We start from the raw sequence: 133,636 nt of genomic DNA on the forward strand, positions 1-133,636 counted from the left end.
GAGATCAGTATGGTTATCCTGCATGTGTTGTAATACTCTTTTACCCTACAACACTTACAGTATAATCTGACATAATTCAGACTGGGCTAAGAATAATTTCACAGTGTGGATGCTGTGTCTAATTATGGAATGTTCCCATTCTACATCCTGTATTTAAAGCTTTCCAAAATGGAAACACATTATTATTATTGTTGTTATTATTATTATTATTACTATTATTATTATTAATTTCAGAACTAGCAAATTACACAGGTGACTTTTATACATCACAAGAACCTTGCTTAGTGCTTTTTTGGTTTAGAGCAATTTAAGACAATTTGTTATATTATCATCGAGAAAGGCTTACACCAAAGAGTATCTCAGGCTATGACTAATCCCACTGCATCAATTACACTGTCTGGGAGAATGGTGGTGATGGAAAGACACTGGAAAATCTTTTTGTGTGACACACAAGAGTCTTCATACCAAAGCAGAAATATCCTGTCAGGGAGAGGTTAGGTATTAAATAAATTTACATTCACATCCTGTTTGTTCATCCCTCTATATTTTTGTCTTCAAAATATGGATGCTCTCTGAAGCAGTGTTCATATCAGGACTTAGCTCACAGTTAGAAACCCACAAGACCTTGAGAAACATCGCAAAGTTGCCTTGGATAAAAAAAGCCCTCAGAACTCAGCCATAGAGAGAAGGAATAAAACAGATTAATACTGATTGTTGCTGCTTATTGAGTTGTGAGAGAGAGAGAGAGAGAGAGAGAGAGAGAGAGAGAGAGAGATAGATAGATAGATAGATAGATAGATAGATGTGATGCACATAGTGGCATGGGAATCACTATGCAGCCAGAAATAAACTCCATATTCAGAACAATTTCTGAACAAATGAAAACCTACATGTTATTTTTTCTTGAATGTGAATTCATTCTAAGGTGCATACTACTTTGACTACCTCCCATTCCACTTCATACCCTCCATATACATATAACTTTTCAGGATTTTTTCTATGCACTTGTAGGTCATGGCAATGACTCTTCTCATTTTAATCCAATCTGTTGCATATTAGTTCTGTTCAGATTCTATTCCTGCATCATCTTTTGTTCAGACTCCTTTTCATCACTGCTGTCAATGGTAATTCTGGACTTTTCTTGTGATTAGGGTAACCTTTTCAAGCACAATGAAAAACACTGTGGTTCAGGAAGGAATGAGAGTGCACATAGGAGTCACAATCTCTAAAGTATTTCAGACTTGTATATGTCAAGCAACTGTTCTGTGTCAGGCAAGAAAATGTCTTAGAGGACAATAACTTGTGGCTGTGTAGGCTAGAATTTACATTTACTTTATTTTATGTCTGCATTTGGTTAACCATTGTTATTGATTGTCCTGATGAGATGGAGGATAAATGGCTGATCAGGAAAGAGGAGCTCAGCATTAACCTGCACTTCAAATACCTATTTTGCCTAGGTCTTATTTCTACCTATTCTTGTTCCCCCTTCTCAGTAACATCTGGTTTGTGAGTAGGTGATTGCCCTACGCACCCTTTTCCTGTGCTGAGAGTGTCTCCCTTTGGAGGGAAGGTGCTCAAAGGGGAGAGGTTTATGTAAAGAAAGCAAGTGACTTTGAAGTGTTGTGTCCTAACTACTGGCACAGAAATAGATGCCTGAGTGGTTCAACTTCACAGACAAAATATCCAAATAGAATTCTTCAGTGCTTGGCCGGTTTGCTTGGAATCCAGCGTGAACATCACCCTCTTGCTTTTGATTTGCTCCATAGGAAGAATAAATCAATTGCATTCCATTTCCTGGCTGCTGCAGATACCAGTACATAGAAGAGTGACCATTATTTTGACTGCATTTCAGAGTAGCTTTCTCATCTTCTCTCACCACAAGACTTGAGGTTTGGGTGATTTCAGCTCCTGTAAGACAAAACAAAACAAAAACACAGTAAAACAAGTAAGCCACATTCTCCCAGCAGCAGAGCAGGTATTATGGCTCTAATGATTCCTTACTTGTTCCAAAGAAGTACATGGCCACACACAGAGCGGTCCACATCCTCATTTCTGCCTTGGTAGTCAGTGAACCTACCCTATATGGGACTTATATAGGTCTGTTTCACCTGCTTCCCTTAAACCAATAGCAGATAGCTCTGTAACAGCTACATCTATGCTGAAAAACAAGCTCCTTCCTGCAAGATTTCAAGCAAACACTTTATTTGAAGTGCATGTGTTGAAAACACACAGAAAGTTTCAAACTGACTCATCTGGAAGCTTTTCATACTCTACCAGACAGGATGTTGTCATGTGTGACAATTGAGGTTTTATTTACCCTTGCATGTCTTATTTCACCTTTTGATATTTTGTTTCCAGAATAAACCAGAAAATGTTTAGTGCAACAAAATAAAGTGGTTTTATTTTGTATTGGTAACTGCTGGATTTTTTCTTTCTGGAAAAACACAATACCTATGATTAGACTTTATTTTTCTTCCTTTTCCACCTGTTAGGACAAGCATGCATGATATTATTTTGTGAAGAGTTTTACATGGGAGCTTGTTGCAGCCTTAGCACACAGCAAAAATGAAGGAAAATTGGGTTATTCCTGAAGCAAATATCTAACAACTTCTTGTCCAGAAGTACCTGTACTAATTGTAAGTGCATGTTGCAGGATCCAGAGTGATACCACTGATTCTGACACAATCTTTTAACCTGTATTAAGAAGAGTGATTGCTGTCCTACCATGGTATTTTGGAAGCACAGAGGGAACCATCACAGCACTCACATTTGCCATTTTTAGCTTTGAAGTGTGGCCCCAGAGGCCAGTGCTCGTATCAAGCAATACAGGATCTGTGCTACTGGAACTAGTCTTTCTTATTTAAGTGAAAGGGTACCATCTGGTGGAGTGAGGGCGTGTTTACTGTGATCCTTAGGGGATTATTTCTCACGGTTCTTTATTTTTGCATTGGCAGATATTCATGGAAAAGGGACTGGAACTAATGTAGCAGAGATATGTATGTCTGTTGTTAAACTGGAGACTGTGAAATGCTGCATTGGAAGTGTTGACTCACAAGTACACAGGCTCTTTATCTGGACAAGAAAAATCTCAGAGCTGATATTGAGAATGGGGTTTCAAAAACATAATGCAGATGAGGAGGGGAACTAGTGTGTGGAGTAGCCAGTGAAGTTCCTAACTAGATAAGCTGTAAAAGTTGTCACAAGGTCCAGGTAGATGGGCTGGAAAAAGAAACCTTTTTTCACACAGAACACAGAGCTAAGAGTTTTCCTCTGGGTTTATGTGATACAGGGGGCAGAAGAGGGGTCTACAGCAATATTATAGGTAAAACCTTTGAGAACAATATCTAGATTAAAATCCCAAGTTGCTGTTTTTTCAAGACAGGATCTGAATCCAGACAAACCAGCCTTCCAGTGCACTGTGCTGTAGGGTATCACAAAGAGATTAATGACTAATGTTTTTCAACTGTATAAAAAATACAGATTTATAGCCTAGACTTTTCACATGGAGCAGATTCCATGATCAATAAATATTTAAGTATTTAATACAAAGTGAAGGAATTTCAAGAGGAAAATCTGACTCAACATCCTGTTGCACACCAGTAGTTAAGTCTAAGTGGTTAAGTGTGGGACAGAGAGACCTCATCATCTAATCCTGGCAGTGAGTTTGTTGGGAGGTTGGTCTTCCTGATGAAGTTGTAAAAGTAAAGGCATCAAAATGTCTTGCTGTCACTCTGAGCATAATGTGGCCAATAACCTATTCACCTAATCATCAGCTCAGTGCTGTGATAGGCTTACTTTCTTCTTAATGGGAATGAACACATGTAACATGGGCTTCACTCTCAACAAATGTCATCATTATCCTTTCAGCCATGGTTTTTTAAAATTTTTGTGTGACTCTGACATTACAAGATGTGGAAGAAAGTTGTTACTAGCAATGTTAGTGGAACTAATCCAGTAAATACAAATACATCTTTCAGGAAAAAAAAAATAGACTATTACACCTGCAATTAAAAAAAAATAGAAAAAATAGTGTGCCTTTTTTCTCCCATTTTTCTTTTTCTTTTCTTTCTTCTTTTTTTGGTGGAAAAAAAAATTGTTTGAATGCTCTAACTATTATCCTGTCAGAAAAAAAAGCCAAGATGAGATGTAGAAAACATGCCCTTTTCTCCCTAGATTTGTCAAGTTTATTTAAAAATTAGTGTAACATATGCCACCTTCCAGTCATGGGTATCAGGAACATTTTACATGAGAGAAAACTCACTCCTGTCTGTAAGCCAGCTGTTTCAGACTGGCGTTGTCACAGCATTTTTATTTGAAAAATATATGATAATGGCATTTAGTATCATTTGCATGTTCCATAATCTCTTCTCTGGTCAGTTCAATTTCAGACAACACTTCTGGTGAGAATGAGTTACACAAAGAAGGATTTCAGTCTGCCCACTGTAACAGTCTGGGTTTGAGTGTGGATTTCATAACATCCAGAGATATTGCAAAAATAGTTATCTCATAAATTAGGGGTCTCTTTGCTCTCTTCATGGTCAGAATTTTGAATGCTATTATTATTTAGGACTGAGTGATAGGTTTTCTCTCAGGAGACCCCTAACTCCCTGATGGTGTCTCTGTTTCAGAACCCTGTGTGTTGCTCAGTAAAGGTCATGGAAGTTTCAACACAAGATGGTTGCCATCACAGCTAAAACACTGGAAATGAAGGTTTGGTACTGGCTCCTTTCTACCTAGGCCCAGAATTTCAATCCACTATTTTCAGGATGGCTTCTTTGTTTTTTTTCATTTGAACCAGTTCTAAATTCTTATTGCAGATATAATAGAATTAAAGCATGGACTGTTTATTACGGGAACATCCATTGGTGAGGGTGGAAGGGAAAGAAACTGGCCTACTGACAGAAACTTTGTCTGTTCAGCAACTCACAATCGAGAGTAAATGAGATTGTTTTTTTGTTGTTGCAGGACCTGCATGTGCTCAGTCATACTGAAGGCTCCTGGCACAGTAATGCATCCCAATGTTTTGGGTTTTCCTTTTTTTCTGACAAAGTGGTTTTATGCTCAGAGTAAACTTCTGCTGCCTGCACTTTAAATATGCTGTCTTAACTCCCTGAACCGGTTGTTGGAAGCAGTAAATGCAAGATTGTCTCTGTGCCCCTCCTGGTGGATAATCAAGAGAATCCACCTGGAAAAGAAAAAGGAAGAAGGAAAGACAGAAGGAAAGACGGAAGGAAAGACGGAAGGAAAGACGGAAGGAAAGAAGGAAGGAAAGAAGGAAGGAAAGAAGGAAGGAAAGAAAGAAGGAAAGAAAGAAGGAAAGAGAGAAGGAAAGAGAGAAGGAAAGAGAGAAAGAGAAAGAGAAAGAGAGAAGGAGTAAAACAAAGTGTAGTGGTTTGGTCTAAAATACTCATTACTGCAAATGTTCTGGAGCTAACCTATGACACAAACAAACAAACCAACAAACCCAGAGAAAGGAAAAAGTCTTCTCATGCACAGCAGATAATTTCTCCTCATGTATTTAGTGAATGTCATGATAAAAAGAAGCAGCAATGGCTACCCAGGTATCTTTCTTTCCTTTAACATCACTGATCTCAGATAATTTTCCTTCCTCCAGGCAGGTAAAAGCTACAGATCAGTTGAATCACATAACATTTCAGACTTTCTATCTTCCCCTGCCATTTGTATTAACCTTAAGCTTATCCCTGATTTGCTCTAGAATTCGCATGCAACACTTTTACAGATTACTTCCATTCTCCTCTCTTACCTTCTTGCTTTTCCTCTTCCTCAGTTAAAATTCATCATTTCTAAACAATGTGCCTGTACCAACTAAGTGGTCCTTCTGCATCAAGGCCTGCCAAACCTCACAGTTTTGATCAGACTGTACTTTTGTTAATCTCCGGATTACAAAGAAACCTTTTAAAATTTCCACTACTAGACCTTCAGATGATTACTTTTTGTCATCTTGTAAGTGTTTAAGAACACAAGAAACTCTCAGGCTTCCCCCACCCACTCATCTGGTCTGATGAACTACACAACCTCATCCTGCAAATTCTACCCTCTGTCCTTTCAAACACAGATACAGAGTGAGAGGAATTATACTGAAAGCCTCCTTCAGTTTGGCAATCAACAGTAGAATAAAGCACATCCTCATATTCACAGGTTTCGGTCTTTCGTATCACACTACTCAGAAGCCATGAATAATCATGCCCTGCAGGACTGATGACTCCTTGGGCAGCTGATCACAACTCCTAGTAGTCTGCCTCCTCTTTTAGCTGCCAGCATCAAGCGTGTTGCAGGCCTACTGATCTTTTGCTTCTGACTAATAGACCAGCTTGTGAGTGCTTTAGAAAGGAGAGCCAGTGGGAGAACAGGCAGCATTAGGAGTCAAATGGTAAAAGAGAAAAGTTGGCATAAAGCTAAGTCCTCTTGTCTATAAACAGTGCAACTACTGTGGTGAGAGGGAAGATAGAACTGGAAATAGCAGACAGGAGACCAACAGGTGTATTGCTTCAGCCTGAACAGAGCTAGGTGGAGGCTCAAATAAAGAGAACAGAATGTCAAGGAAAAGACGTTTAGTCAACTTGCAATGCTGTGAACCGAGATGCAGCAATTATATCTGCTTGTCCTTCACCTAAGCAATGCCTAACACTCAAGGTATTGATTTTGAGTATATTTGCTGTCAGTGCAGCCAATAAAATACTTTGCAGAGGAAGCAAAAGCTATAGACCTCTAAAATCTGATGTAAGTAAAGAAGAATGCTTTACAGCACAGCTGCAAATAAATCCTAAAGGATGCTGGCTGCCTCAAATTCTTGAGTAGAAGATACTGCTCATTAACTATTCAACAGCTTACTGAAAAACCAAGGAAAGAAGACAAGTCAGCAAAACCTTAAAACCAGCCTGAAACTGTATTTTATCACACAGGGATAAAAGTATTTAATTGCAGAGTTCTCTTTCTGGCACATCGTACAAAATCTCACATATAACCACCAAACAAAATTAATTTCTTTGCTCCCAATCTTACCCATATGATTAAAAAAAAAATAAACCCAAAGCATTTGGCTTTGCAAAGAACATAAAAATAACATGGAGCCAGGCAGTGAATAAAGTGAGAGGCACATACTGGCAGGACCAAGAAAAACAGCTTGCATTTTATGATGCTAGCAGGACTGTATGGGAGAAGGAAGAAATCTTTCTGGCTGATGATACTACAACACAGAGGTATAACCCTACAGTATTTAAGGTAGTTCTAATTAATGATATAACTATATATTTGGTATGTGCACTCAGGATGTGATTGAGAAAGAATACTACTATTTCTGTAGCTGTGACAACTATCCATTTTTCACTGTTCAGATTATTACATACTGGCTAAAATTGACTAGAAGCTGATTCTGTGGCCAGTTAAACATGGAGGGGAAGGTGGGCTGAATCTGAGTGCCATCAATAACTTTTTCTGTAGTTCAATGAGCATGATCTATCAGGCCACTTTCACTGTGCAACAATGTACAGAAGCCCTATAATACTTCATAATTCTTATCACACCCTGAGAAAAGAACTCGTGCAGTTAGTTATACTTGCTTGAAAACACTTCTTCTTTGGGAAAGAAGATGAGAATCAGAAATAACAGTTAAGACCATAAACACCCTTCTTTGTGGTGATGTTTGATGTTCTGTTGGTAATCAAAGTACTTCTTGCAAGAAAAAAAATCTCAACACACAAAAATCACAACACGCTCTGGTTGGATCTGTTCTTATCTCAACCCTTCATGCCCCACACTGGCAAAAAGGACTGTGGTGGGTTTAAGCTCAGCTGGAGATGAAACACCACACAGCTGCTGACCCCCCTCTGCCTCCCCCCACCCCCCCACAGTGGAATGGGGAGGGGGGATCAAAATAAAACTTGTCTGTTGAGATAAGAACAGTTTAATAACTGAAAATAAAGTCAAATAGAATAACAATGACTATTACTGGTAGTAATAATAATGAAACAAACGCGTGATGCCCAATGCAATTGCTCACCACCCTCTGACCAGTGCCAGACCTCACTTCCCAACCCCAGACTGGCTGTGAACTGACTGTGAACATGAACTCCCATGAACTCCCCCCAGTTTAAACACTGGGCATGACGTTTTATAGTGTGGAATATCCCTCTGGCCAGTTTGGGTCACCTGTCCCAGCTATGCTTCCTCCCAGCTTCTTTTGTGTACTTCCTCACTGGCAGAGTATGAGACATGGAAAAAGGGGTGATAAATGACTCATGATAAATATGACTTAGCAAAAAAACTAAAATATCAGTGTGTTACCAACACCATTCTCTCTTTCCAAATCAACATGCAGCACTGCAACAGCAACAGAGAAGAAATTAATTCTATGCCAGCTGAAACCAGGACAATAAAGTACAAATAAACTTTACAATTCCATTTGAAAACTTGAGTATCTTGACTTTTTCATAGAGAAAGACAAAGGATTTTAAATAAGTATTAATAAACTTTCATAACTAAGATATATGTGAGTTTCTCCGTTGCTTTAACACTATTGACTTTAACAAATATACTTGAATCCACAGAAGAACACTTACTACATTTTCTTTACAAGCTTTTGAAGCTGTTTAGTGAAGCTAAAAAAAGAGTTTGGGGAGCAATGTGATTATAGGAATGAACTTGTATTGATGTACATGCAAAATGTGATAGCACAATTTTCTCTCAAACTATGAAATAAAGCGGGCATCAAATATATGTCAATAAATTAGTATATGCAGACACATAGGAATATAAAAGACTAGAAATCAATTAATCTCTTATTTCTGCAGTTATACAAGATGATTTAAGAAGAACTAGGCTGGATTTCTACCAGCAGGAGGGCTAAAGGATGTTTTCCTATTCATATTATTCACTATAGTTAAATTTCTATTAAGATACTCTAAAAGAAAGCAGAAGACAAAGTTTATTTATATTAAAAAACTGTTAGAGTTGTCAGGAAAATCCACAAACGCCAGGGTTTATGTCCAAAAAGGAGACAGAGCAGTCCTGCAACTTTACTGGAATAAAGGGAGAGAGCCCACCGGGGCACACGCCCGCGGGGTTTTCTCTCTCGGGGTTTCGGAAGGCGCAGTCTCCTTTTATCCCAAACTCCCGGCGCATGTTGCTCTCTTCCTTTCCCCACTGGCTCAGGTACAGGGAAGGTACAGCCTTCCCGAACCGCCTCCCACATCTTCCCCCCTCGAACCTACTGTTTTACCCCAAAGTTCAGAAGTTCAGGCTTGTGCAGACCCTTGTGGGTTTTAGGAGCCAAGCTGTGTGGGCTCTGCAGCAAACCTGCTGCCCAGAGTTAGTAGAGACATTAAGACTCATTTCAAAGACATTAACTCCCATACTTTCACCCATCGAATTGTTTGTAAAGACATTAGCTTGCCTCTCATAATGCAGTCCAGAGAAGACGTTATTTATAGCCCTGTTTTTCCTACTTGGAATTTTTCAACATTTTTCTGTCCCTAAAACAAGTTCTTATGCATCATTTACCCCTCAGTTTTCCTCGACCTGAGGGAAAATGTCAAGTATCTGTAGAAAAGTCTGCATATAGAGCAGCATTAGGATATACTCAGTGTTTTGAGGTGCTATCAAATCAAATGCCTCGTCATGGTCTATTGGGATATCTCAAATTTACAGGATAAAATACCTGTGATCCAAACTTTATTTCATGAGCTCATAAAGAAATGCAGCCAGTCTGACAAACAGGGGCTCAACTCCCTTTTGCCTAGACTAGTCTATCACAGGAATTCACTTATTCAGCATTCAAATCATACGGTTTCAAAACTTAGAACCCATAATTGTTAATTCATGCCCTTACGAGGAAAAAAAAAATCTAGCCGATAGTGAGAATGTTCATCCTTCCTCTTCCATCATTTGGGCATCCCCTGTGAAACACCGGGAAGCACGGAAGTCCCAGCAATCCAGCTGCTACTGGTTTTATATCTTCCAGCTGAAGGTTTGGTCTAAATAATTTTCATAAATTAGCAGATTGTGCAGAAAGTGCCAGACGGAGACGATGGCTGCAGGAACCAGCGATCTGCAGGTGACAATGGCTGCATAATGGCCCTTTGCCCCTTTCTGGGCACCTGTCCTGCCTACTGGCACTCTCTCTTTGACCCAGTGTCTGCCCCCAGCCTACATCAGGCCTGACCAGGAGCTGTGCCAGCCACCTCCTGAGCAGCATTTTACTGAACAGGCACAATGCTTAAACAAGATTTAAGAACAACCTGTTCCCTATTCATTAGTAAAATCTCAGTGCAGTCAAGAGTCAAAAGAAATGGTCCCTCCCACTCATAATTCAACTGACTGTGAGCTGATCCTATTTCCCCTTCCCCTAGGGCATGAACACACTCTAGGGCTCACCTTTCTGTGGATTTCTCACTGATGAGCATTCCTTAGACTGAGGTGGATGAACCACATTCCATACATCCTGAAAATGCAGATTTTAAGAACACTCTCAAGGAGAAGGCAGTTTTATATCTTCCAGTGAATCTCATTTTTATATGTAAACTAGCAATGAAAAAAAAGGTACAAAACTTATCAGAGGTATTGGCAAAAATCAATAAAAAGCCTTTGATTAATTCAGAATTTTCTTTGGAATTTGGGAGTAATTGTGCTTTTGATCTGAAATAAAACCCCTGAAAAGACTTTACTAATAAGGAGTTCCTCTTTCATTCGTCTTCCAGGGTTACCAAAAGGTAAGCAGCCTGTATTTATCAGGAAGCAGTCCGGGGCACCTCCCTTCAGTGAGGGTGGGAAGTGCCAGCGGAAACCGGCACAGCTCTGCTCAGCTGGTAAAGAGCTCTGGGCAAGAGCTGTGTTTGCGTGGCTCAGCAGGAGGCTCCGGGCACCAGCAACACACCTCTTGTGTCACTGCTAATGAAACTCCTTGTGCTCATGGGAGCTGCCTCCTCTGCCCGCCAGCCACCACATGTTTGTGCAGGATGCTCGCACTATCCGGAGCAGCACAAAGCACCGGCGCTGGGAAAGCTTCCTCACGGGCTAGCTGCTGGTTCAGAGGAACGTGGCCACTGCAGCTTTCCAAGAAGCTGGACTGATGATCCCTGGAGCTGAAAACTGAAACAGGGAGGCTACTAGGAGGTCTGAGAACACTCATCTGAGAGAAGGAGGGGAACAAAAGAAGTCACACCTCTTGATCCTGACAGCTCCAGTGTGTTCTTGTATTCAGCAGCTGTAAGAAGGAACAAAACCAACAACCATGTCAGCATTTTCCTGTCCTGCAACTGCACTGATGTCAGCAAGAGACATCAGGCACTTTGAAGCCAGATGTTCTATGTGCTGCCTGGATTTTATTTTTCCCTACAAAACCTTCCTTTTTCCAGTCTTCATTAATTCATTCCACTGGATTTATTTGGTCATGCTGTGGCTCTTACGTTCTCTCCTTTTACTAGAGTCTCTCTTTATTCCCAACCCTCCCTCTTTAATTCTCTTCTTAATTTCCTGAAAAAAATCAGAAGTTAATACTTTTCCTATTCAACATTCCACTTCCACAGAATCATTTTACCAGAGAATTACTGAAAAACTGGTTATGAAATCAGTCCCATTTTCCTGGAGTATTCCTTTTATGAGTTATGTTCCATCTTTGAAAGAAGAGACAAATGTACCTTAAACGTGAATTTTTCACATTATTTTCTGTTCTTCTTCACATGTGAACTTGAGTATAGGATGCTGAACCCTGAACTGACTAGGCATGAACCTCTTTGCATGTGGCAACTACCTCTTTTCTTAAATGATTGGCTCAAAACATTTATTGATTCAGTCTTGCTCAGGCAGTAGCTCAGTCCAGGAAAATGAAGAATTTCAGCAGTTCATTAAAAAGCACTTCATATGAAAGTAATGACAAGAAGTCAGTAGATAGAAATACTAGACTGCCTGATTAGACTATCACACACTCATTGTAAGGCAGATTAACACAGGCTATGTTTTAGGATAAATGTGAATGAGAAAGGAAAAATGGACCTATAGAAAGCAAAAGACAGGTAATTTGGGACTAAGGTCTGTCCCTAGGACACTGAGGTAGAAGCAAGACACTAGGGTAGTTTATTTATGGAAAAAAAGCAAACCCACCTTACTGTGGACAAAATAGGTTTACTTTCTTTACAGTCCACAAACTGACCCTCCAAAACAGTCTTGCATTTATCTGAAGCTGCAGCATTTTTTTGAAGCTATTTTTTTTTTCTGAGCCAGAGAATTCTTTGTCAAGGATGCAAACTTGCAGTTACAGATAGAAATCTTCCAACCACATCCTTGTTCATATTATTGAATGTGAAACCAGAAAGCACCTCACTGCAAGCAGCCTACATTAGCTGCTTTAAGGAGAGGTGTCCTCTTCCTCATCTGCATTTTGTGCCCAGACAAGCTGTTTGCTATGTCCTCTCTGAGCAGACACATAATCAACTATAGCAAAACAACAACCATACCACACATTTTGCATGCACACATAATATTTATTTATTTGTTTGTTTGTTTGTTTGGATGACCTGTCCAATCTTGCTGCAAAGCACAGCAGCAAGCTCCCCTTTTTTTTAAATTCTTTTTTTTTTCGGCAGCTCTTTACTGTTCACTTGGTTATACCTTGTCAAAACTGTTACTTCTTTTATGCAGCAAGTGAGCTGCAGTGCAGGTGAGATCTAAGTACATATGGTCCTCACAAGCCTGACTCTAATTGATAGACCTTGTAGAAGTAATTCCACGACATTTTCCATAAAACCTACTGTATTTTTAAGATGACATTTCCCTGCTCTTGCCTGTACAAGGACTGATTTATTGTCTCAGTGATGCTAATGGGATCTGAGAAAAATGTCTGTATTTTGGCAAAGTAATGTAGCCACTTGTGTCAGTGGCAAAGACCTTAAGCTGGCCGTTCCTGAATGACAATCTGCCTTTAAAATGCTCCCAAGAACCTTTATGCATCAATCCAGTGGTCACTAAGTAGGAGAGAAAGCCTTTAGATGAGCCAGCAGGAGACTGTCCACATGAGAACAAGCAATTTGTAAATATGGTCCTTACAAGATGGCTGGAGCTTTTTCTAACAACAAATGCAAGGCGGGATCTGCAGGCCAGTGGTGCATTTCACCCATTTTACCAAAAACAAAGGTGAAGATCTGCTCACAACATAGCTTAGACAAGGAATCTGTGCCGACATTTGAGTTTAAATACAGCTTTTGGGGCAAGGGACAGAAACTGCACTGTTGGTGAGTGCAGGCGAGTTTGTCTAGAACAATTGAGGCTTATTGGTGCACTCAGGATCCTGACTGTCTTGGCTGAAAGCACAGCTTCAACAAGCATCACAGAAGAAATCACAGACTCAGGAAAAAAAGGCTTACTTAAACCATAGGCAGCATCACTTAGAGTTCATGACTATCCTTGAAATGCTAGAGATTAGGTAGATCGTTTCAAATTACTTTTCCCTACCGAGTTCAGTACCCTGAACTGTGCAGTGCTAGTAAGGACCCAGAAAAGGAGACGGCTAGTACTTTTCCAAGTCCTTTTCCAAGTTTTGGGGTCTTTTTTTTTTTTTTTTTTTTTTTTTTTTTTTTTTTTTTTTTTATTTCATGTAATGTCTAAAATTTGAATAGGCAATGCTTTCATACCCCTGGTTCTGGTGAGCGCGAGGGATGAGCCGGAGGTCGGTGGGGCGGAGCCGGTGCTTTGGGGCGCCCGGATGGTTCCGCCGGCCGGCAATACCAGCTGTGACCACCGGGCGGCACTGTTCAGCCGCGGAACCGCCCGCCGGACCCGGCGTGCGGCCTCTGGAAGGGGCTCCCCGAAATCGCCTGCCTTGGGTGACTTCACACCCGCAGACAGCTGGAGTTCCAAGCTCTCCTGAAAGAGCCAGGGAAATTCTAGGCCCTCCACATAATATCTTTACCCTGTGTTCAGACTTCAGCACAAGGAAAAATGTATTGCTTGTTCTCCAGACACATTCACCGGCTCAATATTCTCCTAAGCTCTAGTTCAAAATTACACTCCCTATTCCGTGTTTTTCTTCAATTCTTTTTTGTACCTTTTTCACAAATCTTAGTCCTCTCTGTTCGCAGCCTGGACTCTAATACATACAAACTGGGGGACGAGAGGCTGGAGAGCCCTGTGGAAAGGGATGTGGGGGTCTGGGTGGATGGCAAGTGGAACATGAGTCAGCAGTGCCCTGGCAGCCAAAAGGGCCAGCTGTGTCCTGGGGGCATCAGGCACAGCATCGCCAGCCAGGCAAGGGAGGGGATTGTCCTGCTCTGCTCTGCACTGCACTGATGTGACCTCACCTCAAGTTCTGGGTGCAGTTTTGGGCACCACAGTGTAAGAGGAACATCAGATTATTAGAGTGTGTCCAGAGGAGGGTGACCAAGATGATCAAAGTTGTCCAGAGCAAGAGGTCACTTGGTTTGTTCCGCTTAAAGAAGGCTGAGGAGTGATCTACAGCTTCCTCATGGGGTAAATGGAGTGGGAGGTGCTGATCTCCTCTCTCTGGTGACCCAAGATATGACACAAGAAAATCTAGAATCATTAAAGGTTGGAAAAGACCTTTAAGATCATCAAATCCAACCATAAACCCAACCCTGACAAGTCTGTCTGTAAGATGTGTCCCTAATTGCCACATTTGCACATCTTTTAAATGCCTCCAGGGATAGTGACTAATCCACTTTCCTGGACAGTCTGTTCCAGTGTTTGATAAACCTTTTGGTGAACAAATCTTACTTAATTTCCAATCTAAACCTGCCCTGGCACAACTCAAGGTTGTTTTCTCTTGTTCTGTTGCTTGTTACATGGAAAAATAGACTCACCCCCACCTGGCTACACCCTCCTTTCAGGGAGTTGTGGAGCATGATAAGGTCCCCCTGAGCCTCCTTTTCTCCAGGCTAAACACCCCCAGCTCCCTCAGCTTCTCTTCATAGGACCTGTGCTCCAGACCCTTCCCCAGCTCTGTTGTCCTTCTCTGGACTCGCTCCAGCACCTCAATGTCCTTCTTGTACTGAGGGGCCTGGAACTGGACACAGCACTCGAGGTGTGGCCTCAGCAGTGCCAAGGAGATAGGGGATGATCACTGCCCTGGTCCTGCTGGACACACTATTGCTGATACAGGCCAAGATGCCATTGGCCTTCTTGGCCACCTGGGCACACTGCTGGTTCATGTTCAGCCAGACCCCCAGGTTCTTTTACACTGGGCCACATTCCTTTCACTGTGTTCCTAGCCTGTAACTCTGCATGTTGTGACCCAAGTGCAGGACTCTGCACTTGGCTTTGTTGAACCTCTTAAAACTGGCCTTGATCCATCAATCCAGCCTGTCCAGACCCCTCTGCAGAGTCCTCCTGCCCTCCAGCAGATCAACACTCCCACCCAGTTTGATGTCTCCTGCAAACTTGATCCCCTCATCCAGACCACGGATAAAGATATTAAACAGGACTGGCCCCAGCACTGAGCCCTGGGGGACACCACCTGTGACCAGATACCACTTGGAAGTAACTCCATTCACTACCACTTCCTGGGCCCAGCCATCCAGACAGTTTTTAGTCCAGTGAAAAGTACACCTGTCCAAGTGATGAGCAGCCAGTTTCTCCAGGAGAATGTTGTGGGAAATGGTGTCAAAGGCTTAACTGTAGTCCAGGTAGAAGATAACATCCACAGCCTTTCCCTCACCCACTAGGCAGGTCACCCTGTCATGGAAGGAGAGCAGGTTGGTCAAGCAGGACCTGCCTTTCCTAAATCCATGCTGGTGGGCTTGAATCCCTGGTTTCCCTGCACATGGCTGTGTGATGGCACTCAGGATGAGATGTTCCATGACCTTCCCCAGCACTGAGGTCAGCCTGACAGGTCTATAGTTCCCTGGATCTTCCTTCTGGCCCTTCTTGTGGATGGGCATCACATTTGTCAATGTCCAGTCAACTGGCCCTCCCTGGTGATCCAGGTCCCTCAGGTGGATCCCATCTGGACCCAAAGCCCTGGGTGTGTCTAAGTGGTGCAGCAGGTCACTGAGCATTTCCACTGGATTATGGGGGCTGCATTCTGTTCCCTATCTGTCGGGGTCCCTTCCCCCCGCCATGTAGCCCTGGGAGAGGGGCCCTGGAAGAGAGACTGGGTTTCCCTAGCCCCTGGTCAGCCTCATTCCCCATTGGTTGTTTTGTGTTCCCCTCTGTGGGCAAGGACCCTCGGGTCCCGTGACTGTAGCAGTCCCTTGGCAGATCCCGGCCACGTGGCTGGGGAAATAAACATCTCTGAAACATCTGTCAAGAATCAGTCCATATCTATTTCTTTTCCATGGGACTCCTTGTTTGATGCATCGTGTTACAGTATTCCCCACTGTACCACCTATCCCTGTCTTCCATCTCAGGGAGATGGGTACCTGAAGAACAACTGGCCTTGTTTTTAAGGACTGAGGCAAGGACGGTCTATTATGTACCTTTTCCTCATCCTCTGTCACTGTTTCCCCCTGCAGCATCCAGTGAAGGATGGAGATTCTCCTCAGCCCGCCATTTGTTGCTGATGTATTTATAAAAACATTTTTATTGTCTTTTCATTCCCCTGAAATTATATGAAGCTGTGTTAGGGGAAGTTTACATTGGCCATTAGGAAAAATTCCTTCACTGAGAGCACTGTCGGTCACTGGAACATGCTCCCCAGGGAAGTGGTCTTGGCCCCAAGCTTGTTGGAGTTCAAGGAGCACTGAGTCATATGGTTTAGATTTAGGCAGTCCTGTGAGGAGCAGGGAGTTGGACTCAATGATCCTCATGGGTCCCTTGCAACTCAAGGTATTCTGTGCCTCTATAATTCTATGATTCAGGGTGATAAGCAGGAGAGCTGATGTGATTGTATAGATTACTCCCAACACGATGAAGAGAAGCAGTTGTTCATTTCTTTTGTTACCTTGAAGATGCTTACTCACTTTCTGCAGGTGTGCTGCCTAATGCAGAAGGGGTTTACTCTTTTCATGTTACCCTGTGGCTAAACCTGTGTGACTTCACACCTCCACACCCTGTTTTTTCCAGATTTACTCAACAAGGGCATTTCAACAATTTCTGGAGGCATTTTCAGGTTTAGCTTCATATTCTTGCATACTTTCTTAGCTATTTTCTTTCTTTCTTTTTGCAGCTTTATTTTTGGTGGGAAGAGAACAGTTTCATACACAGACCACAACAGCAAGGGGTACTGAAAACACATCCCTGTTACGGGATACTCAGTTTCAAAGGCCTCATACTCTGGGGACTGGCATATGTCCACTTAAAACAAACATCAGCTCTCTTGACTGTCCCCTCCCAACCTGCACACCCTTTGCCTTCCCATCCATCTTCTAGCTGTAGCATTTATTCAGTTCCATAAAGTAAAATTGTACATATAATTTTTGATGAATTAGTTTTCAGACAGATCAGGTCCTCGATCCAGATCACTGCACAAATCTTTGCTGATAGCATTGGGAAGGTGATGAGAAAAGGGCAGAGAAAAAAAAGAGTGTAAGGTCATCTATCTCAGTAGAGGTTCATATTCTTCTGGGGTTGAAATGTCTGTGGGACATTTACTTAGAAGTAAATTCCCATTTTGCACTACACTGCTTTTAAACTGTTTTCTATAAATATGTTGCCACCTCTGGGTTCCTGAATATTCCAGTCTGTGCATGGGAGATGGAATGAGAAATTAATCTTTCTGTTGAGATGTTTCCATATCTTAAAAGTAATTAAGCATTCCTTGGGAAAGAAACTGGCACCCAGGCAGCAGACTGAGACCCAGGAACTGCCAGGGTTTGGAGTGGTTCTGTTCATGAAACACTTTTCCTGCCAGGAAATGTATCCAGCCATTCATTCCCTTCTCTGAAAAACTCCTGAAATAATTACATTAAATGGAGTTTCATGCTAAACAAAATTGTTTTAACACTTCCCACGTTCTTTTTCTCTAGGAAAGAAAATAAATCATTTTATTCCCAACTAAATTTGTAGTTCTCCTTTCCTACTCATTTTTCAGCCAAGAGCTAAATGAAAAAGGCAGTCATTTATGTAACCCCTTGCTGCAAGTTTGAGCAGGCTCACAGACCTTTACTGATGGATCTGGACATAGGGTGGCACCAGTCACCATCTCTGGCAGCCAGAAAGAAAAATCCTGTGGGTACTTTCTGTTCTCTCACAGAACCTCAGCTCCATTCCGTTCAGCTTCCTGAGGGTGTGGAGCCCTCACCTCTCTGCCTTTCAATGCCAGTAACTTAATGTCCTTATTTTTCTACTGGGCTTCCAAGAATAAGCTTTATGTTATGTGATCTTTTTAGCAGGGCGATTTTGCTTAAATCCCAGGGCACTTAGGAAGTGCAACTTCCCTTTCCATCTACGTAACTGTTGGTCCATTTTTTCCACTAGAGCATAGGCATGCAACCGAAAACAGAGCTTTTTGGAATCTTCTGCAGTTTTCTGGAGTCATTCTTCAGATGAGCAACAGTCACCCGAATCTAGCACAGATCTCCTTTAAGTATGGAACACTTCCAAACCCTCTTATGGAAGCAACAGAACAGTAGGATAATTAGAGTTTATTCTTCCTTCCAAGTCAAACAGACAACACTGAAAAAAATACAGTGGTGCTCTGTCCGTGCTATTCCAACAGGAGTTCGCAGTTTCTGGTTTTTACAAGCAGAAATTAGGAATTTTATGCTTGGTCAAGAACTGTGGTTGCAGCAAACATCCAAAGGAAGTGAGTGAAGCTTGGAACATGGATCAACATGGATCAGCAGATAGGGCTAGTCTTAGGTGCTTTATAGAATATAGAGGAGATTGCAAAACATACAAGTTAATAACTTCAATACCTCTTTAAAAGATGTACCTATACATTCATACTTTCTAGGGAGTTCACAGGACTTTAATAACAACATATACAAGATAAATGTACATCTCCCTCACTGCACATTTCTGTTCCTGGGCCATGGCTGTAGAGCTCATGAATTTTACATTTTCTCCCTTTGGCAGCTTCAGAAACCCTGTAGTGTCTCATGTTCCAGTAAGCAAAAAATTAATTTACAAGGTCTGGGCATTCAGGTAAAACCTAGTAGCAGTATTGAACTTACACAGCTGGATTGCAGGTCTGCACAGAATTGACTAAATAGTGTCCAGTCCCAGCATGGAACTAGGCTTAGTGTAAAACCAGTCATGGATCCCAGGCAGCCATTCTCTTTTTAAAGTTCCCCAAATCCTGGTCCACAGCATAAATGACTGTTTTTCCCTCTAGGTGTTGGCATGATGAACACTGGCATTCTCTCTGTGTGATGAATGTGTCGGAACACTAGGGTTGTATAGGTAGGATGCTGGAAAATGGATAGATAAACAGACATTCAGACTGTAGCTGCAGTGAACTGGCACAAGTATAGCTGTTTCTTTGCCTTTGAGACTGTTCATGAAAATTTGCAACTGGCCCGTGCCAACTGAGGAGAGAGGTTAGGATGCAAAGCATAGAATTCACGTGCATGAGGTGTCCCAGCCAAATTGGGGCAGCCTGAATGTGGTTTTACACACAATTCATATACCCTTCAAACATTCAGGTAATACATGATTTGACTAATCGCTTACACCCACACTCCTGATTATTAATAACAGTAAATCTCTGCAAAGCACCTGCATTTTTGCAGAATTCTTACTGCTTATCTGTTGATCCAGACATCCCTGGAGTCCGTCTTGCTATAATTACTTGCTATGATGCCAGAAGATGCTGGGAAGATGTGGTCTAGGATGCTGCTGTTATCTTGGTTGTCAAAGTCCATATTTCTAGGACTAGGTTATCCTTTAGTTTCTTTTACTTAAGCAGGAACAATACTAACTTCCGTAAAATTTCACAACTTTGTGACAATACAGTCTATAATGTGAACTAATATATGTTAACAAAATTAATACACTGTCACACTATAAAGATTGATTGATATAATAGTCAAGGAAGATAATTTTCACAACAACTGATACACATACTTAATGAAAACAATGATTAAAAATATAGGTAGGTGAATAGTCAGCTAATGTAGATTGGGGTTTTTCTCCTCTTGGCATTTATTTCCATTAAAGCTCATAAGCAAAGCCCTAAGCAGAAGTGCAGGATGGCAAAGAAGGAACAAAGAGAACAAGTCTGGTCTGTAAGCAGAAGCACACTGCTTGTTTCAAGGGAGAACTGAGACCCAGAAGCCTTTTTGCTGGTAGAAAATCTCATTATTTGTGATAAAGATTAAAAGAAAAAAATTAAAAAGCATGTCTGTATACTAATGTTGCCAAGAGCTGGTGTGGAGACTGTAAAGGTGCAGGGTCTGGTTTTTCACACTCCATTTTGAGCTGCCTGTCAGTCCTTTGCACTTCTGTGCTTCCCCAAATTATCTTCAGTTATCTCTTAGGAACTTTCTGTAAGCTTCTCCTCTTTCTATGCCAAGCTTTCTTAGGGAGAAAATACCTTTGTACTTCACCAAACACAGCAACAAACAAAACAACAAGGCTTTGGATATAGGGTACCCAGAAGGATATTATAAGGTTTTAGTTTACTGATCTGTATGATTATTTTTCAGAAATCTGTGAAGGAAAATGTTCTATTTCAGACAGTTGCAGTGATAAATCTGCCCTTGAAAAAAATCTTCTTGAAGATTTTATCCACTAAATAGTTCTGCTTCAAAACTGCTTGTCAAACATGTCCTCTCATGTATAAATAGTACCCTTCTTATTCTTTCCTCTGCCTGCTATTCTATTTGCTGTTCCCAGCTCCTCCCTTTCTTCTTCACATCCCTTTCTTTCCTTGTCTGTCTTTTATAGTCACTCTGTGTGTATCTTGCTTTCTCTACCTCTGTCTCCCACCTCTCTCACTCTTACCCTCCTTCTTCTCTCCTTTTTCTTTGAAACTCTATTCCCCTTGTCTTAGCCTCACCCCTCCCTTTTATCCTCCTCAGCTATTCTCTCATGGGTGGTTTTCTTCACTTTGGTTTGTGTGGTCTGCCCTGCACATTCCAATTCTTTTCTCTTCAAGACCTAACATGTTTCACACAGTGAGGAGAGTATTTGAGAAATGAATTACGCTTTGCTGCTCTGACCATTGTTTTAATAACTGCAACTTTAAATATTACGAGATCTGTTTGTGTGTCTGGACATTTGAAACTCACTATTGTGTGGAATTGTGTGTCTATAAAATGAATGTCTGTGTAATTTGGAGTACATGATTGTCTTTATCAGTGTCTCCAAACTTCCTTGATCACGTACCCCTCTTAGTAAAAGGCTTTAGCATACACCCCGTTATACATATATTTACTTATTTATAAATTATGTAGTACTGAAGTTCCAATATTTTCCTCCTGCCCCCCAATGGGCTGCCTTGCATACCCCTTTGGGGTGCATGCACCCCACTTTGGAGATCACAGCTCTATATTGTGCAAGCCACATTGTTGCATGAGATACACTGGTTTTGTCACATTTAGAGATTGTCCTGAGAATCCGTGGTAGTTTGGGATTGAGAGCTTTTTCTCCTCTGTTTCTGTCACGTCAGCTGTGATTGTTTATATATTGAGAGGGCTGAGTTTTTCTGGTAGGGTGTGATAATTTGCATAGCAGAGGGAGATTTCAGAAATGGAATTTTTTTTTTTTTTAAGATACAAATTCAAATTGCAAAATGCTGCAACATTGGAGAAGGAACATTTAAACCCTGACGTAAAAATTAATCCCTCGTAAAAGACTGACTGTCAGCCTGCCTTTCACCAGGTAAGGTTTTAAAGAGGGTTTGGATGCTGCATGTGCACGCGTGCACAGGAACTTTTCCCAGACTTCCCCATTCAGTGAAGCAGTTCGCTCATGCTTGGCTTTCATTCCACAAGAAGGAGGAGGAGGAGGTTTTGGGGGGAATATTCCGTTACCATAAAGGGGAGGAAGTGTTTCTGCAGCTATTGAACAAAGCAGCTAGTTAACCTCTTTCCCGACCCCGGTGCAATGGTACAGTCCCACTGCTCCTTTCTAGGGGCCAGATGCTCCTCATAGTAGTAAAATGAGGAAGAAAGGAAAACATATGTGCAAAAATTTACTACCCAACTGAGTAAGGACCAGATTCCAGGAGGAGCTGAATACCTGCAATTTCTCCTAAAGTAAATTTCTTTTAGAATCATATGGGGGGGGGGGGGGGAGATGAGAGAGGGAGGGAAGTTGGAAGGAAAGAGGTCTGTTGTAATTGGTGTCTAGAAACCCCCACAGAGAGGATTAAGAAAGAAACTATGCTGTCTGGGAAGAAGTAGGTATTTGTGTTAGTCTGCATATATACAGAACTGCTAGGAAAGGCTGTGCTCTGTGGAAACTAGCCCTAGCTTTTTGAACACTGAGATGTGTCACTGTCTGCTGGTGGTACTTCTTTTACTCAATGTGCTTTTTCCTTCTGTATGTGTAGCAGTGTCTTATGTGGAAGGGAATCACAGTCACTTTCTATTGTCCGTATTGTGAAGCTCATACTTGAAACCAAAGGAAGTTACTTTGGCAACAGAAGCCCAAAATTCTGCTCTGTGTTATCACAGAAGTATTTATGAATTGTAAGGCACTGAGTTTTGATATCTTTTCCGTTCAGTCCTAATGCATGCTGTGTTTAGCTCACTGCACCCTCCCTCATTTTCTGCTGCTTGGCTGTGTAACTCACTGAATGGTAGGAACAAGCAGAGGGTTATGCTGTATGTCTCATCCTCTAGCATTTCTCTGTTTTCAGCCCAGTGACATTTGCAAAATGAGTAGGTAGACTCTTGTTCTTGCACGAGCAATAAACAGGAGACACCCAGAAAGATTATTCAAGAAAGATGCAAAGTCCTTTGTTTCCACGTTGGAAGCTGAGGTTCTCCTTTGGAAGAACTGAGGAACCCTGTTTGATTCACCCAGACAATTGAGGTTTGTCAGTACCTGGAATCGAAGAAGTGCCTGGCTTCTGGGACATTTCACAGAATCACAGCATAGGTCAGGCTGAAGGGATCACGGGAGGGGTCCTCTGCTCCAACGTCCCTGCTCAAGCAGGGTCATCCCAGAGCACATGGCACAGGATTGTACTCAGATGGTTCTGGAATAACTCCAGTGAGGAAGACTCTACAACCTCTCTGGGCAACCTGTTCCAGTGCTCGGTCACCCGCACAGTGAAGAAATTCTTCCTCGTGTTCAGGTGGAACTTCCTGTGCATCAGTTTCTGTTCGTTGCCTCGTGTCCTAGTGCTTGGCACCATTAAAAAGAGCCTGGCTCTATCCTTGACACCCTCCCTGCAGATACTTATAGACACTGGTAAGGTCCCCCCCTCAGACATCTCTTCTAGAGGCTAAACAGGCCCCACTTCCTCAGCCTTTCCTCATAGGAAAGGTGCTCCAGTCTGTTAATAATCTTTGTAGCCCTCCACTGGACCCGTTCCTGGAACTCCATTTCTCTCTTGGACGGAGGAGCCGAGAACTGGACACTGCAACTCCAGAGGCAACTCACCCGGGCTGAGTAGAAAGGAAGCATTGGAGGTGGAGTACAAGTAAGCACAGATGCACTAACTTGAGGCTGGGTTCGGCAGAACAACAGGAGATGCCACACAATAACTTGGGTTTCAACAGTGTCAAGAGAGACTGACCAAGGATCAGTCCTGTACAGCCACACTGTCCCTCCTGACCTGAACCTGGCAGGAGCTTGGGCTAAGGCTGGGGCAGGCACAGCTGCGGCCACGCTCGGGATCCCCAGAGAGCGGGCGGTGAGGGAACACCCGCTTGGAAAATCCCCCTCTGGAAGAGGCTGGGTGGGGGAAAGGGGGAGAGGTCCGGCAGCACAGCCTGGGATCGCGGAGGGAAGCCGGTGCCGCCCAGCGACCCGCCCAGCGGAGCGGCTCCGAGGGGAGGCTGCGTGCGGCCGGGGGAGCCGGCGGGGCGTGCGGCACTGAGGATGGCGATGGCCGCGGAAGTGACAGCAGTGGCTGCAGCCGCCTCGGAGTGCGGGATCCCGCAGCGCCCCCACCCCCATTTGCCGTCGCTGGGCCTCTGCGAAGGAAAGCAGGTCGGGGGGGCGGAGAGAGAATGGAGGAGGGGCACGACGAGGAAGGGAGGGAGGGAGGGAAGGGGGGAGAGAAAGCGAGAGGGAGAGGAGCCGGGAGAAAGCGACAAGGCAGATTCTGGGAAGCGAGAGGAAGAGAGACTCCTGCAGGAGGGGAAACCTGAGCGGGGAGAGGACATTCCCAGTGAAGGGCCTGGAGGGGAGCGCAAGGATCGGGACTGCTCACAAGCATCCGACTTGTTGAAAGACGTCGAGCGAGGGCCAGAGGCTGTGCCCGGGGCCGGGGGACAAAGCGGCGTTGGGCGCGGAGCGAGAGGGAGCTGGCGCTGGCCCGCCGGGATGGTGCGACTCGCGCGGTGAAAATGGTCTTTGTCCAACTTTTCTGATGCCGGGAGGCCGGGCGGCACGGCTCTAGCGGGAAGGGCTCCTGCGAACACTGATCGAGTAATGCTGGGAAGTGGAGGGGGTGTTGCTGGAGTCCTGCACAAGGTACCGTGGCGGGCGGGCGAGGACGGGCATTGTGAGTCCGGCCGGAGCGCTCGGAGCGAGCGGGACGTGGTCGCGGGTTACCCGCCGGTCTCTGCCATCCGGGGGAGGGGGCACAGAACAAACGAGGACTACTTAGAAAGGGGTTCAAACTCCTCAGGTCATGTTTTTTCCCTCCTTTCCCGGTGCGTGCTGTTCAAAGGCTGCGTTACCGGGACCCTCCCCGAGCGCACCTCTGCTGTCAGGTGCCGGCTGTGGGCGCGGGGAGGAGAGATGTGGGCAGTCGGGTCACGGCCTCTTGCTCACGGAGGTTACCATCGCACCCAGAGTCCTTCCACACAGCCATGGTGCGTTTGGTCTGCTCCCATGAGCGGTGTTTTCCGTCTCTCTAGCCCCCTGAAGAGCCACAGGGAAAAGCTGCCTTTGAAGTCTCTGAAGTAGGGCTTGATGGATGCTGGTGCCGGTTCCCGATCCTCGTGGAACGACACAAGCGGGGCTGTGTGGCCTTGTCTGTGGGTAGGGTTGCTCAGCGCTCTTGTGGGGGACAGATGGCTGTATGAGTGCTTGTGGCAGAGAAAAGCCATGTTAGGCTATTTTTCAAGGAGATGATGCAAGTTACTACTACTCAAGCTAAATAAATCTGTGAATGTGGGAGGGGCTGTTGTGATGGGTAATTTTAATTTTGCCTTTTGTGGGATCCACTGAGATGATTTCACTTACTCTGAAGTTTCTCTTGCTGTTACCACACTCATTTGGCTGGGGAGGAGAGTGAGTATCACCTGCCTTTCCTACAAGTTCCAGAAACCAGAGTAAAGGTGGGGAAGCAAATCTCCCGAGGGGCATCCTTCACTAGCAGTGATACCATGTCACGCAGATTCATGATGAAAAGGAGTGAGAGGGCAAATGGAAACAACAAAGTCAAGAAGAGTAGCTGCCACCAGACACATCTGTTACAGGGACAAATCTGTAGCCTCATCTGGGATGGAGGAGGAGACTTCCTTTTTCATTATTGTATGGGTTCTAATCAGAAACATGAAACTGGATGTGGATGCACCTCTTGTTTAGTTACAGCTGATCCAGCTGCCCTAAGCCATTAGTATAAGATTTATTGGCTGGTTTTAGGTATTTCTTCATTCCTGGTTTGAAATAATTTCAATGCTGATGTTCCTTTGGGAGAAGGAAAGGAAAAGATAATCCACAATCTAATAATCCTCTTCTGATGCTACGCCATCTCATTGCAGAAAAAAAATACTGTTTTTCTCTAGAAGTTCATTCCCTAAATTCAACACCTTGCACTACATCAGTTTTCTGTGCTGATGTATTGGCAAGTTTCAGATAACTGCACATAATTGCATCCTTTCCTTTACTGCCTTTTGCATGTATGTTCTCTTAGCCAAATTACACATGTGCAGTTTTTAATTCCTTGACTTGTGTGCCCCTCTAGCCACTAGACATTTTTTCTTGTCTTCTGAGTTCTCTCCTGTTTGACATTCTTGCACTTGCACTGAGCTGCTCAGAATTGTTTGCATGGCCATGTGTTTTGATACTTGGAAATACCATCACTTTGGGGCACTGGAGATTATATGAAGTAGGATTGTATCTCTTTCTAATTTCATCACAGAAACCCTACAAAAGCATGTTTTCTTGCATTGTTCTGAGGTTCTCAGCTCTTCCAAGCTGTTACCTGTGGCAAGAACAGCTTAGGTTGTGGAGACTTTTTGGAGGGGGTTGGGGAAGAGATGTCTATTCTCTTTTCTTTCGCCCAAGGCTGCTACTGTCTTCGCCTTCTGTATTTTACTTGGAGGATGACCAATGGCACAGTGTAAATCTTTTTTGGGAGGGAGGCAGCTGGTGGCTCCAAGGAGACAGCTGCTTATTCTCCAGCATGCTCCCATAGGCTGCCAGCAGATGTGTCTGACAAGGGAGCTGATCCCTTAGTCCATTGAGAATTATCTTCTTTACGCCTGTACAAATTCACTGTGTACATCCCTCTTTGTGCCCAGGTGCAGATGTCTTCCCCTTCTCCCCTCTGATACTGCATGTGCCATATGCAAAAGATCATATGAGAGATGAATATATTTTTTCCCCCTTGTGTGCTTCCAATTAAGAGAGAGTTTTGGTTTTTTTGGTCAACTCTCCCTCCCTGAACTGTAGAAGATTTATGCATGCTTTTCCTCTGGTGCAGGAATGCTCCTCTCTCCAGATCTGCTCGCCCTAAAACCTTAGTTTCTTTGTATTTCATTATCCATCAACAGTCTCTTTGTAGAGGGTTATCTAAAATCTCTACAGATTAGTGCAGAGTACTTTTTGAGCACACCTAAGGTTGCACAATATATTTTAATTTCTCATGTGTGTGGCCATACTGCGTATGTTCACTGCGCACATAAACAATAGAAGGTGGAAGAAGTACAAATGGGTGTGTATGGTCAAGCTAGAGCTTTATTATGTCATTTAGCCATCAAACAAGAGGGCAGTATGTCCTAAAAAGGCTGCTGTCATGAAGAAGTATTTATTAAGAATATTCCATATTGGCTGGTTTTGGTCATGAACATGTGATGATTTTTTTCAAAAAGCTCAAAGACTTATTTCTGTAAAAAGCAGATTAAGAGTTTAGGGGGAAACTGATGAGCCCCTATAATATCGTCATTATTTAGTCTTGTTTGTTGTTTTTTTCCCCTGTAAACCTGATTTAATATTATATTACTATTATATCTTGCTGTTGAGTTTGATTTTGTTAGCAAATTTTGTATCATCTTGCAGAAATGCAGGTACTGTACTTCTTCCAGCTACTGACTCCACAAGTTCAGCAGTTTTCCAACTCATTACGACCTTATACTTTAGCTTCTACCTGTTAAGTCTTGGGCTGGGTATCACTCTCCTCTCCATATTTGCTCTCTTTGGCAACCGTGAAGTGTCATGGGCTTCAGGGGTGTACACAAGTGTAACACAGGTGTATTTTGTAAATAATTCTGTACATGTTGTACAACAGCAAACTAGCTCTCTGTTTCTCCAGTGCTGCCAACTGTGCTGTGTAAACAGACCCCCAAAAGGATAAAAACTCCTTAATTGCTTGTGTCAGCCACAGCAGTCAAACATGTGAGCAGCAAGTCTGAGTAAGAAAAAGCCATTTCATGTTGTCACTCTTCTCTCACTTGATTTATACAAGGAGTTTTAAACTTAACAAAGAACTACACTAGTACTTCCTTCTCGGAGGCATGTGTTTTGCTTTGAAGAAATACTCCTCTGCCACCAGAAATAGAATATTATTGGAAGTGTACTGTTAGTATATGTTGTGTTTTAAAAAATGCAATTAAAACGTGTGTACTTTTTGGAGATCCTGGCACAGAAGGTGCTGCCTTGCCTCTTGAAAAGTCACCATGGAGCAAGCTGATGCTTCTGTCACAGAGGTCCTACTTGAAGGTTGTTCTTGAGATCACTTCTGCCAGAAGATGTTCTAGTCACTGGTTTCAATTTTCCATGCCTCCAGAGGCCCCTGTGCATTCTGCTGCTCAGGCCTGCTTGTCAAGAAGATTTTTGTTCAAACGTTTCACGTGCACACCCCCACTCCCATATGCACGCACGTGTGCGCATGCTCCTGTGTGCCCACAGCTATGGGCAAAGAGCGGAAAAAAGGGCTGTCCTGGCAGTAGAGAAGATTCTGGGTACTATAAGAACACAGCCTGAAAACTATAGTCTTACATATGAAAGCTGAATCCTTAAGGTCTTGATTCACCTTAGGATGGAAACTCTCGCCAGCCCAGACCTGCACATTGGAACATACATGACTTCATTTTCAGACAGGCTTTTTTTTTCCCCCTGTCTCCTTAAGCTTGCCAACTGAATGATTCCTCTGCTGATTCTGCAAGTTTCCAAGTGCAGTTTTTTGCTCTATGCCATGTCTCTGGAAAATATCCAACGTGTCTAAATCATGTAATTAAACCCTAGAAGCTAAAGACTGAGAACTACTGACTCTTTGTAAGATATTTCTGTTTTAGCATGCTGATGTTTCTCCAAGTTACTGTAAAGCTTTCAAAGCTCCCTAAATGACCTGATCTCTCTCCCACTTACTGCAAAACATTCACATGATATGAATCTGTTTGGCCCAGCTGACCACTTCAGAGGCAGTGTGTAGGATACAGACGCCTGTGTGGAAGGCTTTAGCATCAGGCTTACCACAGGTTCTCTCAGATCCTGAGGATGTCTACAAATGGAAGCATGGTTCCTTGGCAGAACTCTCTTATCTTCCTAACTATTCTCTAAGAAGAGAGTGGGATGTCACAAGAGAGACAATATTACAGAGATTTCTGGGCAGGTTTTGAATAATTTCAATTTGGAAATTCAAACTGGATTGTTTATAAGACTGTTTGAATTTCCAAATGTTAAGTTTCACTCACAGCTAGGATCAATTTCATTCCAGTACGCAGAATCTGGAATGCTTTCTGCACCAGGAAGATGTTTTAAATTACTCCTTCTTGGGTTTGAGCCAGGAAGAAGCTGCTGGAAGCACAGCTGGATTGGGATGCATGCCTGCAGTTGTCTCCCAGATGGTCCCTTCCCCTCCTAATGTCAGTAGGCTTTCAGCTGGTGCCAGCAGCAATGGGAATGCAACTATGTACTGACATTTTCACTTTTCAGTGAGTTTGCTAATCCTGTTTGGTGCATGTGCTGTCCATAAAGGGGCTACCATAGCAGCAGTAACCACTGCCATCACTACAGTATCAGGAATAGAGTAGTTGAGGAATGTTTGTTTCACTGCTAGTGCAGAGAGGATCTTAGTGGTCTTCTCCTCTTCTAGTATCTAAGCATGTTAGAAATACATAAAGATGCAGTACCACATGATGTGAGAACAATTCCTGGTGACTTGAGTATAAATCAGCAGTCTGTTAAAATCCAGGAGATAGATTGAGGCTTGACAGAGGGAATTTTCTTAGTCTGCACGTGCCTTGTTCTGCTGGGACATGTATGTGGAGTCAGATGCTGAAGAGTAATTAGTCTTCATTTTGAGCCTTACTGTAGCTACCTTTTTGCTTGGGGCTCCAGGCTGAGCACCAGAAAGACATTTGGTGAAATAACGTAATGGGAATGATGCATGACTTGCGCTCCTTGTTTCAGTCAGAAGTCCTCTTAACTGACTGCAAGAATCATGTTGACAGCTGTGTGTTTCTCATGGATAATTTTACCAGTCTTGAATTAGAAGTGGCTCTGGATGGTCTCAGAGACCTGCAGGTTCTTGCAAGAACTAAGGATGTCTTCGGGTAGAAGATAGAGGGCCATGAAGGGAGGGCCAGAAAAGAGGGCTGAAGCACCTCTTCTATGAAGATAGGCTGAGAGAGCTGGGATTGTTCCGAGTGGAGAAAACTCTGGAGAGACATTATTGTGGCCTTCCAGTAGTTAAAGGGGATGCAAGAGAGCTGGAGAGGGACTTTTGACAAGGGCATGTAAGCAATTAAACGTCTGGGAAAGACTTTAAACTGATGGAGGGGTGGTTTGGAGCAAGGAATTCTTTACCGAGAGAATGGTGAGGCACTGGAACAGGTTGCCCTGAGAAGCAGTGGATGCCTCTTCCCTGGAAGTGTTCAAGGCCAGGCTGGATGGTGCTTGGAACAACCTGGGGTAGTGGAAGGTGTCCCTGCCCATGGCAGGGGGATCAGAACTAAATGATCTTTAAGGTCCCCTCCAACCCAAAACATTCTATGATTCTATGATTCTGTGATTCTGTGAAATCAAATTAGTGACTAGACTCCTGTTACCTGAGAAGAATAGCTTAAAAAATTGTCTCCCAAATAGATTATTTTGATTATGTGAACCCCAAAAAGAGTGTCTGTGATGACAGAGCATAAAGAAAACAACTTCATCTTTGGAAACAGATTAAAAATAAAAATGTTCAATTCTTTAAAAGAATTGAGCTAAAACAAGTCTTATTCCGTCTGATAAATTAACATTTACAACCCTAATTGAAAGGATCAGAATAGGCTCATTGAATAGTCGTACATTTTCCTGCTTCTCTTGGCTGATTGTACCAGCCCACTGTGTCTAATAGCGTTGTAAAGAGTTGTGTGTACAGAGATCAGAGTGGGAAGAGGGAACTTACCCTAAACCCTCAGAAAGTTCTTTTGAAAATCAGTTTTTAGATTTTTTTTTTTCTAAGAAAGATTTAGCTTTCCCCTTCTCCACCCAGATCATAGCAGATCAGCCTGGTGTTTTCTGCTTTTTTTCTTTTGTGCCTCTGAACCTGAGGTGTTGAAATTGGACAGTCCCTGACTTTATGGCACTAATGCAAATGCACAAAGACTATTTGTGTTTGACTGTGTGAACTTCTCTGCCACAGCACTGATGAACTGGGAGCTCAGTGAAGAGCAACAGAAGTGATTAGGTGACTATAGGGAATTTCTAAAATGCTATTAAAAAGAACTAGCTTACTGATGAGTGAAAAGGGTTTGCCCTGGAGTAGCTAGACTACCTGGGAGACTGTTGGCAGGTTCCTAGGCAAAGGGCTGGCTCAAATTGCCCAAAGCAGATGGATTTGGGTTCAGTATTAAGATGTGGTTTCTTCCAGCAAAGGTTCACACAGATTGTAGAAAGTCATGGAAGCCATATTGCTAATGACATTTAAAAATATGACTAGGCAAGCCTAAGGAAATATACAGCCAAAAATCCTGCAGTTGACCGGGGACTGTAGGCCAGATGTTGTCTAAATAAAGATGCCCATCCCCCTCATTTCATTTCTATTATTATAGTCTCACCAACAACTGGGGGAGGGACTACCTTCCTGACAGAAAATGTATCTTGGATCTGCTCTGTTACAACCAAGACTGGTTGATATCCAGGGAAAGGAAGTGGTGTAATGTACTCACTCCATTTTAAATGTAATCCTTTGGTTTTGAGGTTGGACGTGGATGTAACAAGAGCAGTGAGCCCCAGCATCCACACTGAAATATAAATAAGCCTTTGAGACACTGAGGAGGCAGGATGAACTCTGAGATTTATGTGTTGTTGCTTTCATCTCTGGCACGAAAAATAATACAAACATACGTTAGAAAGAGATGCTATGAGCCTGAAATATCTTTCTACCGTAACCTGCTTGGCCTTCCCTTTTCCTCTTAAGACTATTTCTGTTCTGCTGAAGTATTAGTGGCACATAATGTTCCCATTTCCTGAGGGTGGAAACATTGAACTGGAAATGCAGGATGGAGCAGGAGGGAAGGACCTGAGAATGAAATTGGCTGCTCTTCAGGCTCTGCCAGTGGCAAGTTCAAATTTTTGGTGGAGCTTCCTAACCCACTTTTGCTACACATGGGCTCCTTGTGATGCTTCACTGAACTCAGGTAATTGTTCCAAGCACTCATTCCCATTCATATCATCTCTTCTTTGCAGCCTTCATCTGACTTCTTTTCTTCAAGCTACCATTTCTCCTTCATTTCCCTTTCAATTGTCTTGTAGACGAGAGCCGATTTTGGGCAAACCTATTCCCAAAATCGAAGTGAAAACCTGGTCAAAGCCTTGAACCAGCATGAATCATTAGTGTTGTCTGCTAAATAAGTATCTAGATGTTGATAAAAAGTCTTAGTGTTAAAGGTCTTAGTGTTAAAGACCAAGTGAGATGTTTCTGAAGTCCAAGGCACTAAGAGGAAAGACAGGTGAGTCTGAATGAATATTATGGATTTCGAGACTGGAACTGAAGACAGCAAAACTGGAGAAGCCATCTATTTTCTCAAAGTCTTTCCAGAGTAACTTCTAGGTGTCATAGTTCCTTTCTTTGTGTTCTTGAGAGATTGCCTGTTACTGCACAGTGTAGTAACATCTGCAAAAATGGTTGTAGTCAGAGTGTAGTAAGTGTTGGTGTGCAGTTCTCAGAGTGTGACCAGTGCAGTGCAGGGTTGTTTTGTTGTGTTTGAGTACCTAACATGAACGTGAGACTCAAACGAATGGCAGAACAGACAGAATTCCCATCTAGGCAAACAGTGATCGTAAAAGAATGAAATCTGTGTGGCAGAGCTCTTCTCTGAGCCATTTTCTCCCTCCCTCGTAGCTTCCTAGTTTTGTGCATATATTTCCACATCAAACGCTCTAATTTACGTGCTGGAGCTAAAGCTTGTATATTGTACAGCCTGTTGGTGCAGTCAGCAAAATGTAAGGGAATCAGCTTGACTGAAGATAATTTTTTATTCCCACTGCCATTTGGGGAATATGTTATGTTACAGCCCTCTGTTGGGGTAACCTTATGAACTGAAAAACTGGTATTTGCAATTTTGTGGGGGTTTAACTAGATGGAAGCTACCTGGTAATCATCTGTGTGGAGGGAAGCTGGGAGAGTAGGTTTGGACAGCAAGGTCAAGGCAGTGAAAAAGTCAGTGAAGTGATCGTGCTTCAGTGCTTTTCTGCCTTGTTGTTTTACAAAGAAGCATTCTTGCTTCTCTTAACAGGAATTAAAACAGTGATGATAAATAATGCTAGTAATTAAATAGTTTTAAAAGTAGCCTCTATCTGCAAATGCATGAAGCCAACAATTTGTGAACCAAGCTCTATGACAGCCCAAGGCTGTGAAACTGATTAAAATGGAAAAAAGTAGTTTTAATTAACCCTTAAATTATGAAGCACATTCTCTGAAAACCCAAGCTGCCTCATTGAAGCTAGAATGGAGGTTAATAAAAAGAGCTGCACTTAAATTAAGATGCTTTAATATTATTAGTTCTTTCTGTAATCTGTTTTGAAATGACAGTTTCTCTCATGGAATGAAAGGCAATTTCAAAATGATGGGAATTCTCATAGAAGAGGAACATTATCTCTTAACCGGCTGTCAGTGCTGCCACTATATCCCAATAGACAACATAACCTTGGATACTGTGAATACGAATAACATGCATTTTCTGCTTATGCTAAATATTTCTTACTGTAAAACCCTCATGAAGTCAAAAGCAAAATTAGAGATGAAGACAGTAAGCATATTTTTACCAAAAAAATGAAGTTCTTTACTGCAGCTGAAGAAAATATTAATCCTTACTAAAGGATTTTGCAGACTGGTCCACAATGAACAGTTTTAGAAAAGTATTTTCAGCTTGCTCCTTTTTTTCCCCTCCATTGTATCTTTTTAGTATTTGTGCATAGATCTTGGTTCATATATTTCTAGGCATGCCATGTAAGGCTACATTCTTAAGTTACAATGGGAAAGAGCATTAGTATAAAACATCCCTTTTCTTAGACTTACTCATATCTTAGTCTTGCAAGCCACTCTCACTTTTGCTCCTGCTCAACCCTTCAGGCCCTTGATTTCTTTTCCAGCGTCCTGAGAGTGCCTTTAAGGCTGTTTTGCAGCTCTGTGTTTGGGTTGTCTGTACAGATTTCCAGTTGCATTTGCAGACTTGGTCAGCAAATGTCAAGGTTATTTTTCTGATTTGTGGCATTGCTTGTCTGGCCATGGCAGACACTGTGCTTGGCTTCTTTATCACTTTCCACCCATCAGCAATAAGAACTTGGTATATAATAACTTTAATTTCACTTGAAAAAAAAAAAGCATGATCAGCACTGCTGAGTAGATGAGAACATGATTTTAGGGACATTCTCTTTACGTCACTGTCATGGTTTAACCCCAGCTGGCAACTAAGCAGCACACAGCTGCTCGCTTAGCCCTACCCTCCCACCCCTCAGTGGGATGGGAAGGAGAATCGGAAAAAGTTAAAAAAGACATGGGTTAGACAAGAACAATAAGAACAGTTTAATGATTGAAATAAAATAATAACAATAATAATGATGATGGAAAGGAAAGGAAGAGAGAGGCATAGAACCCAAGAAAAGCAAGTGATGCACAGTACAGTCGCTCACCACCCACTGATGGATGCCCAGCACATCCCTGACCAGCGATCAGCAGATCCTGGCCACCTCCCCTCTGTTTGTGTACAGAGCATGACATTCCATGGTATGGAATATCTCTTCAGCCTGTTTGGGTCAGCTGTTCCTGGCCATGCTCCCTCCCAGTTTCTTGTCCATCTCCCCACTGGCAGAGCATGGGAAATTGAAAAGTTCTTGATTTAGAGTAAGCTCTACTTAGCAACAACTAAAACATCTGTGTTATTAAGAGTATTCTCATACTGAATCCAAAATACAGCTCTCTGCCAGCTCTGAAGAAGAAATTTAACTCTCTCCCAGCCAAAACCAGGACAGTAACACATCCTTTGTTTAATAACCATTTGTGAAAATGTGTTATTTCCTTTCCCCTTTTAAATGCCGAAATAGGATGCATCTTTTTTCTTGTTGTTTTCAAACGTCTTCTGTCGTAAACTTTCAGCGAATTTTGGGATGTTTGTTTAAACTTAAGTTGTATCAGAGAAAGAAGTGTCAATTTTCAAAGAATTTTTAGTACCACAGATGATTTTCACCTAGAAGTTAATAATGTGGTGATCTTCAGGGATCTTTAAGTCTAGTACTCTAAACTTAAAATTCGGTGCTTAGAATTTTGGAAATACAACATTTTACACAGTGCTTGACAAAGGTTTGCTGCTGTACCCTAGAGTTTGTGAATTGCATTTTTTTTCCTCTCTGAAGCCTTACATCTTCCTTTTGTACAGATGAAAGTATAATTGTCAAAGACAAATCATACTTGAAGTTGATAACATATATATTTCCACATAGATAAAAGTGCAAGGATCTGTGCATAGTTGTACTGAGAGAAGTATCCTGAGAAATTAGAGTAAAATCAATAGCAGGACAGTGAAACCATACCCAGTGGGTACAGTTGTCATCTTCTCTTTCCATCAAAGAAGAGAAATGTGATGGGCAGCTGCTAATTCTTTTTCTCCCTGTTCGTACAGTCTCCTTTATTTACTGTATGAAAATTCAGAGGGGGTAATTTCTGTATCATTTCAATTCCTGGGTTTTTTTTTGGAGAGTTTCTATCAGGCAAGTGATGGATTACATACAAAACAATTAATTTCTTCACATTTTTCATTCTATAATGTTGTTAATATGCTAAAACCAGGATTGTGCTTCCAGGTGTGAATGTTAGAAACTCAAGTATAATTGCTAGTGTTTCTTTGAAAATGACACAAATCACTATAAAAATTGTCAGTGAAGTCAAATCTTGTGAGGTGGGAAGAGATTTCTTTCAGGAACTTAATTGTGTTTAATATTTATATAATTAAAATATCTAATAGGTGGAAGAAAAAATCTGTAATTAGAAATTTTTTTTAAATTGCTGTGGTTTCAAGAGATCACTGTCCATCTTTGTTAGGAATAGCAAAGCATGATGTGGAGGCATTGAGAGAGTCTGCAGAAACATGGAGCAGCTGTGAATGAATTTTGCTTAGGAAGAAAGACTAGATTTACAAGCTAAGCTGTGAGGCTACTCTAGCTGACTATGTGTCATGGCAGATGAGAGAGATTTAAGGGAAAGCACTGTAGTTATCTAAAGAGATGCTAGTGTGGCCACCTGTGTGGGTTGAAAGATCTCACAGAGGATCGGAATCTCCCCAGATACCTGCGGGCTGCACCTGGGGAGTCATCGGGAGGGAGCTGTTCAGCTGTCCATAGCTCCCTTTTTTAATTAGTGCAGCTCTTAGTTACCTGGTGAAGATGATTCAGCTCCGTCCAGTGACTGTAGAGGTCATTTGAGTGATTATGCTTCTAATTTGGACACCCTGTTCGAGCCTCGGGGGTTTAATAAAAATGCATGAAAATAAGCGTCTCTTTCTTCCCTTCAAGAGCTGTGGAAGTTCTTCTTTTGGATCCCACTGGGAAATATGTAATCAGAGCATGGAAGATCAGCTTCAGGACTCCTGGTGTTTCTGTGGTAAACGAGGAAGTAAATGCCTTTCTTTGGAGAATGTTCAGAATCAGATCTTGGATTGTCATTGTAAACTTAAGGGATCCCAATAGACACTGACACAGCTCTATCTAGATAATCTGTAGGAAGCAAATGATCAAGCCAGCTAGAAGTATTTTATGAAGTATGCTCTTGGGGAAGACTTCCTTTAAACTTAGTTATACATTTCATCTAGAGCATTTCTCTCAAAATTAAATTAATGAACAGACTGTAAAAAATCCACAAGGCTTTTTTTGACAAATTCCATTCTCCTCTCGGATATTTCCAAAGTATTTTGGAGTCATTAAAAATAATCTCAATTAGTAACAGAGGATAAAAGGATATACAGCAACTATCAGAATGATCTATTTATTTAATCAGTCATTTTTCTGTGGTGCCTTATGTGCCCCAGTAATAGAATTTTTTGAAGAAAACACATTAACTTCATTATATTAAAATCCTGAGCGATAAATTATATGTTGGTCTCCCCCCCCATTCACTTCCTGTTTGGGATGTAGAAAGATTTCTATGAATAGCAGTTATTGTAATTATTGTCCAAGAAAGAAGGTAGGCAGTATTATGTCATGCTCAGAGCATTGGGCAGGCACTGAGTGACAACGACAACGACATTGTGAGATTTATCCCACTGAGATGCATGACCATTGCTGCAAGGGCATCCCAGTGGCAAAGGAGCAATTACAGTAGGACAGAACTGGGGGCAGCAAAGGAGGGGGGGAGGCCTCTTGCTTGATGTGTAACACTGTCATGATCCCCTATTTATCACGAATGAGAAGTATTAATTCCACTTTTTCTACTCTGCCTAAATGTGATGAATCAGTGTGCAGCACAAATTAATTGGAATAGTAGTTTATTGACTCTCCCAGATGTTGTGCTCATTTATCTTTTTAATGGTTCTTGCTGAGAGATAATATTAAGCTGATATGAGTCACAGTGCAAAATGTGCAGGAGGAGGAAAGACTGTGTTTGCAAAGGTACAGCATTTTCTCTACCCTGAAGAATTTTTGAGGTGAGGAAGAAGTATGACAAATACGGGGAAAATCTGTGGAATCAAGTGTAGCAGAGGGAAGTTATACCCATATTATGTTTTCTGCTGTGAAATAGGCCTAGAGGAGTCAGTTAACAATGAACAAGGAAGAAGCATTGTTCCAATGGGAGGAAACAAGATGATTTGGAAAAGTTCTTGGAACAGATAAGAAGAATTGAAAGCATAAAAAATTTGGCACTGTTACGATTTCAGCTTCTATTAGTAGAACAATTTAAAATACGTAAAAATACTTTGTTGCATGAGGATAGATATCTTTCCAAATCTGTTAATAAGTTCAAAACAGGGATTGGATGAATTCCTGGAGAGATACTAAAGGGAATGAATTGGGGGATATTCTCTAGTAACCTTTGTCTTACATTTGTGGATACCGGAGGAGGAGTAGGGAAGTGGATCACACAGAGGCCAGGCTTGCAAGCCATCTGCACACAGCACTTCTTCCTGGCACTGGACACACAGACAAAACTTGGCTTAGGTGGACATTGATCTGCTTCTGCGTTTTCTTGTGTTTTGAAATGCAGAACTCAAAGAAATGGCTACATTCCATTAATGGAGAGGAAGAACCTGTCAGGCCCTCATCTTTTCCTCTAGAAGGCTTGTGCAGTACCTGAACAATCCTAGCTTTTTTCTTAATCCTAAATGCGTGCCTGAATTCCTCCCGTGGAAGCCAGACAGATGCATGGTTCAGATGAATGTTTAGTGCTATTTGATGTCAGGTTCTGCAGGTGGTATCTGTCAGAGGGAGATAGGGTCACTGTGCTATTACTTTCTGATCTGTGACTACATATTGTCTGTGTAGTGAGCTAGAACATGGTTCAGTGAAGGCCTGTCTAAAGTTTTATGGTTAGAGTCAAAAGGTTGAGAAAAGGATGGGTTTTGTTCAAAGCTTAGGTCCAGAAGAACCTGTGACCAGCACAGAATTAATACATTTATCTAGTCACCACTGTTCTTCATCAGTCTCAAGAGTGCCATGCGAACCCCAGAAGAAAAGAAAAAGCACTCCATGCTAAGGAGACCCCTCTCAGGTTTGTCATGTGCATGACCACCTCCATCAAGACGCCATTGGGGTACTCTGAAATAAGTGGCTACACAAACCTAGGAGCAAACCTGCTTCCTTTCTAATAAAAACACATGCACTGATGGAAGAAAATTTTCAATTAATGCTGACCTGTTTAGCAGCACTGGTGCCCTATGGCTCTTCAGGTGTCAGCACCAACAGTGCTTGAACTTCGAGGGAATCCTTTATTTGCATAAAGCAGCTGTTGCAGAGGTACTGGCTGCATGAAGTACTTTGCCACAACTTAGACAGCAGCCCTCTCTGTGACAGAAGTCTCACAAGCACAGAGCTGTACTACTGTCAGTTGTTTTAGCACATGTGGGAGCACTATCACTGTCTCTTCTGTAGCACTGAGCATCATTTGCCTGGATGTGTGCTGAAGTGTTCCCACTTCAAGACTGAGTTCAGAAGAAGTGAGAAATTACAGCGCTGGTCCTGTCTGGTGAGAATAAACAGGACTTAAACAGGACTTAAACAGGACTTAAACAGTGCCAGTCAAGCCAGGCATGCTGTTTCACATTCAAGGCTTTCCAGCTGAAAGGGTTTGTGTTTTCAGTCTTGGGTAGAAGAAGGTTTGAGGTGCTTGGCAAGAGCTGACTCTCTTCTGCTGAGATAGACAACAGACCTACATATAAGGAAGAAAAAAAATCCCCAGTAAAAATTTAAAATTACCCATTTCAACACTGCTACAGAAGCTCAAAAAAGCTGAGGAATCTCTGTCTTTGGTGGTGTTTTCATAACTCGTCTTGACAAGCTTCCCAAAGAACTCTTCTCCCTCACTGATTGTTCAGCTAAGAAACCAGAATTCTTGAAAATACTGGTGATGATTCTATTTATCTCTCTAACTGGGATCTCGAACGTAGATTTCGGTAATCTGGGTACCCCAGTGAGGGTGCCAAAGTAAACAGTCATGATAGCTTTGGTGAATAATGTAAGGAAATAACCCAGAAAATTCCACTTCCCGTGTCTTGGAGCTTCATATTACAGTAAAAGTAATATGTGACTGGTCTTTTCTGACTGCTTGGGATCTTCACAGTTTTATAGGGTTGAATCATTAAAAGACATTTGGATCCTCAGGAACTGTCATGCTTTTCAGATGCTTTACAATTTTCAGGACTTCCAAGGAGATGGGGATCATTCCTCTAACTAAGGAAATACATGCCTTAAAATGAATTAAATCCTTTATGGAAGGGTTAGCATAAGAGGAGTGACAGCTGGTACATGAGTAGCAAGTTCATGTATTTGGAGGAGAGAGCATGAGAAGGGGTATTAAAGGAAGTTTATAGATCCTGTGCACAGAAGATGTATTACTTTGCAGTCGGATTTGGGGGAGAATGGGGAATAGTGGATTCTGTATCAAAGAGAAGTAATCTTGCTGAAAGCAGTTTTGGAAGAAGTAACTAGCTGAGAAGGCCATGAAAAGGTGCTTGTGTGGACAAGAGAAGAGGGTGGTTTAGAACCTGGGATGGTTTGAGGTTTCTGTTTACGTAGTTTGGTGTAGGGTAGAAGTAGTAGTAGAACTGAAGAATGAAAGATGAGCGTCTTTGGGTGTAGTCAGATTCTGTACACATCAACTGCTAGGGGGAAGGGCAGGGCAGTGGTTAGCAATTTAGGGGCTTGGTACTCTTTAATTCACAGAGGATAGTGCTTCCCTCCTACTCTCCCTTAAATGCTTCCATAATGTTCTCTCTATCCTTCATTGTGGAGTAAGCATTTTTCACTGAGGTGTGGAAGAGGCAGACTAAGAATTTTAAAAAAAAAATTTTCAAAAAATTTTACCTTTTTTAACTACTAAATCACAACTAGCTTTTTTATTTAGGCACAGTTTATTTCAGGGAAGATAATTGCCAGTCTAATCCAGACAAAGGATGTATGATTCCTCTTGAAGGGCAGGGTAACTTAGGTGGGATATAGGATCAACCAGGATAAGGCAAACAGATGTTGCAAGAGAGATGTGCGGGTCAGGAGGGCAGCAGAAGAACAACTGGTTTCCTTGGAGCCAGAAATTGTTTTGTGTCTGGGTTTTGTATGAGGGGTTTCTTAGTTGTAACTGTTTAGTGGTAATTTCAATGCTTTGGCCTGAGATCCAGCAGCCAAAGCATATTTGGGTTCTGTTTTCTGCTCTGTCACTCCTAAGTTATGTGACATGAGAAAATCTGAATTGTGAGCTGTTTTCAAGCCTTCTGCAGATAAATGAAGTCCCATTGACTGAAATTAAAGTATTCTTCAGTTTGTTTGACCTCTGTTTCTGCATTTATTTGCCTTCATTATGAGTGTTTAAAAGTCCCCATCTCTTAGGATTTTACTGGCCTAATAAAAAACTTTTAGATATTATATAGATTGACTGGCAGTACAAATGGTGAGTATTTATGTCTCCATGTAGAGGTATCTTGCAGGCTTGATTTTGGTGTACCCAGTCTTAGTTTTGGTGGCTCAGGCAGCAATCTTCAGTCCTGTTCCAGGAGAACACTGCTGTGTGCTTGGATCTTTCTTTCTGTAAATAATGACTTTCTGATCATTACCCTGAAGTTTTCTCCCTTGTACAGTTGCATCCAGTGGTGTTTTTATTCTGTGATGTGTTGTGTTGTATACAGGCTTCATAAACTAATAAGCAGGACCTGTGTTATATCCATCCTCACATTTAATCTTCATTTTTCCTCAGTTATACTTAGTGGACTTTATTTTTCTCTTTCCTCGGAAGTCATGAATAAAAGTTTTTGCTTCTTGCTGGGATCCCTTCAGTTTCCTTACATTTTAGTGATGCCCAGAGTGCCTTTGGTTCATCTGTCTTGGGTGCTCTAGGTTCTCACTGGTGGCAGCAGAAGAGAGAACTGTTCCATCCTGTCCAGTATTTCTCTCCCTCTCCAGTAAAGCAAATCTAATTGCACTGCACTGCCTTTTCACATATTCCCCAGGCTGCTTTTTTCTCTGCTATGCCCAAGTTGCTCAAATCCCCTATTGCAAGGTTTTCAGATAATTGCACTGAGGCTGCCCCTTTTAATTACAACTCTTCCCTCCCCTCTTTCAGCCAAGTTATTGAGCCATTTCTGTATATTGCCTGAGACATTTTTCTTTCTCCTTAGCTACGCTTCACTGTCTCACTGAAGACATTGGAGTGTTTTCAATGCTCTGCTCAAAGAGCACCTGAAGAAACAAAACATACTGGCTTTTTGCATGCAACCTACATTTTACTGTGATATTTCTCTGGTGAGCTGAGAATTGGACAGATGGAGCTAGAATTACCTTGCTTAGCAAAATTGTTATGCTGTATTGATCTAATGCAATGCTGGATTAGACTACATGCTGCTCCCTTACTGTAAGATAAGCCTTTATGTCAGGTTCTTAATGGTGGTGGTAGAGTTTTGTTTGGATTTTTTCCCGCTTAAGATAATAAGCTTGGGCTTGTGTGCTTTTTCTGGCTGTAATGCAGGCTCCCTATTTGACCTTAAATATCACAATGTTTGCTTCCTCACGTACGACATATCAACGGGAAAAATACTGTCCAACTTAGTAGTGTTGTGCAGTCCTGTGCTTAAAGGGACAAATGCCTGCATCTGAAACGCAGTTACAAGTGTGTCAGCTGTGCAGATTTGTGTTGGCAAAAACTCTCCTGTCATGGCTACTGCCCTGCAGAGTCCTGAAAAGGCAAAGTGTAAGTTACAAGAGACAGAATTTGAAAAGCATACAGGGGAAATGGAATGGACACCTTCCAAGAAATGTTTCCAAAGATGCAGAAAGGATCAGGACTTCAGTAATAGTACAGCCTATACTGTGGTAGAGATTAACGTTGATTTGGGAGCCACACTGTCACTGATGCCATGAAAGTCTCAAAATCTGTGTGTACTGGCAGAGCACAAAACACCTGTGACTGACTGGAGTCTTGAGGAGTGGGTATATGGTATATACTGGGTCTGTGCTACTCCTTTTCACCCATGTCTTGGAAGTAGTAAATGATGGAATGGGTGTATAAAAACTGTCAGTTTTGTGATAGTGTGACCTGATTTCTGTTTCTACCTTCTGTTTTTTCTTAAACAGTATTTCTCTGTGAAGGCCTTTGTCCTTTAATTTGGGAAGAAATTAAAACACTCCAAGAAATCTCTGGCCATTTCAAGGGAGTGGTGTGTGCTTGTTGAAGATGGTGGTATTTACAGAGAATCTTCATGGATTCTAATGCTGGCATCAGTGCAAGAAGAGTGTCGGGAATGGGTTGGCTCTGGATGGTCTTCTTCTTTCATCTAGTCACCTCATTAGAAGGTAAGAACAGATGCTTTGCAACAACTTGACAAAGTTTTCTGTAGAGGTTAAAAAAAAAGAAACATGTGCTCTCCAGTATGCTTGTATCCTAGTTCAGATGAGCACGTCTTTCTGTTTGATGGTTGATCACTATCTCTTGGGATTTAACAAGTTAATAGTGTTGTTTCTGGTGGGAGAGGCAAACCCTCTTATAAAGGACCATTTAATGAACATTACTGCTAACTATATCAGAAGTGACTGCCTCAAAGAATAGATTTTTTTCTCCAGGAATAAGCTCCTTGTTTATACTTTGTGTGTATTTGATTCTCGTGTTCCTGTTCTTGCACCATGCTTGCTTTGTGAAAAAATCTCTGGACTTTTATACTGTTCTAGAAGACAGCACCCAGTGGGCTGAAATCAAGAGTCTTTGTCTCACATCTGAAAAACTTGCCTCAAATAATAGATACGGAGAGAATGCTTTGCATTAACAAGAAGAGGCAGTTCACATTCAGCCAGCAGGGAGAGGAAGGAGAGAGCAGTGAAGGCAGGGTAGGGGAAAGGTAGGCAGGGGAAAAGAGGTGCCAAGAAAACGGTAGGAGAAAGAAGAGATGATAGAAGGGAGGGCGATGAGAGCAGGAGATAAGATGAGAACTATGGAAGAGAGTGAGAGAAGGGCAGAGGTACTGTAAACAGTCCCCTTGTTTGTTCCAAGAATATCCTTGCAGCTACATGTGCTCAATGAACTGTACTGCTTTGTGATGAATGTTCATCTCTTGCATTTCTGAAAGCCTCTGAAAAAGGAGAGGAGGGGGAGATGGAATCAAAGGGAAAGATCTCAAGGAAAGACCTAGAGGAGAGGAAAGGAGAATAGTGTGAGATCTAATAAAAACAGGAAAGCTTGTTAAAGCATCCCTTCTCTTAATAGAAGGGGAATGCAGTGTGTGTGGGAAGTTCAGGGACTAAATAATTGATGTAAGATTATAATAGAAATTCTTAAATCTCTGAAATTCTGTGAATTACTGATTTAAAAATTGTATTATGAGTTACTGTGTAATTCCTTGTGTAACTGGTAGAGAAACTGAGATAGAAAAGGGGGGCAGAAATGTCAATTCTCTCTGCAAATATGAAGTAACTGAGTGATGCCTGTACAAGTGAACTTTTTTTAGTTCAGTGCTCATTCCTGAAATTTTGTAGAGATAAAAGAGTTTAGAAAGTACTGTGTGATACAGCTTCACAGATCACGTAGTTGGACTGCCTGGATTAAAACAGGACAGTAAAATTCTGCCTATGGTGATGAAACAGTAAAGGTGTCCATGAGCCAAACTGCAACTCTCAATTCGGAGTCAGGGGAGTCAGCATCTTCCTTGTGACTGTACTGCATGGTCCTAAGTTTGCACTCCAAAGCTGATTTGCATCTCAGAGGTAAGTATTTTTGTTGTGGTCAAAAGTCAAAGAAAAATTATATGGTAAGGGAGGAAAGTCTGATGATAACTATGTAGAAAGCTTTGCTTTAGTGCAGAGTTGTCCATAAGGAAGAAAAAAGGCCCATGGCTTGTTTGTTGACTCATTATTATATATAGCAGAAAGTTGAAATTCAGGTTTCAGGTTTAAGTTGAAAAATACAGGGAATATCCAGTGTGGTCTTTAGTTTTTGTAGAGTTCCGTAGAAGTTTTAGATGGTGTTTAAAATAGATTTCACCTCTAACTAAAGAGAATTGTGGGAGTGGGAAAATCAATCAAGGTAGTTTTTCTTCCTAGTGTTTCTCGGGCATTTGAGTTAAAGTCTGAATGTAAATCACGTTTTTTCTCAAACTAAATGTTGTTCAAACTTTGTTTGAAATTTTCTAAGCCTTACTGTTAATCATTAAGAAAAGAAGGAGAAGCTGTAGAGAGGGGAAGAGATGTAGTCAAAATATTCAAATCATCTTTATATGCATTATGAAGAGAACAAATACTTCTTAGGCAGAATGCCTCTCAGATATAAAGAAGGCAGCATGCTTTTACAGGACCTGATGGGACTTTAAACTCCTTCATGACTCAGAAGTAAAGAAGTTCTTGTAAGCAATAGAAAACGTTTTTGTTGGTTTTGGTTTTAATGCATAAAAAGGAAACATTAGGCTGAATTTATTCAATGCAGCTCTAGTATTTGGACACACTGATTTCTCTAGGAATGAGCATGTCTCTGCAAAGTTTTCCAGACATGGTTTTTACAATAAAAAAAAGCCTGAATGGAAACCTGAGGGAAGACTGCTTTGCAAACAGAAGACATTTATATACTTGTTATTTTATCTTTATAAAAGAAAACACAGTTGGACAAAAGTTTTCATTAATACTACATTTCTTCGTGTTTATGGCTCTGCAAGATTTTTTGAGGATTTAATTTTGAGAGCATTATTTTTGAGATACATGCTGGGTAAAGGAATGGATTTTTCCTTTCTCTCAAAGCCGCATAAAGAAGTACACTGATTTTATTTCTTTGAGAATCTATATATGTATGTAATTACAGTTTATCACTGAATATTTAAGTTAACATTTTAATTTAACCTTTCTGATTGTAAAAGTTAGTGAAGCATAGGATTTAAGAATGCTTGATGGTCTGCAGTCAAGACAGGTGAGAGCAAGTGATAACTTGTTAATGAAATAGCTCTTTCCAGGGCACTGAGATCAATTATATGTGGAATATTGGTTTTGCTTTGATGGAGTTATAAATGTCTACAGCTGTAAACACAAGCAGAGTTCATTTTGCAGAACTCATTAAATATTTTCCAAGGGAATGATGTGTTCTGTATGTAAGTGACTGCATTTATTTTACAACAAGCTCTCAAGCCTGCAGAATAGCTGGACAATCTTTCTGAGTATCTTCCAGAAATTCAAGATATAGAGAGAATAATTCTTCTGCTTTGGTAAAACCTCTTTGCATTAAGAGTGTCTCCTTGGCAAAAGGGAATATGGAAGAAAAAGGTAGTGAGGTCAGACATTCTTAATTCATTTTTCCCCTATTTTTTCTACTGACTGGTTGTTGTCTTGGGCTGTTGAGAGTAATGTATTGATTGCTCAAATTGGCTTGCCTTTGAAGTGGAGGAAAATATACTCTCCTCAGAGGGAATCTTCAGAGTGAAAGATACCACTGTTTTTTGGCTTATTATATGCAGTTTAGTATATACAAAGAAAGGTTTAAATTAGTGTTATTTTACTGCAGGAAAAAAAAAGTGAAATTAACTTTTTCATTTGATTGCTTGTGATTCACATGAGTTATTAAAATCCTAGCAAACATTTTCTTCACAGTTCTTTCCTGATGCTCTCCTGCATGCCAAAATCTTTGCCACATGCTTGGAAAGCCCAGGGCAGAGGAATATCCTGTTGTAGACATGCAGAAGGTGAATGAGAGTGAGCTGGATGCACATCTTGTTTATAAAGGGAGAATAGACAGTGGTTTATCCTTTTGGTCAATCTCAGCAGCTCTGTTTGGTTTATTTTCTTCCATAGTAGACTCCTGTGTACTTCCTGTGCTAGGACATCCCTGCTCCCAGGTTTGTACCATGCCCTGTGTTGAATCTGTTCCCAAACTGCTGCTTGGAGGCCAGTAGGACAGGACAGACTATTTGTGCTGCAGCTAACACTGTTTATATTCAAAGCTAATTAAAGCTTCAAAGAAAAGGAACAGCATTCTTGTAATGTAGGGTATCCAGGGCTTTTACTACATGCTTTGGTAAAACTTTGGAAGACATAAACTTGCTTTTTAATGTCTGTGATAAAAAGCAAGCAGGAGAACATAGAAAAGCATTGAAAGTCATGCTGTGCTGCCATCAAAAGTAGCCAGTTTGATGGCAGTGGCAGTTGGATCCAGGTTCTAGACTCTGTGGTGGGTGTTTACAATGGTGGGTGAACTTCTTAAGCTGTGGAAGAGTAGATATTATATTGTATCACTAGGAAAGTTGTAGATAGTAATTTAACTTGATTTCATATGCAAAGTTGAAACTTTTTTTATTTTAATTTCTTGATGTCTGCATTTTCTGACATCAGTAGTAGTGCAACATGCTAATCCTGGCAGTTTCCTTAGAGCTTTAACAAAAGAAAGGGGCTGGGAAAGAGAAAAATACACAATCATTCATAAAGCTTAAAAACTGTGTTACCTTGCAAAAAGCTGTGTATTTCCATATTCTACACCATTTGGCTGTCATTTCTCTCTTTCACAGATGGTGCATAGCTCCTGGTTGGAGTGTGAGAATTCCTCCTTGCAGATGACAACTTTGATGTTCTGATAGTGTCAGCATTTTGCTCTGACATAGCAAGCAGTTAAATTACATTATACTTCATGGAACTTACTAAACACATATCCCATTGAATCCAAATAGCTTTTTAAAAATTAATTGCATTTGAGAAGTAGCATTGCAGAAGTAATACAGATCATTCATTGCAGGATTGACAATACAGATTTATACAAGAAAAATTTGAACTCAGTTGTCTCATATAGGTTGGTTTTGTATATATACTCTTACATAAGGAGGCATAGTCTATAACTCTGTAGCTTGTTTTTTCATGTTAAGTCATAGCTAAACTTGAAGTCTTTTTTTTTTTTTAAGTCTTTGTGTTGGATAGTTACGAACAAGTTGGATTTTTTGGCTATTTTTGTTTGGTTTTTTACTTGTTTCATCAACTCGTTTTTGAAAAATAGAATACTTATTACAGTTGCATATGTCATTAGCTATTGATATATTATTTCCTTCACCACAATAGCTGTTTAGTTTTGGAAGAAGTTCTAGTGTATTTAGACCTTCCCAAAGGTTTCACTGTATTTTGTCTCCAGATGATAGCCCCTATGCATAAATACATTTGTTTATCTGAGTGATAAAAGGCTCCTGATAAAAGGAGTGCTCTCCCTATGCTGAAAGGAGCACAGAGGAACAGTGAAAGGCAGGGGAATCTGAACAACCTAACAGAGAAATGAATGCCCTGACCCAGCTTCTCCTGGAGCTACCACAGGAGTATGATCAGTCCATGGGGTGGGAATGGAACCCATGAAGTTAAATCAGTGGAAGTGCTCTCTGGAACGCCTTGAAGATTGAAGGAGATTATTGCCATCAGGGGCATGGGATTTATTATGGGAAGTAGAGAAGATAATCTGCAAAATTTACTGCGGGTTGTTTAGGGTAGTAACTGTAGGTGTGGAAAGGGAGGATTAAGTGTGAGAAAGTAGAGAGATAAGGGGCCAGTCACGTACACCAGCTGCAGGTCAGTATGGCTGTCAGGCATCTGATCACCACAGTCTGTCCTATCTTCTTACTAAATTCCATTTTTCACCAGTTACCTGGCTGAGGGGGCTTTGTTTTGTTTGTGTGTGTGTATACCCATTTTTATACCAGCAACTGGAGTTGAACCACAGGTCATAGTGGCCCATGAGTCAGCACTACCACCAGCTGGAGATCATGAAATGGATGGAAATCAAGTGCTAGGAACTCAAGGTGATCACAGGATCTGTGCATCTCTGAGGCAAGCAGCTGGAGTGAGTGAGCTTGTGTTGGTGAGTCTGTGATCTCTACATCAGGCTAGACTAGCCTGATGGTGGAGTTAGTGGGTTGGGAAGCCAGGGAAAGACCAGAGTCTGGAGGAGGAATGAGGCCCTAGTTTGTATGTGTGTGTCTCTGTGAGTGAGACAAATGGAGGGGTTTATCTAGTGAGGGAAGATCAACTATCAGGAGATCCAGGTTGACTCTTCTGGTCACCACAAATTCTGGGGGTTCTTTGAGAGTCCTGTCTGTATGTTGTGTATCTCAGTGCACCCAGAGACAAGATGATCCCAGGGCCAACTCCTGGGTAGGCTGAGTGTTGAAGACTACTTGTTGGAGAGATCCAAAGAATAGCAACCCAGAACAAGCATCCAGGGCTAGTGACGGGGTAGGCTGCATCCTTAAAGCCTGTTAGTAGAGGATCCATAGCGTGCCTTTGTGTGTGTTTGAAGGGATGTAGCAGTGAGTGAGGCTGTCTGCCTCCTCACACCGGGAGTGGGGCTGTGAGCTTCAGGTGCCAGCAGATGGAGAGACCACAGATCAAGAGGTCAGGAAGCTAAACCTTTAAGGACAGTTATTGCAGGGATCTATATTGTATATAAATGCATATATATTTCCCACTAACAGACCTTAATCCTGACCCACCAGAAAGGGGAGCAGGATGAGGCTGTTGGTGGTGCTGTTTCTGTTTGCATGACTGGTGAGTGCTTCTGTTGGTGTTGATCTTTGGGCCTGGCCATTCACAGATGTGCAGTGCCTGCATGTGTTTGTATGTGTGCCTGTTGGGAATATCCACTTAACCCTGCTATTGGTTCTGCCTGGGGCCACGGAGCTGCAGCAGCCTGGCTTGTGTGAGGTTACTGGATTTGACAACCCCTAACACTGTTTTTGCACAAGCCTAGGGAATGCTTTCTCTTCCCAGCCTTCTTAGAGAGCATTCACACTCTTCCTACTTGTTCAAGGCTTGATCACAGAAGGCAGAACAAGCTCAGTAATGTTTCAGTTCTTTTCAAGAAGTCTTTTAAGTGAGTTTTTCTGCTTGGGGCATTCAGCTGCATAGCAAAGCAAACTCTCTGAATGTTACCTTTTACCGTAGTGCCCTTTGCCTTCTACCAGTGTACATTTGGATATATTCAGAATTCAACTGGACAAGGTTTGGAGCAACCTACTGTAATTTAGCCTAGCCTTGAGTGGGGTGTTGATCAAGATGACCTCTGTACCTCCCTTCCAGCTTGTTTCATTCTGTGATTCTACAGATTTAGTACTAGATTCTCATCACACAGGTAAAGGAATTCTTTTGCTCTCCTCTCAGGATCAGCTCTCTTGTCCATGGCTGTAGTTTGCAAGGCTTTGGCTGTATAATTCCCTCTTGCACCACTGCCCTGTTAAGACACTGAGGGCAAATGTTCTTCAGTCCAGAAAGCTGTTGGGCCATCTCTGCCTCTGTGAAGGTTGTCTAAGGGTAAATCATCCTTGGGTGAATTGTCATCCTCTTGCATCAGGGTATCATTTTGTCTGTAACACAAGCGCTTAATAGTCTTGCTTGAAAATACAGGCAGACCAAAATCTGAAGATCATTAATGTGCCTGTTCTGAACAGCCTGATCTGTAACAGCAGCTTCCAGCCTCTGCCTAGTTTTTCTGGATGTTGACATAACAGCATAATGTAGCCCAAGAGATTGGTTTGTGATGCAAATATAGAATAGTACTAGCTTAAGCTTGGGATTTTTATTTCACCCTTTCTGGCCTGCAAGAACTGAGGATACTGAAATGAGAGTTTAGATTTTGCGAAGAGTATAATGAACCCATTGTGACTCTTCTATAAAAAGTGATGTTTTTTCTTTTTAGTTGAGGGAAGAGAAATACAGGAGAATCTCTCATCGGTTATTTGTATCTTAGTTGAACTAAAATAACACTTGTAATATGAAATTGGAATATCACTCTTCAAAACTGAGATTGAACCGGGAGTTGAAGAAGAACTGTAGAATTGTCATCATTTCACGTTTGAAAGCCTCTAGATTGCTCAGATATCTTGCCTATTCCTTATTTTTTAATGCAGAGTGGAATACTGCTCCAAAGATACCCAGAGGTACCTCAATCAGTGTTGCCTCTAGCAGCATCATGGGCTGGACTGAGCCTGGGTCTAACCTGATCTTGATTTTGAGCAATGATGAAAGGGTGTAAGCCATTTTTCTTCCAGGGTGGTAAATTCAGCTGAACAGATAATTTCTCTCTGCACTCAAGAGCAGCAGATTACTGGTCTGGCCCAGCAGAGTGAGGATGTGGAATGCTACATCAGTCATCAGTGCTACTAAAGTGTCAGAGCGAAGGCTTGTACCTGTACACATGTAGTCATTCATACTGTTAAATTATGAACACAGCCATGGATTTGTTTGGCCCATGCCAACTAATCTTATCACAAATAGTGCCTACACATAGGTCAGAGGTCAGGATGGACCAAGGACCATTCCTGAGAGGTAGTTTGGATGCAGCCGTGCACTTCTGTGGGGTTGGAGTTTTTAGCCATGGGAACGTGAACCATACTGTGCCTGTTGTCCTCAGAGCTAGAGAGCAGTTTAACAGCTTGTTAGATTTATGAGTGTGCATGCAGCTGGTGTGACTGAGGATGTGATTCAAGCCATACAGCCAGTAGGTGAGGGAGAAAGAAGAAAAATAGTGAGGGACTTTTGGCTGGAGGTTGTGAAATGAGATTTATGAACACAAAATTCTTGTGTACTTTTCTTATTTTTCTAATGGTTTCTGACTTAAAATACGCACTGTAAAAGGGACAGTTCTGTCTGCTTCAGGCTGCCTATTTCTGTTTGCTTGTGAAATACTCATGTGCTTGGTAAATATTACCTTGCTCACTGATGAGAAGCTGTCTGGAGCATATTCTTGACATGGCAGAGCACAGGCTGCTGAGCAAGTCTTCTCTATTTTCTTTCTTCTCCATTCCTTTCTCAGTTTCTAGATGGCTTTCCATGCCCTGATTAACTTTTCTCTCTTTTACTTTCTTCTAGAGTTTCCATGGGGTAGATGCATTATACTTTGGTAAACGGGAGACTCAGATCTGATTAGCAAATAAGTTCTTTCTGTGTTGAAAAATGGCCTTGTATATTATTTCAGCATATCAAGGCCCTGTCTGGGAACCCAGTGGCAAAATAATGACATGACACAGTGCAATCTCTGTGCCAGACTGCAAGTGAGAAGGGTAATGGGCATGGGGGAATGCCAAGTTCCTCTGCTGCCAGGACAGCCGAGGAAAGACAGTGCCTCAGGGAGGCATAGGCCTTTTGCAGATGTTCTGCTGCTCAGAGGGGCTGTCTGAGCTGAGCTATGCTTGAGAACTGAGCAGCTCAGCATTTCCTGAGGTCTCTTACATAATTTTGGTGGGGTTACTTTAGCTGTAACCAGTAGTTCTTTCTAGTTTTGGCAAGCAAGCCCAGGTATTTTGCACTGCTTTTGAATCAAGGAGCTGCATCAGCTCCTCAGAGAGGTCTAAAAGGTATAAAGTGTCCTGTAGGAATATAGGGAATGTAGTTCAGGGACATGGGTGAAGGCTGAGGTCTGTATAAACTTGCTCACTTAATCATGTCTGCTTTAGGATGAGCCTAGTCTTTCCTTTCCAGTGATTAATGTGGAGTGAATCCCCAGGTGTATTGGTAGGGATAGTGACATCAGCAGTCCATAAACTGGAAATAAAAACCATTGAGGACCTTTCACGTGCATATAAAACATGGACCAGTCATATTATTAAAACTTCGCAAGGGAAATTGGAATAATGAATCCTATTTGTAAGTAAGCTGGCTGTTGCTGTTGGGTTTTGGGTTGTTTTTTTTAATCTGTTTTTTGGGGTTTTTTTTTAAAGCAATAAGATAGAAATATGAGAATCAAAATAAGCAAATAAAGCTTCCTAGAATTTAAGAAAAGCCAGCTGATTTATACAGTATATATCAACACATGTAAATACCTATTCAACTGAGTAATTTTCTTATTCTGTGTCCTAAATATACAGAGTGAGGAGCACATGCTTGCATACCACGATGGTCTCAGACCCTGCCATTCTCTTTTGGAGAATACTATGTTTATAGTTTGCACTGTAACAATCTCTTCTGTGTTTATTTGTACCCAAGCAGAGAACAACATGTCCGAGAGCAGTCAAGGCTAGTATCTGTCTCCAGTGGTAGATTCAATAACAGTGGAAATGTAGACTAGTGGGAATAAGCTAGGCCTGTGAAGTTCTGCCTGTACCCTGCTCCTGAGCACTGTGATGCAACAGATTATTTAATACTGGGACTCCTACACAGGCTTGCAATGTAATACCCAGCTTCAGAACTAACTGAATCCATTACAGGATCAGATGGGTCATAATCCTAAACGCCCAAAGAAATTTGGTTCCAGAACTGGAAATAAACATGTCTTGGCCTCATGTCCACGCTTACATCTGCAAATAAAATGGGCAACCATAGTTCTAAGGAGACTGGCATGGATTCATGTAGCTCATCTTGTGTCCTGCCTTTTCCTTTCCTAAAAGAGAGTGGTGTCATGTGTACTGCTCATTATGATAACTCCCCTCCATGCTGTCAGTGTGTTTACACTTTGCCTGGGAAAGTCTGGTCAGAATATTGCCAAGCAACTTGATAATCATGAGTTAGCCTGATTATGTGCCCAGTGCCCTTGTCTTGGCCCTTCTTAATTTATTAGTATGGACATAACCTGTTGTAATTAATCTCAAAACATGAATGTTTATATTTGGTTTATGGAAGCCCTCTACAAGACAATGTTGTGAGGAACAGATAAGATTTTAGTCTGAGTTGGAATAGCACAAAATACTTTTTTTGTTTAATTTTTTAAATACGAACAGAAATACTTCTGGATACAACTCAAGAGACCTCAGAGATTGGCTGGACCGCACACCCTTCTGATGGGGTAAGCATTTCCCTTGTCCTCTTCTTGACTGTACCTCTGCTGGGAAGATGTGCATGCATCTGATGAAGAAAGGGAAACTGGAAGCAGTGAGACTTGATTTATGGATTTTCTACGTATGAACAATTTGAACACAGTGTGTTGTACAGAGCCAGATTGTTAAGAGAGGAAGATGCTGAGTGGGATGCTGTTGCCACCTCCTTACCCTATTCCTTCCACTCTGCTCCAGAAATAGAGTTCTCCAGCCATCCCTCCATACAGATCGAATAGCATAGCATAGCATAGCATAGCATTGCATAGCATAGCATAGAATAGAATAGAATAGAATCTTTCAGTCGGAAGGTACCTACAACAATCACCTAGTCCAGCTGCCTGACCACTTAAGAGCTGACCAAAAGTTAAAGCCTGTTATTAAGGTCACTGTCAAATGTCTCTTAAACACTGACAGGCTTTGGGTATTGACCACCTCTCTAGGAAGCCTATTTCAGTGTCTGACCACCCTCTAGGTAAAGAAATGCTTCCTGATGTCAATTCTGAGCCTCCCCTGAGGCAACTTTGAACCATTCCCATGCATCCTATCATGGATCTCTGGGAGAAGGGATCAGCACCTCCCTCTGCCCTTCCCTTCCTCAGGGAGCTGCAGAGAGCAAGGGGGTCACCCCTCAGCCTCTCTTTTCTCCAAACTGGACAAACCCCAGAACCCACAGCCACTCATCCCAGGACACACCTTCCAGCCCTTCCACCAGTTTTGTTGCCTTCCTCTGGATGCATTTCTCCTCCTTCCCATCCCTCTTACACTGCAGGGCCCAGAACTGCTGCCAGCGCTCCGGGTGAGGCCGCACCAAGGCTGAGCACAGCGGATGGTCCCCCCTTCTGGCCGGCTGTGCTGCCGTGTTTGATGCCCCCAGGACATGGCTTTGGCCCTCTCGGCTGCCCGGGCACACCCTGCTGGCTCTCGCTGAGCTGCTGCCCACCAGCACCCCCAGGCCCTCCCTGCAGGGCGCTCTCCAGACGCTCCTCTCCCAGTTTGTGCTTGTGCCTGCAGTTACTCCATCCCAGGTGCAGGATCCGGCATTTGTTCCTGAGAAATTTCATGCCAGGGATGATTGCCCAATGCTCCCATGGTGTACAAACATTTCAGTTGTGCTCCTGAGCCCTCCATGATCCCAGGACCATCATACATGATCCCAACTAGCACTGCCATCCTAAGTCTATGCCATGCCAACCCTTGGTTTTGCCTTCAGCTCTCCTGGTGGTATGCCCTTCCTCTGTCAATTATATATCAAATCTCTCAGTCAGTCCTTCCAGTTCATGAGCAAAGATACATTTCTTCCATTGGGACAGTGGATTCTGTCAGGTCCCAGCACACCTTATGTCTCAAAGATTCTTCAACGGTCACAAACCCAAGCATTTTGGCAGAAGCACCAATCCTGAAGCCAGGTACTGATATCTTGGCATCATGTATTTCTTCCAAAGTGTCTTACCACTACTGGAAGGATGGAGAAAAACACTGCCTGTGGTCTGTAGCGTTCTTCCCAGTGCCCTGAAATCTCAAAATCAACTTTGCACTTTTTATTGGGACTTTATTTGTACCCATGTGAAAAAGCAGGTGTGGATAGTAGTCTGAAGGCTGTAGTAAGCTCTTCCATCATCTAGTGGCATCACTAAACTGGGGCCCAGGGAGGCAGCACTTGCCTAAAAAGATGTTCTGGTCTGCAAATGGGTGCTTCTGTTTCACACAGGAGAAAGACAGGAGAAAGTCATGGATGACCATAACTTGCTGTTGTTTCTTGGCAAATGGTCTTAATGCAGATCTTGTTGCAAGGGGTTGGTTGGTCAGACCTTCCCGAGAATGCTTGAGCAGGTTCCTTCTCTCCTATCTCACTGTTTACATCCTCTGTCACACCCAGGGCCTTGTACCTATTCTGTAAAGCTTGTTGAGAGGGTAAGGAGGGGTTTCTCTTACAGCTTTGTACAGGAACCTGCTTCCACCCCTCCTTATCCCTCCCTTGTGCCTTCCTCCAGGCACAGACCAGATCTGGACCTGCCCCTGTAGTGACCATGCTGAGTGGATTGTGTGCACAGGAGATGTCAGAACACAGCTCCCACTGTGGTGAAGCTGGGTAGAAGAGACTTCTGCTTCAATGTGTTTTCTAGAGAAGAGTGTCTTTGTTGCTCTGTCTCATTTGTTTGTGTCCTGTGTTTTGTCTCTGGAGATAAGAGATGGGAAAATAGGAGGGAAGAAAGTGTGACTCTCGCATTTTAAGATTGTCAGTGTCGTGTGACCAAGTTTGCATGATTTATGTTTTCTGTCACAACAATTCTTACTTCAGAGTTTTGACTGCTCTTCTTTACAGGGTCATACTCTGTCTAGAATGCTGTGCTGCACGTGGCATCAGCAAGTTCAAATCCTATCACAGACATGGCAAGGAGAAGGGGAAGACAAAGACCTGTCCTGTATTTTTGGTGCAGTTGAATACTGAATCCATTTTTTTTTTTACTGTTTCTTTTTTCTCCTCTCTATCCATTGCAGTGGGATGAGGTAAGTGTCCTGGATGACAAGAAGCGCCTGATCCGAACCTTTCAAGTGTGCAACGTGGCTGAGCCAGGTCAGAACAACTGGCTGCGCACCCACTTCATAGAGCGGCGCGGAGCCCACCGAGTGCACGTCCGCCTCCGTTTCTCAGTGAGGGACTGCGCCAGCATGCGCACTGTGGCCTCGTCCTGCAAGGAGACTTTCACGCTCTACTACCACCAGTCAGAGGCTGACATAGCCTCTCAGGACATGCCAGAGTGGCGTGAGGGCCCCTGGACCAAAGTGGATACTATTGCAGCTGATGAAAGCTTTTCCCAGGTGGACAGCAGTGGGAAGGTGGTCAAGATGAATGTTAAAGTGCGTAGCTTTGGGCCACTCACCAAGCATGGCTTCTACCTGGCCTTCCAGGATTCAGGAGCCTGCATGTCCTTGGTGGCAGTCCAGGTCTTTTTCTACAAGTGCCCAGCTGTGGTGAGAGGATTTGCCTCCTTTCCCGAAACGTTTGCTGGTGGGGAGAGGACCTCCCTGGTGGAGTCCCCGGGGACGTGTGTACCCAATGCTGAGGAGACGAGCACGACGGGGTCCTCGAGTGTTCGGCTGCACTGCAATGGAGAAGGGGAGTGGATGGTGGCCATTGGACGGTGCACTTGCAAGGCTGGCTACCAGCCTGTGGATGATGAACGAGCCTGCCAAGGTGAGAGAACCTTTTCCCCATCCCCCCAACTCAGGCAGCCACCTTTTTTGTTGGTTCTCTGCATCAGCAGTATTTGGCACTAGCCAAAATTTCACAGACGTGGGAGAGTAAATAATTTCTCACAGAGATCGCTTTGCAGCAGCCTCTTATGACACATTTAGCTCCTCAGACTGGAGTTGGGGTGACTGCTTGTCCTGGTTTACGAATGGTGTTCCCTAGTTTGGTATTCCCACTAAAACCACACTGCCACTCGCTCCCCCTCCAATTGGAAGCACAAAAGGCAAAGATAACAATTTATTTGAAACAGCAATGAGATAGTAAAATGAACAGTAACAGCAACAATATTGATAACAAAAGGTGTAAGACAAATGATTTACATGGGAAGTGACAATAAACAAATACCGATCAATTGGCTCTTTCCCACTAGGTGTTCTCCCGACGAAAGGGAATGCCCTTTTCCTCAGATTGTGAGTGCCTTCTCCCCATCCCTGGGAATGATAAGAGGTGGTGTAGAGTAACATCTAGTCCTGGTTGTACTCCCACAGCCACACCCACTCCCAGTTGATGCAGAAAATTATCCTTGTCCTGGCCAAAACCAGGACACCACTGCTTGCTGCTACGAACATGATTGGAAACTCCACTCAGGCCTTAGTTCCAGCTGCCACCAGAGACAGCCTCTCAGGCTACTTATACAGAACTAGCAGGAGCTCTCACTAGCCAGATGTATCATAATTCCACTTTACCAAGAGTCGACAGTGTTAGAAGGAAGATGCCACATGGGGGAGAGCTGAGCCCAGAGCTAATACACTCTTCTGTCCTGGTTATTTCTGGCCCTTTTGCTAGTGTATAGTAATAAAATAAAATAAAATAAAATAAAATAAAATAAAATAAAATAAAATAAAATAAAATAAAATAAAATAAAATAAAATAAAATAAAATAAAATAAAATAAAATAAAGGGGAAATGGCAGCAGCCTGTGGGACAGAGAAAGTGACAGGGCTCTGTGAGCCTGTCCTGACTAGAAAAAGCAGTCTTAATGGTATCATCATTACTAGTAATGTACTTTCTGCCCCAGGGCCCATGGTATTTCTGTGAAATGTTTGTAGGAGGAAGCAGAATACATCACATATCGCCCAGAAGTGGTATTGGGCTAAAATCTGGCCAAGCCTGAACACCCAGTCTAATGTCATGACTGTGTTCCTGTCTCAAGCTTAGGATGGTCCATTAGAGCAAACTGCTTATGTTGGTTGTGATGTTCTTCTGGTGCTTCCTTTGTTTGAGTATGCATCTACTCAAAATCTCTCAGCCATGTAAAATGTTGCTGCAATACACTTAGTACTCTAAAAAATAAATGTAACGTGGAACCCAGTTTTGGCTGCAGACAAAATGCAAAAGTTGGATTTATTCAAACGAGAGTTAACTCAGACATGGAGCATACAAATACTCTGGTTAACACCGAGTGCAAATGCAATGAATAATTAATGATTGTCAATATGTTACCTTAAACTCCTGCTTCATGAAGTGATTTGGGTCATGCAAAATAGCTTTATTAAAATACAGGTCATTGTGCTGGAGACTTATAAAGAAATTAAAATTGGTAAGTGCTTTTCATTTGTTTAAACTTTGAGAATAATTAAAATGTGTGTGCCTTTTTATCCTGCTCATTCTGAGAGAAATGTAACTACATTCATTTAGTGGTGCTCCAGAGACAGTAAGCTCTGATGTAGAGCAGCTATGTATGGCACTAAATTTGTTGTTTGCATCACTAGCATGACTAGTTCACAGTCTAAATAAACTGCCAGTCAATAATTTAGTTTCAGATAGTACTCTTAAGCAGTCAAAAAAAATAAATTAGACTTGCCAAATAAAAATAAGGGTTTTTTAAAAAAATCTGTCTTCCATTTTTTGTAGTATTCAGTAAAAGCTGATACTTCCTTGCAGCTTCATTGTCACAGAAGCTGGAGATAGATGAAAATAGTTAATATTATAAAGAATAACTGAAATAATGACAGTCTATCAAGCTACAAAAGTCAGTTCTCATCATTTACTTCCTGAGATTCCATGAGCAGCCTAGAGCAGCCAATGACAACCGAATATGAATAATAATGTTAGAAGGTATTTTTTTCTCCTCATGTTTCTTGTAAACTCCTCTGGCTTGATCATTCATCCTGATCTCTTCCCCTGCTAACAACATTTTGCTGTCCTGTCTGAATGAAGGCACATTCAGCTCATGTAATTTGTCTTTTTGCTTGGTGTTTCTCTGTGTGGAGTCCTCTCCAGCACGTCTCCTCTGTACATACGTTCTCCCTTCCGAAGAACAGAAGTACTCCATGATACAGAGCTGCCACAGTGTTCTAGATGAAATGCAGAACAAAAGCAATAGCTCAAGGGCAGATTTCTACTGATGGTAATGCAGAGAGGTGTTCTTAATAAGACTGAAGAATCAACCAAGGATAAGGAGGAGAAGCAAGTTTCCTTCTTACGCTTTAGTAGAAGAGTGTGTGGGCATTGCCTTCCCCCTCACCATATGCAAGCCTGTGGAGTCCTTCCTGGACCAGCTGTTACCTCTTTATTTAGAACAACGAATCTGCCAAGAGCCATTCTGGGCAGATAGCTAGAAAGCCCTTTTTTCCCCCTGCCCCCTGTCATGAGTTAAGGTACTTTCTTTCCTTACTTTTATAAGACTGCCTGCTGTATGTTACTATATGGCAAATTTATCCAGCTAAATGGAAGAGTGAAATGGCAACCTTTAGTAAGCCCTTGGAGTGATGTGGGGCGCAGTCTGCGTGGGATTCACTTTTGACTTTATCTGAGTAGACTTGTCATGGTGAACAGTCAGAAAAGAGAATGGCAGTTTACAGAGGAAAAAAGCAGGTTGGGACCTTAGCTCCTTTTCCTTCTGTAGATGTATACACACAGGGTGCCTTGCCTTGCAAATACCTTACAGGATTTAAGTTACCAGTGCTTCTGAAAATAATATTTAGAATGTATGACTGGGACATTTTTAAAAATATTTCAAAAATGACAATGTAGACAAAAAAGAGAAGAAGAATGACTGCCTGATAAAGTGCTAAGCTGACTTCCAAATAAAGAGGGAAAGAGCTCTGGACAGAGCTGAGCTGATTAGCCATGTGTTCTGTACAAACATATTCAACCAGGGGCAGAAAACACCAGCCAGAAACAGGAGGAGGGAACAAGTTTGGAGTGAAAAGAGTTAAGCTGAACTTGGGAGAGGGAGGAGGAAAGGTGTTGGTTTAATGTTTGTTTTTGTTTTCTCATTACCCAAATCTATGTTAATCAGCAATAAATTAAATTTCCCCAAGCCAAGTCTGTTTTGCCTGCTGCAGTAATTGGTAAACAAGCTCACTGTCTTTATAACTTCTTTACCTTTGCCCACGAGCTTTCTCATCCAATTTTCTCACTATATCTTGCCGAGGAGGGAGAGTAAGAGAGTGGCTGGGTGGGCATTTGGGTGTTTATCAAGGTCAGCCATCCACATGGCTGCTTCTCCTCTCTTCTTTCCCTGGATGTTTCTAAGAGTATTAAGCAAGCCAAAGGTCTGCCTGTCATCTGTAGTAGCTTTACAGATTCCATAAAATGGCCCATATGCTTTGGCTATCTGTAGTCCCTTCTGATTGCAGAAGGAATCACATCTGTATTACTGATAAACTACAGGAGCAAGCAACTGTGCACAGAGCTGTTGGAGGTCTCATTTGGGAAGAATATTGTATGATTATGTTTGTACTGTTAAAAAATGCCCTTTCTCACTAGCTTGGGTAAACCTTTTTCAGTGTGTGAGGCTAAGAGAATTTAAGATTTATATTAAAGTAAAAGATTCAATAGTCTGCTAAAAATATGCACGTACTAGTAGCAAAGGAAAAAAAAAGCACAATAAGCTCTTCTTAAATTTCAATCACTTAAAAGATGCTTCCTTTAAAACCACAGGATAATTTTCATTGCAGGGACTTGTGAAAGTCACCTGCTCCAACCCTGTGCTCAAAGCAGGACCAAATTGGGTTAGGTCACTCAAGGCCTGTTCTAATCTAGTTTTTGTTATTACTGAAGATGAAGATTACACAATGTCCCTGGGCAACTGTTCCAATATTTGACAACACCCATGGTGAAATTACTTTTTCCTATGTAGAAGATTTTAGTAAGATGTAGTAAGAGGTTATTACAACTTGTGTCTGTTACCTCATGTTCAGCCACCTTGTGCCTACACCTTCTTCATATCCTCCCATCAGGTGGCTGATGACAGCCGTAAGCTCCCGCCCCACAGCCTGCTCTGCTTCAAAATGAACAAACCCAGTGTCTTAGCCTCTTCTGGGTAAGAGCTTTACTTTCAAGGTAGACTCACAGTAGACAGTAATGTTTGGTGCCTTGATCTAGATTACCTTTTTCTATTTATTTTTCTCCCATATTGCTCCTTTCATTAGCTTCTCCAGCCTTCTTCTGCTATTTGCACATACATTTGGGTGCTTTTCAAGTAGTTTGCTGCTTTTCCTGTATCAAGTGCTTGCTGTCTACTTGTATTCTGTCCTCACCCTGCCCAAATCTTTCCTCTCGTGTTTTTGCCTTTTTTTTCCTTCACTCAACCCATTCCCTGGCAGTTCTCCCATATATAATTATCCAGTAATTGCTTCAGCTCCACCTCTTTTACCTAAAAAATTCCTTACTCAACTGATCTCTTATCAACAGTTAAGCAGGAAAGAGTTCTTAGTCACTTCATTTATTTTATCTCAGTTGATTCGATGCTCTTCTTTAAGACTCAAAAGACACACTTTTCTCTCCTTATGTTTCTTTCATTTTCCACTCTCTCTTACCCACCCAAACAGTTGTAGCAACTGTGAAACTCTCGATCAACCCAGGGCCCCTTTGCGTCACTGTGCCTTGCTTCTATCTCTGGCTGATCCCACCTTATTCAGAACAAGATGCAAGATGCATGGTAGCAGGTACTGTGCAATAGCCTGGCCCAGTGGGAATTTACTATCACCATAAGCTAGCCATAGACATTTATGGGGGGGAGGGGAAGAAGTGCTTTATCTAAAAAACACTAAAATTTTTATTTTCTAGTGCGTTTTCTGCATGCTAATTATGCTATCTTTCTAGCATTTTGAGAAATGTAATATCTAAGTGTCTACATCATATTTCTACAATATTGTCAGTTACTAACTCCTTTCCATCATCCTGCCCTCTAAGTGCCAAACTTCATCCCTTTGCCTAGAGTCATTCTCATTTGAGGCCCTCTGTAGCTCTGCACATCTCATTTTCCCTAGGCCTCAAATTGAGCTGTGTCTATTCATCCTTCCCAGTTTGACTCCACTGCCAGCTTTGACACTGTTCATTTTCAATACTCTCACATCTAGTATTTATTCTTGCTGCCCCACAGTACACCTAGGAGCAGAACTCCCATAAAAGAAAAAGATCACTTGTCTCAGTCAAGAAGAGAGCAATTTTATGCTCTTCTAAATGTCTTCCTGTGTCCCAGTTCAGTTCCAAGTCATATCTGCGTACAAAAAGTCAGTGTCACCTGTATCCCATTCCCTAAAGTCACTGCTGGGTGTACCTAAAGCTCTGTTGAAGTTCCCTTGGTCCTTCTCCACTTGCTGCATTTTGTTTAGTTCTCAGAATATTTCCTCTCTGCCCTTACTATCTGAGTGAGCTTTTTAATGACTCTTTATTAACTCTTTGGTTCTTGGTCTGTCCTCTCTTCATTTTCATTTTCTTTACCCCTCTCTGTCTTGCCACTCCACAATTCCAACACTTTTCTCTGCTGGTTTTGGTATTTGTTATTGTTAGAAGTCTGTCAGAAGCTGCTCCTCTGGCCTCCTGGGTGGAACTTGTCTCCAGTGAGCAGTCAGGCAAACACAGGGGCAAGTGTTGTAGGGGGAGCTGATGAAAACTGGGTCAGTGCCTGAGATGAGCTGTGCCCAGCTGAACTGTTGTGGCATTCTGACACTGTGCCAAGATATGAAAAATGACTGAGACAAGCTGAGGGAAAAGCGCTTGCGCACCCCAAACTCTGCCTTCTCCTTTCATAGTAGCCTTGACTTGATGGGAAGTGGCAGCTTGCTCTGCCCCCTGAGGTGCTAGCTCTGCAACCTTCTGTCCTTGCATTGGGTATTGTGAATCAATCAGAGCTAGATCTGTGTTTTCTTGGAAAGTCCTGGTGCCCGGGGGATGATAAGTCGTGCGATCGCCAGCAAAAAGGCCTGTGGCTTAGCTGGTGTTCGTGTTTCATGTGAAGATGTTCTCCAGGAGCACACTGGGGGTGTTTCAGGAGAAGCCACTCTTGTTCAGGCTTTCTCTGGGATGGTCCTGAAGTGGTAGTGCTCACTGCAGGAAAACATACTAGTCCTAGTGACAGTGGGCCTGCTTCAGCCTGAATATTTGTTACGAGTGAACACAGTCATCTGCAGAGACTGGAGGACCACGGCAAGTGGACCTAATGCCATGATCTGCAGTAGGAAGGGAATGCAAGGTAAGATCATTCAGAAACAAATGAGGGATGGATTCTGTGTGTGCAAAGACAGCCCTAGGCTCACTGTAACTGCTTGAATAAAAGGAAGTGGCTTTTGCCTATTTAGATTGCCAGGGAATTTTTTTCCCTTTCCTCCTGACTTGACCTTCGATACACTATTTATAGTGACTGGACTGAGGCAATGCCAGGAAAAGCTCCATGTCCTGGGAACAATTATTATTGCTATCTGAGGGCTAAAGTCCTGAGTGCTGTGGGCTAGCCTATCTTAGGCAGTTTTGGAAAGGGATAAAGGTGCTCATGAATGTAAGCAGCTCCCTGACTGGATGCAGAGGCAGGGTTCAGGTGGAAGCAGAAAGTTTGTGATAGCTGCAATGCCCACCGTTGGAGGCCGTTCTTTAGCTTCTTTTAGCTGGAGGCTAAAAGTGTCTACTCAGTCCAGCCATTTTGGCCAAAATTACAGATGTAAAATATAAGCAACAACAAAATTTAGGCCACAGTATACTTTTTCCAACTATATTTTCATTAGGAAGGTGAGAGAGATGTGAATCATGTTTAATCGCTGTAAATCAGCTTTGCTTGCAGTATGCTATATGATTTCATTTTGCTGTTTTTCTTTTGGAAATAGAAATACCCAGGGGCAGAATGAGAGTTTCAAAGCATGATTGTTTCTCTGTATCTGCTATCCCTTCTGGAAATAACAGTGTGAGATTATAGGTTTATGTAGTAATTATTTTTTTCACCAGACAATAAAAAATAATCACTGTGGAGAGATCTTTGCTCCTAAGTTGCTCAGTATTCCGCTCCACAGTTCTTCAGGTGCAATTTCTGTAATGTGAGTGGAACCAGGCAGGTGAATCTCTTCCTTATTGTTTTTCTTTACACTTTTCTGTCCTTGTTTAAAGTCTTTTCTCAGGCCCCTCCCTCAGAGGGAACCTGACAATCCTATTCTCATTTCACTTCTGAACATCTGAAATGAGATGTAGTCTAGTGTCAGGAACTTTCCATTCATTGTTCCCTGTCCACCCACAATCATGTATGTGATGAATGATCTGGCAGTGAGGCAGCCAAGACCACAGGATTCTATCCACACATTTTAATTGGCTTGTGTTTAAGGGAAAGCACAGAATAGCTGCTCTTGGAAGAGATCTCTGGAGCACACCTTAACCTCTTCCCTGCACAAGCAGGGTCATCTCCAGCAAGTTGCCCGGCACTAGGTCCAGACTGTTTTTGAAATTCTCTAAGGAGGGAGACTCTACAACCTCTCTGGGTAACCTGCTTCAGTGCTCGGTCACTCTCATGGTAAAAAATTATTTCCTGCGTTCAGAGGGAACCTCCTGTGTTTCAGTTTGTGCCCTTCACCTCTGGGCCTGTCACTGAGAAACACTGAAAAGAGCCTGGCTCTGTCCTCTTTGCATCCTCCCTTCAACTATTTGTGTACATTCATGAAATTGCTGGAAGCTTTCTCTTCTCCAGGCTGAGCAGTCCCATCTCTACCAGCCTCTCCTGTGAGAAATACTCCATCCCCTTAACCATCTTTATGGTCCTTTGCTGGATTCTCCCCAATATGTTACTGTCTCTAGTGTACTGGGGAGCCCAGAACTCAGCACAGGACTCCAAGTGTACCCTCACAAAGCTGAGTAGAAGGTAAAGATCATCTTCCTTGCTGAAGAATTTCCCAAGGTCTCCAGGACCTAGAGTTCTTAAAGGCTGGTCTTGCTAGTAAAGACTGATGTGAAGAAGAAGGTGGCCTGTGTCACTCAGCAGTCGACCCACATTTTCCCTCTTCCTTGAGCCACTTCTGTTCTTAGAGAAACCCTTCTTGCTTTTGACATCCTGTGCCAGATGTGATTCCAGGTAGGCTCTGGCTTTCCTAGCCACATGTCTACGTGTTTGGACGATGTCTCTATGTTCCTCTCAGGCTACCTATCCGTGCTTCTGCCTTCCATGTGCTTCTGCCTTCTGTGTGCTTCCTTTCTGTGCTAACAGCTCCTTGGTCAAACATGCAGTCTGTTGGCATTTTTTGCCTGAATTCGTGCTTGTTGGGATGGATTGCTCTTGCACCTGGAAGAGGTAATCCTTGCACATGAACTAGCTTTTTTGAGTCACTCTTCATTCCAGAGCATTATCCCACAGGACTCCTCCAGATCACCAAGGTGGTCACATCTGCTCTCCCAGAGTTCAGTGTTGTGAGCTTGCTTTTTGCTCTGTTCACTGCACTCTGGATCTTGAACTCCACATGTCATGGTCACTGTAGCCAAGGCTGCCTTCAACCTTCATATCACCAGTGAGCCCTTCCTTGTTTGTGAGCATCAGGTCCAGGGGGCACCTCCCCTCATTGCCTCCTCTATTGCTTGGGTCTGGAAGTAGTTCCTGATGCTTTCCAGGAACTTCCTGAAACACTTCTACCCTGCTGTGTTCCTCCTCCAGTAGATAGTAAGGTAGCTGTAGTCCCCCTTGAAGATCAGTGCCTCTGAATAGGAGGCTGATTCCAGCTGTCAGCTCTCAGCTCGATCCAGTTTTTCACAGGTAAATATTGAAAGCCCTCTGAGACACCCTGGTGTAGCCAAGACATAAATCTGCTCTGGTCTAGCACATAGGACATGTGAACATAATACTGAAATTCATTTTTTTGGTGGAACAGCTGCAGTGAAATTTTATTTGTTCAGTTTACTCAGCTCAGGTATAGTGCTTATTAATGAGACTATGTGGCTTCTTCACTCTGCTTAAGTTAAATAAAGGACAAGGGAATATTTGACCTGGAGATGTTGGAAGGAGGAGATGTGTTTACATTAATTCTGCTACTTTACTGTAAATGGCAACTGTATCAAAATCGATTCAGAAACAGGCCAAGTTCCTTCTTGAATGTACTTAGGCTTTTTTTTTCTTTTTCCTTTTTTTGTCTGCTGCTCATATTTGAAGGTTTTGTCAGAAGTCTGCTACTTTAGTTGGTGGAAATATTCTTTTTTAAACATGTAAATTACTGTGAAGTCACCTGTTCTCATGCTGTCCTTACTCTTGAGCATAAACAAACAATTCTTCATTGAGTGACTCTTACTGTTCTGGGATTGCAGTCACAAATAGATGCTGCCTCAATGAGTAAGAGGTCTCATAGGTAACAAGGAGTCACCTCAGTGGGACAAGACAAAAGGCATTGGACACTGGGCAGTGCTAGGGGAGACAGCAATGACCTGCCTTTGCATATGGTTCTGACATAAAATGTCAAACACAGTGCATGGACAGTGAAATTAGATTTTGTGAGGCAATTAGCACAGGTGTAAGTATTTGATCACTAGTGTTTGTTACACATAACTATTCCAGTGTTGTCTCTATAGTAGTGTCCTGCATCAGTGATAGGAGCAGATAACATTGTTATCTATTAGCTGACACCATGTCCCTGTGCAAAGGCTTGTGTTCTTGCTCTGTGTGTTGGTTGGTTGGTTGGTTTTTAGAAGCAGCTTTTGAATGTTTATGGTCACTTGGAGTGACTGCCCATAGCATTGATGAAGTCTTGCACGGCCTTTTAAGCAGTAGAGGTGGTCTTACTGATGCCATGATGATTTTTTGCCTTTTCTTTTATACCCCTTTTATATACCATTTTATAGCTTTTGTATTCTTAGTGGTTTTTAGCCTACATTCTTAGACTTATTTGTTAAGTTAGGAGACTAAACATCTTAGAAGCCCCAGACCCCAAGGTCCTCTCCAGAACAATTTGTAAACTAAGATAGAATCATCCAGGGGAAGGTTCCTTGGGGAGAGGGGCTCATTTGAGCCTCTCATTGGGGAATCTTTAACAGATATGCTAATTAGTAAGACCTAAAATGTTATACCTGATCTTTGGGGGGTGCATTGCGGTGTGCATTGAGGTGCATTCAACCTGGATATGTGCACCTAAGGATCCTTAAAATAAATACCAAGGTAAAATCCCTTTTTCCCTTCTAACTGTTTTCTAACCATGATTCTTGATTTTAAGACCAGTAAAAGGCATCATTACTCACATGGACTGGCTTTCTTTACTGAGGAGGTGCTGCACCATTTTGTTCCATTGCATAAAACCTACAACACTGCACTTGTGCTTACTACCTTTGTCTAACTCATCAACAGTGTGCCATCTCTGCAGACCTCATCCCTGCATCTCCAAGCTCAACAGCAAATTGCCAGTAGACTTCAAAGAACTGTGTAAAAATAAATGTTCATTTATTTTAACACAACATGTTTATTTTAAAATTAATTTTATTTACTAAATGCCAGACAAATTCTTCATTCACAGATTTGCTAGCTTTCCATATGATTTGCAATTGGGCTAAAGGTGAATCTATCTGAATTCTTTTAGCACCGTCCTTGTAGAGTAAATATGTTTTTATATGGCAGGGGTAAAGTCTGTACCCTCTGCAGATTTCCCTTTAGCATCACATACATGGCAGACATTACCATTACCTGTTCATTTTCATTATTGTGACTAGCAGGAAGACTGTTGTCCCACTTGATATCAGGCTGCAATACTGAATGAAAGAAAAGAACCATTCTACAGGGTCCACCTTGACAAGTGGAATGAATGTGCCATTAGTTCTAAGCCTCGACAACAGCTCAGAAGGAGTTTGATGCAAGAAAAAACAGATGAGATAAAATCACTTCTAAGCAAATAAAGATACTCACATTAAGTTCAGCATTCTCAAATTTGAAATAGAGAAAGATCCCTGAAATTTTGGTGGAATGACTATGCAGTGCATTGGATGAGAATTTCCCATTTATACTACTCATGGTTTCAGTACAGGTGCAATTGCCAAGAAGTGTAAAAATTATATTCTACATCTGTGGCTGTTCAGAGAGCCTTAAATTGAGTGAAAAGTGTATAATTTATAAAGTGGATAAAATCTTACATACTTTTTTTTGTCCATATGAACATATGGACATATCTCTCCATATGAGTAATTTGATTTTCTGCTGGATAAAGGCCTGAAGACAAAGGCAGTTGCACTTCTCTAACCATCATCCATCATGAGAAAATTAGTCTCTTCTTCCCCGTTCCTTTCCAAATGGCAACGTATCACACGCTGAATGTTGTCGGTTTTTGAGTGCTGGGAAGAAACAGTGCTCCCCTATCTAATAGCTATTATTCAGAGTTATTGAAGTCCCCTTTACGGTCCGACCTGTTCCAGGACTTAGCACCCTTGTCTCTGTTCATGTGGAGGTTGCTCTGCATCCAAGAAGAATTTCAACAGAGAAGATGAAGTAATACAAGAGGCATAAACCTGATGGGACTCCACAGCTGTTATGGGCTGTTATTTCTGGGCTGCGCCTGTAACCGCAAAGGGGATTGAGCACATATGATCCTGATTTCATATAACGCCTCTACACAGTATTCTTCTCTTACTTGCTTTGCTTCTTTTAGATAACTTTTTGCTATCCACAATCCTTTGGAATATTCTGCTTATGGTCACCCCGAGGACAGTTCTGCTCTTGAGGGTGTCCCTTGTGTCTTTTGACATCAAATGCTTATCTGGTATCTATCTGAAAGTTTCCCATTCCTTGTAAATGCTTTTTATTGTGAAACTAATGAACAAAATGTCAGCTGCAAATGAACTTTTACCTGAGTTTTGTTAGTCCATAAAATCTAAAAGAGCTGTATCTATTTATGTAGAAAATCAACTTTAGAAAACTTGCATCAAAATAGTAAAAGTGGTATCCTAGCACTTCAGTTCTAGGTCCAAGCACCTCCTATTAGGCATCTTTGCCAAACCTAGAATGTACCATGCTCTCATATTGTTAATAGGTTATTTTTCATTTTCTTTCCCTGTAAGATGGATTTTCATCCTTGTTTCAGCTTGTTGCAAATACATGTTCCTATGCAGATTAAATTTGACTAATTAACATGCTTTTATCCATTACTGGGAAGTTTTCAGACCTACAGGAAAAAAAATAGGACTGCCAATCTTAGTGTCTGCTCTTAGTTTTAATGCTTAATCAGCCATGGTAGTGTATATGACTTAAAGTAATGAATCTGTTGTAGGCAGCATAAAAAATCCAATTTTGTGGCTGTGTTAGGTGCGGGGAAGGGGGTGTGGGTAGCTGTTAGATATTTCAAGACAAATCACTTGGCTGGGCTCTTTGGATTCTCCAGTTTAGAAGCTCTTTGAGTGAATAATGAGAAGACAATTATTTGAGGTGGCCAAAGCTGTCTCAGTTCTCTGATGGTTCTCTTTCATCTGCCAGTGAATTATTCTAAGCACTTACATATAGAATAAAATAAACTGTTTTGAAATTGCAACTTGAACAAAATGTGCTCCATAAAGAACCAAAACCAGTAGTGGCTCTATGCAGTAACTTCTCCCAGCAGTAGCAGCACGAGTTAAATGTAAATAAGATTATAGTGTTTCTGAAATCTGAATTAATGATTTTCCTGCTTCTGCCTCTCTTCTTTTCCTCCTCTTAGCCTGTCCCCCTGGTTTCTTTAAAGTATCTGTGGGAGATGACCCCTGCCATCTGTGCCCTGCCCACAGCCACGCTCCGCTGCCAGGTTCCCGGGAGTGTGTGTGTCAGAACCGGTACTATCGATCTGCTTCGGACAATTCTGATGCTCCCTGCACTGGTAAGTGTTTGGATGAAGTGTTTGAAAGCAACAAGGGCAGTTAATGAGAGAGAATGTGCCTGGATGATTTGGGGGGTTGCAATTCCCTTCTTCTCAAGAGCTTTGAAATAACCCAAAACTTCCCTTTGCTTCTGCACCTGACTGCAGAGTAAGGGTGAGAATGAGGATTCTTGGGTTTCATTACAGCCTTCAAAGGGAAATACTCTGTAAATAATGTTTCCCTTGCCCCTCCCTGTTACTGAGCTCAGCCTCTCTGTCCCTACCCTCCCTGTCTTGTTTTGTGTCTGTGCCCAGGTTTAGCAGCACAGTTCTGCTGCCTACTTCTACCTTTCTGAACTTTTCACTTCTTAGCTGCAGTGTCTTGTCCCACTCTCATCCCCATGCCTCCTTCTCACCCTCTGCATTTTCCTCTTTCTCTTCGCTGTCTCTCTGCCATCAAGGGAAGTGTTGGAATGCACAGAACGGGCGGTTTTTCAGCTGTCAGAGTTTACCCCTGATGCTATTGAGGAATCTGGCTGGCACCAGGAATAATTGCAGGCAAAACTGGTATGCTGTTCCTGGAACAGATGGAACAGGTTAACTGTAGTCTGAGAAAGTTCAGAGATATTAGATGCCGAAGGAGAGAATTACAGGTCTCAGTAGAGAGCAATCTTTACTAAGGCTGTGTAAAGTTTAAAATTTCAAGGGATTGGCACTTCCCTGTTCTTTTACGGAAATGAAAAAGTCACACCCTTGAAACAAAGACCCTTCTTTATAATTTTGTTTGTCTAAAATGTGCTAATACAGTTGTTCCTTTGTTTATGTAAGCGTGTGCTTGATGTAGCAAACAGTATGTTTTTCTTAGCCTCGCTCAAAGAAACAACTAAAGAAGAGGAAGAATGACAAGAAAAAGCAACTTGTTCTTCTTTTCTTTTCCCTTTGCTTTGCTTTTCCCTTCCCTCACCTCTCTCCCATTCTTTCATGGGATTTTGATCTTTCGTTCTGTTCTCTAGGCATCCCCTCTGCTCCTCGTGACCTCAGCTATGAAATCGTTGGCTCCAACGTGCTGCTGACCTGGCGCCTCCCGAAGGACCTGGGTGGCCGTAAGGACGTTTTCTTCAACGTGATCTGCAAGGTGTGCCCGGCGGGGTCGGCGGGGCCGTGCGTGCGCTGCGGGGACAGCGTGCAGTTCGAGCCGCGCCAGGTGGGGCTGACCGAGAGCCGCGTGCAAGTCTCCAACCTCCTGGCCCGTGTGCACTACACCTTCGAGATCCAGGCCGTCAACCTGGTGACTGAGCTGAGTTCAGAAGCACCCCACTTTGCCACCATCAACGTGAGCACCAGCCAGACAGGTGAGGAGACCTCTGCATCCGAGCCCCAAAGTTTCTGCTTCTCATTTGATTTGCTTGTATCTTTTGAATCCTGGAGTTTTGTATTTTTACTTGTGTGGTGTGCCTTTTTTTATCCTGCCCAGCTAGTTCTGCAGTTTCACTTTTGCCCTTCCTGTTCCTGGCTTATCTAAATGGGCTTTCCATTCTTTCCTCTTGGCAGAAAATCTCATGTTTAGCAGCTAATGTGGTTCTTGGGGAAGAAGCTGCCCTGGAGAAGATTCCAATGGGAGATGTAGCGCTGTGGGTCAGACAAAGCATGTTGTTTCATTATGCAAGGGAGGGGACACTATCAGGGTTTGATGAGGATTTTGTGAGCATCAGCTTGCCAGAGAAGTTCTTAGTGAGCATTTCTTCATTTCCTCTTCATTTTCTCTATCCCCTGCTCCTCTCCATTTCATCTTCTTGTTTTCCTGTTAATAAACTTTTTTTTTTTTCCTCTTTACATGGTAGAAATATTAAAATGTGTTGTGCAGTTATATTCAAAGATGTCGTGATCCTTGTAACTAGAAACTAAACCGTGGGGATGACTAAACTAAGATACTAATGGGTTGTGTGGGCAGTCAGAGGAGTTCTATTTCCTGTAAATATCATTTACAAGGACTGGAGCTGGAGAGAAACATACATCCAGGCATAGAGTTCTGCTAAATGTCAGCATTAAGAGACTGGGCATATGTTGTTCTTCACAAGCATGTATAAGCTAATATGGAGAGGAATTATACACAGCTTGTTTAAGAGGATATAATGAGGAGTAATGTGATGAAGAGGAGAAGGAGGGGGAACATTTTGAACTGAGTGACAGAAAATGTCTGCAAACATTTAGAGTTGTGTAAATGTTAAACTGAAACAAATCCTGTAGGAGATTCCAGAGTGTAGTGTGGAAACCCCTGCAGAACAAGGTTTTGGTAAAGATCCAGAGAAGTGCTGTGAAACCAGATGTGGCATCATGGTCTTGGTTAAATCACATCTTATCATTTCTGCTTCTATTATATGGAAAGAAGGGGAATATATATGTACCCCCCAACTAATTTCCTACTGTTAGCAGATGCCAGGGGGTTGATCTGTTTGTTCCCTTTGAAGTGTTACCTGGCAGACATTGAGTAGCAGAGCACCTATAGGATCCCTGGTTCCCTTAAGAGGCTGGCTGCAAGTGGGTGATCAGCTTTTGTTTACTGTAAAATGTGGGTGGGTAATTTGTGTGGTAATTCCAGACAGTCCTTTGGCTTCTCCTGGAGAAAGGTGGGTGTTCTATTAACATCCTACGGGATTCTCTTTCTTCATGCTTCTCATGTCAACCTTCTTATCTATATCAGAGATAACTTAATTGAGTAGCTGCTTCCTCCTCCTTCCCGGAATCACCAAATCTACTCTCTTCTTCTGCTTCTGTTTGATTTTTCTGACCACTCCTGCTCTTCCAGGTGTCCCTTGGTGTCTCTGGGTGTCTTGGGTGTGTTGGGTGCCTCTCTCTAAGGTGCTTCTCTTATGCAGTAAAGCTGTTTCAGGGGAAGACAACTTTCTTAAACATCAGTGTGTACTGAGTGGCTTCTTTTTGTGTTTGGTCGGAGTTTTTCTTTCCTTGCTTTTCCTTGAGATCGTTAGCAGTGAGCTTGAGATGAGCTGCCCTCGATTTGTACTGACAGCTCATACTAACTAGGCCCTGCTTCTTCCATCACATGGCCTGTCTCATCCATACCCCCTCCTTTTGATTCCTTCAGCAGCTTTTCACTTTAGCATTGTTTGTTGATGTTGCGTTATTATAACAATTACTACTATTTCTATTATTATTATTATTACTATTATTATACAAGCAGAGATCAAAATTTCAGGATTTTACATGCTGAGAGAGACAAAAAGGGTACAGGGAAACAAGAAGGGTACATAAAAAAAGGCAGACTGGAAAAAGGTACACTTTCAGAATAAACGGTCGCAGCAAAAATTTTCTCTCCATTGAATTAAAGATGACCCAAAAAAAGACTCTCCAGTCCTGGCAATTTCTGAAGCTTCTTCTTACTTACACATCAGAGTCCTCTCTCTTCTTCCAGTTGCTGGTCCAAAAAATACTCCTGCCCCTTCATTAGAGGTATCTTAGGCAATACTCTATATGGAAATAATTCTGTTTTTTTCTTTTTCCCATGATACCTATTCACTCTCCATCTTTGTCTCCAAAACACTGTTCCTCTAAGAGTTTGCTTACCCCTTGCAGTCTTCTGGCCCTTTTTCAGAGCATGATAGGATCCTTTGGTTACACAATCACAGTTTTCTGTGGCAGACTGATCATGATGTTCCTACTCTTCAGTGACCATGTGCCTGAGACCAGAATAAGAAGGGCTGGCACTGAAAAATGTCCTTTACTATAATAAGACTTAACCTGCAACATGAGACCTGTTTGGATAGCAATACTAAAACCTGTTTGGATAGTAATAGTGTGAAATGCAAATATGATATGCTAATCACCGGAAGAACTGTACAGAGATGAGACAAGAGAAGGGAATTGCTTTCAGCTCAGGTTTGAAGTGCTGAGGGTGAATACCTAAATAAATGTCAGGATGTATAGAGAGATGTTGGAAGGCTGTTCCAGATAGCAGAAACCACATGATGAAAGGCAATTATGTAATTCTAATTAAGTTACACTTCTGCACAGGTGTGAACCTGACACACAAAAATGCAAAGAACTTAAACTCCTACCATATTATTACAGAAAAAAGCCTGACTAAAATTTTATTCATTATTTTAGCATCTTCAAGTGTAATTATCAGGGTAAACAAACACCTCTTCTCATGTCTCAGGACAGAAGACAGGTTTTAATTTAAAGGACTGTGAAGAAACTTCTTCTGTGCACAGCTGTAACTACCTGGAACGACCATTTTTTCCCCTGCAAGTTTCACTGAAGCATGTAGTAATGTCTGTTGCCAGAGACATGCCACAGAGCTTATTCGTTCAGGCAGTTGTTGCATTCCTAGAAAGAAGAGGAAGAAAGAAAGGCAGCAGAGATTTAAATGTTGGAACAAATCAATGCAGACTTCTAAAAGCAAGTGTACTGGGGTTTTTTTTTAACTGAATCCAGACATTCTGAGAGCTAGTAGAGGTATATGAGGATAAAGGTTGTTTTTTGACCAGGTTGCCTTGTACCTGTGAAAATACATGTAGCAGCCTTCTGCATCAATGGGAATCAGAGCAGTGGGACCTGGCAATACCAAAAATCTGTAGTGCTGCAGAAATGAGTACTAGACAGACAGTCTGAAGGCTTGTGTAAGAGGCTGAATAGGGACAAGGACACTTTGGGTAGTGCCAGGAAGTTTAAGAGAACCTGACAGAAGATTTTCACATGAAATAGTATGATAAGAGGAAAGGATTTAAATGCCTAGTATGATTATGAGATTATGAAGGGAAATGATGAATTGCTTGAAGATGTTTGCTTTTCCAGAGAGAACCAAAAGTGTACAGTAGATTTATTTGGCCAAAACAGGGACAAAGGCAAGGCATTTTCTAGTTCAAAAGAAGAAAGAAGTAAGAAGAGAGCTGTCAAAAACTACATACTATTGTGTTTTGTCAGGCTAAAGCCAGCAGGTACAGCAAGTGGAGTGTGAGTATTCATTGTCCTCTGAATGAAATACATTGTTTTTCAAAGTAGTTAGCTGTTTCCTTATTTATTATCTAATTGCCAACCCTGAGCACCAACCAAAGTTCCCTAAGAATTCAACTTTTTTGTTTTCTATTCACATAGGAACAGCAAAAATACTCTTTTAAGTTCTAATTTTTCCCTTAGTGACATTAATGACATTTGTCAACTTAGCCATCTTTAATGGATTTGCCCAGCTATGACTGGGAATTAATAACAATTTCTGTGGTCACACCGCAAAAAGGAACTATTCGTTTCTCTCTTCACTATGCCCAATCTCTGCAGCATGAGCAGAGAATGGATGTGCTTGTTTCCACAATTCAGGTTTCAGTTACTGTTTAAATGAAGGCAGAAACCTTTTGAGCAAGTGTAAATATAAAATACAAAGTAAAACATGGTACCTTGTGTCATAAAGGCTATTTTCCTCTTTATTAAGCATGAGTGGAATGCATCCACAAAACCTAATAATAATAGAGGTAAAGGAAGTTAAAATAACTGACTAATTTGCCCTTTTAAACCACTCTTCATCCATAGAGAGCAAAATTACAAGGTTATGACAGAAGACAATCCAAGATACTTTTAAAGGATTTTTGGATATTTAGAGAAAGGGCCAGAACTAAAGTGAAATGTGTGGGAAAATGTAAGACATTTTTAAAATAAAGATAAGATAATAAACACATCAAGAAGGGAATTTCCATGCTGCATTCAGACTGATCTTGCTTGAAGATGGTATTTGGGAATCTGTATGGAACAAAGCTAGGGTCTTCATGTCATCTGCTTGGAAGATGAGGAAAATAGGATACCTGAAAAGGTAACGAAAGTGAAATAAGAGTGAGAGTGGCAGATTTGGGACTACTGTTAGAGAATATAGAGGCATATTAGAGAACATTAGAGGCCTGCCTGAGGTTGATCAAACTGTATAATTTCAGAAGATTGTGGGGCAAGATGGAAGGATAAATAACTAGATAGAACACACAGACCTTGGCAGGGTTTAGTTTGAATCCCAGCTGAGTGATGACCCACGAGCCAGTTGTCTGTAGTCCATGGATGTCTGGTCTGTACTGCTGAATGAGTGTCTCCTTAGAATCAGAAAATGGCTAAGCTTGGAAAAGACCTCTGGAGAATGTATTCTCCAATCCCTCTGCTCACCAGGGTCACCTCAAGCAAATTGCACAGCCAGAACACTTTTGAATATGGCCAAAGTTGGAGACTCAACAACTCCTTTGGAAGAAGGTGAGGCTTAGCTGCCTGCACACCCCTGGATCCTCTTTCTTTCCCGTGTTGAGCAGAGGAGTGACATTTCTTTTCCACTAGTCCTCATGCACCTCTCACAGTCACCATGATGATTCAAAGACTATCAAGAGTGGTCTCCAAATGGCATGAGGCAGTGCCCTGATGGACACGTTCCATCAGGGGCCATGGAATGATGTAGTTTGCCTAAACATTCAGTCACCTGATCTGGCATGAGGAAGATCTTCCTGGCTGCAGACTTTCCCCTAGGTCTGCAGGACCTGGTGTTCCTAAAGGCAAGACTTGCTAGGAAAGACTGATGTGAAGAAGGTGTCCTCTGTCACCTGGACCCCTGCACCACCCAGCAGCTGGCCCACATTTTCCCTCTTCCTTGAGCCACTTCTGTTCTTAGAGAAACCCTTCTTGCTTTTGACATCCTGTGCCAGATGTGATTCCAGGTAGGCTCTGGCTTTCCTAGCCACATGTCTACGTGTTTGGACGATGTCTCTATGTTCCTCTCAGGCTACCTATCCGTGCTTCTACCCTCTATGTACCTCCTTTTTGTGTCTTGAGTTTAGCTAGCAGCTCCTTGTTCAAACATGCAGTCCTGTTGGCATTTTTTGCCTGAATTCATGCTTGTTGGGATGGATTGCTCTTGCACCTGGAAGAGGCAATCCTTGCACATGAACTAGCTTTTTTGAGTCACTCTTCCCTCCAGGGCATTACCCATGGGACTTCTCCAGGCATAAGCACAAAGGGGTCACATTGGCTCTCCTGAAGTATCTTCATGGAATGGAATGTCACATGCCAGAGATGCTCATGGTCTGCCAAGAATGGCACTTGGCTGTGCTCTGCATAAGTGGGGATTGCCATATATTCTTGCTCAAGTCTGCACTTCCTTCGCATTCCTTCCTTACCTAGTCTGTTGATTGAGATAGATTTAGTCTTGCAGGCACATGTCTGCTGCCAGGAAAAAAATTGTCCTGCAGCGTAGAAGGGTTGCAACTGACAACCCACAAAGTACAGAATCTGGTAGTTCTATTTACCTGGTATTTGGACTTCTTTGCAGCTTTAACTAGGTTGATATGGGCAAGAATTTTCCATACATTAGCTATTATTTACATTGTATACAGAGAGAACTGGTTTTTCAGTCTTAATAAAAGGTCTGGTCTCACACCATTTTTTTAACCTCAGTAAATAGAAGAATAGAATAGAATAGAATAGAATAGAATAGAATAGAATAGAATAGAATAGAATAGAATAGAATAGAATAGAATAGAATAGTTGGAAATGAACCTACAGTGATCGTCTAGTCCAACTGCCCAGATTGGATGAATCAGGCCCTGTGATTTCAGCTGCCATTAGACAGGGACCTAACATGTCTATGTCTATAAACCCCATGTAAAAAGAATGAATAAAACTGAAAAATCCATATAAAGCTGGACACATTTTGTATACAGAACAAAGCTCTGAAAGCAAAGTTCTGTTATAAACATTTTTAGTAGTTGGCATGCAAACAAGGGAAAATACTCAGCACTTCTGTGGCAGCGGAGGTATGGTACTTTGAATGTCTGTAGACATAAAATCTTGAACTTTATATTTCCTAATGTATTAGCACTGGGAGAATAACCTGATAATACACCTCTGACAGGAAGGATGTATTTACTCCACCAACAATCATTGTCACATTGCACATCACTTTAGTATTATTATTCATACCATGTTAGTATGTAATTTTTCAAAGGAGAAGTCTTGATATCTTTTTTACTTGAAGTGATGGAAGAGCTCCCTGGCCAGTGGTTCATAATTTTTTAGGTCCTTAAAAGAGAGACAAACATGTATCAAAATCTACGCTCTATCTCAGAGAGGCAGATAGAAGACAACCTGCCTTGCAGTGATTCATAGCTGGTTTTATTTCTGAGTTTTTAATGGCTTTTGCCCTAAGCACTGTATGCTTATTAGGCACAAATCACCTATTTATGCCTAATTTGCTATTTTTGAATACAACAGACTGCATTATCCTGGTTTCCCCCACCACCACCATCTGATTACCCTGACTGATGGACATACCTGGATAATAGGAACATTCTAGAATGCTGTGGCACATGGTCAAGAGATACACTTGAGTGATGTTTTGATTTTGTCTTTATTTGATTAATTCTTCTAAGTAGGGGAAAAATTGGGGTTTGGGAAGGAATGAGAAACAAGGGATGAATAACTGTTTGAGATGGGAAGGAGAGGAATTGAGGGAAGATTTAACTCTGATCATTCTGTAAAATCTTCGTCCAAGAGCTGAAGGAAGTGGGCTGTTCCCTGGCAATGTAGCTGTGTATTTAGGTTTGCATCTCTCCCTGTGTGTTTGCTTTATGTCTCAGGGAAGGGAGTTAAACTCTTTGGAACCTTAAATGTAGCAGAATCTGTCTTGATCAAATGTTAACTGACCAGTTACCTACTGACATTTTAATAGTATTATTCTTTTGCATCTTAAACGCTACATATGGTCTTGGTTAATTGTTCTCTCTTCCATTCTTGTCACAACATTCTCAATGGCAGGTGAAATAGTTGTGTAATCTTGTTTGAAGGACAAGCAATGGTAAAAAATAAAAGGAGTAAGGAGGAGAGAAAGCATTTTATTGCTTAAACTCTTACATTCTTGTTTCATTTACATTTTTAAATTAGTTCCCACTTGCCTGTGCTGTTTGAAGCCCATCTGAAATATGTTTTTCAGAATAATTTTATCTTGTTATTAAAAACAATCCTTTTATCTTTTTCATAATTAATGAGGGAAGAAAATGCTATTCTGCAGGTTTTGATCATTTGCCAAATGTCTGTGCTTCATTCCTCACATCAAGGAAGTTTATGTCTATTTTGTAAAACCGGTGGTGTTTGGTGGCAGCTTTTCATTGGCATGCTTTTTCTGGAAGATTCAAATGTTGCTGAAAATGTTGCGTCCATTAGGAAAATGAGGATTCCCTAGCTGCTTACCTGTAGGTTTCTTGGCAACATGACATTTTGTTTGCAGAGAGACAGCAAAACTTGAGAAGAGCTTTGTGGAAAGACAGCTGGCAGGCTGAAAGATCCTCTTAAAATTATCCTGAAATTTTTGCTTGGAAATCTCTTCCTAAGATAAAACTCCTACTCTCTTAGCTTTTGCATGAATCCAGAGAGCGTGCATGTGTGTGCACATGGACTCATGAATGGTTTTGGTAGAAGTGGATTTCCATTCTCCAGAAAGCTTCACATGTGAGACCTCCATTACTCTGGTAGCCCATCCTTGATTTTTTCCCCCGGGAAAAGAATTCCAACCTGGGGGAGAAGCAGAAGAGAAGTAATGTGTTCTGCTTTTGTTCTGACCACTGTCCCATTCTTTGTTCAAGTGTGATCTTAAAACAAGGTGGTGGCATGGAGCACCTTCTCATCTTGCATGTAAAAATTGCACATTTGAAGATCAGAATTATATTCCAGCTACAATACAGATGATTTCTTAACTCCTGTGCATAATCAGTTGGATGTGGATTTTTTCATTTTCTTTCTGTCTGAGTTGTCAATGACTGTATCTCCCAGCAGAGTAGTATTGTGCCTGGATTTCTTCTGGTTATTTTACAATGCATTTCATAGTGCAAATTAAGGAAAATTAAAGGAAGAGCTGACCTAACTTATTTACTCATCGTAATGAATACTCAATTATAGTTCATTTTTAAGCTTATCCCTTTGCCATCTCTCCTTTTTGTCTTTTATTCCAGTCCCCTCTGCCGTGCCTATGATGCATCAGGTGAGTCGTACTACCAATAGCATCACACTGTCGTGGCCTCAGCCGGACCAGCCCAATGGGATCATCCTGGATTATCAGCTACGCTACTTTGACAAGGTGAGCAGAAAGTGATACTGAGCACTTCTGTCTGGGAGATGGAAAAAAATGCTTCAATTATGAGGAAGGAGCAAAGTAGCAATACCAAAAGTTTGTGATATACGTGTCATCTGACATCAGTCCATCTGCATTTCCCAACTTGGAAACATCTAGGGACAATGTAAATTTAAAAAATAGAGAAGACACTTGTTTAAGCTTAAAAGCTGTGGCTAACAATAAGTTTAGCGTCAGCTGACACAGGTAACAGTGGAAGGAACTGAAATTTTTAAATATGTTTGCTGGAATTGGATTCACTGCAAGTCTGTCATTTGTTTGTGAGGGGAAGTCTCGTGTCCCCATTTATGCCTGGATATACATCTCTAAGAAATTCCATGAGGAGAAATGCACTCTTTCATTTGCTAAGCGGCAAATACCTCTTTGTGTGCTAGAATTACAGGGTGGCAAATACAAATTTGTCCTCCATTCACGTCTTGTGACTCCTAATCCATCTGACTTGAGGGGAAGAGATGTGTGGGGCTGTTCAGACAAACTCCCATTCCGTATTACTGGTCTTTCACATAAATATTTTTGCAGGATTTTGCAGGGCTACTGTTAGTGGTAAAAAATACTGCTATTTGTGATAACATGTCTAGCAGCTTCCTGAACACAGCATTATATGTGTTCTTGCTCTGAGTTCTCCTAGGAGAGTATATGAATTCGGAGTTTGCAGAAAGCAAACCATAGGACAAAGTTTTGTCTCTCACTTTTGTTTAGATTAAGAGTCTTTAGCAGAGCTTTGTGGGAAGCCCAGGCTTGGGGGAATGAGAAGCAGCAGTGAGGAATGAGTAGTGTGCAAGGAAGTAAGGTCTGGAATAGCAGCTGTTGTTGGGAGGCTCTGTAAGAGGCTCAAAGAATACTGGGTTGACATGGAAACTGTCATGCCTTGATGAGGGGAGCGAGCAGTGTAGGCAGAAGTTTCACATTCCTTTTTGGTCATTGAAATTCACAGGCAGAAGATGAGGATAATTCACTGACCTTAACTAGTGAGACCAACATGGCCACCATATCAAGCCTGAGCCCAGGCAAGATCTATGCCTTCCAAGTGCGCGCTAGGACAGCAGTCGGCTACGGCCCTTACAGTGGGAAGATGTATTTCCAGACTTTAACGGGAGGTGAGTGCTACCATTTTGTCCCGAGGTCTGCACACGATCACCTTACACTTGCATGTGTCCCTGAGTGTGTTGGCTTATCCTCTGGAGGACTGCTACCAGACACTCCTACTCAACTTGTATTTCTGTTTATAATAATTTTCATACGCACATTTGTTCACTCAGAGAAGCTTCATGCTGTCTGAGGGTATTGTTTACACTGCTGCCATGCTCCCCAGCCCTGCTCCCTGTTGCCTCCGTGCCTCTGACCAGCAGGCGCAGAGTGTGCCAGTAAAAATCTCTTTAGGGGGACAGGGCACTACATACACCACTGTAGTTTGGCCCCCCAGCTGTCAGGGGACATCCTACAGCTGAAAGCTCTGTGAATGTCTTAAAGATAGGTGGGACATGGGACACAAAGGTAGATGGGACACAGGCATATGTGCAGAAGCTTGCCTTCCAGCAGGATCACCATCGTTTTGGTATGGATCAAAGGTACTCAAGTATGTCACTGGCAAGGTACATTAATAGGGGACCAGTGGATTACAGCCCAGGTGTAGAGCTAGCCTGTGCTTAAAGTAGATTGGCAGCTGTCAAGAAAGAAGACAATTCAGGGGAGAAAAAGACAATTCAGAGGGAGCACTGGCTTTTCAGATGTAGGAAGGAAGGCACTGGAGAAGCACCGTGACCGGGGAGCAAAGGGCTGTTAGGGACAGAATTATGGGTGAGATTTAGGTGAGCAGAAGGGAACTCTTCACAGCTCCTGTCCTCTGCATCCATGTGTGTGTGTATGTGTGTCTTCCTTGCCAGGAGAACGCTCGGAGATGGTGCAGGACCGACTGCCACTGATCGTGGGCTCAGCACTCGGGGGTCTGGCCTTCTTGGTAATTGCTGCCATTGCCATCCTTGCCATCATCTTCAAGAGGTGAATTCCTTGAGCTGCTCATGTGCACTTCAGACAGTGGAACTTCCTTACCCCTGCAACATAACCCCGTCCCAAGGGAAACAGCCTGATCTGCATTTATCCAGATGTCCTTGAGATGCCTTTCTCTAATTAAGGAAAGATCCTGCCCCATTACTCCTATCTAAGGAGCCTCTCCTTTGGTAAACCACCCATGTACTTAGCTGATATTTGGCTAGTTAGCAATACTGAACACAAGGAAAGCATTTCAGAGCTGATACTCAAAAGGTATTCAAATGTATCACTGTAAAGAAGGGACTGTAAATTGCATTTTAGGCAAGCAAGTGGAGAATGAAACAATGTAGTGGAGAAGGACTGGTGGAATAAGTATGCATATCCAGTTATTTAGAAGGTGATAAATACCCTTTCACCAAGAACCAAGAGACAAGGGTGCTCATTTGCTGAAGAATAAAATCTATACAACCCCAATGGTTCTATGGAATGCTAGCTCCTAAAATAGAGGTTAAAGAAAGCAAATACCACGTTCCATTTTGGAAAGAATAAAGGGCATATAAGAGGTTGTAGAGATAATCTGTTACAGAAAAAAAAAAAAAAAAAGACAGAAATTTTAAAGAGAAAGAAGTAAGGGTTGCTTTTTTTGTAGAGGTACAAAAGTAAACAATGGGGGTTTTGTTATTTGAAGAAAAGAAACAGTCATTACCCACTCCTTGAATTTACTGAGGTTTGAATTTAATCCCCTAGATTGTCAGTAATGGATTTCTGTATCTTTGCTCTACTGTGCCTCTGCACAAGAGGGACTTTTTAGCTTTTTCTACTGATCTAAAAAAATGTATAAACTACTTAACTTTAGAAAGTGACGTCTAGTTTTAATGTTTTCTTTTTTGTTCTCTTCCCTTTTCCACATTTGTTTTCTCCTCTCATGTATATTCTCTTTTAATATTTTTCTTTCTGCAAAGAAAAGAATTATCAAATATTGTTATTTTTGAAATGTTGCCTCCTTTTGTAGCTTTGAACTGTTAAAAATACAATTTCTTGTTACAGCTGGAAATGTGATATTCTGTGCACAACTCAATAAAGCATATATTTTTCTAAAAAAAATGAACCAAACCCAGAATAAGTTAATATTACCAAAACTGTGTTGGGGAAAGACATTAATGGCATCTGTAAATATACATATGAGGAAATATCATAAAAAATATGTTCATTTATATTTAAAGAGTTATGTACAGTTAATAGGCAGCTTTTCAGAAAACATGGAGGTACCAAATTTCTATTTTAAATTTGTCCTTGATAAGAAAAGTAAGTTTGAAGATGGAGAAAATGAGGAACACCAGATGAAATGAGTAGTTCTTTAAAAGGTTGAACATATGTAGGGTCAAATGCTGTGACTTTAACTTGTTTTTATAAATTGTTGGTACACATTTTTCAAGAAATATGCAATGTGAAACACCTATTTTAGCTAACTGTTTTGTTGGTTTTTTATACAGAAAACAATTAGCTTGTTAGATAACCTATAAAAAACCATTAATGTAGACCTGACATTCAGGTTCAACAACAGAGTTGGAGCTCTTATGTAGAGACCCCCAGTAAAGCAAATTTCTTTGCACAAGAGAAAAAATTTTGAAGGTAGAACTGCCTGTGGTTTTGAAAGCAGAATTTAAAGAGATAAGTCTAACAAGTAAGAAGAATACAGTTAGCTGTTAGAATGTCAGAATTACTTATGTTCATAAAAGTAACATAATGTTTCGTGATACTTTGTATTCAAATGCTAATTGAATCAGCAGCTAAAAGGTCTTATGCTGAAACAGCAAAACATATGAGTTGACAGAAATCCATGCAGACAGCAGGGATACTGCAGGATACTGTAGGGTCTGATTTACAATCTGGTCTAATTAATAGGATGATTGGAAACTATTGGAAACTGATGAAATGCACATTATTTGGAAAAAAAATGAACACTTTGGAACAAAGGAAGTATCTTGAAAATGGAAAATATATTTAGAGCAAAAAAAAGAATAGGATGAAACTCCTAAAATTATTAGATTATGCGGGAAATAAATACTTGAATTATACACATTTAGAGGGAGAATGAAATCTGAGAAATGCCTGTGCTGAGAAGGACCTATGCTTACTGGAAATGAGATGCATATATGCAATAAACCTTACAGTATAAAGACCATACCTGTTTTGATCTGCACATGCAAAAATCACATCACGGGACAGATTTCTGTCTATCTGGGTCTGTGTGGCTTGGTTCGGGTACTGTATTTATGAAAAGAATGGCCAAAGTAAATGCTGTTAAACAAAGCCAGGAGGAAAAATAATTGGGGGAAATCTATGCATGTTAATCATTAGAGTAACCGACTGTTAGAATGTTTTTGAAGAATTTAAAAGGCATCACAGAAGATGGCTTAGATTATAATTGAAAAGAATAATTTGTTGTAATTTAATGAAATTAAAATGCAAATTTAGCCTGAATAGCAAGAAAACTTCTAAGGCGGTGATGTTAAACTATAACTTTTTTTCAGGATAGTGCTGAAAGCCCTATCATTTTTCATTTCTAAAGTGGGGGTGCCAACAGTGGTGTAAAAACTACCACGTAGAAAACAAGCATGCACTGGTTACCAGGAGATGGGCAGGATCTTAACACCCATCTTCCACCCCTAATTGCAAGGATTCTCTGAGCCTTGCACTGAGAAGCCTACCCCAGCATCTGATGAGAGACTCGTGTGTGTGTTTTGACTTTCCTTTCCTTTGTGTCCTGCAGTAAAAGGCGAGAGACTCCATACACAGATCGCCTGCAGCAGTATATCGGTGCACGAGGTAAGTGTGCTTGAGCAACAGATGGCAAGGGCCTGTCTCTTTTCAGGACTCATTAGCAGCTGTGTGTCTCAGGGTTTGATTCTGGTGATGTTTTGGGCTGTTTCCCCCACTGCAGGACTCGGAGTGAAGTATTACATTGATCCTTCAACTTACGAAGATCCCAATGAAGCCATTCGAGAATTTGCCAAGGAGATTGATGTGTCCCTCATCAAGATTGAGGAGGTCATTGGATCAGGTAATGTGAGAATCTGCAGCTTTTGAAGTGCCTTCTTGTTCCCCTTGAGACCTGGCACACTACTGGCCTGAAATGGACCCATGGATCGATCCATGGTACATGAAGTGTCCCAGGATACCTAAACCTCCATTGTTACCAAAATTCATGTTAGCCTACTAACCCTTAGCTGCTGGCTCTAAACCAAGTTTAAAACACCCTTTGAAGCCTCAGAACTCCTCATTTGAACCATGAAGATGTAGTCTCCAGCCTTCACCAAGAACTTTGCCTTAATCTAAATATTCCCAGTAGCCCTATTTCCAAGCAGCGCCCGCAGTCATTCACAGTAGAATGCTTTAGTTCATCTGACTAAAATCCATTGCTTTGTTTCCTTACTTGAGGTGTGTTTCTTCCCTCCCTGACAGGAGAGTTTGGAGAGGTGTGCTTTGGGCGCCTGAAACACCCAGGGAAGCGTGAATACACAGTAGCTATTAAGACCTTGAAGTCAGGTTACACAGAGGAACAGCGGCGGGAGTTCCTGAGTGAGGCCAGCATCATGGGGCAATTTGAGCATCCCAATGTCATCCACCTGGAGGGCGTGGTCACCAAGAGTCGACCAGTCATGATTGTCACAGAGTTCATGGAGAATGGATCACTGGATTCCTTCCTCAGGGTACCAGAGTCTTCCAGAACCATTAATCTCTTCATCTTGCTGTGTGCCAGTCTCAGATCTGATAATTTTGCCTGTCTTTCCTCTTCACTCCTGTCTCCCTAAATCCTCAGTTGCCCTCTTCAGGTGCAATAGAAAATGGAAATTACAGCAAATTACCACAGTAAGTGGTTTCGGACCAGCATGGTGAAAATGCTCCAAAGGCTCAATGATCATATAAAATTTCTGCAGTATTTTAGACTTCTCCAGCTCAAATAATTAATGTAAATAGTACCAAATTGTTTATCTCTGTACACACCCTTTCAGTTGCTTGTGTACATGTTCCAAATTTTTCCTTTCCAGACTTAATTTCACAGAATATTTTCACGTTTCAACATTGTAATGAAATAATGAAACTTGCAGTTATTTTTGGATTTCAAGTTTTCTAGTAACGAAACACAAATATGGACAATCTATGTAGTATAGCTGCTTCACTTCTGTTTTTTTACTGATTCATGTGCTAATTCAGCCACAAATGCTTTGACAGGTACAAACGGAAGAGCATGTGAACCCATTGAGTAGAACTGCATAGAACCCATTTTAAAGATCTTAGTAAAAGCAGATTTGTCTGCTCACACTCGTTTAGCCATCTTAGTAGTTAGCGAGGTTAGGTGTAGGATGCTAAAGGGAGATGTGGCCACAAGAGGAGGTTTGCCTTCAGGAAAAGGTCACCAATGTCTGATTTCATTTGAGGTTCATTGCTTTAAGCCCACCCTCCTTTGTTATTTGTTGTCCCCGAACCTTCAGATTTTGGCTGAAGTTAAGATGTATGTTCTCTAACTTCATAAATCCACCTTGCTCTTTTGCTCTTTGTTAGTCTCCCCTGTTGGCTTCACGTTCTGTGGTTGTGAGAGCCTGTGTTTGCCTCCCCCCATGCAGCAGAAGGAAGGGCAGTTCAGTGTGCTGCAGCTGGTGGGGATGCTGCGGGGGATTGCAGCCGGCATGCGCTACCTCGCAGACATGAACTATGTGCATCGGGACCTGGCAGCACGGAACATCTTGGTCAACAGCAACCTGGTGTGCAAGGTGTCAGACTTCGGGTTGTCCCGCTTCCTGGAGGATGATGCTTCCAATCCCACCTACACTGGGGGTCTGGTGAGTCACTGCTGTGGTGGGAGTTACTCACAGTAGTGCTGACAGATAGAATATTTTTCCTGTGTTCCTCCTTGGTTTGGTGTACCCTCTTCAGTCCATCTTGAGACCACAGAGAAGAGTGGATAGAGCCTTCTATCTTGTGGGCTATTTGTTCCAAAGCAGTAAAATGCAAAAATAACTGAGGATCTGAGCCACTCTGCCGTGTGAAGTCTCAGTGATATTCTTTGTGGCATGATGGTGAGGAGGTCAAATCTCACAGCCTGATGTAGCTGTTACCTTCCCCCTTTCATTAGCTTTTCATAGGAAGCATAAAGGACTGAAGGAGAGATTACAGTCCTGTACTACCACTCTTTGAAGAAAGAGTTGGGTTTTTTCCTGCAGAAAGTATAAATGGCCTAAATGTATTTATGGGCTTACAACCAACCATCAAATGAGCTTATTGCATGTGAAATTGTGACAGCTGTCACACATACTACAAAAGGGGTGGGAGTATAGCAGGTGGATTGAAAAAGAAGGGGATGAAGATTCCAGTCACTGAAAAGTGGAACAATTTTTAGATCTGTGCATTTTGAAGAACCAGCACCTGAATGATATTTCATCTTGTAGGTCATACCTGCAGTTAGAGAGGTCAAGGTGGAAAGAGAAAGGAGTTAATGCAAGCTACTCAGTGTCTCTGACCTTAGTGCTGCAGTTTGGCATTATTTAAATGGCTTTAGATTTCTAAATGATTGTGGCTCAGCAGGATTCAGCTATATGCCACTTTCAAATGCTGCAAAGTAAAGCTGTGAAAGTATAAAATCATGGGATTTGTAGCAGCAAGGTGGCATGATTCTCTCTTTCCATTTAAACTTGTCAGTAAAACAAGCTGAAAACCTTGAACGTAGTATGAATTGAAACCAGGCAGAATCAATGGGACTCTCATGCTCAGTGTTGTGTTGCACTACTAACATCTGATTGTTTCAGTGATGTTGTTTTCACAATTAGTGCTTATCTCACTACATTCTGGTTGCTTTCGGTCTGCTTCCCAGGGCTGCAAAATCCCCATCCGCTGGACTGCCCCTGAAGCCATCCAGTACCGCAAGTTCACCTCCTCCAGTGATGTCTGGAGCTATGGCATTGTCATGTGGGAGGTGATGTCCTATGGTGAGAGGCCTTACTGGGACATGTCCAATCAGGATGTAAGTTTTAGAAGTGGTGAGGATGTACGTCTGCCTCTCTGTCCTGTATCAATTCCAGCAGAAGAAGGCCATACACACAAGAGTGATTGAAGCTCTTTTGTCTTTTATTTTCCCAGTTGTGATAAAGCTTTTTTCTTTTTTTTCCTGCAGGTAATTAATGCCATTGACCAGGACTATCGCCTTCCACCACCCCCAGACTGCCCAACTGTTTTGCACCTGCTGATGCTTGACTGCTGGCAGAAGGAAAGGGTCCAGAGACCCAAATTTGAGCAAATAGTCAGTGCCCTGGATAAAATGATTCGCAAGCCTTCAGCCCTCAAAGCCATTGGCACTGGGACCAGCAGGTGAGATGGGCATTTAATGCAAAATAATAGGACTTGTCTCTCAGTAGGCATCATGAAAAGGAAAAGGAAAAGAAAGCCATAAATCAGGCTATATAGTTTTGTTTCTAGCCCTCTCATTTGAGACTGGGAACAAACAGGAAGGGAAAAAAAAAGAGGAAGCGGGTTGGAAGAGCTGTGTATCCTGATTCAGTTAATGTGGAGTTGTGAGTGCTGAATGTGACAGGAGATAAATCTCTGTGAGTTGCACTGGGGATGAATGACTGAGGGATCATAGGGACTGAAGGGAGGGACACATCTGAGTGCAGCTGCACGAGTGCACCATATTGTGTGACCACAAGAGATGATGAAGAAAAAGAAGACCTTAGCTTATGGAGGGAAGGAAGTCTCTAGATAAGAATAATTAGAGCTGCAGCTTACATCCCATATTTTCCCAACTGCATTTTGCAGTCTGATGGAACAAGAGGCAGGAGGTCAGCAAAGAAGAAGTCTCTGGAGGGATAAACGGTGCCAAGGTTAGTTGGCTGCTGGGCTGATGACAAAATTACATCCTGCTGGCCTGGAGGGTTTTTCCCTGTGGTTATAAATCTTGTCTCAGTGGAATGTACTCCACAGCTGGGGGAGGGGAAAAGTATCTAGTGATGCCCAGTTTACTAAAAGCAGCACATAAAGAGTGTTGTATCTTTGGGATAGATTCAGATGATGAGGAGAAGAGAAAATGCCGTGTGTCAACTGTCATTTCTTTGGCCTTTCACTGCAATTCTTTTTTCTGATGGGTGTTGGAGCTGAAACAACGTGCTCATTGTCTCATAGGTTACTATGTGACCCAAAGAGAACATCTAGGAGAGGGGGACCTAGTCACAAAGGTAAAAAGGTGTATAAGGTCTCATGGCTCTCTCAGAAACCTCCTCACTGCAGCTCTTTGCCCAGCTAATAGGTCTAGACCGGGAAAGTGTGGAAATACCTTGGGCAACAAGCAGAGAATGTGCCTGAGAGAGTATGGGCAATGGGTAGGGAGAATCAATTTTTTGGGTTGGTTGATTGTTTTCAGGCAGAAAAAGGCACATGAGTAACCTCGAAACAGCACATGAAGGTGGGACTTCAGGAGTCAGGGCATGAAGAACAAACTGTCATTGTTCTTCATTCTGTCCTCTTCAGAGGCTGCATTCTCTGCCTCTCATAACTCTAACTTTACTAGTGTGGTCAGCTGAAGTCGGTAACTTGGGTTTTAGAACCTGCCTCTATTGCAGACCATCCCAGCCTCTCCTGAGCAACTGTCCTCCAGATTTCCCTTCCCTCAGCAATGCCCACGAGTGGTTGGATGCTATCAAGATGGGCCGCTACAAGGAGAATTTTGACCAGGCCGGTCTGGCTACATTCGATGTCATATCACGCATGACTGTCGAGTAAGTAGCAGGGCACAGAGCAACAGATACCAGACACTGAGTTTTCCATGCAGAAAGTGAAAGCAGTCTGAGAAATTGGCTGTATGGAAAACACATACGCATGAAAAACGAGAGGGAAGCCAAAGCAAAGTAGATACTGTTCCTTGCATATTACTAGGGTCTCTGGACGCCATCCATGCCATTATACACTTGTAATCTGTTTTTATAAGCATTAATTCTGATCCAGTTTGCATCAGAAGACATATTGTCAGTGTTGCAGAGAGCCTGTTAACATCAGAATGTTCATGACAGCTAGCACAGATAATAACAACCACTTTTAAGTAGATGCGTAGAACCAGCCACACAGTATACTGGATTGAAGTGTTATGTAGAAGAAGGAATCCAGAAAAAGGAACATTCTTGGAATCACAGAATGGTTTGGGTTAGAGGAGACCTTTAAAGGTCTTCTAGTCCAACACCCCTGCCATGAGCAGGGACACCTTTCGCTAGATGATGTTGCTCAGAGCGCTGTCCAACCTGACTTTGAATGTTTACAGGGTTGGGACACCCACAACTTCTCCTGGCAGCCTGTTCCTGTGTCCCACTACCCTTCCTTATCTCCAATCTAAACCTACCCTCTTTCTGATTAAAGCCACCGCCCCTTGTCCTATCACTACAGGGCCTGGTAAAAAATCATTCTCCATCTTTCTTGTAAGCCCCCTTTACATATTGAATTGTCAGTTCAATTACATATTGAAGATCATTCTGGAGCCTTCTCCTCTTCTGGCTGAACAACTCCAACTCTCTTTTTTCTGTAGGAGATCAGCCCTCTGATCCTTTTCGTGGCCCAATTCCACTGCTTCTTTTTGTACCTACTAAGTTCTGCCAACACCCCCTCCACCCACGCACATTTGTCAAGCAAAAGCAGAAGCCTTGTCAGCTGTTTCTCAGACACAGACAGGCACACACACATATCCATACACGTTGATTTGCATCTACAGCAAAATGGACTGAGACTCTTGAGAACAAGAAGCTCATTTTAACAACTTCCATGTCCTCTCTTCTTTTGCAGAGATATCCAGCGTATTGGAATCACCCTCGTTGGTCACCAGAAGAAGATTCTAAACAGCATCCAGCTCATGCGAGTCCATTTGAATCAACTTGAACCAGTTGAAGTGTGATGTTTACATCATCCTCATTCCACTAGTCTCAAACTCTGGAAAGGTTCTGGGGGAATTCAGAGGGATTTTCAATGTAAGAAAAAGATGTCAGTATGCTACTTGAAGACTTAATGCACCCAGAGAGTGCACACTACATGTCCTGTTCCATGAACAAAAGCAAGGCCTTGCCGTGATTTGAAAGCAGAGCTAAATGACTGGTGACAATTACATGTGGCTGACATCATACATTGGGAATGGGTTTGGGGTGGGAAGGTTGTAATAACACGGGGCAGAGATGGAATAATGGCTTGGACAGATCACAAGCACCTGTTGCCTATTGTCTGCCAACAAAAGGTACCTGACAACTTTACAAAGTCATCAGCAGGCTTTATTTATGGCTGAGAGCCCAGCAAAGCTGAAAAGACATAATAAAGGCAACAAAAAATCAGCCTTTTTTTCAGAAGAGTGCCATTGTGGTGTGAGAGGTTATTCCTCAGATGGAGATGAGCATCAGGCTATCACTGGGTATGCCAGCTCAGTTTGGAACTGAAGTTCCAGGTAGTGCACAGTATGTGATAAGCAAAAACAGGTGTCACCTGGTAAAGAGGTTCAGAGTAAAGGGTTCGAAATTCAGTGCTATTTCATGTGCAGTTCTTGGGTCTGCTCCATGATGGGAATGACAAATCTTTTGTGCTGGTGTGAGGAACAGTCTGGGTCTGCAACAGAATGGATAAATAACAATTCCTAGAATCCATCCTGCAGGATCTGCAAGTGAAGAGGGAAACAAATAGATTCTGGCTCTCATAAGCCCATTCTTGTGAGGAAAGGCATAGTATGTGTTACTCCAAAATCCTGAGTACTCAGAATGTGGGTTCGTTCTCTTCTGAACCCCTTGCAATGAAAAGCAGAATGACAAAAATCTGAAGCCCTCTGCTGTTGAAAAATACTTCCTCTTTTTCTCACCCTAGCCACTGAGCACAGTTGTTTGAATATTGTTTTTGAAGAAAATGCAGACCTGCAACTTCAAACAGACAGTTGGAATGAGGGAGGTGAAACTCACTCACAAGTTTTTGCCAAGAGTAATCAGGGAGTGGTACCAGTCCCACAAGCCACTTCAGTCCTTAAAAAAGGGTTAACAATGTTCTTGGAATCAACTGTGTTGTTTGGTACAGGCACATGAGTGTGACCAGAATGGCAGAGCTTATGTATCTCTTCAGTACAGACTAGTATATAGAAAAATCTGCTTCGAGAAGGAGCAGAGCTTTGGGACTGTATCTCTCTATCTATCCCTATGAAGTTGAGCTTGAAAGGAAAACTCATAAACTATACACTTGTCTACCTCATCAACACATAGGAAGGGAAGTCGAAATGTCCCTGGTAAACAAGACCCCAGTTATGATGCTGTGTGTCCAGAGAGGAAATAACCCCAACTGTTCTGATCTGTGCTCATCTGTTGGCTCACTGTGAACTAGACATGAACCTAGTGTATTTTTCCAGCTGTCAAGGTTGGAACATCACAGCTTCCTCCGATACTACTCCTGTTTGGATTTAAAGGTTCCCCCAGTCAGCCCAGCAGCTGAAGACCAAGAAGCCACGTTTAATAGTGATTGAAGCGTCCAATAATAGGATAGGAGGTGCTCCAGAGTCATTGCACTGGGATAGCCAATGCACTTCAGACTCTTTGTTACAGCATTAGAATAACGTTATTTTTAACTTTTTTTTAGCTGAAGAGGGAGAACAGCATTGCATTTTTCAAGATACAAAAAAGTCAATACAAAAACAATAAAAGGAAACATGAATAAAACATTCATGACAGTACAAAGAGAGTGTGAAGATTAAAAATAACCCCAAATCACATCAGACTAGAGTCCAACCCTAGAAGATTTCAGTCTGTGCTTTTTAAGGGATTTCTGGAAACTTGTAATACTCACACATCGAGTCACATGTATGCTGACTGACTGTCAGCTCCACCCACGGCATCCGAGACAGAACAAGTGTTGTCCTCTTCAGGAAGCATATTGAGCACAAGATGTTGAGGGGAATCTGTGGTCTCTAGCACCTTCCATATATATTCTCCAGAGGACAACAGTGCATGTATGCATCTTCATATATGAGTGTATTCTAGAAGTTCTGTGTGCCATTTGGGGAAACAAGGCAGCCTTTCTTTTCCATGCCTTGAGTGGTCAGGATTACAGGAGAGATAAGCAATCTAGACCAAATTCTCTGGCCTCTTTCAGCCTAGTAGAAACTTACATGCAGAAAATACATTGTCTCTCTTCATGGAATAGGAGATGAAATGGGAGCCTTGCCTGAATTCTGTTCTATTGACAGTGAGACTTAGAACTGCACAAGGGACAGGCTTGGCATCACATTTGAAGGCAAATGGGTAACTCTTTTCTGTAAGAAGTGTCTCCATTCCCTTTATCCCCAGTGTGTTCCCAAGTTTGAGGTGCTTATTTTTTTACACAGCTTGCGATGCAAAGGTTCTCAAGTTGCAATGCAGCTTGTGTTATTTGCCATCATGTCACTCCTTAACTCTGCAAGCATGGCAGAAGGGCAGCAGTCATGGCAAAAGCATTAGAAATACCCTGGTCTTACTGTTCGCCATCATCTGAAACCAGAGATTCTACATTCTGTTTCCACAGTTGTCTGGGATGTCCTGCAGTATATGAGCACCCTCAACAGGTAGGGATGAGAATGAGGAGGGAAAGGAGTGGGCTCCCCTAGGCACCTGATACCTGCCCTTCACAAAAAGAGTGAGAAACAATGCTGAAAAAGTCTTGCAGAGCTGCATTCTTTGCCTGAGAAACAACGGGAGACTAACAAGTTATTGCCCACCTTTTCTCCATATGATTTCTATAACATGCAGTGTACAAGGGTGATGAATAAATTAAATGCTCAGGGATCAATGCATAGACCTTCTTCGGGGCATTAGGCTTTTGTATGAAAGCTCAGAAGAGTTACACCTATAGCTAGAAAAAATATATTTCAAAGACGAATGTCTTTTGTGCTTGAACACCAACTTTTCACAGTCTGGAAACAGGAAGAAACTTCACCTTAAGGCAAGCTGTTTTGTAATTATTCCTGATGAGGTTCCTTGAACCTGTCTTTTTGCTGGACAGCCTCCCAGACAGATAATTGGATCTGCACCAGGATGTCAGTTAAATGTTCTGTGCTGCCAGAGAGCACATCGGGCGAGCAAGTTCCCACCTATGCTGCTTTGGCAGCCAAGTGGAATTCTCAGCCAGGAGCTACATGCCTGTGCACTCCTGCCTCACTAAGCCAGGGCACGTTTCTGCCAGAAGCAGCCCCTGCTCGCCAGTGTTCAAAGACAAGCACGTAAGCTAAGATTCTTTCTTCCATGCCTGAAATGATTTTAAGGAAAGGCTGAACGAGAGTGTGACTTACACAGTGATTTGCACCCAAGTAACTTCAATTCATGTGTGGGTGAAATAGCTGAAGTCCCTGGTTTCTTGTTTGGTTGGTTGGTTGGGTTTTTTTTTAAATTGAAGAGTATAGTCTTAGCTCATGCTTCAACAACATTGTATTAGGGCTAATTGAGGGAGCACAAGCTGCTTAGTGGAGAGAAATGCTGAAAGTCTGTCTGTTTAGCACAAATATATTCAGCACCTAGGGCTATCTAGAAAGAAAGAAGCTGCTGTAGCTAGTCCCAGACAATTCATATGTTATGAAGCTGAATGAAACCTGTGGGTGTGGTGGGAAATGATGAACATCACCAAGGAACTTACCTTTACTAAACAAAAAAGAGCAGAGCTGTCCCTACCACTGGATCTTCCTTGGTATGATTCCAGCCAACAAGTCTGCCTGAGGGCTACTCCAAATGAAGGTAACCAGCTTGAATCCATCCTGCCTTTGGCACATTTTCTCACCAGTCAGCTACACAGTTGTTATACACAGAGATGCAGCTAGGTAGTAGCTTTGGGTTCAGGACAAAAGTGATAATTTCTCTTTCCTGAAACCAGGTAGGTAGAGGGGCAATGCAATCAGCTGATCACATGTTATGTGCTAGCATCCATTCCTGACTACCACATATTCTGAGGATTGCAGATCACACATAAATTTGAATCTTGGGGTATCATTAAGAGACAGCATGGAAGAGCAAACCTCATTGCTCTACCTAAAAGCTAGTCTAATCTGTCACTTTTCAAATCTATATGGAAAAAACGGCACCTTTCTTAGCATTTACATTTTGTTGTGGCATCCAAGGTCATAGTGCTCTTTGTATAAAGCTGTTCCGCTTCAGTATTGCTGAAAAGGCTGCGCTGAGCTAATGAAAAGTCACTGTCTAGACCTTGTGGAGCTGTAACTGGGACCTGTTCAAAGAGGAATCGCTCCCCCTGGTGTGCTGAAATACAGAACTGAGGTGTCCTGGTGTGCTGAAGTACAGAACTGCCCTCAAAAAGTCTTGGAGCGTAGCTATTTCATTTCCCTTTCCCGAGTGATGAGAAAACTCTCTTCCTGAAATATTCTCAGTTGAAACATGCAGATTCATGAAAACATACTGGGATTTCCTTCTGGTTTCTTCCATGACCTGTGTTCCTGGAACGAACAGAGCAATGTGCTCTTTTACTCAAGTGCTGCAAGAGCAAGTGACAAGTATGAGTGCAATGGGTTAGCATCTATGCCTCAAATAGTTAATAGTTTGGCGTGTTATTTATGTCTCTTATACAAGACCAAGTGTGCTTTGCTGACAGTGATAAAGCTGTTTGCTTCTGAAAACTAATTCCTTAAATTCAGGCCATGCTAAGTAAGGTTGGATTTTTTCCAGTTCACAGAGACATGGAAACTATGCAGGCTGCTGGCTAAAACTAGAATTTGAGTTGCATCTATCCAACTCTCTCTCATTGCATTTTGGCAACTTTTAGCCAAACCTATTACTGCCCATGCATTTGGACAGCTGGAACAGATTGATCATTTATAAACAATTCTGTTGCTGAGAACAGGCTCTTGCCCTCTTTGAACCATACTAATTCTGCAAGTGAACAGGAGATTAAAAATAAGAAAATCAGATTTATTCAGAGAAGTCAGGACAGATATGAATGACAAGGCATTATCTGAAATAAGCTATTTTAAAGTAGATCTATTCATGTTACTCTGTTCAAAAAAAACAGTAATTATAATGTGCCTTCCTGTCTCTACTATTCGGGTAGAAGAGGGAACATTGATCTTTACCCTCCAGGACAGTACACTTCACCTCTTGACCCACTGTTGAGTTTAACTTACATTTGACTGAAGAATTTTTGCTAGAAAGGTATCTAATCTTGATTAATTCAGGAATAATGAATCTACAAGATACCTTGGACTGTTTTCCCCATGGCTGTGATAATTTTTAATTGCTGTTTACCAGGCACTTTTTGTACACTACCCAATTTGGATAAAGAGCTGTTTGTAATCTGGTATTTCTGCATTTTCCACCATCATTGGGTCCCATATTCACTTCTTTATACTCTAAAAAAATGAAATATTTGAATGTCTCCTTGTCACACATCTTGTTTGGTCCTGTCATCATTGTTATGGTTCTCTTCTTCATCACATTTTTGGCCTTCCTTTCCAAGATGAGAATATGAAGAACAGACAAAACCTGTCTCACTAATACTCTACGTGGACAGAAAACCAGCCTCTCACACTGACTGTTCGCTGCTTATTCACCCACAGATCACAGTAAGCCTTTCACAATTGAGTTCTTTGACTCAATCAGGACACTCTGATCCTTCTGACGTAAATGTTTTTTTAGGAAACTCATTCTATGTAGATAGAAAGTGCACTCTTTTTTTTTTTTCCCAGCTGTCAAGCACTACCCTTAGAGGAGAGTTTTCAAAAAATGGATCTTCATATTGGCATTTTACAATGCTAAGCAGTTTTTAATCAGTATTTTCAATCTAATGGACCATAAAATGATCCTTAAGTTTCTACTCTGTAAGATTAATTTTATTAGTACTTTGCTATCCAAATCTCAAAATAAATATTCGCAAGAATCACCTGAATTAAGGAAAATATATCAGTGTCTGCCACTTCCTCCCTAGACACAGAGATCAAGCATTTTCCCTTGCTTGTTCAGCACCTCATCAGAAGAACCCAGCATCTAGCTTTTCCTGGGTTGTAAGCCCTTCTTAAATACAGTAAGGAATGAACCTGTGACTTCAATTTTGTGAAACTCCAAGGGCAAAGGAGTTACAAATCCTGGGCTGTATTGCTATAGCATTTTTTAATTACAATCAGGAATTTACAAATATAAAATGCCTAAAAATGGAAGTGATCTTCTCAATCCCTAATGGCCCTATCAAAGGCAGGCCCTACCACCTGCCAGATGCTGGTTCATGACTGCTGGTTTGTATCCCATCAATTTCTTCCATGCCTGCTTTGAGAGAGTACCTATCAATAGGTCCCTTACAAGGTACAGCCAGAGCAAAGCGAGATGAGATAAACTCTAAATTACATATATGTGATCAGATGGGTAAGCATAGCAGCAGTATCTTAGGGTCTAAAATAACTCAGTCAAGAAATTCTTAAACTACATCCTCTCACTGAAATAGATTAGCTGGAGAGCTCTGGATCACAGGCTCAGGCATTTAGATATTCAAGCCTTTTAGTGGATCTGGATGGCCATGCTGTAAAATTATCCTGTGATTTATTATATAACTCTGACCGTGCTGTTGAGTTGGACTGTGACACGTGTGTTCCATCACAGCAACTCGATTGTTGTCCATACATCACCTGGGATCTGTGATCCCATTCACACAGGAATTTACCATGTGAATTACCGAGTCTTTTAATCTGGTGATAGATATCAAAAATAACATGCACCCCTTCTAGCCTCTCCAAATGGATCCATCATAGTCATGATCCCACAATACTGAACTACTCTTAAGTTCTTAAGCAATTGTATCCATAATGTCCTAGTCATCAATCTCCATTGCTTTTTCATTTTTTGGCATACCCAGCCAGGTCAAGGATTCATTCTTGGATCTCCTCTGTCTTGTTTAATCATCTTATGCTTAGATGGTGGCATAGGTAAAAAGAAGTATAGATATATCCCTAATCCATGAATGTAAACTGGAGAACTAATTTCATTTTCTTCAAGTTTGTAGTGTACCAGTGCCTAGGACTGCATATTTTTCACCACAAGGTTGAAAAGTGCCGTACAAATGATCTGGAGGGAAGACTCTATATCAAAAAATTACTCCTTTTACACACCACCACTTCATTTGAATTTCCCATAACAACATTCCAGAATTATTTGCTGAAGGCAAAAACAGTAAACTAATCTAGGGGGTTTGCTTGAAAGAGAGAGAAAAGTATTTTGACAAGAATCAAGGCATAGCAAAGAGTAAGGACAGAGCAAGTGAAAGATTTATGTTCTTCAGAGGAGAAAGAGAAGGGAGTAAGAACTTAGAGACAGAGCAGATAGAACATAAGACACAAACAACAAGTGAACCCATGAAGAATTTTTAAAGTAAGAAACTGCTTTGGACTTAGAGCCTCAGAATGACTGAAAATGCAGCAAATCTAGATTTCACAGCATCCCTAGGCAACCTGCTCCTGTGCTTTGTCACCCTCCCAGTAAAATACATTTCCTGATGTTCAGATGGAACCTGCTGTGTTTTAGTTCATGCTGATTGCTTTTTTTCTGTCACTGGACACCACTGAAAGAGCCTGTCCAGATCTGCCTTCTTCAAACACTCCCCTTCAGACTTCGGTACATGTTGGACAGTCCCAGGTCTCCCTGCCTCACCTCATAGGAAAGAAACTCCACTCCCTAAATTGTCTTTTGCTGGACTCTGTGTGGCAGCTCCATGTCTCTCTTACACTTGGAAGCCCAGATCTGGATGCAGGAATCCAGGTGGTGAGCAGAGGGGAAGGATCACCTGTCTCAATCTGCTGGCAGTGTTCTGCCTAATGCAGCCAGGGATTAGATTTCTTGGTGTCAAGGACACGCTGCTGGCTCATGTTCAAGTTGTGGTCCATCAGTACCCCCAGACTCTTTTCTGCAAAGCCATACAGCCAGAGAGGCATCATTTATAACAGGGCTCTTTTTCAGCATTTCATTTTGGTGCAGGAGTTAAAAGAAGAATGTCTCCTTTATTTTGGGGCATGCAGAGAAAGAACTATTCATATAATAAAGTACAAGTGGAAGCACAACAAAGAAAACAATTATTTACAAACATTAGAAAGGGCAAACAAAAGGGGAAAGGAATTGTTTATATTAATCATAACTCCTGTTTATAATCTTAACTCTTACTTATGGTCCCTGTTAGCAGGGCAATAGAGAACCTGAGTGGATGTACCTACTTAGCATTCATCATGTAAGAGAAGTTCATCATGCACAGAGCAAGGCTTACGTCCCACTTCAATCTTATTTTATAGTGTGAGTAGGATGTAAAGGAGTTCATCAGCTTCATAATGGCTCTATTTACACAGATTTTTTTCCTCATGAAAGTTCACTTAGAATGCCTTTACTTCAATGAAATGTCACTATATTTACAGTCAAGTAATCAAGAGTAAGATTAGACCACCATCTGTAGCAGATTTGATTTGAAAAATGTCTAACTCTCTGAAAAGTTGTTTTTATTAAGCAACTACATGGAGAGATAAGTGACCCTCTTTTGGAAACTTTCATGGTTTCTCAACTGGAATTTTGACAATGGACCAGGAGCAATTTTAAATGAGAATATTGAGAACTCAATGGGATGGAAAGATCTAAGATGTTAGTTTCAGTAGGAGAAGATTTTGCTGTTCCCAGGAAAGAAGTGGAAGCAAAAATGTAATATACACATAGTATAGTCATATATAAACACAGAGTACACATGTTTCTATACACACCACAGGTATATACATGTATAAACCACACAGATGTTTGGCTTAAAAATGAATTGAAGTGTCAGTATAAAAAGTGATAGCAAATTTCTTATTTTCTTTCACACATGGGCTGTGGCATTGACAATTACTAAATACAGTGGCCAGATCATTGACTAACATAAATAAAATATTGGCATTTATTGTACTATTCCAGTTTTTATCAAATGACAATTAAGCCCATTAGCATCTTAAGGAAAAACCCAAACCCTATAGGAAGAAGCAATACAACAAGCCAGCTACAGAATTTGGAGAAATGAAAACAGAAATGAAATATGGAAATCAAAAAATTTGTTTGTATTTGCATTCTTTTCCACCTGTCCTGCAGAGATTTTCTGCTCTTCGGGGGTAATTCAGATTAAGAGTATAATGAAAAGATTATTCTCTCCTGCAACAAGGCACTATACTGATCTTCCATCTCTGCCTTGCCAAATCCTGGCAGCAGAGGTGTTCCAGCATTTCGAAGAGAGTTTTTTTGTCAGATTGATGTTTTGTGTCGAGAGAGAGCCTTACTGTTATCATATTAATAATAATTCTTTACTTTTTCTACTCTAATTTAAAGTGAGCAGGGATTTGTCTGCTAAGTGCCTCACACTTTATATCCTCAGTTCCATACTACCACAAATATTTCCTGATACTCAGCCCACACTTTTGCTTATCAAATTTCAACCCCTTTTTTGTTGTTGTATTTTTGAGGCCCTTTTGAATATCTGCTCTCTGTGACTGTTGTATGCTTTTTTGAAGCATATGATTAGGTGATATGAGATGATGTGGTGTGCTGTGATGTGACATGACACAAAGAGTATAGGAGAGAATGGAAGATGGAAATGCATCTACATGAGAAATTGGAAAGACAGCTTTGGAAAGAAAATCACAAGTCTGTGCACTCTTGAAGAAATGCTTTTCAATTTCAAAAGGGTAGATAAGAAATTTTATGAATATTTCATATATACATACGTTCAGACATCTAAATTTTAAATTAATAATATCACTGTCACAAAGCCATCTGTATTAATTGAAGGGGCAAACCATGAAGACTTGGCTGATGTCAAATGTTACCTCATAATACATCTGGACCCACAGAACAACAGTTCCATTCGAAAAGAAAACATTATTAACAAAGTGGATGCATTTGCACAATCTGCCCTTTTGGGTTCTTTAGATAATTTTTGTGCTGACTTTTGTTTAGAATCACTTTTCACAGACATCAGAACTTCATATTGCATATTTCTGTTCACAGTTGAGGTTGCAGAATATTTTCATAGCTGCATATGAAGAGCTGATGCTCTTTGGCAGAAAAGAAAGCACGGTAGGAAGTTTCAGATCAGTTGCATTAGTGTTGTAATGGGTGACAGTGAAGGCATTAACAGCTCTTGTCAGTACCATTATCTTACAGGATTAAAGTTTGGTGCTTCTTTTCACTGCATCATGCTGCTTGCAGGCTCAGACAGGCATTTCCCCATGGGTCACTGTTCCATAAGGGTACAGGGACTAAAAACTCCTTCCTTTTCTAAGACCAAACTTTTGCAGAAAACTTCTCTGACAAGATTTGTCTTCCTTAGCAATTCAGAAGTTAGGATTTATGGAAGACACACAGACATGCTACTGATTAGACAGGCTGATAGAAAGAGGAGGAAAAGGAGGACAGATGCAAAAACACCCATGTCAGAAATAAAGACAACCCAGCAGTTTAGCCCACAGGTGAATACCAAAGTAGATGAGATCGAAACAGTTGTGTCTAAAAACTTATTTAGTGGCCCGAGGATTTTTGACATCAGTTCCCTTTTCTATTATCACCTTCACCAAACTGATGGTTTCTTTCACCACAGCACTGTGAAGAGCAGTCTCTCCCGCAACACACGATTTCCTTATTGTGTCTCACACCGTATCAAATGTGCCAGAAACACTTCAACAACTAGAAATCCACAGCACAGCCACAGATATTTTATTAGTGAAAAGCTGAGAGATACTTAGGAAAATACAGGATTTTCAAAGATTTCCATTAGGATGAGTAATGAATATCCATGGAACAAGGGAGATGAAGTGTAAGATTTCTTTCAAGTCTTAGGAAACTGTCAGTTCAAGACTCTCATCTCATTTTCATGTTAGGACTAACTTTGTAGAAGACAGTCTGGGTTTTGTCCTAAAAGAAGGACCATAGGATCTGATCTGGTTTCTCATCCATGCAGTGTTCAATTTGTTTGGACCCAAAGGCAGATATTACATCTGTGAAATGAATTGCCACTCAGAATGAACAAATTCACTGTCAGCATTTCTCATTAAAGTGTTTTAGCTCTTTGTTTATTCCACTTTTGTTCCGATTCATATTTTTACACTCTCTAATCACTTCTGTGTGAGTATCTCAAGTACTTGGAAATGTTACTTCACCAAATTTCCGTTGAAGTAGCCTATGTTTATGGCTCTGAAATAATTAATGATCTTTTACAGATAGAGAAGCCGAGGCACAGAGAAATGCAGATCCTTGTTCTTAGATAGGAAATTGACCATAACTAGGTTTCACACATAAATCCCTGTTTTCCCTATTTTTTTTTAGACTTTTTCTGAAATAGGTGGATGCAGTTCTCACACAATGCAGGGTTGCTATGAAAGCATTCTAAAAAGTGACATACCCCTCCAAAACCTCACAGGGTAAAATGTAATGTTCACCCTGAAATTTAGGCAAAACCACAAAATAAATACTACTGCTCCTGAGGGCTACATGAACATACAAGAACTTCAGATGCATTCTCCTCTCATGAATTGTGTTTCTTCAGGGAGGAGGCTCCTCCCCAGGACTGTTTAAATTACTTTTCTCTGGCAGGTTTGTGTAGCAACATCTGTGAGAATGAGCTTCAGATAGGAAAAGCATCATCTGAATCCACACTGCTTCTCTCAGCACTGAAACATATCTGCAGAGGGGATCACAATGTGATCTTTCTCAATTATCAATCCAGACAAATCACATAGGAATAAGAAATGGAGAAAAAGAGCTGAGAGCGGGATACATTCCACGGACAAAATTGACTTATGGGCTTTTTAGGTCATCATAAGCACACAATGTAGGGACATGGGTTTTTTAGACAGTGTAGGTCCACAGTTCATCTCTTGGAGTGAAAGCAAAGTGTTCAGAGGTATCAAGAAACTGAGTCATGGGTAAATAGAATATCCTTGAGTAGGTAATTTTCACTAGCTCTTTGGGATCCTGAGTGAATCTCTAATGCAGTTCTGGACCACTACTGGACCATTTTTGATCATTTGGATGTCCTGATACTGTCCTTTCATTTATTTATACCTGATTATGGCTCAGATGTCACTATTTCATTGACAAGCTCTGGGGCTCTGTCCATCACAACTGAGTGACACCCACACTGTCCTACAAGGCAGCCACATGAGGGGCTGCATCCCTCACTGCACCTAGAGACATTTTAATAAATTAAACATCTCAGTGCTGAATCCCCAGCCATTCAGCCATTTCCCCTCCACCCTGGCAAGCTTATTTTCTGCTACAGCTACAGTCTTGTACCCATTGTCCAAACATGCAGGCCCCAGTACTTTTCTTCTAAAAAAGTATTGCAGCCTAGACTAGTACAAGAAGGGGCATTACCTCTCTCGTGAGTACCACAGATTTTACAAGCAAGAAGTTTCTGAATAGTTTGTTATTCTCCAAGGCCTGGAGCATGGGAGATTCCCAAGGCCTGGAACAATAAAAATTGCCCATTCATGGTCTTAAAATAAATACATTTGTTACAGGAAATGAGTTTTGCTGCATCAGCAAACCAGAGTGGGTTAGAGGTTTTTGTTCTCAAGGCAGCAAACACTTCGAGAACTCTCAAGACACACATAAAAATGATCCACCTTTTATAGATCAGACATTTTGCATAACCAGAAGATCTATAATTCAGCTTTTACATGACTAGGGAGATGGTGAAGATGTCACAAAGGAAATACAATTTTGACTCAGGTGGTAATTCAGCATTCTGGGGTTATTGCACATTTACTGTACTTGACTAGACTTTGTACAAGGTGTCAAATTACTTTCCAATCTTACACGGCCAGGCCTCAGCATTTTCCAGCATGAGATATCTGAGATCCATGCACAAATTGCACATATTCCTGGTATTATTTGTGAATTACTGTTCCCATTTCAAGTTTGTCAACCAGTCTCAAGTAGATGGGATCATTGATTCTTGTCATAGTACAAAATTCAGTAACCAAATCCTTTCTTTCTGACAGATGGAAATACACAGCCAGAACACAAAGCTGTCGCTTTGATTCTCATCCTTCTGCTCTAACCAGGAAATTTGGGTAAAAAAAGAATCCTAATTAAAGATTCAAACCTTTCATCTTGCTCCATCCCAGCATGGGAGCTTCAGCTCAATACAATACATAATGACCCCTCTGGAAAGTTTGAAAATAAAGATGTCATTGTTAAGAGAAATAAATAATTTTTAAGTAGCATAAAGGTTGGCTGCATGCCCATTGTAATTATCTCTGATATTGAGAGCCACAGGGGTTCTGCCTGTAAGGACCCAGCCAGCTTAATCTGCCAAAACAAAAAAAAAAACAAAAACAAAAAAAAAAAAAAATCAAAATAAAAAAAGAAGCTGCTTCTTCATCAGTTCATTAACTTAAGTAAAATAAGGTGATACCCTAAGAAAGTGCACTAACAACATGCAGCATCATGCTTTTATAAGGCAGGAATGAAACCCTCCTGCCTGCTTTTCATGGGGTAGGCTGTGCTTAAGAAATTGAGAAGTCAAGCCTGCAGTTACTGACAAACATGCTGAAAGGGCAAGATTGGGGTAACAGCAGATCTTGCCAACAGGTGCCACACCACAGATACACAAGGCTGGAGAACCAAATTAGCAAGAGGTCTGTGTCTCTCTGACTTGCATCTGCACAATGCCATTCAGAAACTGAAGAAGAAAGAGCTGAAAAGGATGAAGAGACTGGAGTATGCTTGAATGTAGAGTCAGCACTTGTCCAGCATTCACTGGCTCTGCACAACACGAGGTAGTGCTGTCAGCTACTCGTCTTTACCAGCACTGCAATACCTGGTTTATTAAATAGATAGATAAGATAAATGGTTGTCATAGTTCCCCAATGGTTCAGTGGGTAATATAAACATCTGCAGTCACTATCCAGGACCTCTGTTTTGCTGCCTTTCAGCACAAAGAAACAGAGGTATCACACAGATATATTTGGATGTTAGTCTCAATGAAACAATGAAAGAAGATACAGGGCTCATCATTTACCCTAAACCCATTGTGGAAAGCAGGTCCAGATCCTCCATTAGTATCCCACAAAAAGATGTGAGAAATCCTTCTACCAAGTCTTGTAAGTTCCCTTCATGTGTTTCTCCAGGTTTCTGGGCACTTCATAGAAAAGGGGGCTGTTCTGAAGTCTTTACAGGTTCTCTCTATCCATGCAGACTGTGATAGCCTCAGAGTTAAGAACAGGCTGTAATGTAGATGGCAGCAATGTAGATGTCCCTCAGTTTTGCAGGTTCCTCAGGAAAACTGACCAGGTCTTCCTGTCAGTTGTTACTCCTAGAGGGAGTCAAGCATTAACTCAGATTAAGTCTGAACTATTGATAAGTTAACCACCCCCCCAGCCCCCCCGCCAGCAGCTGATTACAGAATAATTAAAATTTTGAACATGATGTTGCAGGATATTTTAAAAATGGACAAAAGTCAAGCTAAAGGTAATATTTTTTGTCATAAGAAAATAAACGTGAAAGTCTGGAATGTCATTTCATTGTGATCTACCCTGGGCAGTCCCAAAATCACATTTTTTGCCACTGCTGAAGTCTGAAACTTTTAGATTACCAATGCTCGGGCTTCTGTGCTTGAGGGGACTGTTTTGCAGGTTTACAGAGCTGTGTTTGTGCAGAAGGATCTCTTATCATTCTACCTGAATCTTCTGGGTTTGCCTAATTATTTTCTTTCGTTCCCTGTGTTCTTTTGAACCACTCTAACCAATTTTATTGCTTTATCTTAAAGGATAAGATCACTGTCTCTGTAATTCTACCTTTGCCTTAAAATTTTCTGCATCTGTGCCTAATTTTCTCTGTCTTTATTCTCAGCAGTATTTTCATTATGCTAAAATGCCTAAAATGAATGTTTAAAGTCTACCATTAAAATTTCGTGAAGATGTGCTAAATGCAATACCCCTTAATTAAAACTTTAATCAAACTTCTGTCAAATGTATTATATATTATTCAGAATGATTTTTAATGTAGGTGCTCATCACCTGATTGCATATGTGTATCCACATAAAACTGGATGGTTGTACAGATCTCATGAACTTTTGTAACAGGGCTGTAGAAGAGTGTGTGTGTTGATGTGCTACCTGTAATTCAGGAATCAAGAAACTACATTCTTTTGTTCCAGAATTTTTTTTTCCAGGTAGATAAAGTTGAATTTTGAGAATGGTTAAAGCCCAACAATTTTAGTAAAGAAACATTAAATATTTTGATTAAAATTATATTGAAGAGTATCAAAATACCACTTGACTGGTAGTTCCATGCTCTGAAATGTTATTGCTAGTCTGTAATGAAGTCCCACTCAACAAAGGAAGAGAAAAAGGAAAAGCTCCCAGCGTTTTTGTCCTTCTTACCTTTCAATAGAGGAATTAATATCCCCTCATGCCTCAGTAGATTTATTCTTCCCTGACATGTTTGATTGTGTTACTCACTGATTATTCATATTAAGATGACTCAAGCAATGTGATTCTGTCACTTTTCTTGGAAGTTCATACTATTATGAAATCTTTTTATTGTTTAATTATTAATCCTTAAAGCAATCCTTAAAGCCTGATGGTGGGTCACTAATTATGATTTCAGTTTGACTGTCAGATAGCCTTTCCAGATTTTGAGGCTGTCATTCCATTTATGTTTGTTTAAATACTGTACCAGTGTCACAGTATTTAAGCAAGGGCAGAACTTCACTTGCTTTTATTTGAACAGAGCATCTGCTCCCTTTGGTAGCTGCCTTGTGGTATCCAGCAAGGATTGGATTGGCTGATAGTTTGGGTAACAGCAATTCTGACAGGTGTGTTAGTGGCCTGCAAAAGATAAACATATCATTTTGTCCAGGACACCGAGCTGAGCAACATGGATTTTTCAAGGAGAGCAGCAGGATATGTATATTGAACTGTTTATTTTTGCAGTGCTTTACTTTGGAGAGGCTTCTCTTCTCTTCTCTTCTCTTCTCTTCTCTTCTCTTCTCTTCTCTTCTCTTCTCTTCTCTTCTCTTCTCTTCTCTTCTCTTCTCTTCTCTTCTCTTCTCTTCCCTTCCCTTCCCTTCCCTTCTCCTCTCCTCTCCTCTCCTCTCCTCTCCTCTCCTCTCCTCTCCTCTCCTCTCCTCTCCTCTCCTCTCCTCTCCTCTCCCCTCCCCTCCCCTCCCCTCCCCTCCCCTCCCCTCCCCTCCCCTCCCCTCTCCTCTCCTCTCCTCTCCTCTCCTCTCCTCTCCTCTCCTCTCCTCTCCTCTCCTCTCCTCTCCTCTCCTCTCCTCTCCTCTCCTCTCCTCTCCTCTCCTCTCCTCTCCTCTCCTCTCCTCTCCTCTCCTCTCCTCTCCTCTCCTCTCCTCTCCTCTCCTCTCCTCTCCTCTTCTCTCCCAAAGACTTAGTGATACTGTCCTTGAGAAAACAAGCCCAGCATTGAAATGACACCAGATTTGATGGCATTTGGTGATGAATTATGTTTTTGAAAGTAAATGTAATGAATTTGGTCTGAGACAGGAACAACAGTCTATTTTATTTTTCTAACACTAAAGAAAAATTTGCTGAGCTGAGAGATGCCTTGCCCTACTCAGCACAAAAAGGCCTACCTCAAATGACTACCTCAAATGTTTATTGGAACCTCAAACTCTCAGTCTTGCTGGTCACTCTAGGACCGCAGGCAGCCCGTGGTGAGGATGTAGCCATTCTGCTGCAGTGAGAATAAATGAACACAAGGCAGCAGCAGAGATTTGAGTGGAGAACAGGGAGGGCTTGAGGAAATTCATCTCTGCCTGAACTTGACATATAAAGACTTGCTCAGCATATCTCTGTTTGGAGAAGGCATGTATGTGCCAACTCCAATTAAATACAAGCCAGCTGAACTAGGCTTTAGTTCAAGTGGCTACAAGCATCAACCTAACCCCCCCCTAAACTCTATTCTTTAGCTAAACCACTGACACCTGGGGGTATATCAGACCCCATATATAAAAAGTGCACAGGCTTTATGAGGCCAGATTTACAACCTTGGAATGCAGCTGCTACCTCTAAATGTCAGGGAGTTTGTCCATAAAACTATACACCTGGTTCTCATTCCCAGGCTTGACTGCACCCTGGCTCAGACAATGAGTCTCATTTGGTTCATTTGAAAATGCTATATCAGCTAACAGAGCTCTTGTAATACAAATAATTGATTTCTTTTTAAAGGTAGCATTATTTGTCTGCCTGATTTAATTACATTTTCTTGAGCTGTGCCACATTTCGGGGTCCTGAGCCCCTCAGTACAAACTCCTGCATGCTGCTCAGAGTGAAGCCATTTGCACGAAAGGAGGGCTGGTAGCTATAGAACAAGTTTTGCCCAAAAGATCTCTTAGAAGAAAAGAATATCCTGCTGTACATAATTATTTGCATTCTGAGACACTGAAGGACCCCTTGAAGAGATTTTCCCTCTCTCCCCACAAAAATCCTACCACCTTTGAATAAAACATGTTACATTATTTTGTAACTAAAAAAATTCTTGTACATAGATGAGCAGATGATTTGGGCTTGTTCTCAAGATTCTGAAGCCACAATAGAACTTTCCAGGCAGCAACAGAAGGGAATGATAGAGGTGATTCAATCTAATCATGATAAGCATCAGCTGCTGCATAATTTCTCTTGACTGACTCACAACACGGTGAGTGGGGTTAGCAGACATGCACCCCTTGTAAATAGAAAAAAGTGTTCTATATGGGTGATATCTATTGCTCTGTGGATTAGCTCTCCATCAGAATTCATAGGAGTTCAGCTTTTCTGAAAACCAGATCAGCTGAATATGAAGATAATCATTGCTGAAAATGCTCAGTCGAACAGAAATATATTTAATCTCTACTTGGACATAGAAAAGTTCTGATATCTGTGTCCTACATACCTGCTGAAATGAAATTTTCCCTTGAAATTGTTCTGGCTCAGAAGCCATAGCAGCAAAACATAAACTGCTTTTTATTTTCTTAACCTGAGATGGCTCCATGTTAATGAATATAAAGCTTTGCTGGTTTTTTAGACACTTTCTTTAATAATTGTGGCAATTTATTCTGAATAATGACAAGTAGAAAAATTCCAGCAATTCTGTAATAAAAACTACTCTGCTCAAATCAGTTGTCTGAGACCCCCATAAGAGAGTTTACATTTACTTAATCAGAGTTGTGTTTCTGATACAGAGTTAACCAAGAACTTGACACCTACTGCATTCTGCCTCTCAGTGGGGATACAAACCAAACAATTTTCAAAATGCATCATGGTTCTGAATACAGGCTGCATAGTCTTAAGACTTCCACATCTCTGCTCTCTGTGTGCTGCACTTCCAAACAGCTGAACTATTAAGCTGAGAGCAAATACAGCTGTTCTTCTCTCTGAGTAGCTGAAAATGTTATCCTACTTGGGGATTTTAAACAGATGGCACAACTATGTCATCCAGCTTATTTACCTGAGCAAGTTTTGAATGCAACCAAGGCAGCACAGACATCATACAGGTGAGAAAACCTGCTCAAAAAGCTGAGTGAATCCCAGGCAACTAACCTACCATGAATGTTCCGACATAAAATCTTCCCCACTGGGAGTTTCTTCACACTTTCTTGTTCTATTGCCTTCCTAATTTTTGATCTACTGCACTCGAGGCTGCAGCACTTAGTCCTTTGCTTAAAAAAATCCCTGAATCAGATAACCACTCAGAAAGCCAGCACATATACCCTAAAATTCAGGAAGGAAAAGATCACATTTTACCTTTGCAAATGAGAAAACAGTTTGAAGGATTTTAAAATATTGAGAAAAATAAGCTGATTGAGAAATTCTACAGCAACACAAAAGAATATCTGTCTGTTTTTAGTCCATTTTTCCCTATACCAGTGCTGTCATTAATACATTTGCACAATTTCTCTCAGGAAAGAGTGATTACTGACCAGCTGAATGCATGGGTGTATGGGCTCATGCTCAAAAGAGAGCACAGGGCTCTGGCATTGCAGCAACCTTCTTTTGGTTTGTGCCCTACAGGTATGGAAACCCATTCCCAGTCACAGCACAGATCACATCAGAACAACTGCTAGAAAAGGGAAGATCATCAAACATTATGTATCAGAAATTAGAAATCTTATCTAAAATTAGCTTTCACTTTATCCTGAATAACACTTAATTCATGCGTGGGTCTTGCTGTAGTCAGTCCATTCTGCCATAAAATATAGGATGGTCTCTGTCACACAGAGGTGTGCCTAGAATCCTAAATTGCAACTTTCAAGGCAAGTACCTTTAATGTGTGTGGTAAAGGAGCATGTAAGAGTTATGAGACAGCAGTCACTAATTGCCTTAGCCCCAGTCACTAAAACTCAAGACTGGATTATAATACTAGCCAGTATCCAGAAACAGGACAGAAGCCTGTGATGATGTGTATTTCAGCTGGTCGTGCACTGTGCAACACTTCTCACACAATATGCTATCTAAACAGAGACTGGAAATTCTTCACTAGATTTATTATGTTTCAAATATGTAGGTTATCAGTATTTGATGCAATCTTAAAAGAAGTAACTTCATATGGAATGATTAACCCAGCAAGGTGCACACAAGTATTTCAAAGAGTCAAAGTATAAGCAAAACCCCTCATGTGATTGACAACCTCTGGTCATAGCAGAGGTTAGGTATTAGGAAGAAACTTTCTACTGTGAGGGTGATGAGGCACTGTAACAGGCTGCCCAGAGAAGTTGTGGATGTCTTAACCCTGGCTATGTCCAAAGGCAGGCTGGATGGGGCTTTGAGTAATCTGGTCTGATGGGAGATGGCCCTGCCAATGGTGGGTGAGGTTGGGACTAGATGATCTTTAAGGTCCCTTCCAACCCCTTAATTTTCTGTGATTCTATGAATTCTGCTCCATTTTATAAAATGGGAGGACACAGAATGCAATGGTAGCACAAAGAGCAAAACAATTTCATCTGCAACATACAAGGAACAGTTTAACGAGGCACAGGCATTTTTCCTACTGACTGGGTAGTTCTCAAGCTGACTAGCACAGCACTGACAGCCTCCTCAGAACACACGGTATTCTCTACCTGGCTTTAGCCGGGGTAGAAGGACAAGTACAAGGTCAAAGACAAAATGTGCTTTATCACCATTTTGGCAGAAGGTGATGCTTGTACATAAGTTCTGAACTTGGTTATGTGTAGCTGTTCCTACCTTTTTTCTCATTACTCTTCCTCTCCACCCCTGTTCTCACGTGTACTGAGTTTGTGCTCACTACTTCTTTGAAATAAAGGGGATTATTAGAATTTAAGGCCAGAAGCAAGCCTAAAATCACATAGTCTGACCTTCCAAACGTCTTAGATGTTTACAACTCTCCACATACCAGGGATCTGGGCAAAGTTGTCTAGATGGAGCTTGCCTTCCAGAAATTATTGAGGATTAAAAATTTACCATTTGTTGCAGAATTTTGTTCCCCAGTTAATCAATGCTGCTGTTACAGATAGTATCACTTCTTTTGTTTAAAATTAACATTGGCTTAAGCTCCAAGTCACTGTTTCTTCATACTTTGCATCATTCTCAGGTACTTTACAGAGCTGTTGCCAGGCTGGCATTTTCTCCTTGTGGAGATACTGAACACCTGTAACTTGCCAATTCCAATTTTTATTTATCTTAATACTTGTATGTACTGTACTTTTTAAGCTTTTCAGTGTCAGGCATATTTCCCCAATTATTGATTCATTTTTAGGGTTCCCAGCAACAAGTTTTCTAACTTTTCAGATGCTTTAACAATTTATATATTAATTAACATTTTACATTCTTTCTCTTGCATAATACTTTCAACATGCATGCCAAGAGTTTCACACTGATTGTCATGTTGATTTCTTTGACTTCTACTACCCCAAAATGGTTTTCAGTGTCCCTGTCCACCTCACACCCAGTCCATTGTTATAGATAGCTTTCTTCTTTAATAATCTCAGTTTATTTAGCTGTATTATTAGAAACAGAAAAACAACCCACTCAAGATTTACATCTCTATGTATGGATCCAGACTGTCAAAAAACCCCAGTGTCCTGTGAAACTCCTCTAGTTTAATCTTTATTTTGTTTATTATTGCAGCACTGATGACATAGTGAACAGCAGTGATATGCTCCTTGTCTCTTTCCATTAATCTTTAAGTCATCTAGTTTTACACTAAGGTCGTGGTGAAACCTGAAAGAGAGCCCAGGAGCAAAAGAATATGGGCTAATTTTCCATTCTCCCATCTTCCCAACAGAATGACTAAACAATAACAGGAGCAATGCCCTGGTCCTAAAAGGTTTATCCCCAGATACTATCTGCTGCCTTCTCACCTTGTGTCCTGCTACAAGCAAGCATGGGCCTAGAATTTTCTGTTTTCCCACATCACCTGTTCATCACTCTGCACTGTCTGAAACCAGAGTAGAAATGGTTCTGTGTCCCTTTGGAATAAAATAATTAATTCTAAAAACCAGCAGTTAGTATTTGCTCTTGATTTGTAGCCCTGTAATCTGTGTGTATATGTGGTCAATTATTGTATTAATCCAAAGGATTAATTCCTTCCACTTTAGGTAGGTCACTATAGACTAAGCTGTATCTTAAGGTTTTTTTTCTTCCCTCTTTACAGAGATTTTGAAACAGAGTCTGAAAAAAGTTTAAACACACACAAACCCAGTGGCATTAACTGAGCTTGACTAATTTCAGTTATTTAATTGCACCCAAGGCAAATGGCAACCAATGGAACTGATGTGTCTGAAGTTTTGTTTATTGATGCCCTTTTGGGTAGCCAATAAAAAAATATTTCCATAGGCCTGTGGCAAAACTTCTTTAGAAAAAGAAAGGGAGAAAGGAGGACAGAAGACAGGAAAGAGGTCATTAGAATAGGCACTGCTTTGGTGGTATGTTTGTTATATAATTGTGACAAAGTAGAACATACATCCCTTCTATACAACATCAAAGATGGGGGAACTCATACAGAAAAAGGCATTTGATGTGACTAAAGCTATGGAGATATCCATTGCACCTATTTGAAAATAAGCATGTCTAAATATCAACACTGCTTTCAGTCAAGTGTAGATTCTGCCTCTCCGAGAGAATTTTTCCCCTACACTTTCTTCTCTGAGATATAGCACAATCCTGCTATTGTTCCATCTAAAAGGAGAATCCCCAGTGAAGAACAGTGGAGTCTAAAAATGACCAGGTATCCTGGAATGGGACTAAGTCACATCATTAACCCGCTTGCAATCATTTTCATCCTCTACCATTTCACCCAGCAAGGTCCTTGAGAAAAGACTTGGTACTTCCCACAACACACTGAATTTGGAGAAGACCTGAACCAGTTATAGGGCTCTGTAGCTCTGAAAAGAATATGTCCTTTTATGTCTGACATACCCAGGTAACCCTTGAAAAGGACCCTGGGAACTTGCCATGACAAACAGTGTGAAGACAATGTGTTCTCTTTTCAAATGTCTCTCTGACAGTAATCTTGTATCAGGAACAGAATGATGACACAAATAGCCACAGCCTCCAGTTTGTGTCTAGCCTTGCACACAGAAAGGAACTCAATTTCTAGGGTGCTGCAGGCACACCTGCTGTGCTCCTCATGGTCACCAGGCCAGTCACAGGGTTCAAGAGCAATTTCACTGGATCATGTGGCTCTTACCTCAGAGAACTTACTGGATACTTAAACATACCAGCAGCGCCACACTATCAGATATTTCTGCTGCTGGGGAATGTTCTGTGCTCCGCTGAGATCATTGGTGACGCCACGACTCCTTGGTAACCTGATTCCCAAAACACCAGGGGCTTTAACAGAGAATCCTTGGATGCATCCCAGCTCCATTCAAATGGAATTTCTGTGAATACTTTTAAGAATTCACAAAATAGTTTGCTCGCAGATGTCAAGCTAGTTGCAACTGTCCTGGAAGTTAAAGTCTTCCATATGGATAATCACAGCAAAACAAAAACAAAAGTAGGAAGACAGAAGTCTATATTACAGAAAATTTTATATTTATGCTTTCCTTCAGAGAACAGATCTTTATAAAAATTGCAAAGTTTACAATATGAAAAACAATAATGCACAGGTAAGATATATTTAATTTTTTAAATGGTTTAAATACGTGCCCAAAGTTTCCTATAAGTGAAATTATGACCTCCATCAAAAATTGTTCTGTTGGTCTAGATGAATAAAGAAACTTCCTTATAGTTTTTGCATTTACAATGACATTTACCATTTTCACAACAGAAACGACTAGAAGTGGCTCTCTAACACTGCCATTGTTTGCAGTAGGAAGTGTTCTCTGGAAAGGGATCCTGCCAAGTCTATACAGTTTCTAATCAGGAGCAATTCCAACATACATATACTGACTCATGTTAATGTATCTTACAAAAGATGTTGATGCTAGCAACCCTTTCAAGTCTCATTTCTGCACATCTGTTTCTGATCAAAACACATAATCTCTTTATGTATTAATGTCTCCTTAGCCTTTCTGTTCATCACTCTGAATATGCTATGGGAGCTCAGTTGGCATGAAAATGAGCAAACCTGTCTACAGCCTTTCTCCTCTTTCTGCTTTCTTTCTCTTGCTTCTCCATACTTACATGTAATTTGGGAAGTACATTGATTAGAATTACTGTCTTAGTAAACTCTTATGTAGGAGTTATTCCATCCCAGAAAAGCAGGGACCTTTTTCACAGATATAAATAAATATTGTGCTTTGGAAGTGTACAGTTTTTTAGGAAAAGGTAGCATTACACCACCAGGAGCCTTTCAGGGATAAATGCCAAGCAGAGCATCCTATAGTGGCTATTTTAGGCAAATTTACTTCATGGATAACTTGTTACTTCATCCTTTCATCTCCTACAGAACAAGGCAGATCATATCTGCTTGCTTTTTAACAGAATCAGAATTGCCAACCTGTTATATTCAGTGTACTATTGAAAATAATAAATCTGGGGCAATACTTTAGGGACAATCAAGTAAACCTTGAAAACACAGCCCTTGTTTCAAAATAAAAGCTAACAGTGAATAAATTATTTTCCAAGGTATTAACTGTGAGTGCTCTTTTACATTCTTCAGAACCATGTAGCATGGGGTATCAGCAGAGATGGTATACTGGGTTAGAAAAGCCTACAGTCAGTCAAAGTTTAAAATCATTAAAATTATTGTACATAATTTTAGATCTCTTTGATTAAAACAATTTTAAGGAACAATTCCAAGTACCCCTCTACTATGGTCATGAAAATTTAAATCTTGCAGAGTTCCAAATAATACTCATGACCTTTCCTTACTAGACCAGCGTTCTCTGCCAAAATACAGATGGTACTGAACTTAATATGAATGTCCATTGCCTGGTGAAATAATCTATGAAAGGCTTTTGTGGTCTGGGGAATTAATTCCTGACTGGAAGCTGAAAACTAGCCTACATTATCCCAATTTACAAGAAAGGTGTGAGTAAAGATCCAGGAAGCTGCAGACCTGTTACTCTAACCTCAGTACCTGGAAAATTATGGAGAAGATCATACTGGGTGCTATTGAAAGGCATTTAGAGAGCAATGAAGCAATGAATTCATCAGGCACAGTCAACGTGTTCACAAAGGGAAAGTCCTGTCTAATCTGATGTCTTTCTCCTGTAACATCACCTGCCTGGTGGGTGAAGCAAAGACAGTCAGTGCAAGTTTTCTGGATTTTAGTAAGGCTTTCAATTCTATTTCTCACAGCACCCTTCTGGACAGGCTTCCCAGAGAGGGGATGAATGCCACAAGCCTGTCAGTTTGAAAGGCATTTGGACAATGTCCTTAATAACCCGCTTGAACTTTTTGGTCAGTTGGACTAGATGATTGCCAAAGTAACCTTCCAACAAGAATTATTCTGTTCTAATTTTAAAAGAAAATCAAACTGTATTTCAAACATGAAAAAAATTCTCAACTATTTATGTAGCCTCATGAGAAAACAGAAGAGGAGGTGAATGCTGGTCAAAAGGTCATCTGTTCTTGGACCCACTTGAACGGGCTAACTGAGGTCAATGAGTTTGGACAGTGTCACTGAGAGTAGGATTTACCTCATAAAAATGCAACGGCTGTGGGCTGTTTGTGTTACATAATAACCCTTTAGATAAACCTGTTAGAAAAAGTCACTCTTAAAAATACAGTCATTTATGGTAATGACTACTTTCCTAATACTCTATTAGCAGTGCTGCATTCCTTGGCATGTTATCTATGTAATCATCTAGAAGAATGTCCCAGACAGTTCTACATGAAATTCCAGTTCCTGCTAGGCAGTGGGGTGCTTTTTAGATATCTGAATAAACAACTTCGGTGTAACATGAAGCATGAACTGACAGAGCTTGGCCTTTCCTACATCAGGAATGCATGTATTGTTGAAAAAAATATTAAGCATTTTCTAATGCTATATGCATAATCAAATGGTACCTAATAATTTGAAAATGAATGATCTATATATATATATGATAATTTAAATGAATAAAATCCTGAGGAATGCCAACCTAGTCCTATTTTAATGCAAACAATTATTACAGTATATTACCCCTTAAAATATAGTCAAAGTTTTAAATCATCATAGACCTAATGGGGGGACTGAGATAACCAAAAGGGAAGCTCTACCCTGCAGGTTATAAGGTTGAAAATAAGGACAGGTAGTACAAGTTATCCAAGGCCATTCACCACAATTAAATTTCAGGGTTACAAGATGCTTTTAATCATTTCCTTTTTTATTTTTTGAAATTATGGTAACATAGCCTTGGCCGTACTGTGACACACTGGCAGCTCACTCAGTCCCCTGTCAGAGAATGACCAGTGACATGTACAACGCAGAAAGATGACAGAGGCTTCTTAAATGTCAATATCAGCATCAGATCCACTCATGGATACAACTTACATATACACTCAAGTATATAAGGCAGTTAAGTGTGCCTGTTGGGGGGTGGTGTCCTGTGAACCAGCCCATAACAGCACTGATGATGGGAGAATCTCCAGGACATTTAACTGTCCCTTTCCTGGCAGAGCTTCACCTGGAGAATGTTGTTCAACAGGTCTCTTGCATCTCCCACTGCATACAGGAGATTCATGCTGCTGGACATTGGCATGAATGCAATCTACCTTACAAAAAAAAACCAAAACCAAAAACAAACAAAAAAAAAAACCTGAACAAAACAAAGAAAAAACCCAAGGTCTGGATTTTCTACACATTAATTTTTTCATTGTAGAAAACTCACTGTTCTAGAAGCAAATTGCATTTCCTATATAAAGCAAATTTTATTTCTGTTGACAACTTCTCTGATTTCTTCCACTGTATGAAGGACAGGATCATCCTCTTCTCTCTCATTCATTATTTTAGCAAATCTTCCCTATATGTACACACCCTCCCAGTTTCTAATATTCCTAAACCAAATAATTTAAATGCTGTCATGTCGCATTTTCTTTATGCTTTGAATAATTTTTTGTATCCTTTCTTACATTTACCTCATTTATTGAGATACAATAACCAAAGCTGAATGAACTCATTTACAGACTGGGACAGGAGAAAAATTTCTGGAGGATGTTGGCTCTGTAACTGTTCACTTCTCTCATTCATCTTGTGGCTGCTTCCAGCCCTAAGCATTACAATATTCCCATTGTTATTTTCTTCCTACTCTTAAATAGGCCAAAGTTATAAAAACGAAGTTGATAACCATGAAAGTATTCTAACATCTCACCCCTTTCCACTTTTCAGACACATTCCAATAATTTCATTATTTGCTTTGAACAGTTCATTAATTCAGTGGCATTAATTGGTAATAGAGTAGGAGGGCTTAGAGGAAAGGTTTCCAGCTGCTAACCTTCTAGTTACTGTACAATTACTGGCCCTCTGGACTTCAGTTCTCAAGCCAAGTTTTATTGCCTCCCTGTTCATGGGCTACTCAGGTGCAAGCCTTAATCATGATTAAGCCAGATACAATTACAGTATGCACACCCCAAGACTTAATAGAATAAATAGCTGATCGAGCCAGTCCTGTGATTCACCTATTTGGCCACCCACAGGAAATAATCACCCACACTGCAGTACTCAGTTTCCCCAAATACCTTGCAAGAGCAGGGTCCACAGCAGGTATGATGTTAGCATTGTGAAATTTTTTTATCCTGACAATAGCTGGGGTTTTTTTCCCTCTGGTTGTATTCTGAGCACTCAACTATAGACCAGCAGCTCACCTTGATCATCCCCTCTCTCTCCTAAATGTTGTTTCAGAAACATTGATGCTATGGTCCCTATGCTCTGGATCCTGAAAATTAGTCACAATGACGGTAGTTATGTGTAGCTCCCTGCAATTAAGGGTGATATATTTCTCAGGTAGCTAAAACTCAGAGGAACGTTTGGTGCCCGTTCACCAAGCAGACTGCAGTGGTAGTCCCTTTGCCAGCCTAACTTCAGACTGTTTGACTATTCCCCACACCACTGCCAGAAGAGAAGGATGCCAAAAGTATGGCAGCAGAGCGAGGTGGATCACAAACTGCTATGTTGTGTCTTGGGATGCAACAGCACACCACTGGGGTGGGGTGGGCAGACCAGGAGGGCTCAGCCTCACCCTGGTCTGTGCCCCAGGCATGCAGCCACCTGCACCACCTCCTTGTGCTGAGAGCTGTGTTCAGCTCACAACAGTACATCAAGAGCCCATCCAGCTGAAAACAGACCTTTTTCTCAGATTTCTTTTCTGCAACAAGGTCACATCCCTTCTTCAGCTGGTAGCACAGCAGCATTAGTGTTAGTGCTGGCAGAAGGAAGGTGATAGTGTAAATGTAGGTGGGTTTGGACACAGGGAGAAGACTTCTGCTCTCAGTGGCAGCCAAAGCACATAACCTCATCTTACTACGGCCACATAAATTCAGCCCCACTGAAAGGCCTATACAGCTTTTCATTGGCTGACTTTCTTCCCCTAGGACCCTACATGGGGATGATGGAACACTGCTGTAATCTCTGTTTTACTCTTCTCCACAGTCACACAATTTTAAAATACTTTAAAAATTTGTTCCTCTCAACAAACATTTCAGCAGAGAAGAGACAGAGATGATAGGTGATAATCATGGGTGTGACACACCAAATTTCTGGTTGCAATTGGGCCAAAGTTCAGAGTATGGCTCCCTCAAGACTGCAAACTATTAATGATGGCAAGAGATTCCTATAAGCTCTGTTGTGCTTTCCCTCACCACTTGGAGCTGCTGAATTCTCAGTTGTCAAACCACCTATGCCACTGAGCTGTAGTGTGCTTTAGTCTGTTTTTAGCGTCTTCAGAATGCCCCTTTCTAAACACCCGCTGGTATATGAAAGGAAGAACTTTTTCCAAGCTGTCTGGAAACAGCAAGTTTAGGGCAGAAAACAGGTAAACATCAGGTGGGGATAGCATACTAAAAAAACCCAAAACCCCACAAAAAGTTGATGCAAAATGCAGAAAGGTACAGCAAGCCTCAGACATACATTTTTTGCTGCAGTAGGTTGATTTCATCTAGACACCTGCCCTGAGTCCTATCACCCTGTAAGGTGTACAAAAAAGAGCTCCAGAGAAACCCATGATACTTAGGCAGGACCATCTCCATGGTTCTGTGCCCTCCTCAGCTGAACTCAAACCATCACCTCCATCTCTTTTTCCCTCTCATGTGTAAATGGCACTCCCCTGTTCCACCTGGGATAAGACTACCCCACGTGGGATAAGACTACCCAAGTGGGAAACATGCTTCTGCAGGAAATGTCAGTGCAGAAGAGTGGCAGGGAATTGCAACACTTGGCTAAGGATGCAACCCGGCTGAGTTTCAGGGTCAGACGGCCTGATGGAGAGCTGCTGAGTGAAAGACAGCAAGCACACACCTCTCTACCAAACTACTTCCTCTTTTAAAGAGAGGCAGCTTTCTTCAGAGGCTGTAAGAAATCTACTGTGCTCCCCATAGTCTTATTTATACTCCACACAGGACTTCCGGAATGTATTTGTGACAGTAGATTTCAAAGATAAAAGGTAGATTTATAAGAGAAGTACCAAATATTGTCAGGGGCTTCAATTTACCTCCACTTCTTTCCACTTTCTTTCCTTTTCAGGTATATTTTGTCCCTGTCTGCAGAAGCAGGAACAATATTATGACAGGAGAATGTGAAGGTTTGCTTGAAGCTCTTCTGCTTTAAGTTCCAGGCAAACTTCTCTCTTGTGTCTCTTTCTGACAATGGCAACCCCACATGCACATGCTTAAAACCCAGTCCTGAGTAACAGCTGCCCATGCCCTTCAGCTATCTTAAGACATTCTTTTCCCTTGTTGGAGTCATTAAAACAAAAGTATATCAGCAGAGGGACTGAAAAGGAGTCATCTCCATAGGGTCTGTTTAATACAGATTTCTGTTACACCTACTTAATAAACCCTGCAGGTACTTGCTATCCCTGAAAGAAAATTTGATCATGCTAGATTGGCAATACAAAAACCTGAGGGCCCAGGAATCAGGCTGTTGTTTCATGTCTCTCACACTACTCAACTGAATGAGCATGAAAAGCACACCAACCCAAAACTGATGTGCGAGACCAGTTAGGTTACAGGTCTCTTGCTAAAAAGACATAACAAGGCCACAGTATCATCTAGCTGTCATCATGAACCAAGGATGGCAGCTTCATTCTCTAATCATGACCAGAAATCAAAGAAAACTCGTTTAGATTTGTAAAGCATGGGTTGGAATGATTGTAATCTGCTGCAGGTTTAGCAGGCTGGCTTGAGAGAGGTCTCTGGGTACAGTCTGTCTGCTGAAGTGCATGAGGATAAACCCAATGAACTCAGAGAGTCTCACTAGCCCTGTGGACATCAGACTGGTTCTTTGCTCTCAAAGGAATTGCCTGGTGGAAGGGAGATGGATATGAACAAGTGTGAGAACCTCAGTGACTGGGAACATAAACCCCTATTGCCTCCTTGCATCTGGGACAGTCAGGATGAGGGATCTGTCTTTGTCCAAACAGATGAATGAAGGGGCAAGAGGAACTTACGTAACTCAGTATTGTATAGCTGCCTGTCATGACCCTCACATGAGGGCCTTTATAAGCTCAGGTTCAGGTTAGATAGGAAAATGTGCTCACACCAGCAAACCTAATTTATGTTTTACTTCTCTGCAGATGGTTGTGACCAGCCTTTCCTTTAGGGAAGCAATGCTTGTGTTCTCAGGACCACTTAAGAGAAATATCAGACAAACACAATTTGTTTTAGTCCTCTTAGCTGAAGAACAGTCCTTTGAAAAGTCATTAAATGTCAAGGGTCTGACTTTCTACAAGAAAAAGGCCTAGAAGTGGTAAAATCCTGTCCTGCCCACTCAGAACAAGCTCTCTCACACTCTGTGTCAGTCCTTTAGGTGCTTTGAAAGAGTTGGCTCATTATCTTTACTCAGAAATGTCCATTTCCTGAAGTTCAGTCAGAGCCTCCTGGGTTCCAGATTGTGCCTACTGCCTCCTGTTCTGTTGCTGGGCACTACTGAAATGAGCTTTGCTCTGTCCTCTTTGCATCCTTTCCTTGGATATTTGTGCAGATTAATGGATCCCCTCCAGAGCCTTCACTTCTCCAGCCCTAAGTCCCAGCTATCTCAGTCTCGCTTCATACAAGGGATACTCCTGTCCCTTTGTCATTTTCTTGTCCCTTTGTTGGACTCTCTCCAGCGTGTCCATGTCTATTTTGTACTGGGGAGTCCAAAACTGGACACAGAACCCCAAGTGTGGCCTCACCAGAGCTGAATAGAGGGGAAAGATGATCTCCCTTGACCTGCTAGCAATACTTTGCGTAATGCAACCTTTTTTTGTGGCAAGGGCACATTGCTGGCTCAAGGTCAGCCTGGTGTAAAACAGAATGCCAAGGTCCTTTTCTGCAAAGCTGCTTCCCTGCTGGGTGGCCCCCAGGATATATTGGTGCATGGGATTGCTCCTCCCCAGGTGCAGGACTTCCCCTTGTCGAACTTTATGAAGAATCCTGTCAGCCTGTTTCTCTGCCCTGCTGAGGTGCCTCTGGTTGGCTACATGTCCTGAAGGTGGTCTGAGGCCACCCAGAGCATACTGTATATATCCAGTAGCATGGATTGAGGAGAGAATGTTTCTTTTTCTTACCACACCATTGTATTTATCTCAGGCGTTTACTAAAGTGACATTAACGTGAGAGCAGCTGTGCTGCCAAGTACTGCTATTTCCTTGGGCAGCTCAGCTCTATATCTCAATTCCATCTTATACAAAATGGGAGCAATAACACTAAATTTTATTTGTCTTAGTGTGACCAATTAGCTCCCAATCTTCAATGATAATCACAAATACCACTATGGTAAATTACCTTTATGTTCGTATTATTTGCAACTCTCCGTAGGCAAGAGAGGTAGGAAATGCTGAAAAGTTACTTTACATGGCAAAGAAAGAGAATTAATTACATATGGAATTTGCTGTGCTGATGAACTATTGAAGGGTGTAGGAAGACTACACTTTGCCCTGTAGTTAGCAATGCATGTTAAGCCTAGGTGAGCTATGGTTCTATCTGTTAACACTTACACTAACAAGAACTTTCTCTCAGTTGGGATTTTATCATGAGTTAGCTAACTTTGCATGAAAATTTGTTCCTGCATTTCCATTTTCTCTCCTCCCTTCATAAACACAGCCAAGAGCAAAAAAATTTGATATTTCATAGAATCATAAAGTTGTCTTGGGTTTGAAGAGACCTCAAATATCATCTGGTTCCAGCCCCCCTGCCATGGGCAGGGACACCTTCCACTAGACCAGGGTGCTCAAAATCCAGCCTGGATTTGAGTGCTTCCAGGGATGGGGCATCCACAACCTCTCTGGGAAACCTGTTCCAATGTCTCAACAACCTCACAGTAAAGAATTTCTTCCTAATGTTTAACCTAAGTCTCTTTTTTTAATTCAAAACCATTCCCCGTGTCCTGTCATTATCTGCCTGTGTAGAAGGTGACTCATGCTCTTTTTTATAAGCTTTAAGTACTAAAAGGCTGTAATGAGGTCTCCCTGGAGCTTTCTTTTCTCCAGGCTGAACAACCCCAAGTCTCTCAACCCATCCTCATAGGAGAGGTGCTCCATCCTTCTGATCATCTTTGTGGCCCTCCTCCCAGACCCTTTTAACAAGATTTGAGGATACAGATTTTATTATTTTCTTGTTCAGACATTTTCAAGTGTAATTCAGCTTTGGGAAGTGAACCCTACATATGGAGCATACACAGAACTTCTTCCTTATAATCCACTCTTTGGTAGAACCATCTCTGACTCAACATTTTTATTTGAAAATTAAAAATGTCTAGCTCCACATTAAATGTTATTTGACAAATTTAACCTGAGGTCTAAGAAGCAAGAAATCTTTCCTCATGTTCTTCATCCTATAAAATAAAGCCTTGTAAAGTATGACAGATATGAAAACAATTAAATATATTAAATGGTGGTAGTTTTCAAAATTATGTAATAATGGACCTCCTCCCTGACAGGCTCACTGACATTTTTAAAGCATGGAAATACCTCAAATAAGCAAACACTTCTTGATGAGAAAGAGTATTCCAGGAATAACAATGGAGTGAGGAAGGTGTTATTCACAAATCCTTCTCTGGAGGATTCAAACACTATCTCTAGACACCATATTCAACAGCTCAATAACATCACTGAAGGTCAATACAGCCAGGTTCCCAAAAGGTGTGAAGTCCTGACCATACAGATCACTCTGGTTACCTTTGAGGCTCTTTCTGTTTTCTGAAGTAGAAGATGGGGAGAACAAGCTAAAGTAACATTCTCACAGTGAGTTGAGGATAAAGAGAGAAAGCTGAGCTGATGATAACTTGATGGGTAATGGAGGGATTTTGATGGAAGAAAGAAAGAAAAAGACCCTCAAAATGGGGATAATATTTAGTGAGTAAACAGAACTGAAGACACAGACCAGAAAAAAAAATCAAAAGTAAAAGGACCCCAAAATTTTGAAGAAATAAAAAAAAAAGCAAAACAACAACAAAACAAACAAACAAACAAACAAAATACCCTAAAAAAAAACCAAAACAAAAAACTCCAAAACAAGAATATTGAGAGGAAAAAATCCTGAAAATCAGTGTAACTACAGTCTCTCATCTAGTTTTCAGGGAGCTGGTATTAAAGTATTAGAATTTTTGATCTCATTTGGAAGGGGGTTACTTACAGTAAATAATAACCTCATACTTGTGGAATAATGTTCTGCGTTAGAACTGAGCTACCACATGTCCAGCAGTTTCCAGTAAGTGTACTTGACATGTTAAAAATCCCTTCTGGATTTCTGATAGAAAAGCAGCCCTAACTTTGAGATCTGAAAGCATTCATTTCATACTGCAAATGAGGCTGCTGAGGTCAAAGCAGATGGCACATCTCCAAAGTGATACTGAGGCAAGCAGTAGAGTTGAATTACTTTTGTTTTCTGCAACTACAATTTATCTGAAGTACAAATATGAAATAAATGGGCACTTTCACTGGAATGTCAAAGATGTCACTTGTCTAGATGTGTTGTGCTTCCATTTAAAAAGGGCAAAATACAATAAACCTCCCTTAAACAGAAATTGAAAGGAAAACCATGAAATGTTGAGTTTTATGCAGTATCTCAATGCTGTTGTAGTTCTGATTCAAATGCAGCTGTCTAAATACTTATCATAATATAGAAAAGGGTTCCAAGTGGATAAAATTGCTGTTAAAAAGTAGACTACTTGCAGAGAAATCAGAGTTGAAACGTGCAGCTCTAAGTATTTCTGCTTTCAGAGGTCATAAAAATCACTAACCTGCAGTCATTGTTAATTTAGACTACTCACACATGCATGTTTTAAAAAGTAAGAGGTATCTTATCACAGGGGCATCCTGCTAAGTGAGTGCTAAGGAAAGAAACTTCCCTGAAGCATAACACTGCAGGGGCAGGCATCCTATATAAGCGGCAGACATCTGTATGTTACTAGTCAGAGAGCAAACAAGTTCACTCTGTAACTGAGAGAGACACTCAAAGCACGCTGAATTCCTACCTGGAGCAGTCTCCCACTATGGACCACTGAGAAAACCTGACATTGAGCAGCTGCCTAATACGTACACGATTAAAGTTAGGGGAAATCCACTTCCTGATGTCAGAAATTAACTGAGCAGTTTTAGCTGGAATCAAGCAGATGGCCTCATGTACAGAAATATACCTGGTTTCCACTGTAATTTTTTGTATGTTTTTCATGATCCTGCATTTTTTATTAGATTTCTTTATTTTTTACTCTTTGTGTGATTAATTTAGAGTTTGGTAAGTTTGTGAACAGGACTACATGATAGTATAGTCTAGTTATAGCAAGGCATCAACCTCCATGACCCTTCCTGGCACAGAGTACGTATAATTTAGCACCACTGACTCTTTCACCTCTCTACTCTAACAAAAGAAAAGGCTAACATACCTCCCAGCTTGAAAACAAGCTCTAAATACAACAATATGAACAAACACTGGCATCACCTATATATAAGGAATGAAGGAAAAGCATTTTAATGTGTTCTTCAGTTACATCACTTTCCTGAACAAAGAGGCTTTAGACAAGGCAAACACAAAGGGTCTGTTGGAAGAAACAGCCCCACTTGAGCACATTGTTAGGACATCTCTGGTCTAAATAGAGAAATTTATTCCCTTAGCTATGCATCATTAGCATAATTTGCCTCATACATCTGGAAGATGATTGCCATCAGTGGTGTCTGTAATTTTGCTGTTATTAAAAGTTAAGATCTGGCTATGGAAATCAATGGAAGACATATTGCTCGGAGATTCCATGTAGGCAGAGTTGTTGTCTGTATGAGAAACAGGTTTAGATTGTTACATGCACAGCACCATTACCAGTTGCCTCTATGTCCAATGGGAAAATCAACCTTGAGTAAGAGGCAGTTGTAAATTACTGGGATATTTATGAACTGAAGAGAGCATTGTCAACATGGAAAATTGCCATTAAACAACTTAACCCTACCTGCTGCTCCTGGAAAGTGCCAACATTCAGTGTTAAGTCAGATGCCATGGTGCAGGAAATGCTCATTTCTAGTGAGTGTGCTAGTCAGTCTTATTCTAGATCAGCTAACTCTCCACAAACAGACAAATTAAAAATCTCAGTAAAACTGAACCTCACGACACTGCTGTAGAAGGTCACGATGGGAAGACAGTTCTGTGGCTGGAACACATAAGAACAAAGGGAAGTGCAAATTTCTGTGTTGAGGTCCGGTAGTATTTTCTTGTGCAATTTTGGATGGTGTTTAGTTTGAACAGCCACGAGTCTTCAAATCTTGTGTGCCTAATTTGAAAGTAGGCTCCCTCTAAACCATGGGAATTTTAAATGAGTCTTCCTTTCAATTCCTTGAATTTGGCTATTGCTAGGATGAACAATTTTGTCCCACTCCATAGGATATGTCAAGTGTTTTGACATCTTTGCATATAGAGGATATAGAAATGTAAAATATTAATGGCAACTCAACACTCAAGATAAATTGACAGGAAACTAGATGAAAGCCTGCTATATATTACACACTCCTGAAACCAAACTTGAGGAAGGTTTTCAGCTGAACTGACCGCAGGTTATGGTCTTATAGACCAAGATGAAATCACAAATTGGGAGCATATGTCCGGCATTGTACATCTGCATATGCTTCCACTTATTAAAGAAATCTTTTACCAGAACAGCCAGGGAATAGGAGCTCTACAGTACAGGATTTTGATGAGCTTCATCTTTTGCCTAAAAGTACCAATTGTGGCATTGTTTTTTTAGAGACAAATGCTGCAGAAAAGTTGTGTGTTAAGAGAAAAAGCTCAATGTTTTCAAGATGTTTTACACTAACAAAGCAACTTCTATCAAAGATATGAAAGACAGGAATTAAGGAGGAATGCAAGCCCATTGTCTCCTCTATTCCATTCTTCTACTACCCCTCTAATAGCTGAGCAGAGTCAGCAGCCACCTATATATATATATATATATATATATATATATATATATATATATACACATAAACACAAGTTCTGTTCTCTCTTTCTTCCCACACTTAACTTCAAAGTTAACTTTGCCGTTCTGAGTCCTAATTTATTGAATTTACTAAATGCACTTAATTTCTTCTTTTTTTTTTTCAGTTCAAATTATTCATTATTATTCTACAGCGTTTATATTTTCCTCGGAGTAAAAGCTTGATTCATATGTTGTTTCTCTTTGAAGCAGGGAGATCTGAATACTAACATGGCCCAACATGAACAGGTACTGGAAATGTCAACTATAATTTGACAGCTTATGAAGTAAATTAAGCAGCTATTAGGAGAAAAAGCTTCTAATGTGACACCTCTCAGCTAAAAGCGTCACCAAGATATAAAGGTATCCCTAAAAGACTGCCACCAGACTGATATTCACCTTTCACCAGTACTGAAAGGAAAATACTATTACAGAAGCTGGAAGTGAATTCACACACGAGTGTGCACGCATGAATATTCACGGAGTGACAGGCACATAGATATGATGAGGCCAAATCTCAGGTCTAGAGGACAACATTTATTTTTGTAATCTTCTGTAAGGGAATTGCTGTCCCTAGTAAGCAGTGTGGGAATAGCCAGTTGTCATTGTCCCCCCTCATTTGCCAATTGTTTTTCTACCTTGCATTTCTCTGTTTCATTCCATGTCCTCATGGCCACTTCTTTGTCTGAAATGATAAATCAGAGCTATTTTTTTCTTCTACCTTCTTCAGCTTGTGCAGGATTTTTTCATCACTGCGTTCTTTGGAGTCACTGAGTTCATAGGGAGAAACATTAATCGTGTATCTGACTTTAACCCCTCTCATCCTCTCCTATCTTCTTCTTTTAAGACTTTTTAAGGTTAAGCCAAAGCAATACTTCACACCGTGTCTGGCAGACCAGTTACTGAGGACTGTTGTTTTCTTCTATTTACGCCTTAAGCAGAAAACATAAAGAAAAAGACCTGGCAAAATCTAGTGTGTGCAATGTATTGGATCCATCCTCATGTCACAATGTTTTAGGGTTTCCTGTCACATTTGCTACATGTCTCTGGGAAACATCTCTTTCTCACATATGTACTGGCAGTCTCTGAGCTGGGAGAGAATCATGAGATTCAGCTCTCACTGCTCATTTTAGCCATGGGCTGGCCAAGGATGCTGATCGGGAAAAACTGAGCCACAAATGGAAAATTCAGAATGTCTCTTAATCCCATTCACCTGGATCTCTGCTGTGCCAGGATTTCAGTATATATTAATGAAAATAATTTGCACTCCTATTCTAGCAAATATGGGAAATGTTGGACCTAACAAATCATTGATTCTTTCCTTTCTTTTCCACCTACTTATATTGAGTTGTAGCTTGAAAGAGTAACCACTGCCTTTATTTTTTAAGTACTGGCTACTTTTGATAATGCCTGGAAGCCCCCCAACATTGTTCTATTACACAATAGACAATGTGAAACAATATCTATTGTCTTGTGTATTGTCTGACAAACAGAAGAAGAAACTGTTTCTGGAAAGCAAAATTGGCAAAGACTAATCCACATAGCAGTAGAAGAACAGGAATAATTGAAACCACATCTTCAGATTCTCATGTTTTCTCAAATGAAAAATAAATCATGCACACAGCTCTGGAGCAAGCTCAAGGGACTCTAAATAGATTCCTCCAAGCTGTCCTTTCACAAAGAAAATATTTCAGATGTTTGTTATTGCTTTGATGAGAAAGAATGAATGCTGGGAGTTAGCAATGCTCTGTTGTCTGCAGCAGAAACTCACCCTGCCTCTGTTGGCATGCCTACAGAAGTTGTTTCCCTTTTTGTGATAGTCAAGGCAAGGCTGTATGAACTCAAGTCCTTCATCACCATTCCAATGACAGTTCAACCACTGATGTGGAACAGACCTTCACTTGCTCATGCATAAATATCCTATGAAAGTCATGACTCCTCCAAGGCTAATACAGCTTCATATCCATGATACAGCCTGCTTGTTCAAGGCAAGATTAAGGCAAAATGGACCATGGACCATGGAGCTGTTTTAGAGGGAGCATTCACCCCCACCTGCGATGATGGTACAGAAACTTTTCCTTATTTTCCTGTTGGCAAAAAATACAGACATGATCTAAACTTTTTGGGAATCACTTTCTCTTTTCTCTTTTTTATCTCCTGTATTTCTGTCTGTCTTCAATATCTCTATTTCTAGCCTGATCATTTTTTCTTTTCCTTCCCTTCATCTTCTCCCACATGAAGTAACATGTTTATTAGAAATGTGGAATGCAAGAAAATAGAAAGATGGAATGGAGAAAGTCTGGTTGTCCTAGTCAGACAGTTCTCTGAACCTGCAATTGTCCTCTTACAGTTAAAAATTGCATTTCTGCTGTCTTGCACCTAACCCTCCAATTTGAAGCCCAGTTTCTAGGCTCAAGGATTGGAGATCAATCTTCCAGTTTTCCTGAATGATATCAAAATTCCTGGCCAAAGTGACTTATCTTACGGTATTTGGGAGTCTACTTTTTTGGACATGTCTTCATAGATTTTAGAAAAAGATAACTTCAAAAAGTTTATTTAAGTTTAACTGTAACTTCATAAAACAACCTTGATGAAAGGCACTGAAATGAACTAGATTAAAAAAGAATTTATTGATTGTCTCAAATTTGTCTTCTCAAGTCTAGGTTTGAGCTCAGCAGAAAATTTTCCTTTACAATGAAAATTTTTGCATTTCCAGTTTCAAATTCACAAAGCCTTCTGAAAATACCCAGGTAGTACTATAACTGCAAAGAACAAGGTCGTTTTCAAATATAGCAGTGCCTGAATGAAGCAACTGCACCATGAGGCCCAATTTTAAACTGCATTTTTACTAAGTGAACAAAAGTGAACTGGAGGAGAGTCTGACAACTGTGTGATGTTTTTATGAGAAAAAGTGTCCCTTATTTATTTGCTAAAAATTATTTCTAACTACTTTTTTCTCATCATTCCGGCTTGTTTGTTTTTTTTTTTCCCCAAACACTTTTCTAGTTGGCTGAAATGTAAAAATGTAATGAAATTATGAGACTTGGAAAAAAACATTTTGCATAAGTTCCTAATTTCTAGAGGCAAATGTCTTGATTTACTGAGCTGGCGTAATGAAGAGGAAGGGTAATGTTAGAGGACCAGAGCCTGACCTCTTTATTATGTTTTGAGAGAGAGTCACAAAGGGATTCTTTTGGTAGAAAAGCTTTAATAATTCAGAGCTTCTCAGTTATGTGCCAGTATAGAAAATATAGCTTGAAATTGAAACAGGACATGGAAACTAAGAGCTGTACCACTGCTCCTGCCCCCCACTCCCAAAGCGAAGGCCATTAATACAACCCAAGAATATACCTAGGCAATTATGTTTTGCACATGAGATTTCCAGGGGAATCTAAGAATCCCTCCTGGTTTAAAATATTTTAAAAATCCGTGCTGACGGATTTTGGATAGTTGCATGCATGTCTTATTGAAGAATGACAGAGATCAAGGTGTCTCATGGGCAGAAACATAGGGTCAAAAGATTTTAAGAGTCTTCAATATTAGACAACATCTCTGCAAATGATTCAGCTAGAAGAATAGGCAAATTCTTTATTAATATTTTCAGATCCAAATAAATCGTTATCTTCATACTATTTTCTTCATAAATTTTAAATTCCTTTGTTTCTTCTTTTGAGTGATACTTAGGAATTGATCTGACAAGACTTCATGTCAATTAAATATAAGTGCAGTGTTACTTTGATGTTATACTTGGAGATTTTCCTGGCATCTGTGTGAATAAAGCGGAAAGGGTTTGGTTCCTAACATGACAGATCACCATTTCCATTGCTCCCTTTGTAAACTGCCATATAACACTTCTTTTTTACATTCTCCAGCAGAGCTACATGTCGTAATATCTGTTTCATGTTCTTTTTCTGCCTCAAGTATAACAGGACCTGGACATCTTCCTGTTCATTGTTAAGAAATATTTATTACAGAAGTGTGTGTTGTTTCCCCCTGTAAAACCATCTCCATTAATAGGATCTGAAGTCATCATGGGCTCTGTTCCAGGTATGTGTAAAATCGAGTTAGTATGAAGCCACAGTAACTCACTGCACTGCCTGTGTTTATGTTTTCTGCACTGAGTATTATGTGGAAACCCCCTGAACTTTCTTCAAGTCATTTGGAAAGATACTTACTTTCAGTGAGGTTCTCACTGCTTTAATTTGCCTGTGGATGTTCAGCACAGTGTTATATCTGCAGACAATCTACTCAGGAGTGCATGGTGGGACGTCAAGAGGCAAGAGACAAAGTTAGAACAAGAAAGGTTCCAACTGAATGTGAGGAAAAGGTTTTCATTATGAGGACCATTCAAAACTGGAACAGATTTCAGAGGGCTCGTGAAGTTTCTTTCCTCAGAATCTTTCAAGATCAGGTTGGAGAAATCCCAGAGCAACCTTGTCAGACCTCATAGGAAACCCTGCTTTGGGCAGGATCACGGACAAAATAACCTCCAGATGTCCCCTCCAGCTTGAAGTATTTCATGCCCTTAAGGTCCTAGTTCTCTAATCACAGAGACCATGTCAAACAAAATGTATTGTAACTTGCTCTACCCACGCTCTGGTATCACCTCCTAAACACACAGAAAAAGATGGTTAGGGAGAAGATTCTCAGTTCTGTCCACTGGCTTCCCCGACTAACTCTTTTTGAGCTCATACAGCAACAAGGAAACAAAAGTTGAGCTAGACTTGTCTTCTTTGAAAACTAAGTAACCTCTTCTCTTGTAGCTTTCTGTTCTATATCATGGAATGGGGAGCTATTCCATACTAAAAACCTCTAACTTTTTTCTTTTCTTCTAAATTTTCAGTGCCAAAACCACGGATGAAACATCGCTTGCAGAGAAGTTAAACAATGATTAGTCACTTCTGGATTTGTTTCATGCATTTGCTTTCCTTATAATAACTTTATAAAAACTCCCCTGTCCTTGATAGTTTTTGTTTATTTATTGGCATGTCAAACTAGTCAAACAGGACTCCCACCATTGCTGACTATTTTTTTATTAGTCACAGGGTTTTTCCCAAGTCTCAAAGGTGAAATATGCATGTAGGTGGCATAAAACAAACAGAGAAGGGTTACTTGTGTGCATACTGAAGTTGGTAAGTGAAGAAAATGCTCAGTGGTTACAAACAAGCAATTCCCACTTCTGTGTATGTTGGGTGTGTGTTTGACGTGACCAAAATGAATAGAAATAGACTAACCACATGTAACAGGGTTTTTTTGGGAAGACAAATGTCTGCCTCTCTTCCTACTTCAGCCCCTAGCTTTTATTGCTGAGCACAACATCATATTGTATGGAATATCCTTTCCATCGGCTGGGATCAGCTGTCCCAGCTGCATCCTTGCCCAGCTCCTCATGCACCCCCACCCTACTTGCTGGCAGGGCATTGTGAGAAGCAGAAAAGACCTTGACACTGTACAAGCACTGTTCAGCAACAACCATAACAGCCCTGTGTTGTCAACACTCCTTTAATCACAATTTTAAAACACATCACCATACAAGCTATTGTGAAGAAAACTGACTCTATCCCGACCAAACCCATCATATTAAATTAATTTTCTTTGCATATTATTGTGCAGGAAGCCTAGATGGCTAAATGACAGCAGAAGACATCAGTATGGAAGAAATTCCCAAATAGTTGGCACAGTAATAATATAAAAAAAGAGTCCAGCTCCCAAACTTCCAAACTCAGCACAGATGCCCAATGAAATAGGGTGAAACTCTGGGAGAAGGATTTAAAGCAACCTGCATTAAGTACCCAATTATCTTATGTCCTTCTGTATCTCGTTTGCATACTCTTCATGCATGCCTACAGAAAATAGTCTGGAAGTTGTCTGACCTTTTTTGTAAGTCTGATGTTACTCTGTAGTTCTTAAAACGCTTTGAATCTGCTATGCAATTACCATTAAAAACAAAGATTCTAATAATAATGTAGCATTTTGTTTCACCATGAATGTAAGTTCAGGAGTAAAACCCTGAAGTTCCTGAGTTTAAAAAAAAAAAGCAAATATGCTTTGCATAAACAGAGGAGAACTTGAGTACAGGTGTCTTGAAAAAGTGATCATATGTACACAGAGTTTTAAATGGATTTCAGTGATTAGGAGTCTGCAAAAATGATAATGAAAAGCTGCATTGTAAATTGGCAATTTGTCTAATTTCTGACCTTCAGCAATGTCTCTCTGAATAACAAGTCCATTATGAGGAGGGACATGTAGCTTTTTTCCCATTATTGTGGCAAAAAAATGACTATGCCTTTGTTCTCATGGGCACCACCATTTTAGCATATTACTATACACAGTCTGTACTACAGCAAGTGAGGTTATGTCTCTCTTAATTTAACAGGTTTTTAATTGGATTCCTCTACTTTTTGTTATGGACCTATACTGATTGTGTTAGTTTTCCACACCTTTTGCACAGGGCTCAGGGCATGAGTGGAGGTGCCTCACAGACAAGTAAATTCTAGGCTTCTTTGAATTGGAATCTATGAGGAATATCTCACAAGTTTGAGATTTTTTTTCTCTGTATTTTAGCCCCAGGAAAATATCTTTCTGTAAAGTCTCATTTTCTAACAGGCTAAGAACATTAGTTTCTGTATTAGGTTGAAATGTGATGCTAAGAAGGGAAATTATTTGTTGCAGAGCTGCAAAACTCCCAAAAGCAGTGTGCAAGTCTATCATACAATAAAACTAGGGAAAGTTTTGATAGTATTTTTCCTGTCAGGGAGTGGCCCCAAACTAAAGAGTTTTAAAGGACAAATTGGCAAATTATACTCAAAGAACTATATGAAAATATTTAGGGAAGGAGCAGCTGAAGTAATAAAGAAAGAGAAGGACAGAAACAGAAAAATAACTTCTTCCTTCCTACTACAGAAAATCGAGGTATAGAGGAGTCTAAAATATGAAGACAAATTTACAACTAGAGGAAGCATTGTATAGCATAGACCATCAAAAGAGCTGTCAGAACCACTTATGACCAACAACACAGACACAACCGTTGTAATCTAAAGAATCTATTTAATTGGATATTAGCAATATCCTCTGACCAATCAATAGGAGAGCTGGTGTCTCATAAGCAGACACAATTAAATATAAAGATTTTATTACTTTAGCATTCA

General features: G+C 41.2%; 1 protein-coding gene across 2 annotated transcripts; it reads left to right on the top strand.

Annotated features, from left to right (window-relative positions):
• The first annotated feature begins 23,961 nt into the window (after nt 1-23,961).
• On the top strand, nt 23,962-91,020 carry LOC138111682 (ephrin type-B receptor 5). 2 transcript variants are annotated; one of them, XM_069017880.1, is made up of 17 exons: nt 23,962-24,012; nt 42,445-42,663; nt 53,013-53,077; nt 55,608-56,304; nt 69,216-69,371; nt 70,364-70,702; nt 79,331-79,455; nt 80,444-80,606; nt 81,393-81,507; nt 84,272-84,327; nt 84,443-84,562; nt 84,964-85,211; nt 86,127-86,342; nt 87,371-87,520; nt 87,671-87,864; nt 89,112-89,267; nt 90,319-91,020. In XM_069017880.1, the coding sequence occupies exons 2-17, from the start codon at nt 42,570-42,572 to the stop codon at nt 90,425-90,427; spliced, it is 3,003 nt and encodes a 1,000-aa protein (XP_068873981.1). In that variant the 5' UTR covers nt 23,962-24,012; nt 42,445-42,569; the 3' UTR covers nt 90,428-91,020. The 2 variants fall into 2 exon arrangements, with proteins under 2 accessions (XP_068873981.1, XP_068873971.1); XM_069017870.1 differs by lacking the exon at nt 23,962-24,012 and adding an exon at nt 24,147-24,498.
• The last annotated feature ends 42,616 nt before the right edge of the window (nt 91,021-133,636 follow it).

The sequence above is a fragment of the Aphelocoma coerulescens genome, chromosome 1, assembly GCF_041296385.1.
Source record: "Aphelocoma coerulescens isolate FSJ_1873_10779 chromosome 1, UR_Acoe_1.0, whole genome shotgun sequence".
Taxonomy (NCBI): domain Eukaryota; kingdom Metazoa; phylum Chordata; class Aves; order Passeriformes; family Corvidae; genus Aphelocoma; species Aphelocoma coerulescens.

What these genes read in the sequence shown, in the direction of transcription:
- LOC138111682 (XM_069017880.1), top strand. Translation starts at nt 42,570, where the DNA reads ATGGATTCTAATGCTGGCATCAGTGCAAGAAGAGTGTCGGGAATGGGT. An exon ending in GCAGTATATCGGTGCACGAG is followed by an intron (nt 84,328 to 84,442) that starts GTAAGTGTGCTT and finishes CCCCCACTGCAG; the next exon opens with GACTCGGAGTGAAGTATTAC. An exon ending in CACTGGATTCCTTCCTCAGG is followed by an intron (nt 85,212 to 86,126) that starts GTACCAGAGTCT and finishes CCCCCCATGCAG; the next exon opens with CAGAAGGAAGGGCAGTTCAG.